Source organism: Lissotriton vulgaris, chromosome 2_1 (assembly GCF_964263255.1).
Source record: "Lissotriton vulgaris chromosome 2_1, aLisVul1.2, whole genome shotgun sequence".
Taxonomy (NCBI): domain Eukaryota; kingdom Metazoa; phylum Chordata; class Amphibia; order Caudata; family Salamandridae; genus Lissotriton; species Lissotriton vulgaris.
In genome coordinates this window covers 1,963,740,531-1,963,884,709 of record NC_141687.1, presented here as the reverse complement: position 1 = coordinate 1,963,884,709, position 144,179 = coordinate 1,963,740,531, and positions in this window count along the sequence as shown.

Sequence of the window (144,179 nt, the reverse complement as noted above, 5' to 3'; positions counted from 1 at the left end):
TGAGCGGAGGCTTCGGGTGAGGGTGTGGAAGCTGAGTCGGTTGTTGAGGTATGTAGGTCCGGTGTTGTGTAGTCCTTTGTGTGCATGGATGAGGAGCTTGAAGGTGATCCTCTTGTTGACGGGGAGCTAGTGCAGGACTCTCAGCTGGGGTGTGATGTGGCTGCGTCGGGGGAATTCGAGGATCAGACATGCCAAGGCATTCTGGATTCATTGTAGTCGTCTCAGGAGCTTGGTTGTTGTTCCTGAGTAGAGGGCGTTCCCGTAGTCGAGTCTGCAAGTGATGAGGGCCTGGGTGACAGTTTTTCTTGTGTCGGGAGGGATCCACTTGAAGAGTTTGGAGGGTGTTGAAGCAGGATGCAGAGATGGTGTTGACTTGCCTGGTCATGGAGAGGGTGGAGTCGAGGATGACCCCAAGGTTGCGTGCATGGTCTGTGGGTTCCAGGGCTGTGTCTAGCGATGTGGGCCACCAAGAGTCGTCCCAAGCTGATGGGGTGGGTCCGAGAATGAGGACCTCGGTCTTGTCTGAATTCAGCTTCAGTCTACTGTCCTTCGTCCAGTCGGCTACGGCCTTCATTCCTCTGTGGAGGTTGGCTTTGGCGGTGTGGGGGTCTTCGGTGAGGGATATGATCAGCTGAGTGTCGTCGGCATAGGAGATGATGTTGAGGTTATGTTGTCGTGCGACGTGGGCGAGCGATGCCATGTAGATGTTGAACAGCGTCGGGCTGAGGGAGGATCCCTGTGGGACGACGCAGATGATCTCGGTGGTTTTTGAGCGGAAGGGTGGTAGGCGGACACTCTGGGTTCTGCCGGAGAAAAAGGAGGTGGTCCAGGCTAGGGCCTTCTCTTGGATTCCGGCGTCATGGAGGCCTGCTGATAGGGTGCAGTGGCAGACTGTGTCAAAGGCAGCTGATAGGTCCAGGAGGATGAGGGCGGCTGTTTCTCCTTTGTCCATCAGGATCCTGATGTCGTCAGTGGCGGCGATGAGGGCGGTCTCGGTGCTGTGGTTGCTGCGGAAACCGGATTGGGAAGGGTCCAGGATGTTGTCTTCGAGGTAGCGGGCTACCTGTTTGTTGACAATCTTCTCTGTCACTATTGCTGGGAATGGGAGCAGGGAGATGGGCTGGAAGTTCTTGAGGTCCTTGGGGTCCGCCTTGGGCTTCTACAGAAGGGCGTTGATCTCGGCGTGCTTCCAACTTTCTAAGAAAGGTTGCTGTCTCGGAGGAACTGTTGATTGCTTTCCGGAGGTGGAGCGCTATGGTTGTGCTGGCTTTGTTGAAGACGTGGTGAGGGCAGGCGTCGGATGGGGATCCGGAGTAGATGGAGTTCATGGTTTTGATGGTGTCTTCGTCGCTGACTTTGGACCAGGTGGTCAGGCGGCTGGTGTGGGTATTGGTTGCGGGGGTTGTGGACTCGGTGGTGGGTGCGGGGGTCTCAGAGTTGAAGCTGTTGTGGATGTCGGTGATCTTGCGGTGAAGGAAGGTGGCCAGGGAGTCGCACAGGTCTTGTGACGGTGGGATGTCGTTGGTGTTGGAGCTGGGGTTGGAGAGTTCTTTCACGATGCTGAAGAACTCTTTGGTGTTGTGTGCGTTGTTGTCTAGGCGGTCCTTGAAGGCTGTCCTCTTGGCGGTCCTGATGAGTTGGTGGTGTCTGAGGGTGGCGCTCTTGTGTGCTGTGTGGCTGTCTGGTATAGGGTTGTGGAGCCATTTCTTCTCCAGCTTCCGACAGGTGCGCTTGGAGATCCAGAGGTCTTCTGTGAACCAGGCGGCTTTCTTGTTGGTGTGGTTGGTTGTGGAGGTCTTGAGAGGGGGGAGGGTGTTGGCGCAGTTGTTGATCCACTGTTTGAGGTTGGTCGCGGTAGTGTCAGGGTCGGTGGGGGGTCTCTGGGCGAGGGTGGTAGTCAGTTGGTCCTTGATGACCTTGCCCCAGCAGCGGCGTGGCAGCTGTTGGGTGCGGTGGTGTGTGGTGGGTTTCCTGAAGGTGAAGTGTACGCATCTGTGGTCGGTCCAGTGGGGTTCGTGGTGTGGTTGAAGGAGACGTGGGGGCTTGTGGAGAAGATGGGGTCCAGCGTGTGTCCAGCGGCGGGTGGGTGTCGTCACGAGCTGTTTGAGTCCGAGGTTGGCGAGGTTGGCGATCAGGGCGGTGGAGTTGGCATCGTTGTTGTTCTCGAGGTGGAAGTTCAGGTCCCCAAGGAGGATGTAATCCGTGGAAGCGAGGGTTGACAGTGTCAACGGCTGCAGAAAGGTCAAGGAGAATTAGAAGACCGGACCCCCCGAATCGAGTATCCACCGCGCGTCATCAATCACTTGCAGTAGGGCTGTTTCAGTGCTGCAGTTTTGGATGAAGCCGGACTGACAATTGTCAAGAAGATCATTGTCCTTGTTATGATGTGAGAGTTGTTTCGCTACACAGCTTTCTGTGATCTTTTGAAGAAAGGGTAGGTTAGTGATGGGGCGGAAGTTGTTGAGGTCATTTACATCAGCAGTGGGTTGTTTAAGCAGAGGGGTGACCTGCCCAGTTTTTAAGGAGACAGGAAGGGAACCTTGACAGAGGGAGAGGTTGAACAAAGTGGTCCAATAGGAAAGAGAATGGGTATAGGAGTCAATGGAAATGGCACTGGGGATGGCGTCAAGAGAATGGTTGGAGGGCTTTGTTTCGAGGATGCAATTGAGTAGGGCATCTTCAGAGATGGGGTCAAAGTTCTGCCAAATGGCTAAGGATTTGTGCTCGTCTGGAGGGGAAGGATGAGCGACCTAACCCACAAGAGATTTCACTTTTCCGTCAAAGAATATAGCAAAATCTGCTGCTTTCTTTGTAGAATCCTCCAACTTGGAGAGCATTTCGGATTCTTGATGAGATCGAATAGTTTTTTGGGTCTATTTTTGGCTGAGTCAAGGAGGGTTCTTAAGTGCAACGCTTTCCCAAGGAAGATGTGCTTGTGGTACTTGGATCTTGTTGAAGGAAGTGTGGCCAAATTATCCATGGAGGGCCCTTGCCTCCATTGTTTCTCCAGGAATCTTAGCTGCTTCCTTTCTTCATAGAGGGATTTGTGGAACCAAGGTGCTGAGGGAGCGGGCCTTATCTTTTTGCTTTGGAGAGGAGCAACGTTTTTGATTTCGACTGCAAGGACTGTGAGGCATTGGGAGGTGAGTTTGCCAACATCTAGGTTCGGGTCTAGCCTTGGAAGTGATAACAATACTGATTCACAGAGGGAACCGAAATCAATATTTTTAGCGTCATGGAACCAGGAGGTAGCCCTCTTAGGTTCGCCAAGAGTTTTAGAGTGTGATAGGTGTAGAGAGAATGGGATGAGGAGGTGGTCAGACCAGACTACATGAATAGGGGTATTGATAGAAAGCATGCCTGCTTTGGAAATAGCAAGGTCCAGGACTGAGCCCTTAGAGTGTGTTTATTCTGTGCAGTGTTGGATAAGATCGTTTGCAGAGAGGAAGGTGGCCAGCGTGTTCGCAGAAGAGTCTTGCGGCAAGCTCCAGTGGAGATTGAAGTCACCCACGAATGTCTGATTGTCACTTTGCGAGTATTGTTCGTATTGATGAAGTCAGTGAGTTCCTCCATAAACGAAGGGCCTCTACAAGGCGGGCAATAGATGGCATGGAATCTGAGGGGTGAGCGGTGGTGTAATTGAAGCTCAAGGGATAGGCATTGAAAAGTGTGGAAGGAGCTGATAGGAAAAGCCTTAAGTTGAAGGGAGTTTCTAAAGATGACTGCAACACCTCCCCCAACTTTGTCAATTCTGTCATTCCTAAGTATAGAATAGCCTGTGGGTAATAGGAGATCAAACATAGAGTGAGAGGTATCGTTGAACTAGGTCTCTGTGAGGAAGAGCATGTCAATATTGTGAAGGGTGATGGTATTGGAGATTTCAAGTTTGTGTTTTACTGCAGATCTGCAGTTGTGGAGCAGACAGCTCAGCTCTGTCAAGACTGTTTTGGTGACGGGGGCACTTGGGCTCTGAAGGGTGATGGGGATATTGTACTTATACGGTGGTGCTCGGGAGGTTTTAGGTGGATGCTTGGTTCTGACAGAGGAGATGGTCAGAATAGTGTAGATAGTAGGGTTACTAGGAGATGCAGGTTGAAGAAGGGTGGCGTTCAAGGGCTTGTGTGAGTTAACGAAGTTTTAAGACGACAGGTTGAGCTTGGCTATAATGGGGTGGGGGCGAGGTGCATCTCGCGGGAAAGTGAGGGTTTTCCAAAGGAGTAGAGGTGTATGGAAAGGTGGAAATCTTGGAGCTTAAAAGGGAAGCTACAAGTTGGGAGATGGAGGTGATAAGAGAGCCTAGCTTATTTTCCAGAGAAAGTAAGGCAGAGCACGGAAGGTTGGGTGGCTCGATGGAAACAGGAGGGGGTGGAATTGGTGGTGGAAGGCAGGGAGGGGTGGGGGGACAGGAGGAGAGTTGGGGTACAGGGTTCAAAGGTGGGGAAAGGAGGAGGTTGAGAGCGAGAGCTGGTGAATCAGAGGTGAGGAAAGGAATTAAGGACATATTTAGGGGGAGATGGGTGCGGATCAAGACGGTAGGGTAGAAGGAGAGGGAGGACTGTGTGGAGTCATGGGAATGTAGGAGGTTTGGGAGGAAAAAGAGGGGAGGTGGTTGGAGAGGACATGTCAGTTAGGAGAGGTGGCTGTGAGGGAACGGGCATCTGGCAGAGTGAGGGAGGTTGGGAGAAAGGGAAGTTCAATAAAGGAAGTAGTTCTGCCCAGGCCCGAGGGAGGGAAATGGAAAGGGTTACCAAGGGGGGAAAGAGGATAGCACAGCATTACTGGAGGAGTGGGGGGAAGGAGAGAGATGCAATGGGTTTGTGGAGAAATTGGGGTGAATAGCGAGGGGAGTAGGGGTTAGAGAAGAGGCGGAGAGGGAGGAATAAGGGGAGCTTAGGGAAAGTTAACTGGGAGAGAAGGTTGGAGGAGAGGTGGACTAAAAAGGGGGGTAGCAGGTAGGAATATGGGGGAGGAGAAGAGATTGGAGTACAGGGATGGTGCAGATTGGACGAGGAGTGTATAAGCTAGAGGTAAGGCTGAAGTGATGAAGGGGGAGCATACTGTTAGGGGGGAGGAATAGGAGAGGAGGGCACAGGGGAGGGGGAGGGAAGAGGGCCGACCTGTGCTCTCGAGGGTGCAGCCTATTGGAGTGTAGGAGGGTCAGGGGAGGAGAAAGGGGTGGAGCTAGATGAAGAGTCATGGGATAACCCGGTCTCAGAGGAGGGGAGCAGGGAGGGGAAGAGGTGGTCAAAGAGAGAGAGACAGGTGTCTTTGCCTTGGATCATCACAGTACCGTTGTTATAGAGTGAGATAGTGAGGTAGCCATTGAAACATGCAGAGGGGGAAATTTTTTGTTGTTTCCAATGAGAGATAGAGGAGGAGGAGGTGACATTGAGGGAATTATATAAGCTGGTGGACCAAGTGGGGGTGTTGTGAGTGAAGGAAATGAAATCATTTTTGAGCCTCCCAAAATGACCATTGTAAAATTGATCAACAAAAAGCGAATCAGGGAAACGTTCAATAGTGTTATGCTTCAATCATTTTACTGAAGCTTTAGTCTGGATGGGAGGATAAATGATTTTGTAGCAATTAATTCCAGCCTTAACTCGAGTGGTGGCCAAGTTGGGAAAATGATGCGGAGGAGGGTGAGGGGATATAAGAAGGGTGTTACTAGGAAAGCGGTGGTAAGGAGAAGCAAAAGGACATAAAGGGAGCACATATTCCAGACTTCGGGTGAAGATATCATAACTAATGTGCCGTCCGGGAAGTGAGGTGGGTATTTGTTGGGCTCTTCATCTAGGTATACAGGATGCCACCTGGCACTAGGTAATATTTACAAGGGAATTGTTTACATATGATTGGACCAACTGGACACTTTCTGGACCATCACAAAGCAAATTTAGTCAAAGTTAAACGGATCATAAACGAACACCCAGCAACCACTGGTGATCACTGTACTTAGCATCAGTCTGTAACAGAACCACATCCGGCACCAACCGCATTGTACGCCCATAATCTCAACAGACTTCTATTAGACCCTAATCTACTTATAATCACTAGCATTAGGGGCAAAGAGCATAGGGTGGAACAAAATCTGACTAGCAAAATCAAGATATGCACGACAACCTCGTCATCATAAGACCACCTTTAGAGGTACTCAGAACAGGGTGCATAAATCATATTACATGAAAAACATTTCCTAGCACCACATATATGTAAAAGAGCCTGGCGTCCTACAAACCTCGCAGTCTCCCTGGCCAACTGGCCATCTCAGAGGGGGACTCAAATGCCCTGAATCCATAATGTCAAGGCTGCTGCCAATGCAGCAAGAGTCCTAACTCAATCAGAACTGCCCCCACGAATAAAGTGGCCTAAATGGTGCAGCTGGCACTACTTGCTGCACAGCTGTTAATGGCCTAAACGGTGCAGCTGGCAATACTTGCTGTGCAGCTGTAAAAGGCCTAAACAATGCAGCTGACACTACTTGCTGCACAGCTGTTAATGGCCTAAACGGTGCAGCTGGCACTACTTACTGCGCAGCTGTAAAAGGCCTAAACAGTGCAGCTGGCACTATTTTCTGCACAGCTGTAAAAGGCCTAAACAGTGCAGCTGGCACTACTTGCTGTGCAGCTGTAGATGAGGCAAAGGCTGCCAAGGCACTCAATGTGCCCTTTAAATAGATAGGTAGAAACGTTGCAGCTGCCCACGCTGTTGCTGCACTTGATCTATTGCCCGATGGTAACGTTTTATCAGTGGCACATGGATGATGTTAAGAGGAGAATTCCTGAACCAGATATGTGGGATACTGTCAGTTTGTCCATTCCAAGATAGCCCCCAAATGCAGAGGGAGGATCCAGCCCATTTCATTCTCTATGCACAGCCGAGCACAGAGACCAGGGAGGAGGGGGTACCCCTCTTCAGTTTCTTTGCCCAAAGGGCAAGATGGATGCCCAAAAGCAAAAATATAGATTAACAAAATAGGTGAAGCCCCTCAATGTATACACCAGAGCTAGGGAACACCAGACCATGCGCGTGATCCTTAAATGTGCCCACGAACACAGAGGTTAGGAAGGAAAGGAAGTCTGAGCCTTTCAGGTAACTCTTGATGTGATTCAGAGCATGTGTCTGGGAAATACCAGAGTAAAAATGGGGGTTTTAAACAAAAAGGAAATCCGAGCCTTTCAGGCGGCACTGCACACACGCTATGTGTGTGACCAGAGAATTCAAGTGTCCTGAGCACTTCGATGGGCTGATAATTCGATCCCGCATTCAAGAAGGGAAAGCTCTTAAAACATTACTCAATGCCAAAAAGACTGAATATACATGAGCTGTGCGAGCAAAAAAAGACCCCTTTCTTTACCACAGAGCGCAGTCTGTAAACAGACGCTGTGCAACAGATGGGTGCACACCAGGTCACATGCCCTGTTGTAACTTTTAATGGTGTTTATAAACATATGAGACTTCTGCACTGACGGACGATGCCCCTGCTGTTCTGAACCCTTCAATATTCTTTCAAAGCTTACTCTAAGGCCAGCGACAACGACAACATTCCCCCAAATGCGTGGTAACTAAAACAGAAATGTAACGCAGGCCCCTGGCACGATGGATCTCTTCTGATCAAGAACAGGCTGGCAGGATCACTAGGAGAGGAGGCCCCGTTGGTAACTGGCAATTCCTTGTAAACCCGCAACCCGCCCCAGGCAGCGATACACACAGCGGCTCAGGACTTCGTTCTGAGCATTACCTGGGGGTTGCTGGGTTTCCTTCGAACTCCGGGCTGGTGTCCTACTGGGCAGCTCCATAGGCAGTGGTCGGGCGCCGCAGGTGAGGACGTGTCAGCGTCCACCGATGGGCCTGCGACTGCGGTAAACAGCAGTAGCTCCAGTGCACTTGAACGCCCACAGTCCGGGGGTGCTCTCACATTCCATCAGACCCCTCATTCCCAGTGCATTAAATGGGCCGGTACTGAGCACCGGCACTTCTTATTTTTATCCCTTCAAGTACTGGCACTTCTCTCCCGCCAGGGGGAGTACCGGTACTATTGTCTGATATTTAGTTAATTGCTAATTCTGCCGAGGCAGGGTGGCGCCTGCCTCTATGATACTCCGACAGCCAAAGTGCCCTGTGCTGAGCCCCTGCGGAACCGGAACCATTCAAGAGCAGCTCAGTTGCATTATGTCTTTGACGTGCAGGTGTCGATAATTTCACCTTCACACTGAGCTTGACAGAGCAGTGTTCATGTCATTCAGACACTACTCTGTCATTCACATTTACTCTATGGTGTGCATTGTGTACACCTGGAATCCAGGCGACCCACGGAGAGCGGCAATTAAGGAAGCCACGGGAGGTAAGGAGGTAAAAATGTCCTCTATCCTGTGTGAGCCTTTTTCTGTGTATCATAACTAAGTATGGGCAAAATTTGCTAATTCGCGGTTCGCGAATTCGTGCGAAATTGCAAAAAAAGTCTGCGAGTTCGTGAATTTTCCCGCGAACTCGTGGATTTTTGTGCCATTTGCACAAATATGTGACCACGTGTGCCTGTAGCTTTGCCAGCGTGCCAAAAGGCGCAGAGGTCCCTTGAGTGAGTTGGCCATTATAGTGGGGATGGGCGGGAAGACATTTCCTACCGCTATTGTGTGGTGGATGGGGCCAAACGGGCGGGGCTTCTATGCAAGTTCACATGCATCTTGTTTATAAAGGGTCAGAGACCGAGCAGAACAGCAGATGAGGAGAAAACAGCCTCCTGGAGCACAGGAGCTACACGGGGATGGCGCTCGGGAAACTCATGGATGCAAAAATACGTTTGGCACACGACCCCAGAATCCTTCAGATGTCCATGATAGCTCTTCTGCGTGTGTTGGTACAAAGCCATTCTGATCCTGCTCAGTGGGTTTAGGCGCATGCAGCTGCTGCTGCTGGACAATGTCCCATCTCACACCAAACTGCCCCGCACAGGCATATGCTGGCGCTGGGCAGTAGGGTGCAGTGGCATGCGTGTGCTCCACACCTGGTACATGTGCATACCGGTGCCAGGGGGGGACACGTGTTTATTGGTGCTGTGTAGCAAGGTATGACTTTACATTTTGACTGCACCAGATGGTGGTAACACCTACATGGATCAGGAGCATCCAGGCACCAGATTTCATGGTGCAAGAGCATAATGGTGCTGTGCGGTAAGGTTATATATGTACTGGGGGCAGGGGGACACTTAGCACAATGTGTGCTCACACCCAGAGGGCTCCCAGGCAATTGAGCACAAATGATTTTCACACTGAGAGGGCTCCGGGGCAGTTCAGCAGCACGGGGCTCACACCCACTGGGCCCCGGGGAAGTTCAGTAGTGCATGGGCTCACAACCCCTGGGCAGCTCAGCAGTGCAGGGGCTCACACCCACAGGGCTCATGGGCAGTTTAGCAGCGCCACCCTCTGGTTCATCACTGCCACCCTCTGATTCATCACTGCCACCCTCTGGTTCACAACTGACACCCTCTGGTTCACCCCTTCCACCATCTGGTTCATCACAGCACCCTCTGGTTCATCACTGTCACCCTCTGGTTCATCACTGTCACCCTCTGGTTCACCACTGGCACCCTCTGGTTCATCACTGCCACCCTCTGGTTCACCACTGCCACCCTCAGGTTCATCACTGCCACCCTCTGGTTCACCACTGCCACCCTCTGGTTCACCCCTGCTACCCTCTGGTTCATCACTGCCACCCTCTGGTTCATCACTACCACCCTCTGGTTCACCACTGCCACCCTCTGGTTCACCACTGCCACCCTCTGGTTCACCACTGCCACCCTCTGGTTCACCCCTGCCGCCATCTGGTTCATCACTGCTGCCCTCTGGTTCATCACTGCCACCCTATGGTTCACCACTGCCACCCTCTGGTTCATCACGGCCACCCTCTGGTTCACCACTGCCACCCTCTGGTTCATCAATGTCACCCTCTGGTTCACCACTGCCACCCTCTGGTTCATCACTGCCACCCTCTGGTTCACCACTGCCACCCTCTGGTCCATCACTGTCACTCTCTGGTTCATCACTGCCACCCGCTGGTTCATCACAGCACCCTCTGGTTCACCACTGCCACCCTCTGGTTCACCACTGCCACCCTCTGGTTCACCACTGCCACCCTCTGGATCACCACTGCCACCCTCTGGATCACCACTGCCACCCTCTGGTTCATCACTGTCACCCTCTGGTTCATCACTTGCACCCTCTGGTTCATCACTGCCACCCTCTGGTTCATCACAGCACCCTCTGGTTCACCACTGCCACCCTCTGGTTCACCACTGCCACCCTCTGGTTCATCACAGCTCCCTCTGGTTCACAACTGCACCTTCTGGTTCATCACAGCACCCTCTGGTTCACCACTGTAGATTATGGGGAGAAAGCACACCTGCCCAGCCTCAACCAGGGGCTGGTTAATGTGTTACTGAAATTGAGCTTCCAGTCCGGCACCTGCTTCCTTATCTGTAAGTGCTTCCTGTTGTGGTTTAATTTTTGTGACAGCCTGAAGCATTGTGCCATACTTGTAACTATTCTCTGACCCTTCTTCCAGGGTCAAAGCAGGGTCAGAGAATAGTTGCAAGTAGGCAACAGCTCTGGAGGCGCCGCTCAGGAAGCACTTACAGGGTTACAGCAGGTGCCCAAGTTGAATGTAAAATGGTTACAAAGAAATTAGCTTCAACTTGGGCACCTGCTTTAACCCTGTAAGTGCTTCATGTACTTAAGTTTTTGAAAACCCGTCCTGAACGTTATTTCGCTGATTTTTCTGCAATTTCGCGAGATTCGCGGACCGCAAAATTGCAGAAAATCCGCAAATTCCGCGAACGAAATGGATTCCCTGGATAGTAAAACCATCTATAAGACAGCCCTCAAAGAATACCGCAGAATGATCGAGGAGCACAAAAGGGACTACCTGGCTTCCAGAATTAAACACGCTAATAACGGTGCCAGGGAGATCTTCAGCATAGTTAGGTCCTTTACGGACCCCAACGCGCTGACTCAGATTCAGCCTGCCTCCCAGTCTTTGTGCGATAAACTTTCACAATTCTTTGAGGAAAAAATAGAGACCATCTATTCCACTTTCCCCAATTTCCACCAGTGAAGGCCCGAAAGAGGAATCCACTTCTCACATGCCCCAGTCCCCCTCGCTGATTGACTTTTCAGTCATCTCCGAAGCCGAGTCTATGGCAGAACTACTCAAATGTAAGTCTGGCTCGCCCAATGACCCTTGGCCAGCCAAACAATACAAGAAATTGGCTCCCCTGCTCAATCCCTACTTGAACCATATCTGGAACGAATCCCTAAGAATGGGCTGCTTTCCCGCCAAATGGAAACACGCCTCCCTGATTCCCATTTTGAAAAAAACAAATTTGGACCCTGACAACCCCAGTAACTACAGGCCGATTTCTCTTCTGCCTGCCCCAGCTAAGATCCTAGAAAAACTGGTACATTCCCAGCTGGCGAATTACATCGAAACCAATGGGCTCCTACATGACCCTCAGCACGGCTTTCGGTCGGGCCACAGCACGGAGTCAGCCCTTGTTGAAATGGCTGACTCGGTGAGATGGTCGCTGGACCGGGGGTCGAGGGCGGTGTTAGTGCTGCTAGATCTTTCAGCGGCATTTGACACCGTCTCTCATAAGATCCTGCTGAGAAGACTGGGAGACCTAGGCATTGGCGGAACGGTTCTTAAGTGGCACGCTTCTTACCTATGTGACCGCACACAGCAGGTATATACCTCTCCTTACACCTCCTCAGCTAGACCACTCAAATGGGGAGTCCCCCAGGGCTCATCCCTGAGCCCGCTTTTGTTTAATGTCTATTTTACCCCCCTAGCTAAATTGATTGCGCGAACTGGGATTAAATCCACCTCCTATGCTGATGATATTCAGTTACTTTTTACCTTTGAGACTCCCTCTGCTTCTGCCTTTGATCCGCTGAAATCCTGTCTCAGAGACATCTCTAGTTGGATGGACTCTAATTCCCTCCGACTCAATGCTGGAAAGACAGAGATCCTGTTTTTTAACTCACCATCCCCTTTGGATTCCAATCTGTGGTGGCCAGCTGACCTGAGCCAAGCCCCCACGCCCAAAGACTCGGTGAGAAACTTGGGAGTGCGCTGGGACAATCAGCTTAGTTTTAACGCTCCGGTCCAAACAGTAGCAGCATCCAGTTTCGCAAAGATCAAGACGATTAACCAGCTTATCAACTATCTGCCGGCAGAATGCTGTAAGACTGTGGTACATGCACTTATAACATCTCACCTTGATTACGCCAACGCACTATATCTTGGTATCACAGCAGGCCTTTGCCACAAATTACAGACTGGCCAAAATGCTGCCGCCCGGCTGGTCGAGAGAATCCCAGCCAGACAACACATCTCTCCCCTCCTCCGAAAACTACATTGGCTACCGATAGCCAAGAGATGTGTATTCAAGGCCATGACGCTGGCCTTTCGTGCTTCCAAGGGCAATGGCTCAGCCCACTTGAAAAGCACTCTGAAGCCGTACGTCAAGGCCAGGATATTACGTTCTAACTCCCTTATTCTCCTGGAAACCCCAAGATTCAAACGTTCTCGTACTGGAGGGAAAACCTTCGAGGTCTGTGCCACTCAGTGCTGGAACAAGCTTCCGATTACTCTACGCGCATGTCAAACTGAAGTGGCATTCCGAAGGTCACTAAAGACCCACCTTTTTTCCTCATAAGGTTATCCTCTTTTTCCTACACTCACTGTCTCCAAGTTTTACCAGCGCCGGGACGCCCCGTTGGGGCAGCTGTGCGCTTTACAAAACACACAAATAAATTTTACGCCCATGCTTAATCATAAACCACCCCTAGCCCCACCCCTAGCCCCACCCACTAGCCACACCCCTAACTCAATTGATGAGTACCTACACTTATTTTTTTTCATTTAAAACACTGCTCATTCCCTCTCTCCAGACACATAGTTGACCCTCTCGCTGGTCCCGCCTTCAAGTGGGTCTGTCCAGTCAACATGACAGATCACACCAAACTCCCCCCTGGACTCCCTAGTTCCCCTTGCACCCCTCCGGGTACTGACGCTTGCAACGTCCCCGCAGAACGCCCTCAATGTCCTCTCTTGGATCAAGAATGGCCTTACACACCATGTCAAGCACAAAAAGGTGCCTGCGTATCTAAACTCTAAGCAGGTCGACATAGCCCTCCTCCAGGCAACGCACCTCACCCAGACAGAAGCAGAAAAGCTACGGAGGGATTGGGTGGGTAAGGAGAGCCACAGTTGCTGCCCTCTATGGAATGTCGATGTCCCAACGGCAACCTGGAAACGTGGAGTGGCCATTCTGATTCGCACAACCCTGCCCCACATAGTGCTCAAATCCTAGATTGACCCAGAGGGCTGCCATTCATTTACCAAAAAGGTTGGTGGCAAGGTGCTCTGCATGGGCTCCAACTACGCACCGACAGGACTAAAGTGCTTGATCTTTCTTCAGCTCACCACAAATTCTGACAGAAATAGAAGCTAGAAATATTCTGATAGGAGTGACTGTAATCTGGCTTGGGACGTTGTCTTGGACCATACAGGTACTATTGACATGGTCCATAATGCAGACCGGGATCTCCTGGAAAATATCAGAGCAGACCACAGCCTTTTGGATCTGGTAGACAGGGAATACACCTACTTGTCCCCAGTACACATCATGCAATAGCGGTTGGATTTCTTCCTTGTGGCCCAGTCTCTGCTCCCCCTTGTGTGTGACGCCGCAATCTTAGAGAGAGTGCTCTTAGATCACTTCCTACCTGCCTGGTGGCTGATCTGGATCTCACGGGGCAGATCCGCAAACCCTGGCACCTTAACCAATCTCGCTATAATCACTCTACTGGCAAGGAACAAGTCAAATCCCACATCCCTACTTACCAGGAGCACAAGAAAGGCTCTATCAACTCGTTGCTGACCCTGTGGGCAGTGGCAAACGCATCTGTTAGACGCCAGCTGATGAGAGAGGCTACTCTGTCCAACAAGCAGAGAGAGGAAAGGCAGAAGATTCTGGAGGGGGACATATCCCACCTCACACACACTTAAACAGGCCTCTGATGCCATCAGGCACAGGCTCTAGAAGGCGCGCATGGACCTCAAGTTCCTCTTCACCTCCAAAGCTGAATATGTGCTCCAGAAATTGAAGTACAGTTATTATGAGCCTGGGGAGAAGGTGGGCAGGCCCCTGGCGGGGAAGCTGAGGCATAGGGAAGCGGGGATAGTTATCTGTGCCATTACCACCAACACCAGGGCCTCATCACCAAACCACAGGAAATCGCAGACATATTCACCTCCTCTTATGGGCCCCTCTACTCCCACGAAATGGTCCTGGATGCAACGCAGGTCTCCTCCTTTCTGGACACCGTTCAAATGACCTGCCTCACTGATGAGGGCCAGGAACTTCTCCAGAGTGCGATTATTAAAGAGAAGATTATGCAGGCCAGCTCTAAACTTCCCTATCATAAGGCCCCCAGGGAAGATGGTTTCCCAGCTGAATTTTACGAATGGACCAAGACTGAGGTGATAGACCTCCTCCATGAGGCCTTTACAGCAGAGGCTGACTGGTCAGGCTCCTTCGACCTCTTCTCCAACAAAGCCCCAATCATGCTCCTCCCCAAGACAAGGAAAGAGCCCCATTGCAGTAGTTGGCACCCTATGCCCTTCCGCAACAGAAGTGTCAAGATCTTGGCCAGTATAATGGCAGCCCACCTCAAATGGGTTCTTCCCTCCCTCATTTATCACATGCATGTGGGGTTCGTCCCGGGTCATTCATCATGCAACAGCATGCGAACACTGGCTCATGCAGTCTGAATGGCAGTGATACAGCTGGAGGAGGCCTTGGCTGTGCTATTGGGAGCAGAGAAAGCCTTTGACGGGATATAGTGGGACTACCTGTTCGCTGAGCGCTGGAAATTTGCTCTCAGCCCGGATTTTATCTTTAGCGTTTGCTGGCTATATGACTGCCCCTAGGTGCAGGTCAACTGCTGTGGCTTCCCCTCAGATCCATTCCTGGCCCACCAGGGCAAGCGCCAGGGATGTCCGCTCTCCCCTCTGCTGTTTCTGCTTGCCATAGTGCCCATAAAGCAGCAGCTTTGCGCAGGTTGGAACAGATGCTGGGCCTTGTCGCTCTACTTATATCCAGATGATATCAGGTTTACCCTCTCTGCACTACCCTCTTCCCTCTCTGCAGTCTGTTGACGGGTTCACTGCTATTTCGAGCTACAGGTTCAACTAGGGGAAGAGTAAGGCCCTCCCGCTCTCGAGGGTTACCACTTACGCCGCCATTGCCGGGGATGTATGTCATTACATCGCATAGTAATACCACGCGTGCCATTACAACGTGGGTATTACTACGTGATGTCAATGACATCGCATGCAATTACATCACATTCTTTTACCAAAAGTGTGCCTTTACCATGCATGCCATTACAACGCAAAGGCATGTCTGGTAAAGCAATACTCATAGTAAAAGTTTGCAAGGTAAGTGACATCCCTAACCCTACACCTACACAACACACTACTCTCACCCCTACACTACCCCTAACCCAAAAACACTACCACGCTACAACACTACTCCCATCCCTACACTACCCTAAACCCTAAAACACTACTACACTACAATACTACTCACACTACTCCCATCCCTACACTACCCTAAACCCTAAAACACTACTACACTACACTACTACCCACACTACTCCCATCCCTACACTACTCTAAACTCTAAAACACTACTACCCTACAACACTACCCACACTACCTCCACCCCTACACTACCCTAAACCCTAAAACACTACAACACTACAGTACACACTAAAACACTACACTACACAAACACAACTACACTACCTTAAAACACTACACAAACACTACTATACTACACTAAAGCATAAAACACTACACTACCCTAAACCCTAAAACACTACACTACACAAACACCACACCACTACCCTAAACCCTAAAACACTACACTACACAAACACTACAACACTACCCTAAACATTAAAACACTACACTACCCTAAACCCTAAAACAATACACTACCCTAAAACATAAATCACTACCCTTTATAAACACTACAACACTACCCTAAACTGCAATACACTACACTAAACAAACACTACAACACTTCACTACACTACCATAAAAACACAGTAAAACGTTATTAAAAACCCACAACACAAACATTACAACACTACTTTTACACTACACTAAACCCTACAAAAGTAACCCCTACTCCAAGCTCAAACCCCTTACCTCTCTCCTCTCCAGTGTCGCCGTCTCTGCTCCTGGTTCCAGCTTCCTCCTTCATGCTTGGTGCACGTCGTTCTGAGGAAACAGCTATGAGAGTGTTTAAGACACGCTGTATTTCCCTATCCATATCCCAGGCGTCAAGTCTTGGGAAGGCTGATTTAAGTAGGTTGATCATAGAGCTTTCTCTACATCCTGTTGTATTTGGAGATATTTGTAGGCTAGCTCCTGCTCTGTAGGAGGTAGAATTTTAACTGTGGAAATTGAATGGATGCTTTTACTACACAATTGCTGTACCATGGAGCAGCAACACTGAAGAGAACACAAAAATATCACTATTGTTAAAAAGATACCCAGTAGGACTACAAGTAAGTGCTTTAACCATCCTGTTGGTAGCCATGACCCTAGCCAGGACCAATCATCAGAATCTGTAATTTTCCCTGCTCCACTGAATATTTGAACTGCATTCTTAATTTGTGCCACATCCCATGCTTTGTTTCCACTTTTGTTTTAAAAAATAACAACAAGAGGAATGTATTAAAACGCACAGTCCACCTTGTTGTAGTGTCAGGAGGTCAAATGCAATTCGGTGTTGAATAGTCATGGCAGCTCCTGAATAATTTTCATCTGCAACTGTTGAAGTGCATCTCTTGTTGCATTGAATGCTACAGCTAGCTCAGCAGACATATTAAATAGGGACAATTCTAAATCATATACCCCATATCCAGGAATAAATATACGCATTAGTTCAAAGAATAGACCTTGTCTAGTTTCCACAATAGATACATGTATATCTCTTTTATATCTATGAGCAAAAATCCCCAAATTTAGTGGCTCATGGGCTGCAATGTGTGGCATGACTGAAATGTTTGCTGTAAGATAAGAAATAGCACACATGCCTTCCCAATGCCGGGGAAGCACCTTGTATGCTTTAGTGCCACAAATAAAATACATTCCGCCCTGTAACTGTGTGTCCAATGTGTGATATTTACTGAGAGGAAAGCCTACGCCTTCAGGAAAAGTGTTTTGGAATTGATCACACCATTTGTAATCAATCCATGAAGAATTTATAAGCGTAACATTTGCCCATGGTGCCATGTATGAGCAGCGAGCTGACCATATGGGGTATTCTAATATTTTGGAAATCACATTTAGTGCCCTAGCATGCTTATTCCTTTGCTCAATAAATGGATCCTATAGAAGACCATCAGATGTTATTAATAGTGTCTCTCCATCTACAGTGATGTTCCAGTAATGCAAAGTATAGTTAACTTGTTTTCCTCAAACCTTAGCTGTCCAGTTCCTACTTACTGTCTGTCTTTTATGTTCCAATTCCCTGTGATATTATCAAATTCTAATATGTTAAGACACTGGCTAATTTTTAAATGTCCTATGTATCGGGAAGCTGGATTATATTCTGATTATGATCCTTTAAACATACAGGAAATGCTTTTTCCTTGTCTTTGCATTCTGCTGTAGGAGACACTTGGTACTGGGCTTGAATATTTGGCAGTATGGTACAACGTGAGTACCATCCAATCCTTCCTTCTGCACAATCCCAGGTTACATTGGATATGAGGCATTCTATTCCATGCACATAATTTTGTATTGGCACTGGTATTTCATGAGGGCAATTGGGTCGCTGGGGTGTCTGGATAATTCTCTACAAATCCAGCAATTTTGAAGACCAAAAGCCTGGGCAACTTTCTCATTTATTGTATTGTATTGTAAGGGGTGCTTGTAAAGCGCACTGACACCGTGGGTTTCCTGGCGCTGGTAGAATGCAGAGGGGACAGAGGGGCTTAGCTAGATTGAGGGAAAAGCCATGTTTTTAGGGATTTGCGGAAGAGAATGAGAGAATTAGAGTTTTTGAGAGCGAGGGGGAAGGAGTTCCAGAGTTTAGGGGCCAGGAATGCGAATCTCCGGCCTCCAGATCTGCAAAGTTTGATAGGGGGGATGGACAAGAGGTGAAGGTGAGAAGATCTCAGGTTACGTGATGGGCAGTAGGGCCTAATGAGGGATTTCAGAAAAACGGGACAGGAACCAGATAGAGATTTAAAGGTGAGGCAGCCGATCTTAAAGGCTGCCCTCGAGATGACAGGGAGCCAGTGCAGTTTAAAGAGAAGGGGTTTGGCGGATTTCCATTTCGGAATCCCAAGGGCCAATCTCGCCGCTTGATTTTGAACAGATTGCAGTCTGGAGAGAGAAGTTTTTAGGCAGACCGTGGTAAATAGAGTTCGAAAAATCCAAGCGGGAGAGGACGAGGGCCATGATAACTTGCAGAAGGGCTTCAGGAGTGAGGAGATAAGCCACCTTCCTGATCCTGCGCAGCTGGAACATGCAGGAGGAGACCACCGTCCCCACTTGGGGCCCGAGAGAGAGGCCGGAGTCAATAGTGACCCGAGACTCTTCACAGAGGCCACGGGGGTGGGAGGGGGGCCGAGTTCTGCTGGCCAAAAGTGCGGACCCCAGTGGGTAGAGCTCCTGCCAGGAAGAAGGAGCTCCGTCTTTCCGGGGTTCAATTTGAGCTGGTTTTGACACATCCACTGGAGGATGTGGGACATAGCTGCCTGGAAATTAGGAATAGCAGAGGGGGAATTGAGAGGAAAGATGAGTTGCAGGTCGTCCGCGTAGTTAAAAACGGTGACGTCCCACTGCCTCAAAGAAAAAAGAAGGGGTTGAAGATAGAGGTTGAAGAGAAGAGGGGATAAAGAGGAGCCCTGGAGGACCCCACAGGGCGAGTGCTCCCTAGGAGCTCTGAAAGTGTCCAGGCTGAGGGTCTGAGACCTCCCGGTCAGGAAGGATTTGACCCATGCCAGCGCCAGGCCCTGGATGCCAGCCTGCTCGACACGGTGGAGAAGGATGTTGTGGTCCACCGTGTCGAAAGCGGCTGACAGATCTAATAACACCAAGGCCTGAGGGTACCCTTGTCAGCGCCGTCTCTCAAGGCATCCAGCACGGCCAAGATCACAGTCTCCGTAGAGTGGCCGGGTCTAAAGCCGGCCTGGTTGGCCTCGAGAAAGTTGGAACTCTCGATGAACTGTGAGAGGCAGGCGGTGGCGTGGGCTTCCAGAATTTTAGAGAAGAAGGGCAAGAGGGAGATAGGGCGGTAGTTCGCCGGGGCGGCGGGGTCAGCACCAGGCTTCTTCAGTAGAGGCACCAAAACGGCCTCCTTGAAGGAGCTGGCCACCGTACCGGAAGAAAGAGGAGTTCAGCAGGGGAAGGATGCAGTCGGGTAAAGAAAGGCAGAAGTCGCGGAGTATGGAAGGGGGGCAACAATCGTCTGGAGATCCAGACTTAGTACGGGAGGCCAATATGGCCAAGGATGTGGGATCTAAAGGAGGAAACTGAGTGAGAGAGAGGGCATTATGGGGGGGAGAGACGAAACCAGCGCCAGGTGGGGTGGCCTGGATGGTGTCCTTAGTCAAAGCAATTTTCTGAATGAAAAAAGTACTTAGCGCATTGCAAGATTCCTGTGTGGGGGCCTGAGTCGGGAGCGTCCTGGGATCAGAGGTGAATTCGTTAAGGACTTTAAAAATCTCTGTGGACTTGCAGGGGGCCGATAAGATTCTTTCTGAGGCGTAAGCTTTTTTGGCTGCGGAGATGGCTGATTTATACTTATTGCGCGCGGCCACATATACGTCTCTGCTAGACAAGCAATAGTCTCTCCTCCACTTGCGCTCTAATCGGCGAAGTTCCAAATGAAGGGTTTTGAGTTGGGGGGTAAACCATTTGTGGGAATTGCTGTGTCGGGATCGGGGGAACTTAGTAAGGGGGGCAAAAATATCGCTGGCTGTCGTAAGCCAGTCAGAAATATGCCCGTAAAGCTCGTTGGTGCTTATATCGTTGGGAAGCAGGGGACGGGTGAGAGAAAGGTGAGATAGCAATTTAGAGGAATCGGCGGCTCTCCACTTGCGGGCGGTGCCACCCTCCCTCAAGGGGATCCTAATCTGGCCAACAGCCGAGAATGTGGTGTCAATCAGAAAGTGGTCGGACCACACACAGGGTGTTATGAGCGGACAGGAGGACTTGACCCCGTGGACCCAGATGTGGTCAAGGATGTGGCCGCCACTGTGGGTGGCGGACCTGACTAATTAAGTGAAGTTCAGGCTCGAGAAGGCCTCGAACAGTTCGAAGGCATGGGTACCAGCATCCTCGTGCTGGAACCAGTTGTTGAAATCACCAAAAATGACAGTACGGGGGGAGGAAGTGGCAAGATTGGTCAGCTGTTCGATAAAAGAAGAGGGGAAGGAAGCCATGGGGTGGGGGGACGGTATAATACCATAAAGGTAACTGCACCCACCTCAGTCCCAAGACGGAGAACCAGTAATAAGGGGGTGGTCAGCAGGTTGTTCCAGTATAGGCAGCACACACATAATTAAGGTATGAAAAACTATTGTTAGCATAATGCAATGCATTTTCTCGACAGTGGTAAATATTACCCTCAGAATTTAAAATATTGTTAGGCAGTGTCTTTCTGTCTCAGTTCCAGGGTACTTTCTATAAGTGTCAATAAGGAAAGTTCTTGTGGTGCGCTGTCATCTGCTTCTCCTCCTGGTCCGTAGTCGTCTTGTTCAGGGGTGGTTTCACGGACCTGCCCTGCCTGCTTCACTCAACAGCCTCAGTTGGTGTCATCGTTCCTGGAACACTTGATGATGGACCCTCAGCGTTGTTGTTAGGAAAGGTCTGGGCTGTCTCCCCCTTGTCCTGTGTTTCTCGCTGCTCCACTTGTGGCCGGTGTTCATCTGTTAAAGGCGCCTCTTCCTCAGGTGTTGTTGGTGCAGCCCTGGATCGTGTTTCGTGCAGCCACTCGGGATGTCCCTGCACCTTTAGTGATGTTCTGGTAACCAGGAGCACAACATGGGGTCCAGTCCACCTAGAAGTAAGAGAAACATTTTTTAATTTTTTTCACCATGACCATGTCTCCAGGTTTAAAAGGGTGTGTTTGTTCGAAGGCAGGATGGGGCAAAGCTTCCTTCACCTTGAGATGGTGATGCCTCAAGACCACTGACAATTGTACAGCACAGTCAGAAATCTGCTCACCCGTCCACAGCAATGCTGCTTGGGATGCTGTGAGAGGCAACCTTAACACCACCGATATAGGCCGCCCCATCAATAACTCATTGGGGGACAAGAGAGTTGTTCTAGATGGTGTTGCTCTTATGGCATGCAGCATTAAAGGCAGCGCATCTGGCCATTTCAGGCCTGTTGCATCAGTTGTTTTGGCTAATTTATGTTTTATTGTGGCGTTCATTCTCTTCACCTGACCTGAACTTTGTGGATTGTAAGGGGCATGCAGTTTCCACTCTATTCCCAAACAGTCACACATCTTTTCAACAACGGCATCAACAAATTCACCCCCTCTGTCACTGTTTAAGCTCTGAGGGACCCCTAATCGAGGTATTAAATCTTTCCTCAAGCATCACACAACAGTTTCTGCATCATTCTTCCTAGTGGCAAAAACCTCCACCGATTTTGAAAATTGATCTATACATACCAGCAAATATTTCAATCCATTCACTGAGGGCATATAGACAAAGTCTATTTGAATGTTGGTAAAGGGACCCTTTGGTACTGGCAAGTGATTATGGGTAGCAGGGGACCAACCTTTAGCACAGACAAGACATTGGGAGAAGAATTGTGCAGTGAAAGCTGTTATCCCTGGTGCAAATCATCCTTCTCTAATCAAAGCATTCATCCCTCCTACAGCCCTTGGAGTGGGATCATGGGCAAGCCTAGTAGCAAATTCTTTACTAAGGGGTCATTTTGAATAGGGCGTCCTGCTGCTAACCACAATACTGCTACAGCTGGCCAAAATCATGGACAACTCCAAAGGCATAATGTGAATCAGTGTAAATATTAACATTTTTCCCCTCAGCTAAGATGCATGCTCTTGTTACAGCACACAGCTGTGCTTGCTGGGCAGTTGTGCCAAGGGGGGGGCTGTACTTTCAACTATGGTGTCTACTGTTGTTATAGCATACCCTGCTCTGTAATCAGTGTCTGTTAGTCTGCTGGAGGTGTACCACTCATAGTCAGTTTTTTCTAATGGTGTTTACTGCAAATCTGGTCTGGGTGTGGGGCATGTCTCTACAACTTCAACACTGTCATGGGCAGGGGTCTCATCTGAATCACATAGTGGAGGTAATAATGTGCCCAAATTAACAGGTGGTCATCTTTTAATGGTGATATTGGTGTTAGACAACAGAGTGACCTCATTACCTGTTTTCCTGGCTGCCGAAAAATGTTGTGTTGCTGAAGATGACAACAACTGTACCAAATGTGGCACATAAACAATACAAGGGTAGTCTAACACAATGGGAGCCGTCCTCTCTACCATCACAGCTGCTGATGCCACTGCTCTCAAACAAGCCGGATGCCCAGTTACTGCTGCAGGCAAAGTCACGGAGTAGTATGCACAGGTCTTTTTCCTGAGCCATGCTGCTGTGCCAGCACACAATTTGTAATGCCATTTTGCTCTGACACATAGAGATGGAAGGGCAGTTTGTAATCAGGCAGCCCCAGGGCTGGCGCAGTACACAAAGTCTCTTTCAGTTTCTTAAAACAGTTTGCAAGTTCATTAGTTCATACAATGTTGTTGGGAGCATCTTGTAGTGTACATTGTCACAGGATGGCATCATAGGATCTGTACTCAGAGATCCACTTGTGTCAGTAGTTCATCGTCCCCAGGAATGACAGCATTCCTTTCTTGGTGGATGGAGTCTGCATGCCCTGAATCATTTTTATCCTGTCAGGTGCTATGCGGCGTGTACCTTTGGATACCACATAATCCAGGTAAGTCACCTCTTTTTGGCAGCACTGGAATTTTGACAATGAAGCTTTGTGTCCTCTCTCTTGGAGGTGATTCAGCTGCGCTACAGTGTCTTTTTCACAGGCCTCAAGTGATGGAGATACCACGAGTAGATCATCAGCGTACTGCAAGATGATGCTACCTTCTTCTAGGTTTAGGCTATCCAGGTCTCTCTTTACTGCCTGCACATAGACCGTGGGACTCTCAGTATGGCCTTGAGCTAGTCTTCTGAAAGTAAATTGGGTATCTTTCACTCTAAAAGCAAAAAGTTACTCTCTGAATGGACTCTAATATTGAAAAACGCAGAGGAGAGATCAATGACTGAAAAGTACTCTGCCTCTACAGGTATAGAAGATAATATAGTATTGGTGTCAGGCACAACAGGTGCTAAGGGAACCACAAAGTTGTTTATCTGTCGTAAGTCCTGTATGAACCTACACTGCCCAGTATTGCCCTTGGGCAATGGAATGATAGGACTATTACAGGGGCTGGATATCTTTTTAATGATACCTTGTTGCAAGAGAGATTCAATCACAGGTTTTATTCCCTCTTCTATCTGAGGTGTCAGCCTATACTGACGGACATAAGGTAATTCAGCATTTTTTTTAAGTGTCACTTCTTGGGGAGGTCATGTTTTCAATAATACTGCCTCATTTTTGTTTTTTGTCTGTAAAGCCATATTCCCTTCAAGCTTGTCAAAAACTGCAGTCCTGTCCTTTCTGTTCATACACAACGTCCAACACCACCCCTCTCCAACTCCTAACACAGACACCATTCCTAAAGGAAATGTAAAATCCTTAGTTCTAGGTAAGTCATGAAGGCATTTGACCATGTGGCCCAAATCCTTAGGGTAGTAACCTGGTGCTATGGACACATGTGGTTCAGAATCTGGAACATGAAATAACCTCATTTCCTGCAGTCCTAGTTCAATGCTCACTGTACACCCTTCTTTTCCTACATATAATGTGTGCTCAAGCAACTCCATTGTCCAGTGCAAAGGCTTGTCTGCCCTGTAGGCATACCATTCAGGCACTGCTCCTATGAAAAATGCTGCAGTACAGTGTATGGGCCCAGGTATTACTATCAACTGCACTAAATGAGTGACCAATTCACTCTCAATGTCAGGGCTGTGTTTAAACAGTTCTTAAAACATGTCTTCATAAAAATCTCCATGTAATGGAGTCGATTGGTAACATGTTGGAGAGAGAGACAAGACTGAGGGTGCACATAACACAGAGTCCTCACTTAATTTGCAAGCAGTTAGTGTTTTATTAGCCAATTCTAACCTGTCCTCGGGTACTTGTAAGCAAATCACATTTTGTGAAAAATATAATGTTGCATGCAATTTACAGAGGAGGCCTCTCCCCAGCAAATTAATGGGTGCATCTGGTGACAGCAGAAACAGATGGGTCATTGTGAAGTCATCAACAAAAACTGGTAGGGGTTCTGACAATTCTTCATGCATCATCATTCCATTTACTGCTTTATTAGTGACTGTTTCACCACTACCAGGACCCAACTTGTTTCTTACTGCAGATAGGGTTACACCACTGTCTATTAGGAAATCAATCTCTTTATCTCCTACCTTAATTTGAAACATGGGATTCTCCTCTGGTGTCTCTGATACCTTCATCATAAAGCATTGGGCTCTGGTTGCTGCAGTTTGTCCCATCTCTCTCTGCACGTGGTCCTATGCTGATCCATGTTGCTCCTGGAAAGGATTCTTCAGGGAGTGCTGGGTCTGCTTCAGGTCTCTGGGCATGGGTGGTGCAGATGGCTGGGTCTCATTTCTGTCAAACCTTTCATTCATGTTGTTTCTATAATTTCTATTATACTGGTCACTTCTCTCTTTCCAGTCTCTTCTACCTCGATTATTTCTACAATTGCGTCCACAGTGCCCATACCTCTGGCAAATATAGCACTGATCCCTACTCTTGTCTCTCCTTTGGTATCCTTGTCCATTGTCCTATCTTTGCTGTGCCCCCTGATAGTACATTCCCTCTGGCTCCTCCTCTCTTGGTACTGGCTGCAACATCATTCCTTTGTCATTTTTAAGCAATGTACTTCTTTACCTTAAAACTACCATTTCTTTCCATAGTTATGAGAAGCTTGCACAACTCGTGATATCCTTAAGTGGACCAATCAGGGTGGCGTAGTTTACAACTGTGGGCCACAGAAGCTAGCAATCCATTCATAAGGGTTTGCGTAGCCAATACCTTATAGGCCTCTATGGTGTGAAGTACCCAAGCACTGTTTTCCCATGCTTTATTGTACCTTAAGATGTAATCAGCCATGACTCACCTGGCTTCTGCAACGTGGCAGTGACTTGAGAAAAATCACCATGTTTAACTGCTAGGCCATTAATTGTGTCCCTGATAGAATCTAACCAATTAGTCAATCTATTTTCTGTGACATCCATATTATTAGTTAGTATGGTCCAATTTCTTTCCTGTGGAATTTGGAATGCACTTTTTACTAAAGACCATCTGCTCCCATATCCTATTTTTAATAGCGTTTCTATATCTCGAGGGAGGGGGGTATAGGCAATACATATTTTATGAAGTCACTCATTATATTTTACACTGGCAGTGAGTGGGTCAGGCGCGTCCTTGGTCATTTGGGTTGCCTCCAACGGGGTCCATGGCTTTAGCATGGCTGTCCCCCCCAATACTTTTTTTGGTGCAGTTAGTTTAGTGTTCAATAGTATGTCATCAGTATATTAGTTCTCACCCTTTCCCTTTTTGTCGTCCGTGTTCGTGACCGTATATGTATCAGCCGTTCCCACTAGAGCGTTGTATTTCCTCCCTATCAGTGTTCACTTCTTCTTGGAACTCATCTGCCTCTTTCCTCAGGTGTTGGAGTTCTGGACTTTTTGGTTCCGTCCAGAGGTGTCAGGGATAACACCCGAAGACCCCGGAGTTCTACCTGTCTCGGTGCACAAATAAACAGAAACACGGGCTTCTCGATGGTGGCGTCAAAGACCAAAGGTTTATTACTGCAGGGACGCAGAAGTCACAGAAACTACACACGGGCAGAATCTAGGAGCCTGTTCGATTTGTACAAAGAGGGTTGCTCCTTATATACTAAAAATTGGGCTTGAGGCAAATTCTTTACATGTTAGTACATTCCCAAACCTTTGTGTCCTAAACAATAAATATTTGGCGTTGCACAGGAATCGTCAACAATATCTGATGTCAAAACATTACGAACGAGGGGTTCCCACTGTTCCATCATAATCCCATGTCAACTTTTCATTCAAGACCCGGACCGCCTCATCGTAAATTTCGTTACCTCCCCCTAATAAAGGCCCAGAAGGAAAGGAGCAGAGCCAGGTGCAGAAGATAGAAAGGCAGGATAAGAGATGTTTGTGGGTCGTAAATGGGCAAGGCTACCAGCTTCGGCTGCCTAATCATGATCAGGCCAACGAACACGAGAACCAGTATAGCAGGACTGGCCTCGGGCTGGGGAGGCAGCATCTGCTGTGTCATGCAGCCATGGCGTGTTCTGTTCTAAGGTGCACGTGTCACTAGCAAGGTGAATCTCCGGCTAAAGCTTACGTGTCCTTAGGTGAAAGGGGTCACTGCGTGTCCATTGTCTACGTGAGGGCAAGAAACACAAAATGGCTTCCATGATCTAAGATGGATGCCATGGGTAGATCAGTATGTTGTCTATAACAAGAGTGCTCTTGCTCGTAGCATAGCGAAAACACTAGGATATGCTAAATGGATCATTTGCGGTTCACTGATATCAAAATTATGTATTTACGACAATGTTGAAAACACGGGTTCAAATTGTCACGGAACCTCAGACCCTCCTTTTGCCCTAACGTAGGCAATTACTCTATGTCCGAGTCTATCTCTATGCTCATCAGGTCAGTGACATGTTGCTGCATCATCATTCTTTCTCGCGCCTTTCCTCCAAACGCAGGTGGTTTTCTGAAACATGTTGCAGCACAGAGACTACACAAAGCGGGACCACACTGGATAATCAGGCAGCATGAGAATAGAAATACTAGGATGACACAAATGACCATCAGAACCTTCCATCCCCACGCTGATATCAGAGTCCAAAACCACTCCATGAAGGACCAGTTTCCCTTGTCTACGTGTATAGAGTCGGAAATCTTGTGTAGCTTAGAGATTGCCTCATAGACAGTTGGAGCGTTATTGGGAATAAAAACACAGCAGCTCGATTGGATCATTCTGCATACCCCACCTCGATCTGCAAGTATTACATCTAGAACCACACGGTTCTGCAACATCATGAGTCGATCCGCCTGATGCTCAGCTGTCAAGTTGCTAAGGGCACCAGCAGTTTCGGTAATAGTAGATTCAACTACCCGTGTTAGCTGAAGTAGATTTCTACTATTGGCCATAGGCCCCCAGAACGGAAGGAAACCTTTGAAGAAGTCTCCAGCTTCCTGACCAGCGGTATCTTCCTTGCTGAAAACACCTCTTGCTACTCTGGTCTTGTGATAGTCTGAGGAAGCAGTGTACGTTGGAGGCAACAGTCGAGCAATATAACATGAACCTGAAAAGTCAGCAGGCAGCCATGTATATGCTCTGTCTTGACAAATGAAGTAGGTACCCCTAGCAGTAAGGAAGGCAGGGGAAGAGTTAGATGGAAACACGTAAGTCTCAACGCACTCACTCCTCCCTAGCTGAGCTCTCGGATTTCTCCCATTTCCTTGCAAACAGACCTGACCTCGGTGGGGCACGACCCAGACTGGAGTGGAGCTTTTACGCTTGCTTTCTCCCAAACGAAGGCGATACTCTGTAGAATTCCAACTCAAATATACCCGTAATTCGTCTCTAGGGTAAGATGGAGTATTATTGACGTCCTTAATCATGTCAATGATTCCCTGGACTAAAGCTTTGTTGGCAGAGTTGTATTTAGTGGAACGTGGTGGACGCGGAGGATAGGTCTCAAGGGCATAGGCAAAAATAGTCTGAAAGGCCTGAAATGATCAATTATAGCTAAAAGGCAAAACCAGATAGGGAATAAGCATGGGCGGAAAATCCGTTTCGCTCGCGGATTTTGCGGATTTTCGGTAAATTCGCAATCCGCGAGATTTGCGAATCTCCCGCAAAATCCGCAAATCCGCGAGCAGCGGATTTTATGGCTTGCTCGCACTGTTCGCGTGAGTTCGCAGCTTCCCAGTACAACTTCGCGCCCCGCGAATAAGCGCAAAATTGCAGAAATACGATCTTAGCAAAACTGAAACTACTTACCAGGTTCAAAAGTTCAGGCTCATCATTAGTAGCCATTTCCTGTAGTGCTTCCTGAGGGGCCCCTCCAGAGTTCAGTTGCCAGTTGCAACTATTATGTGACCCTGCTCTGAACCTCAGAATAGTTACACATATGCCACAAAGGTCCTGAATTACAGCTAAGGGAGACAAGCAGGAGCCAGGCTGGAAGTTCAAATCCATTAATCAGCCCCTAATTCATTATTGTCAGTTGGGGCAGGGCAGGTGTTGTAACTAATTTTGCAACAATGAAAGCACTTAGCAAGTGCAAAAGATCACTAATCAGGAAGCACTAAGGAAGCAGGTGCCAGCTAAAAAAATATTCTGTGACACATTAATCAGCCCCAAATTAATTCAGGTCACTTGAGGCAGGGAAGGTGTGCTTGCTTTGCCACAATAATGTACACTGCCTGGACAACCAGAGGGTGCTGTGATGAAACAGAGGGTGGCATGGGTGGGCCAGAGGGTGGCATGAGTAGTCAGAGAGTGGCAGTGGTGACAGAGAGTGGCAGTGATGAAGAAGAGTGTCCCAAACAGGCTGGACACGTAGAAACAACAAGTTTGCGAAACTTGCGACCCGACAGGTAAGTTCGCAATTTGCGAAATTGTACAAAACCCTCGCGAACTGGCAGAAACCCGCGCAAACACAAAAAAAAAATCCGCAAATTCGCGAGAATTCGCGGATTTTGCGGATTGCGAGTTCGCAAATCCGCAAAATTCGCGAACGCGAGATTCGCAAAATTCGCCCATGCTTAATAGGGAATGCCTTTATCCATAGTGTGGGGTATCAAGCCACACACCCAGCAGTCTGTAGTGTTAACTACCAGTTGGTGTTGGTGCAGAAGCTGTACAAATGTGTTGTTAATGAATTCTGAGCGTCGAGCTTGTTCGTGTTCAGGAAACGAGTGAAAAGAATTTATAGAAGAAACAGTAGAAGTAGCAGGATCAAGGGGAGGTACTGTAGTTACCGGTATAAAAATCAAATTCACACCAAAGACGATTCCACCCACCAACGTTATCAAAACAATTAAAAACGTAACTGTACATTGCATTAGAAAGCATTTGCTGTGAAGAATTATGTATAATCTATTTCTGCGAACATAAATTACATTTTCTCGTTGCAGCTCAGGAAGCTCCATCTTCTACAATCCGCTCGCGACCACTGATGATGTGTACGTAGATAAAAATGCCTCTATCAGCCCTGGGAGTTCCCAGAACTAACAGAAAGATCGACCTTGTGTCTGACCCCTGCAGATTCAACTAGGCACACAGCCACGACCCTACGGCTACCCAGACGGCAAGGCAATTTTTAAAACAACAAAACAATAGCAAACTTCCTGGCTGGAGGCAATGTACGGTATTCAAATTTAAACTTGAAAAATAGGCAGTTTCCTGCTTTATTTGTCCATATTGCGAGATCGTAAATTGTATCTCAGTTTAGCAGGAGCTGTTTGATCTGGAAACAGTGTATTTTCAGCAGGTGTTGCAATGTTTAAGTTCGCAGATGGCAAAGTTTCTTCTGATGCAGAGGACAAATGTTCAGAATTCAAAGGAGCAATTTCAGGAGGAGAGCCAGAGTTCGATGTGTCAGTTATTAGTTCGGCATCGCTGAAAGGGATAAACCTGGGTATTTGTTCAAACTCAGAGGCACCGATTCCCTTCTTCACCCAGTTATCGTAAGGAAGTGGCAGGGGCACACGTTTGACGTGCGTCGTGTGAATCCAGTTCTTCCGTCCGGCCACACGAATAGCAGTTCTCGTCGCTAGCAGCACCTGGAAGGGGCCAACGAATCTGGGTTGAAGATTTTTCGTTCTTGCAAAATTCCGTACAGCAACGTGGTCCCCTGGTTTCAGCTGATGACCTGGACTCTCCGGTGGCTTTGGCAATGCATCGAAAACCTGTTGGTGAATAAGACTCAATTTAGCAGTCAAGTCGTAAAGGTAATCAATCAACATTGGATATTCCAGAGAACAGAATTCTTTTGGCCTTGGCACTCCCCAAACATTAGCGGGACGACCAAAAACTATTTCATAAGGACTAAGCCCTACTCTAGAATGCACAGTCGCCCTCGTGGATAACAAAGCCAAGGGTAGTGCATCTGGCCAGGACAAACCCGTGGATGCCTGTATTTTAGCAAGTTTTAGTTTGAGGGTGCCATTGTAACCCTCAACTAAACCAGCAGACTGGGGATGGTTCGCACTGTGAAACTTCTGCTTGATCCCTAAACCGGCACACACACTCTGCATAACTTTCCCTACGAACTCACTTCCGTTATCTGACCATACAATCCGTGGCATTCCATACCTAGGGAAGTATTCCTTGAGAAGAATTTTGGCAGTGGACAAGGCAGTATTGTCCTTCAGTGGATAAGCTTCAATCCATCTGGAGAAAGCACAAACTACCACTAGGACGTATTTTAGATTGTTGCAACGATCCATGTGAATGAAGTCTAACTGGATCACTTCAAAGGGGCAGGAAGGAGGAGCGAAGTGACCAGCGGGTGTGGGAATTCCCTTTCCAGGATTATGCATCAAGCATACCATGCAATTTTTCACCACTCTCTCTGCACACTTACTAATCCCATCATTCTTCCAGACTGGAGCCAACATCTTACAGATCCCTTTAGAACTAATATGCGCTGCTCCATGTGCCATCGTTACTACTGCAAGCACGTACGCATCAGGCAACATCCAACGCTGTTGTTCCGACAAATCAATCCAACACCCACTCGAGTCCAATTTACCCGTACTCTCTTTCCATGCAAGCTTTTCCTCCTCAGTCGCTTCCTTCTGAATTTCTCTCACGCTTTCTACTGTGTCCTCACACATTCCAGACTCCGAAATCCATCTTGCAGACTTAGCAACATACATTCTACTCATCATATTTCTAGCTGTCTGTTTAGCGGTCTCATCAGCAAAAGCATTCCCACGACCAACATCATCCGTGATTGCTTTATGAGCGCTGCATTTCACAATCGCAACTTCAGTCGGCAAGGTTAGAGATTCCAACAAGTCGTTAACTAGCTGACCATGTTGAATCTTAGTCCCATGGGACGTAATGAAACCTCTCTCTTTCCACAAACGGCCAAAACTATGGGCCACGCCGAACGCGTACTGACTATCTGTGAACACATTCACTCTCTTTCCCTTAGCTAAAACACACGCTCTTGTTAGTGCAATTAATTCCGCAGCTTGGGCAGAATTCCGACTCACTCTTGCGGTCTCCACAATCGTACTCAACGTCGTTACTGCATAGGCAGCAGTCACATCACCATTCTCCAATTTAAAGCAAGACCCATCAACATACAACGTGCCATCTGGATCTGACAACGGAGTGTCTTTTAAATCAATTTGTCCTTTTGTCTCTTCCTCGGTTCTGAAACAACAATCATGGGGTTCAGAATCACTCGACTCCTGATTAGTCGGCAACAATGTTGCTGGATTCAAGACATTGCATCTTTTGATCTGTATATGACTCGCTAACAGTGTCAGCTCATAGCCTGATAATCTAGCACTGGTAAGGTGTTGCGTCTTGGTTCGATTCATGAGTGTGTCCACAGCATGAGGAACCATGACCACTAGCATGTTATTCATCACTAAACCAGCAGATTGTCGAATGGAGGCCGCAGCTGCCGCTGTAGCTCTCAAACAACTAGGCAACGCTCTAGCTACCGGATCTAATGTTGATGAAAAATACGCACAAGGGCGTTGTTTATCACCAAATCTCTGTGTCAGAACACTCAACGTGCAACCTTCTCTCTCGTGAACATAGAGCGTGAATGGCTTACTGTAATCGGGTGTACCCAATACAGGAGCTGAACATAGTGCATTTCGTAACTCAGAAAAACTCTCCTGACATTCAACAGACCATGGCACTGGACTCGGAACATTTTTCCCAGTCAAAGCTACCAATGGTTTTGCTAAAAGAGAAAAATTTGGGATCCACTGCCTACAGTAAGAGGTAATACCTAAAAAGGCACGTACTTCTCTCTGTGTGCGGGGAACATCCATCTGCGTAATTGCTTTTATTCTCTCTGGGGTCAACTTCCTTCCCTCCTTTGACAAGAGATGACCTAGGTAGGTCACTTCTTGGCAACAATATTGCATTTTTGAAGGTGACACCTTGTGATTCAGATTAGATAAATGATGCAATAACGAAATTGTAGCTGCTTTGCAAGTTTCCTTGTCATCGGCAGCCACTAGAAGATCATCTACATACTGCACTAAAGCAGAACCAGGAGGAAGTACAAAGGAATCTAACTGACTTTTTAATGCCTGACTGTAAATGGACGGACTTTTACAATACCCTTGTGGAGCACGTTTAAACCTGAAGCTTCGACCTCCTAAAGTGAAGCCGAAAATATCTCTGCTTTCCTCGGCTATCGGAATGCTGAAAAAGGCATTCTTCAAGTCGATAACTGAAAACCATGTGGCTGTTGCAGGAATCAACGTTAACAATGCAGTGATGTCTGGAACCACAGGAAACTGTTGAATCACAATCTTGTTAACCTCCCTAAGGTCTATTACAAACCTATAGACTGGAGGCTTTGAAGGATCAGTATGTTTCAGAATTGGCAATACAGGGCTGTTACAGACATTTCCTCTAGTTTCTTCAACCACGCCTTTCTTAATCAAATCTTGCACAATCAATAAAAGTGCACGTTCACCTTCACTAGAGATTTTGTATTGTGGGATTCGTGGAAATTTGACATTCGCTTTCAAAGTAACTACATATGGTGGAATTTCTAAAAGACCTACATCGTTAGGACCAGTCGCCCAAAGAGTATCAGGGAGAGAACGCAGCTCCGGTGGGAGCGCATCCATCGACAAGTACATTGGAGAGGTGATTCTTTTACCCAACGTAAGCTGTACTCCTTCCGGAGAACAGTACAATGTCGCATATAGTCGTTTTAACAAGTCTTAACCAAGCAGATTTTCATTACAACCTGTCGTCAAAATCAAAGGTGCTTTCAATTGACGAGGTCCAACAGAAATAGACAAAGGACCAGATACAGGGTTGTAAACAGCGGCGCCTGAAAAACCTACAGAAACATTTGTTAAGCCAGACAAAGGTGCGCCAGGGAGTTTCTCATGTATGATAGAACTTTTTGCTGCACCAGTATCCAACAGAAATGGTTCGACTACACCTGATGTTGCTACTGCGACATAAGGCCCACTCTGATCCACTGGAACTGACACTACTCCCTCTCTTTGTCCATGGCTGTCCTAGTACTCACTTTGCTGAAATCCTTCATTAGTTTCACGATAGTCCTCAACGTGATACTGTTGAGATCTATTTTGTTGAGCAGACTGTCCATTTCGCTGATCAAAATGATTAGAAGGGCGATCGTTCGTTTGTGGAGGCATAGCACCTCGTCCTCGACCCCTAGAATTTTGCACAAAACCACCACGACCTCTCTGGGCTGCTGCAGCATTATTTTGCGCTAAGACAGGACACTCATTTTTATAATGACCTTCTTTCTTACAATACGCACACTGATTCCATTGGTATTGCGGTCTCTGAGAACCATAATCTGTCCTTTGATATGACCCTTGCTGTGTATTAGTCTGATTCGTGCAAGGTGGATATGCTTGCTGTAAAAGAACTTTAGTTTTTAAATCTTTCGTCTTCTTCTCTGACTTTTCCTTCTCCTCTTTATCCCTATTTTCATAGTACTGGGCAGTTGCAAGAATTTGCGCAGTCGTAGAGACAGCCCACGCACTTTCGGAATCTTTCAGTTTATTACTAAGTTCTGGCAACAAATTGTGTACAAATTTTTCAACGAATAGTCTCTGTCCTCCTTCTGTGCTCATATCCTGACCACTGTGATCCACGAAAGTCTCTTCGAACCTTGTGAAAAAGTCGGAAACACTTTCGTCTTTCTTTTGCCTGCATGCGGACAACTTGTCCCAGTTAACGCGCAATGCTGGCATCAGAGTCTTCATTAAGTCAATTATTCTACTGGGCAAATTAGCAATTAGAGGTTTGGGTTTGGAACCACCTATTTGCTGACCATCCGCCGCAATTATAGCTGCCCAATCACCACCTAGAGCAACTGGATGATTTTCTTTACGAATTTTAGCCCAAATTGGTTGCGGAACTACATTCCCAAACAACATGTCAATGTCCGCTAGATTCATCACACAAGCCTCAAATGTCTGTGCTCACTCCTTATAATATCCAGCTGGATTTTTACGCGGATCTGGCAAGGCCTGTTTTACTGCTAATACTTCAGCTCGCTTCCACGGAATGTGTATCCACACTCTCTGGAATTGCGCCGGAGCGGCAACAACACCATTGAGCGCATCAGCTTGCACAGCTTCGCGCCAAATTGGAGGAACCTCCCTCATTGGATATTGGCGATTTTGCTTCGTACTACTCTTCTCTAACTCCCTCGGTGAACGAAGGGATGGATCATTCCTATAACTTAAAATTAGTTCCATCGCTTCTTTTATATTCTGACCAACTATCGTACCAGCAGCAAACTCTTTCTGAACACTAATTAATTCTTCTAAATTTGATTCAGAGTCATCTTCTTCTAATTCATCACGTAAAAGGGAGCACATTTCGTCGAACACATATCTTTGTGTTGGTTCATTCCATTGCATGAATGTATCTAACACATCTCTAGTACTATATCTTCTACTCTTCGAAATCCATCTAAGAGCTGTGGAATCTAATATTCCCCGTTCTTCAGTACTGGGAAGCTGACTACGTCTCTGTACAGAGTCAGAAGTAGGAGTCTTAATCAGAGTTTTATAGAAGGGAGATAGAATATTCGAGACAGAATCAGTGATTCTACGACGAACAGAAAGTGGAGTCATAATACTAGCAGAAGTAGAAAACACAGTAGCAGTTGGAACGGATAGGAAAGAAACAGTAGGAGTATCAGGCAAAGTAGCCTGTGAACTAGCAGGTGTAAGTGATATAGGTATAGGCAAAGAAGCCGGCAACCCTGGAAGAGGGGGTGCCGAAGGAACATTAACATTGACCACAGGAGGTATAGGAGCTTGATTCTGGGGAGCAGGAGCAGGAATACCAGGTTGTCCAGCAACCGGTAACGGTGGAGCTGTAGCACCTTGTGCATACGGTGGAGGTGACCGTAACAAGTAAGACAACAGAGGATCATTTTCGGGGTCCTCTACTATCTTAGCTGTACTCGATGGCAAGGCAGGATAGCACTTGTCTATCGCTAAATTACGCTCTCTGTTGGCCATCTCCATTGCTTTCTCGGATTCGTTGACTTGCAGCTGCTTGACAGACTGCTCTAAAGTCAACTCTTGCTCTTTCTGTTCTTTCTTCAGCTTTTTAATTTCTCTCTGTTTAGATTCTTTTCACCAATAACGAAGAGAATCAAACATTGCCGGCCGGGCTTTCTTCTTGAACAATTTCGTTTCTAAATTATCAATAACTTGGGGTTCAAAACTACCATGCAGTGGCCAACTAAGGACACCGTCTTTCTCTGTATAATGGACCCATACCTCATTATACGATATAGGACCCACACCAAACTTACAATAAAGATCATATAGAGGAGTCCGGATCGGAGGAACCAGACATGAGTCTTCCAACCGGGAATCACTGTTGCAACCAAAACACGACAACATACAATTTTTCCGACTTACCATTTTATAACCCGGAACACAGAACAAACAAAAACACGAACAGAAATGTGCACTCGAACCAAGAACTTAGGCCTACCAAAAGCGAACAAATGTATCGATACCCAAAACTAAACCAAATGATTATCGTAACTAGAACAACCAGTGATAATCTTACGAAACCAAACCAAACCAAGAACTAAAAGGATTTTATCCAAACAGGAACTACCCTTACGAAGTAACCAACTAGCAACCACTTAATACTTAACTGAGGCACTGAAGACGTCACCAAGGAGAAACCCGTCACGTCTCGCCGTACTAAGGACTGCACCTCGGGTCCAAGACAGGGCGACGGTCAAGGCAACGGACCACTGCAGCCGTCCTGAACGGGAACCCTCGTGGAAGAGAACATCGGGCCACTTTTGCGATATGCCGGGATCGATGAAGTGGGGCGCCTCCCTCAGGAATCTTCACACGAAGCTTCTCGAACTCTTCAGGCTTTTGGACCGGTACCGAATGACGTAGAGCCCTACGTTGGGCGCCAATTGGAGTTCTGGACTTTTTGGTTCCGTCCAGAGGTGTCAGGGATAACACCCGAAGACCCCGGAGTTCTACCTGTCTCGGTGCACAAATAAACAGAAACACGGGCTTCTCGATGGTGGCGTCAAAGACCAAAGGTTTATTACTGCAGGGACACAGAAGTCACAGAAACTACACACGGGCAGAATCTAGGAGCCTGTTCGATTTGTACAAAGAGGGTTGCTCCTTATATACTAAAAATTGGGCTTGAGGCAAATTCTTTACATGTTAGTACATTCCCAAACCTTTGTGTCCTAAACAATAAATATTTGGCATTGCACAGGAATCGTCAACAATATCTGATGTCAAAACATTACGAACGAGGGGTTCCCACTGTTCCATCATAATCCCATGTCAACTTTTCATTCAAGACCCGGACCGCCTCATCGTAAATTTCGTTACCTCCCCCTAATAAAGGCCCAGAAGGAAAGGAGCAGAGCCAGGTGCAGAAGATAGAAAGGCAGGATAAGAGATGTTTGTGGGTCGTAAATGGGCAAGGCTACCAGCTTCGGCTGCCTAATCATGATCAGGCCAACGAACACGAGAACCAGTATAGCAGGACTGGCCTCGGGCTGGGGAGGCAGCATCTGCTGTGTCATGCAGCCATGGCGGGTTCTGTTCTAAGGTGCACGTGTCACTAGCAAGGTGAATCTCCGGCTAAAGCTTACGTGTCCTTAGGTGAAAGGGGTCACTGCGTGTCTATTGTCTACGTGAGGGCAAGAAACACAAAATGGCTTCCGTGATCTAAGATGGATGCCATGGGTAGATCAGTATGTTGTCTATAACAAGAGTGCTCTTGCTCGTAGCATTGCGAAAACACTAGGATATGCTAAATGGATCATTTGCGGTTCACTGATATCAAAATTATGTATTTACGACAATGTTGAAAACACGGGTTCAAATTGTCACGGAACCTCAGTGTGTCAACTACTCCTGTTCCTCCTCGTCGTTTCTCTCTTTTGCACTCAGCCCTAAATCTTCCCTCAGACCAAAAGTGGAAGGTTGGGGTGGGGATTCAAAAGCATGTAGCATGTCCCCTCCTAAGGATAAGTGCCCATTCAGGACTGGTGTTCTAAAATTGCCCTTTCTGGGGCTAGTTGGCATGTTAGGTACCCTAGGTAAATCACCTTCCAGGGATATGTGGAAATAAGGTACACATGATAAGCTTGGTTGTGAAGCCAGTGCTTGCTCAGATGTGTTATGTCTTTCACACTGTATGTAGGGCCTGAAAGTGATGGGTACATTTAAGTTGCTGGAGGCGGGGATGAGAATTGAGGTGCAGGAGAAACAGGCCCTACAGACTGGATGTTTTGTCCCAATGTTTGGTGGCTGTTCTCATTGCTGGCTCTATTTGAGACCCATGAATTAAATTCACTATTTGCATCTACTTTCTGTCTTTTCCTTTCTTCCTCCATAAGCAACAAAATCTAATCCTCAGTCAATGCACTACTAGTTATTTGCTCATTGTCTGCTCCTTCCGCCTGTGTGAAAAAACGGCCTTGAGGCGTGGAGGCGATCAACAGTTTCTTTAACTTATTTATGTCAATATGTACTTGGCAGTGCGTCGAAATGCATAGCAGAACAGCAGCCAGTCTAGAAGTAGTGTCATTTGGTATTTCTTTAACCCGGTCTGCCTCAATTGTTGAAAACCCACACTTTTGCCATAGTGACAACAAATTCTGTTCTGTTTGCACATAGTTACTTAATTCCAATAAACACTGGCTATAAGATGTGGGCCAATCTTTTGCTAATTCTAGCTCTTTTTTAGTAGGCTTCTTGCACTCACTGTTCACCATTGCTATTGCAGAGCAGTCTCGGTATTCAGTGGAGGCATTCCCCTGGACTTTATTTTTTGGAAGGAGAGCTTTATTTTTTGCAATTGAATGCCACTGCTGTAAACAATCCTTTACATAATGTGAATCCAATGATGGGTCACCCTTTAAGTGTATACTTTCTGTCAAGCATTCAATATCATCTATGTATCTCAGGAGAACCAAATCTAGGCCACAGCCCTTCATTCCCTTGTCACGTCCATACTAGCGCGCAAAAAGAAGTTACATGTTCTAAACAATTTCTATTGTTCATAACCTGAGCTGCAGGTCTATCTGCTGGTAATTTAAAACCATTCTCTAATGACAGTTGTTTAAATAATTGTTTTGTCTTTTTCACCATGCGAGGCCTTATCACCTCCATAGTTCCTTTAGAATTGCCGGTACCCATTATGCCCTTCACTCACAATTTTAAACCCTGAAAGATAAACAGATTTGTCTCCTGGAAAAAAAAATTGGTTAAGATTTGGATAGAGAGACTTGTGAGACAAAATCAACAGATGTGGACCACTCAGACACCACATAAAACAATTTGACTTATGTGATGCAATTTGTTTTCATATCACTTAACACCTTGCAAGCTCATGACGAGCTCAGCTCGTCATGAAGCACGGTGCTCCTGTGCACATGACGAGCTGGGCTCGTCATGAGCCGTGGAACGCTCACACGCGGGGATAATTCCCCTGCTGTGCTGAACGTTCCACGAAAATGGGTGCGGCCGTGACGAGCTCAGCTTGTCATGAGCACAGGAGCACTGTGCCTCATGACGAGCTGAGCTCGTCACCCCCGCAGCGAAGGGGTTAAAGAAGCATTATAAAGGAACATAGAGGGGCAATTCTTTTAAAGATCAACACATAAACATAATTAAATACAGTTATTGATTAATGACAGAACAGTGCAAATTTGAAAATCATTTCTTGTGTCCTGCAGCCAGCCAATAGTCAATGCTTCCCATGCTACACTCTGTGGGAGACTTGTTTTTATTTCTTCGTCCCTCTACTTTTGGGTCATAAATTATTGTCTTGCCTAGGCTCTCCTGTTGCGTACGGGGTCCCTTACACCCCTTTCACATGTCAACTCCAAGGTATGGATACAGAGAAAGATTTCAATGATGATACAAATTTCAATCAATGATGAAAAAAAAATCAATCAATGTTTCTCTACAGTCCCCTAGTTAGATTAAATGCCAGTAACTACCCACTCTTGTTTACAAAAAAATACTATGTTCTAAATGAGCATTTGAAACACTGAAAGGTCACTCCAGCAAGTTATTTTAGCTTTATAGCCCAACTGGTGACATTACAGTCCTTCAATGCATCTCACTTCTTTTTTTTTAAGTTTCAAAAGAAGTTTATTGAAAAATAAATTGTAATACATAAAATCATAATACTCTTAATACAAAAGAATAGCAATCATGGCACATAGGAATGAAATTACAATATAAAGGGAAAAAAGAAGAGAGGAGAAGAAAGGAAAAAAGCAAAGGAGAAAGAAAGAGGCGGAGTAGGAAAAACAAGAAAGAGGGAGGAGTGAAAGAAGGGGAAATCACAGAACAAAATTCTAATAAAAAATGCAGTAAGAATACAAATTTAGTAGAAATTCAACATAGGCTATTACATAAAAAAGAGAAATAACCATGTAGTATATGAAATTGAAAATATAAACATATCATGGGGGTTTTGAAACGTCTTCAGGAGAAGGGGTATGTAATGGATGAGATTTAGCAGAGGCATTCAAAAATTCAGTAACAGGTAACCATAATAAGTCTCTTTTGATGGCAAGTTGAACAGGATTTACATAAGCTCTGTCAAGTCTATGGTTGCAGCAAATACCATACCACCAAGCCTGAAAAGAGACATTTGCAGCATTCTTCCATGACTTGGTGATCTGTTGAAAAGCAACCGCTAAAAGAAGATCAATGATGGAAACATTGGAAGAGTGGGAGGACCATATATCTGCTAAACTACCCAGAAAAATGTGGGAGAGGGAAAACGGAAATTGATTAGAAAAAATGGAATTGATTTGTTGCCAAACTTTGGACCAAAAATATGAATCAAAGGGCATGTGAAAAGCATATGTTTAAGATCAGCAGAAGTATGAGGACAGGACCAACAGGATGAGGAGATAGATGAATCAATAGCATGTAATTTGGATGGAGTAATAAGAAGTCGATTATAAACAAAAAATAATGATTGAGTTGTATTGGCTGCTCTAGAGGACTTCCTTAATTTATTCCATATATCTTGCCATAAAGGAATATCAAAAGAAAAGTTCAAATCAGATTTCCAAGCAAGTTCAGTCTTGGATTTATCACGAAGAGGAGAAACACTCTGTAGTTTCGTATAGATCTGAGAAGCAGAAGAAGAAGATATGAGAAAGGGAATAGTAAGAGAAGAAGATAATGAAATAGGAGGAGGAGAAGCAGAGAAGGAGTCGTAACCAGATTGGAGAGCCACACACAATTGGTTATATTTTGGAAGGAAAGAATCAGGAAGAGAAAAGCGAGACTGGAGAGAAGAAAAAGGAAGACAGGAGCCATCCTGAAAGAATTGATGAACCCAAAAGAGACCAAGAGAATGCCAATCACTCCAAAAGATTTTCCTATTTTTTTATTTTGATCAAAGGGTTATACCAAACGGAGGATTGTAAAAAATGATCGCAGACATCAAGACCATTAAGAAAAAGAGGAAGAAAGACTTTCCTAGGATTTTTAAGAATAGGAAGAGACAATTTCGGTGGAATATGATTTAAAGAGACAAATTCTTTAAAGGTAAAGGGATGAAAGAAAGAAGATTGAACTGACACCCATAAAGAAAAAGAGAAAGAAAAAAGGAAGTATGGTAAGACGAGAAATCTGGGAAATTAACTCCACCTAAACATTTAGGACGTTTGAGTTTGGCAAAGGACATCCTAGCTTTTTTATTTTGCCATAAGAATTTTGACAGAATAGAGTAAATAGATTTATAACAAGTTTTAGGGATATTAATAGGAAGATTAGAAAGAAAGAATAAAATTATCGGAACCAACATCATTTTAATAGAATCTAACCTACCCCACCAAGAAGGATGCCATCTATTAGTGGAGTCAGTCAAGGTAGTCAACAAATTTTTAAAATTCAAGGCAACGGTGTCTTTAATAGAGGGAGTAAACCAAAGACCCAAGTATTTTATTTTAGAGGAGTTCCAATGAAAAGACGAGGTTGAAAAATCAGCTTGAAAACAAAATGTATTGAGCGGGAGAAGTTCACACTTATCTACGTTAAGTTTATAACCTGAAACATTTGCATAAGACGATACTTTCGGATAAAAAGGCTGGGATAGAGATTTGAGGGTGGGAGATAAATAAAAGGATATCATCCGCATAAGCAGAGAGCTTCAAATGATTTTCTCCGTATGGAAACCCAGAAATGTCCTTATTTAATCTAATCCGGGATAAAAAGGGTTCTAATGCTAAAATAAAAGAAGAGGTGAAAGAGGACAACCTTGCCGAACACCGCGAAGAAGAGGGAAAGAAGAAGAAACCAGACCATTTACAAAAATAAAAGATCTAGGGAAGGAATACAATAACGATATATAGGAAATTAATTTAGGACCAAAACCAAACCAAGATAAAGTAGATAGCATAAAAGACCAGTTGACTCTATCGAAAGCTTTCTCAGCATCCAATGCGATAGCAGCCAAGGAGCGAGGAAAGGAGGAGGATTTACTGAGAACATTAAAGAAAAGGCGGGTGTTGTCCGAGAGATGACGACCTTTTATGAAACCAGATTGCTCTCGACCAATGAGCTGAGGAAGGAATTTTTCTAGACGTAAGGCTAAGATTTTTGCAAAAATGTTATAGTTTAAATTAATTAAAGAAATAGGTCGGTAGTTTTTGGAAGGAGACAAATTAATGCTTCTTGAAACGTGCCCTCAGACTTTTGGGAGGAAATAAAGGAAGAAAATAACTGATGTAATTTGGGTATTAGGAAAGAAGAGAAATGAGAATAAAATTCTATTGAAAATCCATCCGGACCAGGAGCCTTGCCTCTTTTAAGAACTTGGATTGCCTCTAATATGTCTTTAGGAAGGATATCTTTATCTAGGGGCGAAATATCAATATCCGACACTGAAGGGGGAGGAATGGAAGAAAGGTAAGGGTCAATAAGGGTAGGTGTAGGAGAAGATTCAGGAGTATAAAGGATTTGGTAAAATTTTGAAAATTCTTCCAAAATATCTTCATCCTTATGTAAAGATACATTTGAAGAAGAAATGATTGAATCAATTTTCGTACGCTCTTTTTTAACTTTAAGGTAATTAGCAAGAACATTACCTGCTTCATTTTGCGAAGAATAAAATTTGGCACTAGATTTAAGTAACACCAAATTGGCAGAATTGGTAGAAAGTTTATTAAAGGAAAGTTTGGCGGAAATTAGTTGAGTCAGAACAGAGGGGGATTTGGATGCAAAATAAGAATGTTCAAGATGTTGAGATGTCAAAGAGGAAATAGATTTGGAAACCAGACGACGTTTCTTGGCAACGTATGGAATAATGATGTCCCTAGAGACAGCCTTAAAAGTGTCCCAAATCAAATGAGGAAAAGTGTGAGGAGATTCATTTTCAATAAAAAAGCGGGAAGCAAACTCCGGGAAAGCAGCAGTAAAAGAAGGGTCCAGAAGAAGAGAATTGTTAAATCTACATCTTCGTGTACCTGTAACAGGAGGGAGTAAATCAAGGCCTAGGGAGACAGGAGCATGGTCAGAAATTAGAATAGAACCAATGTCTGAATGAGTAATATGTTGGGTCAAAGCTTTTGAAATAAAAAGGTAGTCAATTCTAGATTGGGATGAGTGCACGGGAGAGAAAAAAGTGTATTCTTGTAAAGTTGGATTACTAAGCCTCCATGAATCAACTAGAGCTCGTTGGGAAATAGTGTCTGTAAATTGAGTATGTGCCTGAGAGGAAGAAAAACGTGAGGCAGATTTTCTGTCAAGAAACTGATCCATAACCATGTTGCAATCCCCACCAAGAATGAAATAATCATCCGTATATTGCATGGAGGAGGAAAGAATGTGGGGCCAAAACCACTTATCAGGGGCGGTGGGAGCATAAATATTGAAAATGGTGCGGGGTATTTTACCAACCAATAAAGATACAACCACCCACCGACCTTCATTATCTGAATTTTGGGAAATCAGTTGAACATTCAAACGTTTATGACATAAAACTGCAACCCCATTACATTTACCCGAACCAGGGGAAGCAAAAACATGGCCCACCCAGTTGCGACGCAATTTAGGGATTTCAACATCTTTAACATGGATTTCTTGTAACAAAGCTATATCTGCTTTCAAATGAGCTAAATGGGACAGAACACGTTGTCTCTTAATAGGAGACCCCAAACCTCTAACGTTCCATGTAACTATATTAATGGACATTTAAAATAAAATATGAAACGTATCTAAAATGCATGAACAATAAAGTAAGAACATAAGCATATAATAACATTTTAATCACAATAAATGAAGAAAATATAAGCAAAAGAGATAAGAAAAAATGGTAAACATGAAGGAGAGAAGAAACTGAGGAGAAAAATGAGAAAAGACTGCAAAGGAAGAAAAGGGAGAAGAGAGGAAAACCAAAGAAAAGAGGACAGAGAGAGAGAAAGGAGATAGGGGAAGAATACAGAAGAACAGACGAAGGAGAAGAAAGTACAGAACGAGAAAATAGAACATACTTGAAGGATAAATGATGTAACAAAAGACATACCACAAGAAAATGGAAAGAACAGGGGTGGTGGAACCACATAAGGGAAACGGAACGCTGAACAGAAGACAGAAAGTTGGAAGGGGGCTGAAATTGTTTTAATTTACAAGAAAGGTGACAGGATGGACCCCTCAAATTATCGTCCGATAAGCCTTATGGATATATTACAAAAAATCTACACAAGACATATTTTATTCCGTGTCAATGACTGGCTGGACGATAAGGCAATTTTGTCTAAATACCAAGCGGGATTCAGATCCAAAGTTAGTACAATTGATCAAATTTTCCGCTTCTGTTGCCTCTATTGGAAATATATTAAGATCAAAAAGGGACAACTACATGTTGCGTTCGTCGACCTAAGGGCGGCGTTTGATTTAGTTCCACGCAATCTATTGTGGGAAACACTAAGTTCAGCAGGGATGCCACCCACCCTGATAGCGCAAATAAAAGAGCTACATAGAGGGAACTTTGCCAGAGTACGGTGGGGCCCAAAAGGCGAGTTAACCCCCAAAATACCAATCGAACGAGGTGTGCGCCAGGGGTGTGTACTGGCCCCTACACTGTTTTCGCTATTCGTGAATGACATTCCGTCATACTTGGAAGGATGTAACAACGACTCTCCCAAGTTGAATGGTGAAAAAGTTACTTCCCTGTTGTTTGCGGATGACACCATCCTAATTTCCCAGACAAAAAAAGGTCTCCAGTCTCTCTTAAATTCCTTTTATGATTATTGTAACAAGAAAGGACTGGAGATAAATGGGAAAAAGACAAAGTGTATGGTCCTAAATCCAATTAAAAGTGACAAGGGCTGTCTAACTTTAAATGGAACAAAACTGGAATCAGTCCCGCATTTTGGATATTTGGGGGTAATATTAGACACCAATTTTACATGGAAAGCCCAATTGGAAAAATGTAGGATGCTGTTTAGCCAGAACACTAAACCCATTCTCAGAGAGCAAGGTCTAAGCACTAGTAAGGCCGTGTCTCCAGCAGTTGAACTTTTTAAATACAAGGTTCAATCTGCTGTATTATACGGTTCGGAAATTTGGGGCCCAGGATCCAAAGATGCTTTTAGGGTCTTGGACAACAACTTCCTGAGAAGTTTGGTTAGAGTTCCTAGGAGTACTCCTCTGGTTCCACTCCAGCTTGATCTAAACTTTCGTAGAACGGACCATCACATTATTCTACGTCCTTTATTGTTATGGATTAGGCTGTGGCGTGTACCGGAGTTGCAAGCATATAAAAATGGGCTAACAGAAATCATGGAGCTTGACAGCTTCAATGTGATACCCTGGTTTAAACATGTTAAATTCTGGTTTACCTTAATAGGACTGTCACATTACTGGGAAGAACCAGATCTACTTCCACCACATTCAAAAACCATGGTAAAAAAGTGCTTTTGGTCGTATATTACGGGTATGATCAAAAACGCTCCATCTAATGGGTCGCTTGCAACAAGATTCCTTAACTTTAAAGATGATCCATTCTTCGAGTTATTTCTGGACGAAATAGAACCACCGTTAGCAAAGACCTTATTTCTGAAATTCAGATATGGTAACCTTCAAATCGGTTCTACACTGGTTCGTTGGTCTGGTGGTGTAAACTCGGTGAATCATGCAGAGGGTGAATTATGTACCATGTGTGGAGATAACCAACAAGAAAACGAGTTACATATCCTCTTCTTCTGCCCAACATATGCCCAGGCTAGAAGAAGATGGATTAAGCCCATATGTTTAACATTAGGTCTAAGATCATGCTCCCAGGCCCTAAGGATTCTCTTGACCAATACTAGCCAACCTATCGTATTTAGTGTTAGTAGATTCTTGCACAGTATCTTTTTTCAAAGAAAAAAATTGGGTCTTAAACTGTAAAATGTAATATACCAAAAGTGTTGTAGACATGCAAAAATTACTTTTTGTAACAATTGAGGGACAACTGATGAAATTCTATTCCTGTCGCCTGTACTTTGATGAAATTTATTCCTGTCACCCATAATTGTTCCTATTGAGTTAGAATAACTATTATGAATTTTAAGACATCCTACTTCTTGATTTTAGAATCGACATGAAAACTGAATGAATTTTATAGTATGCTATGCACTTTAAATGAATGTTTTATTGTTGTAATGTATTGTTCTTTTATGGTATTCATGCCGAAATAAAGATAAATTGAAATTGGAATTGAACAGAAGACTCCAAAACGGGATCATGAGGAAACGGATAACTGCCAGGAGGAACAAGTGCGGTAGAAATTGAGGAGGGACCACAAAACATCGTACCTAAAAAAGAAAGATATGAGGAAAAAAGAACAAGTTGAATATTAAAATACGTACTGCAAAGACAGACAAGAAAAATCAACAACAGACAGTATAAAAATCACCACACAATACAAAAGAGAGAGAGAAACAATGATAAAACATGACGAAAATTATTAGTGAAGAAAAAATAAGTCTTCATGGTCGAGGAACTTCCATGGATTCTCCATTGCAATTGTCTAAAAATTTCGGAAGAAGAGCAGGGTCTTCGTAAGTGGTTGTCTTATTATTATAAGTCACTCTGAAAAGGCAAGGATGGAACAAGCCATATCTAGCATTCAAACTGCGCAGAGCAGGCCTCATCTCCAAAAACTTTTTTCGACGATACGCAGTAACTTTAGCGTAGTCTTGGGCAAAAAAGATAGTAGAACCCTTCCAAATCAGTTTTCCACATTGTTTCGCAGTATGTAATACTTTGAGTAACTCCGTGTATTCCAAAAAATAAAGAATAACACCTTTGGGTTTCGAAGAGGCCGAAGCTGAACCAAGACGATGAGCACGTTGAATATTCAAAGGAGGAGTATCAGGAAGACCCAAAAGAGTGGGCAAGAAGGACTGAAAAAAGGATATTGGGTTCGGTCTTCAAGACCTTCAACCAGACCATAAATACGCAGGTTGTTGCGTCTATTACGATTTTCCAATTGCTCAATCTGCTGTTTAAGTTGAGATATCTCTTTAGACATATGAGGGACCTGGGTAACAAGTCCTTGAACTGAGTCCATACGATTCTCCAAGTCCCCAACTCGTTGTTCAGTAAGGGATCATGATGACTCCAAATTTTGTAGGCAGGTATTCGTCTCTTCCATATGTGGCTTAAGGGCACGAATTTCCTCAAGAATAAGCTCCATCGATATTGAGGAAGAGGAATTAGTGGGAGATGGCGGGTTAACTTTCACTCTTTTGCCAGATGCATTCGTTGACGTTGAGAGTGCTTTAGCATTTTGCTTCGAGCTGGTGCGAGAACTAGAGGAAGATGCAGAACCCTTAGACACAGGGGTATCCGAGTTCGAATCATCCACGATCTCCTGAAGAACATTGAACGGATTTAAGTTTTCCAAACCAGCTTGTTTAGAGGTAAGAGACCTGCCTCGAGGATTTCGAGGTGTAGCCATGACGAGACGTATAAAAAGGAGTTCGTCAGGAAAGTTATGAGGAGAATCTCAAAGTTGTGAGGTAACAACGAAAAAATCAGTCAGTCAGCAGAGAGCAAAATAAAAGAGTCAACGTGGTGAAATAAAGGTCAAAAGTACCCAATATAAGAAGAAAAGAGTTGTCAGTGCAGAGGAAAAATTTTTCTGAGTGAAAGAATAATCGCACACAGAAAGGTGCGAAAGTCCGCGGTAACGCCGAAAACAAAATGGCGGCCACGACGTTACGCTAAGGGGATATAACAAATTGAAGAAAATAAGGTCGCTGAGTTCACCATGAGAGCAGATTTTCGCTGCATTAGGAGCAGATCAGGTTCCGACGTCCGGGAAGGAGAAAATTCCGGTCCGGACCAAAGAAATAAGTCCTGGAGCCGTTCCAAACCCTCACGTTTCGGCGGAGCTCCCAAGAACAGCGGCCATCTCCGAAGGCTCCGAAGCCACGCCCCCCCAATGCATCTCACTTCTGACGCCACTTTGTTGGGTAATAAATCCTCCAACCCTCCTCAGAGTGACACAAAGCAAACAGACCCCAGCTGCCACAAAACACAGGAAATGTTCTTGCACTTTTGTCCATTTATTGGCATGCCAAGGCAGAAGGCAGACGCAGTGTCAACGCCTTGGAACAAGCTTCTTCTGCCCCTCATAGGTATTCATGGGAGAATATATAGGGCAAAAAGTGCAGTCATCAGTAAAATCCTTAGATGTGGACAAGGCCAAATACGGTTGTACATATACAAATAGAAGTGTCATGCAAGCACAGGACATAGAGCAATATAAGGGCAGAAGGGACCAGAAAACAAGTTTAAGCAAACCTGCAAGATTCACAGGCTTTTCACAGCTGTTAACCCACGACACGTCAAAGAGGGCAATAAAGGTCCTGGGGTCAGGCTTGAATAGATTTGTAAAGGAGGGGTGATTTTAGGAGCACAGAGCAAGCAGTTTGGTCAGAGACAGACCTAGTTAGCTCAGTGGGTCTTAGATAGTGTGGAGGAGAATTTGGGATTGATTCACTTATTTGGCTGATGCAAACATATAGATAAATATTTTCCTCACATTGGCCCTGACAAAAAATGGGGCCGAGCGCACGTTCTTGTGGCCATTGCTACCCAGTAACCTACTGTGTCTGTGTCCATCATTCCAATCCGCATGTGGACCTAGGGCCCAGCACCCAGACTATCACAATGGGGTCCATGCTGAGGGAGTCCATGGACATGCCCGCCACTATCGGGCCCACTGATCCTGTGTACAACCTAGCAAACCTCCCCCATTTGGCACATCGTGCCCGCCATTTGCTCACCACCACCCTTAAAGCAGCTAACTTTTGGTCTTGTGCCGTTGGCACTCCCTGCAGCTGTCGACGCATGAGGAATGGCTCATGGCTATGCACAAAACTACATCACATGAGAGGATGATCTACAACTTAATGGACAAGGCTGACGTGTTTCTTATTTGGTCCCTTTCCTATGGGAGGACTGAAGTGGAGCGCTAAGGTGCATTCCTGTGCCTACCTTGGTGGCTAGCCTTCCCAACCTGTCACCAACTCAGTCCCTCTCCTCTCCTCCATTTTCTTTCACTCGCCCTTTCACCCCTCTTCTTCTTCTCTACCCTCCCCCGCCCTCCCTGCCACCTCCCTTCTTTGCCCTCTCCCCTCGCCTCCCTGTGCCCTCCCCCCTCCCCTGCCTCCATCCCCTCATCTCCTCCTTCCTCCTCAGCTCTTCATATGCTATCCCTCCATCCTTCGGTCCCCACCATCCCCTCCTCTTGGCTTTCTTTTCTTTCCTTTCCTTCTCTTCTTCTCTTTTCTCTGCATCGCCCTCCCCACCATCGTTGATTTTCAGTTGAATCGGTCACATACCCCCTGTTTGGGCACCCATGTACTGTTCTTGATGGTTGTAGTCTTGCATTGCACTTCCGTCTGTTTTTTTTTTTACCTTTTATACCCATGCTGCATGGAAAGGGGCGACCACTCGGTTCCCCCCGAACGTATGGTTGGGTGCCCCGATCCTCCCGGGAAACCATTTTGGGCGGGGGGCGTGTCTCGGCTGGTATGCCCGAAGCGGCGTAGCCGGGGCGCGCCTTTTCCCACCCAAGAAGGGTTGTCCTAGACACCTACACCGATGGCCACGCCCAGTAGGCGTACCGGAGGAGGGTACACGCACTCCCGAAGAAGAATAAATAGAGCGGGAATCCGAAGAAGCGTCCTCTTGTTCCTGTGCTTGGAAGGCTGCACCCACTCGTTGCTCGTGAGCCCTCGACGGAACAAGGAGCAATTTTGAGAACTTGTAATTCTTGTGTTTCTCTTTCAGTGACTTTAAAGCGAAGGATCCAGGACGGTGTTGATCGACTCGGAGTGGATAATCAAAACCATGTCTGGCAAGAAGGCAGAAAAGGGTTCCGAGACAGACAAGGTGCTATGCATGTTGGTGACCAGAATGGCGAGAATGGAACGAAACATCGGACAAGTCCCAGCGCTTGGTCGGGATTTGGCGGGCGTCAAGAAGCAACTGGCCGCAATGAACAAGCCTGGTAACCCGAAGAAGGTAATAGGCCCGGCATTGCCGGGAGTCGTCCCCGAGGGTAGAGGGAAACGGGTCAAGAGGAGGGCGGTTGCACGAGAGGTTCCGGTCCCTGAGGTGCCCCCAGTCATCCCTGCCATACCAGCTGATGACCCAGTACCAACCCCAGACGGGGGTCAACCGATTCCGGTTGTGATTACGCCCGCTAACGATGAGGATATGCCCCCTGAATTGGCCACCCAGTTGGCCGCATGGCTCAACAAGAAGGCAGGGGGTGCTACGGCGCCCGGAGACACGGCCGAAGAGGCCAAATTACCAATCCAGCAGTTGCGGCAGTCGCGAGATGCCGCGAAGGCGAATCTCCCTCTTGTTTCCCCACAGGTGACACCGGAAGGACCGGCAACTGGTCTCGAGAAAATGGCGGGAACAACGACCGAACCGGGTAAGCTCGCTTTGCCAGTGGCGGGGGAGGGCTCATTACCCTCAAGGCGGGAGAGGGTGGTTCAACATATCCCGATGGCCACGAAAGAATTGATATGGGCAGACAAGTATGTCAATATGTTTTCGTTGTTGACTGACCATCGCGAGATGGAATATGCTAAAACACAGAAAGGCACCCGAGCGTCTGGCGCGCCAAGATGGCGGAGTTCAGGGTGGAAGAGACGATAACGAATTGGGCGAAGGCCTTTGCAATGTTTACTGCGATTATTAGTGAACGTAAGCCCGAGGTATTGACCGAACTGTCTTGTTATCAGGCACGTATAATGGATTTTTATGAAATGTATGAGGGGGACGAATGGAAAGGTTACGACATGAAATTTCGTAAAGCGAAAGAGTATGATTCCTCTCTGACATGGGATTGCCTCGACTCAATTTCTTGGCATAAGCAGCTCCTGCCTGGGACGGCAGGGACATCTTCGCCAGGTGGGAATGGGTCGGGGGTTTCCCGCCAAACGCCCTGCTACTGAGGCTACAGCCAGGGGTCAGAGTGCAGAGGAAGTGAAACAGTTGGGACGATGGTCCTTGAATTGCTTCAAAAGGTATGTGCGATTGCACATGTTGTGAAGTCAAGTGACATGCACTCACGCTTCTTGTCTTCTGTTTGATTTACAGTTCCGCGAGCATGTCATGCGGGCGGAATTTGCAGTCGACCCAGTACCAGGGGACCAGCGGTCATGGATCACCGTCTTAGGAGAGAGTGGTTTGGGTCGTGAGCCACTCATACGTGAGGCGGGCCGGGGACGTATTCAAAGCAGGTGACGCGACTCGCGCAGCTGGGGAATACGGGTACAGAGTGGCCTTCCACGGAAGGGGCGGGCTCTGTATTGACCAATTCGAATCTTTTGTTGAGGGTCTCTTAGGGTGGCAGAGGTCACCGCCATCTGTAGTCATAGTACACCTGGGGGGCAATGACTTGGTGACACTGGGTAGACGAGTATTGCTCTAGCAAGTTTTGTCTTCCGTTAGCTGGTTGGCAAAAAGAATCCCGGGGTGCACGATTGCCTGGTCCCACATGATTCCCAGGAAGGTATGGCGGGAGGGCCTTTCGGTGTCAGCACTGAACCATTCGGTGAAGAAGGTTAAAAACAAAATTGGTAGATTGTTTCGCTCTGCGCAGTTGCATAGCATTCCTCATGGGTGTATTCGGGGTGATCACATGTATCTGAATGATGGGGTTCACCTGTCCCGGGAGGGGAATGTTTTACTCATAGGAGACTTCATAGCATGGCTAAGGGGTTTGAGAAAGCATGACCTTTAGGAGGAGTTTGGGGGGGGCCGGATAGCCGGTCAACTATCCGGCCTGTGGCGGTAAGGTCATGATCGGTGAGCAGTAATTTCAAGGTCCCTAGAGGGGGGCGCCACCCACTATGGATGGGAGCGCCCGGGGGGAGGCGGCCATTGGCCCCTCCCACTGGGAGGCGGCACCCATTAAGGATGGGTCGCCTAAGGGGAGATGGCCATAGGCCCCTTCCAGGGGAGGAGGCGGCTATATGCCCCTCCTACGAATTTCCCGGGGCCCGGATATCCGCGACGGCGGATAGAGAGTATGGGGGTGGGGGGGAGTCCACGCTGTCCTTCCTACAGATACCTCACACGGGTGCTCGGACGACCTTTAAGATGGCGTCGAGCGGAAAGGGGGGCCCCCAACAAGACAAGGGAAATTAGAGTTGGCAAGGAGGGTACAGTCCTCTGCGCGGCCGCCACTCACACCGTGAGGGCGAGAGTTTTTGGTAGTAGGGATCTGACACCGGTTAAGACCTTGCCGTTGGCCCTTAATGCTAGGATGTACAATTTTAATTTAGAATGTATGCATTTGCAGGATGTTAGACTCGGCTAGGAAACCTTTGTATTAGAGATTTGTTAAGGTTAGCCAAAGAACATGTCTTCATCGAAATTTAATAAATGAAAATTGTACATGATTATGAAACTTTTATTTAATGTTTTAAATTTTGTTTCATATTTTAATAAATACGGCCGGGAGGGTGACTCCCTCCCGCCTTCCAAAAGTTCAGAACTGCGTCCGACTTCCCATCCTTGGGGATTGTGTTGGGAGAGGTTGACGAGCATCCCGGCCATATGGAAAGGGGCGGCCACTCGGTCCCCCCGAACGTATGGTTGAGTGCCCCGATCCTCCCGGGAAACCATTTTGGGCGGGGGACGTGTCTCGGCTGGTATGCCCGAAGCGGTGTAGCCGGGGCGCGCCTTTTCCCGCCCAAGAAGGGTTGTCCTAGACACCTACACCGATGGCCACGCCCAGTAGGCGTACCGGAGGAGGGTACACGCCCTCCCGAAGAAGAATAAATAGAGCGGGAATCCGAAGAAGCGTCCTCTTGTTCCTGTGCTTGGAAGGCTGCACCCACTCGTTGCTCGTGAGCCCTCGACGGAACAAGGAGCAATTTTGACCCACCCACCAGCCCCTTATGGCAATGCTTGGTTTTGCAATAACGTTTTTTGCTCTGATAGGCCCCTTTTTTCCTCCGTATAGAAGTAAATGAATGTCTAGATTGAGGATGTGACTTCTGTCTGTAGGATACTGTTTTTTCTTTTAGGAGTAAACAGTCTTGATACAATTAGACATGCTGATATTTTCTTCCTTAGTAGGTGAACAAATGTCGTATTTATTTTTGGTCGGGCGGTAAGGTCATGATCGGTGAGCAGTAATTTCAAGGTCCCTAGAGGGGGGCGCCACCCACTATGGATGGGAGCGCCCGGGGGAGGCGGCCATTGGCCCCTCCCACTGGGAGGCGGCACCCATTAAGGATGGGTCGCCTAAGGGGAGACGGCCATAGGCCCCTTCCAGGGGAGGAGGCGGCTATATGCCCCTCCTACGAATTTCCTGGGGCCCGGATATCCGCGACGGCGGATAGAGAGTGTGGGGGTTAGGGGGGGGAGTCCACGCTGTCCTTCCTACAGATACCTCACACGGGTGCTCGGACGACCTTTAATATGGCGTCGAGCGGAAAGGGGGGCCCCCAACAAGACAAGGGAAATTAGAGTTGGCAAGGAGGGTACAGTCCTCTGCGCGGCCGCCACTCACACCGTGAGGGCGAGAGTTTTTGGTAGTAGGGATCTGACACCGGTTAAGACCTTGCCGTTGGCCCTTAATGCTAGGATGTACAATTTTAATTTAGAATGTATGCATTTGCAGGATGTTAGACTCGGCTAGGAAACCTTTGTATTAGAGATTTGTTAAGGTTAGCCAAAGAACATGTCTTAAATAAATGAAAATTGTACATGATTATGAAACTTTTATTTAATGTTTTAAATTTTGTTTCATATTTTAATAAATACGGCCGGGAGGGTGACTCCCTCCCGCCTTCCAAAAGTTCAGAACTGCGTCCGACTTCCCATCCTTGGGGATTGTGTTGGGAGGGGGTGACGGGCATCCCGGCCATATGTACATGGCATTGTTTTCCTTGAATTATCAATAAAATGATTACAACACAAAAAAAGTTCAATGCACTTCCTGCAATACATTTTGCGTATTCCAGTCACTGATTGACAGGTCTGCTAAGGACACAGTATGACCCAATGATGAGTGCAAATGTCGGTGTCACACAGTGATCACAATGCACTAGCAGCAGTGCAATCTCCTCTTGCTCTCATTCTGAACAGGCAGAGCGCAGGAACAAACAGTGCACCATTCCCTCACATACTGTACTATGGCACAGAGGGCAGCAGCATACCTTTCCAGACAAATATGGATAGAGTCAGAGTAGGAAGCAGCAGTGTACGCTTCACTCACAAGCAGTACAGAAATGGCACAGGCAGCAGTGATGCATATTCGCCTACTCACTGGATAAACAGGGCACATGGAACCAACGCCATGTTAAGGATTTTGGGGGCCCTGAAGCCAAACGTATTTTGGGGGCCACTGTTCAGAACAGCTTTGATTTTATGATCCAATTTCAGCTCTTTCATACCCTCTTTGGCCAGGCCACTGGCAGTGGCACAGGCTCACTGGTCCAAAATCTAAATGTGTTTACATCTAATATTCAGGGAAATTGGCAGTTTTTCACAATTATAATATAGAAGCAACTCACTAATATTACTGCAAATAATCTCTGTGACATCCTCCCATTTCCGATAAATCAGGCCCTGTTATGATCTAAAACTAAAAAAGTTGGATGTTGCATGAAACATAAACACATTTCTTAGCAAAATGTCTATAATAGACTTTCACACATCTCCCACATTAAAAATAAACTAAAGTAAACCGGTATTTATAACAATTTGTTTAAAAATGATTCAAGGTCATGAGGGAAATACTCTGATGAACAGAGCTGTCTCTATCAGAGCCCCCCTGAAAGGCTGAGGCCTTGGGCCAGAGCCCACTTTGCCCTTGCTTTAAAACGTCTCTGCGTGTAACAGCGCTCCACCCTTGTTACAGGCAGCACAAGCACTGCACAGAGGGAGCAATGGGTGGGCTTACCTCACAAGGAGAACAGCAAGTACAGCATAGACAGCAACAGCGCAGGCTTCCCTCGGGATTAGGTTAAGCATGGGATATACAACAGAGATGCAAGCTTCTCTCACGATGTTGACAAAATAACCAATTAGCTATTTATTAACATCAGCCAATGCACAGCACTAGAAAAAAGTCAGTACTGACGCACTTCAAAACAAGAGTTTTTATTCAAGACTACCCCTGGCAGCAGTTGTATCCGCTCTTCTTGTGGGAAAATGGCAGCACCACACGATTTGTAAAGTAGTGGATCACTCAAATCTAATAATAAGGAACTTTCACCACTGTCCCTGATGACCTTGGGACAGTGAAGTGGTGGGACAGGGTCTCCGAAGTCTTGGGGCCTGCCTGGACATCACAAGCACCCGGGAGAATGGCGTCTGATGTGCTCTGGAGAACCCGCACAAAGGAATGGGTGCAAGTTTCTGGAGTTTAGTGTAGTGGAAATGTGGCAAACAATGTGGCTGATGGGGAGTGCACGCAGCAAGCATTGGTGCATGCAAGTGTAAGAGTGCGAATGACTGCGTATGCATATCAGACAATATATTGTTGGCTAGGTATATTCCGACACCCAGCGCTGTTGTTCCAATCTTCGAACAAACTATAGCCCACACACATAATTAAGTTAATGAGATACATTGTCTTAAGTAGATGCGCAATCTCCGGCCATACGCATTAGTTTCAAAACAATTCTGTGAATAGTGTTATCTGGAAATAAACCAGGCCAACTCTCCTACGGTACAGTTTACCCATCTTTCAATATTCATGTAGTGAAAGAGAAACATTTTTATACTTCAAATTGCAGGTCGTCATTAGGAGGAGGTTGTTAAACAACTTGTCCCCAAAGCTACGTTCCTGACAGAAAAACTCTCAAGCAAATGCAGCTGTATAAAAAATGACGTGAGAAAAATAAATATATGTGGGAGGAAATGTACAAAAAATGCTATCAGTAAGACAGCTCAATGGGTTGAGTGTTCGTTACTGTTATCTGTATAGGTCAGTGCTTCTCAAACTTTCTAGAGCCCCCACCCACTTTTTAGCATGACGTATTTTTGTGACCCATGGAGCGTTAATAGATATGAGGCAGGGGATTTTTTTAATGTAACTGAAACATCCTGTGTTAAACACTGTCATTTACAGACAGCACATTTCCCATTGAAATGGCCACTCTACTGCACAAGCATGCAGTTTTATTGAAAAAATATATATTGCGCAGAACTGATAGTTACATCTTGTTGGGTGTTACAAAAAAATTACATCCTACCGTCTTTCAACCCCTCTGTCCCGCAGCAAGATTGTCACATAATTAAGTGAGAAGTGTTGTTTACAAATACCAATCCCCATGCTAAAAAAAAAGTAAACATAAGCAGCAATTTGTTAGAAGACATAGCCCAACGTTTTGACCTGTGTCATTGAAGCGCAACAAACGCGACGAGACAAATACAGAATGTAAAGACATCTTTAATTATTGCTTGGTATTTCCTCTCCACCAAACACCATTTCCTCGCGGCCCAACATGTGGCAAACACAGGTGTAGTGTACATCATTCGTTCAACAGCTGTCGCCTTGTGCACATCCGTGTGTGTCCCACGCAGTTTTGAGTCCCAGGTCGGAATCAAAATTTGCATTTTCACAGGTTGTTATGAATGAATACCAGGCATTGTATTGTGTATTGAGAAACAGCTGGAAACTTGGGATAAAACCATGAGTGGTGAAGGTTACGGGGAATGTCACGCACCCAAGACAAACTTGTGTTACGAGCTTATTTATGGTATCACAGAACATATGGGAGCAAAACAATACACCTCTGTTGCTCCAAACAATGCTCCTATACAACAAGGATATTAACTTTTGTAAGACGAGAGCACCGACGGATAGGGTGTGTGCTCCTTAAGGATTCCCTTCCTTCCTTCCTTTCCCTTCGCCTCTGCCCTGGATTACTGGGCCAATGCACGCCAACTAGCTGCGATGTCCTTGCGAGCCTTGCCTGAGCCAACCTGCCTTTGCTAGCGAAGGGTAATTTTTAGTAACTACTCACTCACAGATCGGAGACATGAGGACACGCTGTGGAAGCCATATTGCACCTCATGCATACACCACATATAGGGGCGATTAGAATGGCGGACGGAAAGCGTCCAGACCGCCATTCTTGCGGGAAATGACGGTCCGACCGAACCATGGGGAAACTGGCGGTGCTATTAGGATTCCCCTCCAGCAAAACCTGACCGCGGCGGACGGTTGTCTCCAAAGACCGCAGACCGCGGACAGAACCATAGAAAAACTGACCGCAGCGGACGGAGTGGCCGCGGTAACAGGCCCTACCACCGACAGTGCAACGGAGTCCGTCCTTGGGCTGGCTGTGGTGTTGCATGGGCGGCGTGTGCCTGATGCGGGGGGGGGTGATTGTGCTGAGGTGGGAATTGTGTGGTTGCACTTGTGTGTGTTCCTGTCCCCACCAGGGTGTCTGGTGTGGACAGGTACTAGTGTTCATGCATGCTGTGGTGTGGTATGTGTGTATTGCATGCTTGCGTACCTGCGGCGGCGGCCACGATGGTGCATGACTTGCTGGTAGTGAAGTAGGAACAGGGCCGGGAAGGCTAGTAGGGCTGGGTCCATGGCGGTCGGGTCCGTGCGGTGGGTCTTGTGGTAATGCTTTCCCTCTCCGTTGTGGTGCTTCCGCCGTCTATGAGATGGAGGTGTTTCCGCTCCGGTGTTCTGGTCTGTTTGCGACATTGTTATATTGCGACGGTCCGGACGTCATTCCACACAGCGGTGAGCCTGGATTGGCTACGTCCACCACGGTATCTGGTGTTTTCCCGCGGCGGTTCACGTTTTTACGCGGCGGATGGTAAATGTGCCCAGTTCCCCTTCCTAATATGGCGGACGGAAGGCCCACTGCTGGCGGACGATGAGGTGCATTTTCTTCCGACTCCAGCCCAGCGGTCATGCATCCATCTGCCATCCTTATCGGCCCCATGATTCGAAAAAAACATTTTAATATTCAGTTAAAAAGCCATCAGTCAATTAACACGTAAATCTAGTTATTATTTTGCAGAACATTTTTCTACCAATGCACACTAAAGAAAATTAAAATCTTTTTAAATAAACATACATTGTAAATGTATGTGAGGTTTCTTTCTGATCAACTTTATACTTATCCTTGAAGTTTATATTTAAGAAAATTGATCAAAAGAATGGCTAATTGCCGATGAGTCTAGTTAAACTCTAGGTCACAAATATAAGATCGTTATAAATCAAATATATACAAGACATCATGCAATTGCATAGACTAATGTATAAATGATTATTCTTGTTCTTTGTTGCTTTGGGATTATTACAATAGAATGTATAACAAATGAAACAAGGTACTCATGCACCACCAATATCAGTTTAGAGACATAAATGTTATTTTGCATTTTGCTAATATTTATCTGAGCCGAATTGTCTTTTTGTAAGTGGTTTTACATATTGTACTATACAATTTTAGGGTCACCCAAATCCCTTTGTGTTCTGTGTTTTTAGTTGTTAAATTGTCTGTTGAGTGTTAATCTTAGGAACTGTTTATCGTGTCTTTTAACAGCCCTGAAGTAGTCCTAATGTTTTTGGAATGAAGCACTTTGGCTGTGGTTGTTGCCTTGCATGACCAACTTACTTGTGTTGTCTCGTCTCGTAAGAGACAGTTACTGTGTCTCCCCTTTTTGGGTCGAGCCTGACCCAGCGCGTAGGCGATGTTCTGGCGATGATCAGTTGTAGTACAGTACGGGAGAGACGACCCGCCCACTCCCTTACCTATATTTGTCATTGGCTTGTATCTTTGTCCTTCCTAAATGCTGTCTTCAGATTCCTAAATAGGCTTGTTAGTCCCTCCTTAGTACAGCCATGACTTCATTTGTAACTTTTTCCAAAAAAGGGAGGAAGGAGAAATGATCAATTGATCAATGGACACCGTTTACCACTCAGAGGAGTGGAAGGTCCAGTCACAGCGTGTGCCCGTATCAATGTTTACAACAAGGAGGGGTTGCTGGACTGTTCCTAAGCGTGACTAAGGGAAGAACTAACTGGCGTTACCAAAGGTGTAGGTGTAACACCCAAGGGCATCCATTTTGTTGGATGGATTTGCCTCACACACCCCGAAGGATGTCATGCTTCATCATCGGCGGTTGCTCCTCGTCGGGGAGGCGGTGCAATCCCCGACGGGCTCACCTCAAAGAGGGGCTCTTTGGCGGAGATCTTTTTTCCAACAGCCTTATGGTGAGGTGTGGGTGTGTGGGCAGGGAGGTATGTGATAGTGAAAAGGGATATTTAAAATGTAGCTAAGGGTACCGGAATCAACTTTATTCTGGGGGTCCCTCGCTGCAATTAAAAACAGGGGGCTAGCTCACTAGGAGTCAACGAGTAAAGTCAGGTGAACCTAGATGGGGCTAGTGGTGAAGACGGTCGACATGTTTCTCGCAGTGGGCAATAGTTACCCGCGATTCATCAGGACCTATAAAAAGGACCCCCAGAATAAAGTTGATTCCGGTACCCTTAGCTACATTTTAAATATCCCTTTTCACTATCACATACCTCCCTGCCCACACACCCACACCTCACCATAAGGCTGTTGGAAAAAAGATCTCCGCCAAAGAGCCCCTCTTTGAGGTGAGCCCGTCGGGGATTGCACCGCCTCCCCGACGAGGAGCAACCGCCGATGATGAAGCATGACATCCTTCGGGGTGTGTGAGGCAAATCCATCCAACAAAATGGATGCCCTTGGGTGTTACACCTACACCTTTGGTCACGCCAGTTAGTTCTTCCCTTAGTCACGCTTAGGACCAGTCCAGCAACCCCTCCTTGTTGTATTCATTTGTAACTTCCCATGGCTACTGACCCCTTTACTAGGTTGTTACGCAGTACCTGTACTATTTTCTTTATTGAGGTTCTCCTACATTAAGCACAATGACATGCTATGCTTACATTCAGCAAGCCATGCCCGCTTTTACTTTCGAAGCAGCCGGGACAAAGGCAGCTTTTTGTTTGCAATGCCATAGGTCTCACATTTAAATGTGAGACCTATAGCTTTGCAAATATTGTTTCCTTCAGCGCCCCTCACCATCACTTAATATCCCTGTGCAATCCCCTCCCCCATCACCACCTTCCGCCCGACATAAACACCAAATTAGAATACAGACTAATCATTTCAATAAATAAACTACAGTGACCTACGTAATTTGAGGACTTTAATAATGAATACAGCCTTCTTTTTAATCACCATGCCTGCAGGGCAATGTTACGGCTGCATAGCTTGTTAACTTGTTATTGGCAATTTTCGATGTAAATGTAAATGTAAATGTATTGGCATTTATATAGCGCACTACTTACCCGTAGGGTCCCAAGGCGCTTCGACCGCTGCGAAACCCTTCCTGGCTTCCCTGAGAGATGTTCCCTTAATGGGTATTTCCAGGGTGAGACCAGGCATCCCCGGCGGTCTGGTGGGGCCGTTAGTGAAGATGTGGCAAGCTAATGCCCAGAGTTGCCGAGTGTGATCGCTGATCAGAGTGGGCACCGAGGCGAGAGAATTATCGAGTCCGCTGACCCTGGTCCAGAAACCTGCCGCGCCGGGAATCGAACCCTGGTCCCGGGCCGTCCTCTGCTCTCGGGTCTGCCGCCTCTAACCAGTGAGCCACACTACTTCACGATATGAACAGCTTGCCCAAGTTTCACCGCCGCTTTCTCTGCACAAAAACATACAATGGGATTGCGGGGCCTCCGTGACTTTCCCTTGCAGATAGACTCTTTCCCCATATTATCAACAAGAGAGGGTTCTTGCCCATAATCAGTAAGGCTAGGCCAATCTTCATAAGCTAACAACAACACGCATGCCAGTACTGATACTGGATCAACAAATTACTTAAGCAGATCACACGTAACACTCATTGTGACTGAAAAAAAACAATCTTTTTATTCTTTGCTTTCAAAAAGAATTTGAAATTCAATTTTGTCAAAAATATTATTTGTTAACACAGTATTCCATTAATCAATTTTTCATAGACCACGCTGATTATATCACATTTTTAACATGTATTACATATAATGTTTGTCACCTATATTAGACAACACAAGACATAACGTAGACAACAAATACATACAATTAGGAAAATGAACAAACAAGCTCAGGTTCCAAAATTTGCAAAACATCAAAAATAGCAAAGATGAAAAGGGAAAAAGGAGAGGGAAAAAGCCCAAGTTGGTTTAAAGTTATTTTTAAAATGTTGTGTTTTTTTAAAATATACAACAATGCAACCCTGGTCTGGGCAGTGACCAAACAGTGTGTTATTCAGGTAACCAAGGCAGTTTTTTCCAGTAATATTTCAAAACATAAGTCACAAGTACACAACAGGGTTAGCCTGATAGTGAATGCTTGTTCACTTGTTAGGTCAGAATTGTGGTCAACACGTTTCAAACCCCTAATAATAACTTTGGGGGGTTCTCTTTAAGACCTGGGACACAAAGGAGCTGAAAAAAGAAAGAAAAGAGGGAAAAGTGCTTGTGTTATCACTTGCAACATCAATTATTCAAGCCACATCTGCTCTATGGAATACAATTATGATATATCTTGTTTTTAGATTGTCCCATCTCTAGCCAAAAAATTGTCGATCTTGATTTTTGTCCTATGGATTTGATTTCAAAGCTATGAAAAGAAGAAGAAAACAATAGAAGGACACTAAGTCAGTCTTATTTTTGAACAATTGTAGGAGTATTCCATTATAGTCCACAATGTGTAGGTGCAGAGGACACTTACTTCAAATGTGCTCGAACTTTTTGAGCAGTGTGGAGATTATATTTGGCGATTTGATTAATGTGGTATGAAAGGAGACGCTGTACTCTTTGAAAGCTTTAAAGAAAAGAGAGATGGAGGTCTTACAAAAGGTCCATTACTGTCTGCTAGTTTATGATTATACTAATGAACTAAGGTGCCCCCATGTAATATGCAGCTGTTTCTTTAAACACAGGCTCAAGGATGCATTTAATCCTTAGTCGAACGGTAGAGGAATGGTGCCTCATTAGTTAGCATGCATAAAAAGATGAGAGGAGCTTTTGAGATGGTCAGCTTTGTGAACAAAATATCTGTTTTTGATTGAGCAAGATTGTTTGTGAAACTTGAACTCTATGTAATCATTGGAGGAGGTTAGTACACTCACTGCCTATAACACAAAAAATGCCAAGTTCTTAGGTCCCAAATAAACAACAGTGGCGGTGTTTAATGACTTTAAGCGGCCAGGATGATTCGTGTGAACTGTTCACAGCGTGTTACAATGTGCTTGAACTTAACTTACATTGCCCGTGCTGGGTGAAATTGTTGAGCGCAGCCGTTCCCCTGATCACTGGCAACATTTATACAAAGGGTCCAGATAACTTTGAGAATCAAGGTCACAACAGTTGTCTAATGTTAGCGTCCCGCGTATACATGAAACACTAGCCTGTGCCAATAATGCCTACATTTAGTTCTCTTGTGGTTCACCTCCAGCATTTCTCATGCTTGATACGGCCGCTTCCGGGTTTAACACAGCTTGTTTTTTTTCAATGATATCAATGAGTCATTGCGTAGCTACGCCCATCATGTTTTTTGTTGTTATTCTGTCAAAATAACTGATCAGCAAGCATCGGACAAAATGTAAGGGGGAAAAAATGAATGAAGGTACTTTTGTGTGCACCACAGGAACAGGACTTATCTTACAGTAACTTCAGAAGTAAGTTCCTCAGCAGGAGAAGAGCACCAGTTAAGGCATGACCTCAGCAAGAGGTGTTTGAATGGTTTTCTCTTCTCTATGGAATTGAGTGCACTCGAACCATATTTGCTATGAAGCAGCATAAGGATCCATGGTTATCGGCTAAAAGTAATGTCATAAATTGTGGATTGCTGATAGCTCATTTAGTCCATTGACAGCTGTAATAAATTTGACAATAAGCATTGCCTCTCTCTGAATGAGTTTCCGATCCAAGTCACCACCACAAGGATTTTTCTCAACTTTTGATAACCCAGTCCACCTCAGATTGTTTTCAATATGATTGTAGTCTAACCAATGATTCACTAGTGGGGCATTAGCTTTTTTTTGGTGAATCCTTGATTTGTGCTGTGTTATTCACTGTCTTATCTCCTGATTTATTTTTCCAAAGTAAATTTTCGGCATGGACACAGCATGCCGTAGACCACGCTTTTTTCATTTTGCAGTTGGGGAATACGTTGTGTTTCCATTTGGTGTCTTTGAATGAAAATAGCGATCCTTCAATCCTTTGAGGGCAGCATACACAGGTTTCACATTTGTGATGTCCAACAATTGGTGGTAAACTTAATTGCTCCCTTAATGTGCTCCTAGTGGATGCACGTGACAATGCTGCTCAAATGATTTGGTTGCCAATGCTATATTTGTGAACAACTAATGTACACTTTGGATTAAGTGGCAATTTTGGTTAATCACGTCTTTCAAAGAGTTGATGCATGAGCAAATAGTTGTCACACATACAAGACGTTCAGTGTTTGGTATTTCTTTTTTCTGCAGAAGGACTTCTCTCGGTGTCCACCAGGCCCTTTAAGAGGCATGCTTTAATAGTCTTTTGGGGTGGCCTCATAGTTTTAGTTTCTCAAACAAGTTGGTTGCATGATGCATGTATTCTGATTTTAGTGTGCAGTTTCGATTGATCCTCAGAAACTGTCCAAACGGGAGGTTGTCGAAGAGTCTTCGTGGGTGGTGACTTGTATAGTGCAAATCTTTATTTCTATCAGTCGTTTTTTTAATGAAGTGTTGTAATTATGATTCCATCTGAGACATATATCTCAACATCCAAGAATGTCATTCTACTTGAATTGTGATTTAGGCTAAATGTAATATCTGGTGTGTGTGCATTCAACCAGATTGAAATTGAAGCTGGTCGCCTTCTTAACCATTTAATATTAGAAACACATCATCGATGTAACGTACCCAATTTGAAATATTTTGAAAAAATCTCTTCTCAAATTTTGCCATGTACAATACGGCCAGCTCAGGTGAAAAGGGACAGCCCATGGCAGTCCCTTTGGTTTGAAAATAGTAATCAGTGCTAAATCTGAAGTAATTTTCTTAAGTGCAAAGCTGGCCAGTTGCATAATAAAATCAGTTGGGACTCTTAATGGTTTCGGTCTTTGCTCCAAAAAAGTTTCTATAGCAGATAATCCGTCATCCTGAGGTATCTGGGTGTATAATGACACCACATATAATGTAACCAAGATCTTATCTCTAGGTCTAAACTGTTGGGCTTTCATTTTGTTTATGAAATCTGTGGTATCTGAAAGGTAAGATGGCACCTTTTCTAGGAATGGTTTTAGGAAGAAATCAATGTATTTGGATATAGGTTCTAATGCTGACCCACACCTAGGAACATTGGTTGGCCCTGTGTGTGGGGTTTGATCTTGTGTAGTTTCGGCAGAATGTACAACATGGGACTCCTCTGGTGTTTTTTGTTTAAGAAATCAAATTCTTTTGGTCCAATAATTCCTTGGTCTAAACCATCTTTGAGAAGTACTGTAAATTCTCCCTGAATTTCTGTTGTAGGATTTTTTTCAATTTTCCAATAGCATTATGTGTCCTGTAGCTTTCTTAGAACTTCTGTGTGGTAGTTCGAAATGCCCATAATCACTATATAGCCTCCCTTGTCCGACAGCTTTATTGTTATAGAAGGAGCAGTCTTAAGTATGGATATTGCATCTTTTTCAACTTTTGAGATGTTATGTTTAACAAAGTTGCTTTTTTCCTTCATGTGAGTGATTGCAGACAAAATCGTGCATTCAAAAGTTAGTATCTCCTTTGGGACTTTGTTTGTTGGAGGACAGAAAGTGGATTTATTTATTAGTCTGGTTCTTTCAATAGTTATTGGAAACACATTTTCTAAAGAGACTTTAAACTGATTTTTCTACAGAACTCAATAACCTTTGTTTTCATTTTGACAAAGTTGGTTGGTTTTGTGGGAACAAATGAAAGACCTTTTTTCATAATGGATTCTTCTGCCTCCGTAAAGAGGGGGCGATCAGATAAGTTAAAAATTGGGGACGGAGCTATGTCTTGTAATATTGTCGTCTGGCTGTCATCTCCCATGGCTGGTTTTGATACCTGTTTCTTCCTCATGGCTTCTGTTGACCTCTGCCTAAAAAAAACCCTGATTGCTGTTACTGGTTATTAGTTCGACGATTAGACTGTTGATTGCCTACCGTGGTGTCAGTTTCAGCACCAGAGGAGGACGATGTATCGAAAAGGTGATGAACTTGTTTTTCGACCTTCCTTGGATATCCGAAAGATATCCTCTCAAATCAGGACGGGAGTAACCATCTACTTGTAAATAAGGGTGCGTTGTTTCCACTGAAAAGTTTTTCTTATCTTTTTCAAATGTTGTCTCTTTTTGATTAATCGTAAAATCCTTGAATTCAGCGATCTCTTTATCCACTTTGGCCAATAAAGTATTTGCATCTGTGATTGTTTGGTTATCCTTTGCTTCTTTCTCTAAAGTAGAGATTTCGGGGGGCGTGGCCAAGATGGCGGGGGAGAAGGTCGTGCTTCCCAGTCCCTCCGGCGCCACCTGACATCTAGCATTGTATATCGCCCTACCTGGTGCCCATCCACGCTGCTGACGGTGTGCACCTCTGCCCTCTCGCTGTCCTGGCCCTGGCGGTGCCCTTATTTTTGAGCTGGGTGAGGGTGTTTTGCCGATTGGAGCGTCGCGGCCCTGACGTCGCCTGTACCCGGCTCGGCTCGTGGTGCAAAGAGCGGAGGCCTGTACGCCGCGGTGCGGGGCATTGCATGCTCTGGGCGGTGGTCCCTGGTAACGGGGGTGGTGCGTGGCGCTGAGTTCACGGCAGCGGAAGAGTGGAGCAGCCGCTGCTGGCCCAGAGTGGCTCCGGTCTCTATACGGCACTAAGGTCTGCCCCGGGGAGGCTGGTGTGGTACACGAGCTCCCGCTGCGGTGGCGGCGGTCGAGCGCCCCCGACGGAGGCTGCCTGGTCCCAGAGGTGAGGAGTGAGGTGGCAGCTGGCCGGAAACCCGGTACTCGGTCTGCAAACTGGCGGACATCGTGAGGCCCATGCGGGTGTTCTCAGCGGTACAAAAGGGGGTGGTGATGGACGGAGCACCTGAACCAATCTAAAACTCACACCCAGTCAACAGTTATGGGTTTAATCCAGCACCGTTCTTTACCCCACTCTGCCACCCCAGTTCAGACATGGCCATATGCAAATCAGTCTGACCATGTGCCTCATGGGAACAGTCCAGCGGGTGTTCTCAGCGGTGGGCCTCGATGCTGGTGGAGAGTGCGGCCCTCCCCTGGTCTTTGCTGCTCCCTGGGCTGCGCTGCAGTAGTTTCTGCTGCCTGGTTGGGGCCTGCTGATTTGCGGCTCCGCAGCGGTTTGTTCCGGTCCGCGGATCAGCGGCCGGCGCATCTGTGGGGCCCTTCCCCCCGCTAGCTGGAGCGCTTCGGGCACAGTCACCCGGGACTGGTGTGGGGCCTTGTATCGGCCCGCATTACGGTGGGCAGCGCTTCTCTGTTTCGGCGCTTCCCTGCTTGGCCTTCCCCCGCGTGTGGAGGACGGAAGTACATGGTGGGGCCCCGTTGGAGATTAGGGCGCGGGGAGAGAGTGCGGCGAGGCCCCCAGAGGTGCCCGTGAGAGGGCTTGTGGGAAGAGAGGAGGAGAGGGGTGAGGCCTGGTGACTGCTTGCCCGAGTTGCGGCTTCTGTGGAGCTCGTGGGGCCTGGGTACAGTCTCTACTAGCTGTAAGGACCTTTGTGGAGCCCGTGGGTGCCCTGGATAGAGAATTGCCGCGACGACCAGGGCAGCGGAGAAGTGTGCAGGCAGCAGCCTATGCGGGCCCTGTACCGGGGCGGACCTCTGCAGTTGGTGGTCCTGGGGACTGCTCTCCTGCGGGGCTGCCTAGGCGAGGAGCTTGCAGGATAGTGGAGGGCACACTATTGGCCCGTGCATCTGCGGGCGGCGTTTTCCTGCGCTGGCCCAGGTCTGGGCTAAGCGGGGAGGTGCAGGTGCTGCTGGAGGATGTTTCTGCCCCACTGGGCCCTCGGTGACGCCGCTATGTCGGCTACCAGGTGCAAGAAAGATAAACCCTTGAAAGACTCGCTACAGAAGACGGTGGGTTGGACTGCCTCGCAGTCTGATGTCCAGTCCGCGCAGCCTGACGATGTGGATGAGCCGGCGACTAAAGCCTTTATTCTGGAGGTCTTTGCTGCCATCAAAGAGGACATCTTGGAACTCCATTCCCAGCTCTCCTCAGATCTCCGAGAGATGCAGCGAGACGTCGACGCCATTAGGGAGAGAGTGGCGACCCTGGAGGAGCATGACGTGAGCACTTCCGATGAGATCCACCAACTCCAGCAAGACGTTCTTCGCCTGACAGAACAAAACCTGGATTTAAAGGCGCACACTAAAGACCTGGTAAACCACTCGCGGAGGAACAACATCAGGATCCCAGCGGTACCCTGGATGGGGAAAGGGGATAGCCTGCGGGAATACGTGGTGGCGTTATTCTGACAAATCCTTGATGAGGGGGATGAGCTGGACATTCAATTGGACCGTGTGCACCGCTTTGGCTTACCGAGGGGTGCCAAGGCCCCTCCACCAGACATTCTGGTTTGCGTGAAGGACTTTCAGCTCAAACAGCGGATTCTTCGCAAAGCGCGAGATCTCAACCCTGTGAAGTTTCGTGGGCACCAGCCTGCTCTCTTTCAAGATCTGGCGGCATCTACTCTTACCAAACGTCGCAGCTTCAAGCCTATTACTACCTACTTATGGGAACAGGGCATCCCCTACTCGTGGGGCACCCGTTTTGCATTATCTTTAAGTTCAAAGGTAAACTTTTGCAGATCCGCTCACTGGAGTCATCTTATGAGGCGCAGGGTTTGGAAAGGTCTGTTGCTCAGGCTGGATCAACTGGGTCGCCGACGGTGGGCTGCATGATGTGTGGCGTGTCCAGCATCCCCTTGATCGGGATTATACTTATTACTCTTCAGCCCATAAAATGTTTGCGCGTTTAGATCACTTTTTGGCTATGACCTCTCTTTTGCCCCATTTGTCCGCAGCAACTATCACCCCACACTCTCTGTCAGACCACACACTTATCTCAGTTCTGCTTACCTGTAGTGGGCGGCGGCCACCATCATCTGGCTTGCATCTCCGAGATTCTCTCCCCCACTCGGAGTCCGCAGTCACTCGCATCAGAGACGCTATCACCCAGTACTTCACTGCCAATAATCAGGATGGTGTGTCCTTGGTGTCAGTATGGGAGGCCCTCAAGCTGGTGGTTCGAGGGGAGTTTATTGCGCTGTCTGCGACATATGCTCGGGTGCGTAGGGAGAAGCGCGCTGAGCTAGAGAAGGAGGTGGATGACCTGGAGGCGATACATAAGAGGACAGAGGCTCCACGCGTATGGAGGGAGTTGGAAATGAAGAGACGCATGCTAAAGCACCTTGACCTAGATTGAGCGGAATATGCCCTTTTGCGCTTGCAACACAAGTTTTATCTTAGCGGGGACAAGGGGGGCCGGATGTTGGCACACAGGTTGAGGGGGCGAGCGCAGAAGTCAGCCATCCAATCCATTAGGGACTCTCACGCAGTGGAACATACCACTGATTCCCTCATTGTAGAATCCTTTCGGCAGTTTTATCAAAACTTATATCAAGGGGAGGCTTCGGACTCTGAGCGGGTGGCTGCTTACCTGACATCTTGCGGCGTTAAGCTTCTTCTTAGGGCCTCGTCGGAGGCTCTGGATGCTGAGATACGTATTGAGGAGGTCATATCTGTGATTGCGTGTCTGAAGCTGGCCAAGTTCCCAGGGCCGGATGGCTTCTCGGACATCTTTTACAAGACGTATTGTGTGGAACTGACTCCTTTTTTAACATGCCTTTTCAATTCCCTTCTAGAGGTGGGGGAGGGGACCCTTTCCATGTCGGAGGATGCCATCACAGTTATCCCCAAGCCCGGGAAGGATCCTGCAGAGTGTGGATCATATCTTCCGATATCGCTCCTTAACATTGACGCCAAGCTCTTTGCCAGTATCTTAGCGGCGCGACTCAGCCCGTTGATTGACGGAATCATAGACCCGGATCAGGCGGTCTTTATTCCGGCGCCGCAGGGGGGAGATAACACTAAAAGACTTTTGCACCTTACGGATCTAGTCCATCATTCTCGCACGCAGGCCCTTTTCTTATCTATGGATGCGGAGAAGGCCTTCGACCGTGTTGATTGGAAATATTTGTTTGCTGTATTGAAGGTCTTCGGCTTGGGGGATTACTTTGTGCAATGGCTCGACTGTCTCTATGCGGCCCCGAAGGCGGCGGTATGGGTGAATGGGTGCAGATCTACCCTTTTTCCTATCACCAGACGGATGTGGCAGGGGGGCCCCTTGTCCCCGCTGCTTTTTGCGCTCTATATGGAGCCTTTTAATCAGCGTCTTTGGTAGCGGGGATTCAGTTTGGTGCGGATACACACAAAATCAGTTTGTATGCTGATGACGTGATTCTTTCCCTTACGCAGCCCCATTCCTCCTTGCGGCACCTGTCGACAGAACTTCTCGAATTTGGCAAGGTAGCAGGATTTAAAGTTAAGTTCTCCAAATTGCAGATACTCAATGTATCGGCCCTGCTGCTGAGGTACAGGATCCCCAATGGGTTCACTCCGATATTCCGTACTTGGGAATCCGTCTTACCCCATCTATAGCAAGGACGGCTTCCATTAATTACAAGCTGTTAGTGGACCAGACAGCCAAATCACTGTCGACTGGCCCCATCTCAACCTGGCCTGGTTCGGTAGGCTGGCGGCAGTTAAAATGATAGTGCTCCCTCGTATCTTGTACCTTTTTCAAATGCTCCCTTTAAGCCCTCCACCGGGTTCCCTCCAGAAGCTACAAGGGCTTATTAACAAGTTTGTATGGAACCATAAAAGGCCACGGCTTGCCCTATCTCTGATTACGGCTCCTAAGTCCAGTGGTGGGATGGGTTTCCCTTTGCTGAAGGCGTATTTTCAGGCGGCCTGCCTGCAGTTCGTCCTTGAGTGGAATAGTTCCTGGTCCAGTAAGCATTATAATTTCATGGATCAGACGGTGGCGGGGTGCAACATTTGGTGCGAGTTTTGGCTCCCTCGAAAACACAGAGCTTGGGGTCTTTACTCCTCCCTGGTGACGTCACCGACGCTGAAGGGGTGGGACCAGTTGGCGCAGCGTAAAGGTTGGACCACTTTCCTATCCCCTATGATGCCCATTGTAGATAGCCCGGACTTCCCGCCGGGCTGTGCGTCCCCGATCTTCCAAGCTGGAGGGAAGAAGGTTGTAAGAGAGTGGGTTCCCTCTTTGATCTTGATGGCCTAATTCCTGCTTCGTCTGGACTATTTTTCTCTCTTGGAGTCCTATGCTTTTCCTTATGAGCAAGTAGCGCATTGGGTTACTCAACCCTTTAACATTGCGTCTAAGTCCCGTCCTTTGACGGCTTTCGAAAGGTGGGTAGTCTGCAAGAAAGATGATCGCAAGCTTATATCTGACTTGTATGCTATGATCATGGCGCGTCCCAAAACTTCACGTACAAAAGCGCAGGTTCGCTGGGAGACGGAGCTAGGTCGCCCACTGTCGAGTAAGGAGTGGGAGCAGGTTTTCTACTGCGCGCACCACACCACTGCCAATGTAGCAGGAACAGAGTCCGCCTACAAGGCGGTTACGTATTGGTAATATACCCCAGCTCGTATTAAAGCTTGGGATCGGAAACACTTGGGCCTCTGTTGGAGGGGTGTGGTTCCCCGGGCACCTTGACACATCTTCTGTGGCACTGTCCGAATTTAGAGCGGATTTGGAAGGTGATCCTTGACAACCTAGACAATGCTTTTCAGATCACGTTCCCTCGAGCACCTGAGCATGCGCTATTAGGGCTTCCACATGTGAAATCGTACCCCTTTCGCTCCCTGACCCGAGGGACTGGGTCCGAAGCCTATGGCACCTTTTGGCTATGGAGCGGCTATCGTTGAGTATGGACAGAAAGGGTGCGGAATACGTGGAATTGTGGGGCCCATTCTTGCATCCTCTATCTAGGGACTTGAGGGAGATCACTTGCCCAAAGTATTTGCAGATTCTTCGACTTATTCCATTGGAGCCTTGGGGACATGCCAAGGTGGTTTGAGCAGCGCTAAGGGGGGGCGTAGGGGCAGTGGGGAGTATAAGGGGGTAGATGAGACTGATGTGGAGGTGGGTGGTGGGCGGCGGGAGGGAGGTTTGAAGTTGGGAAGGGAGGTTTTCTTTGTCTTTGTATGTTCTTGTTCTTATACTTAAAAGCGGTAGCTTTGCGGTTGCAAGGGGTGTTCATCATGGCAAAACATTTTCCTTCGCGGGTCGCCCTCCTGGGTGTAGGCCCGATCGCTGTGTCTAATGCTTTTGGATCTTGCTCTGCCGGCCAGCGGATGTAGGCAGCTGAGCTGTGTTCTGAGTTGTTATACTGCTCAATCAAAACGATTGATTCTAAAGTAGAGATTTCAAATAATTGTTGATGTGAAAGTCGTTGTGCTGCCTCAATTGTCTACATCATTAGATCCCTGCTGAATTTAGTCTCGATGCAACTATTGCTTTTTTTGTAAATCAGGTCTTCGGTAAAAATTACTGGAATGTTGCATATTTGTAATCCTGCCGGAATTCTACCTGCTTTCAAATGTTCAAGTAAAAAATGGCAGTGTAAATCAGTCCTAATTTGTTTCTTCTTAAGTCTAATAAGTTTTTCAGATTCTTTTTGTTGTTTACCAGATGCACTGAGGGAAGCTGAGGAAAATAGGGAAGGTGCGCTCAAAAGCTTCTGAATGTGGTCCACTGTATAAGCAAAGATGCCCTGTTTCGGCAGGGCATACGACAGGTAGGAAGCGATGCAGCATGTAAAACTTCCTCCGTCTCTACCAGTGCCATGGCAAAGGGGGCTCTTTCGTTTTCTGACCCGCTTGCTCGTTTGTTATCAGACACTTTACATCCAAAATGTTTAATAGCAGAGGTTCCGTCACCCTCGTTCGCCCCCTCACTCCACCTAACCCTCTCTTTGCGCTATCAGTGACTACCATAGGCAGCTTTTGTAGCACCCTCACACAGGCCCCATGGTAGCCCCTGCAGTAATGGCAACTGCTACAGCTCAATACAGAAAAACATCCTTTTTTCTTTTTGCATTTTTAATTAAGCATAAAAAGGGGAAATAGGTACGCTGGGTGATTCTGTATTATTTCAATCATGCTGCCTGCCTAATAACTTTGCAGACTGTCAGCATAGGAAATCGAACAAGCAGTTCCAATGCAGTAGGTCTCGCATTTGTAAGACTACAAGCTATTTGCATTGTAAATGACGATGCCTTTAATTTAAGTTTTAAAAACCAACACATCAATAAAAGGCCTTGTCACTTAACAATGCCAATAGCTCAAAGTCTCGCAAATTCGAGACCTTTTGCAGAGCAAATGCTTGTTTATGCTTGAGATGAACTCATTAGCATATACCGCTTTCTGTTTGTGACACAATTGACATTAAGAATTTATGTTTAAGGTGTGCTTCTTCTACCAATAAACTAAACATTGTAAATGTGCATGGAGGCTAACTGCTTATGAATGATCAGTGTGAGAAAAATATGACAGAATTAATAGTAAACTCTAGTCTTCAGCGCTTTAACAGACAACGAGGAAGACATTGGAATAAAAGTCACTGTATGTATGTACACAAGTATTCATTTTTTACAGATAAATCTGTCTCCAGACCTAAAATAGAAGGGAAAAAGCATACCACTACCTAAACGAAGTGGGCATAGACTTGCATTGCAAATAAAAAGAAAAATTGCATACAATGTTAATAGAACCGTATGGGTGCTTGCAAGCAACTCAGGTACAGAAACCCTATTTATTTTAACAAACCACCAGAAAATATGATTGTTTTTGACACAAAGAAAAATAAGTAGTTGATTTGAATTACTGTAACCTGAAGAAATAGATTTAATACACGAGTGTGACAAAGAAACTAATGGCCCACCATTCCTGGCTCCTACGTTTAGACGGATGTGCAAATGTGATCAGGAAAAATGCTGTAATTCACAGTGCAAGATAGCCAATGGATAAAGTGGGCTGATTTATTGTCGCTAGGTGCTTCTATACGCAGTGGTGTCAGAAATCGAAACGTGAATGTAACAGCTGAATGGCCCAATGCAGGAAGAGAGCTTCCCTATCAAGTCTGGCACCTTAAGCAAACACTATTGTGTTGTGTGAGAGAGCCCTCCTAAGGCATGTGTCTTACATTCACTAAGCTATGGGGTCTTCAGCTACAGTTTAATGATGAGGCTTTGAAAGGCTGAGCCACACCTAAGTTTGCTTGGGTTCCTGCTCAGAAGAAAAATACCTGGCCTAGGTCTTTGGTCTGGAGTGCTCCTTTTTGAAAGGGCAAATACTTATTTACACATGGGTGGGCTTATCCTTAATTCTAGCGGTATAGTTATCAAGGGCCCAGATTCCAGTATGTGGATATCCTGCACCTCATGGTGATCTCAGTGCTGCAAAGAGGCTGAAAAACTCATCAATAAGTATATAAGATAGCTGAAGTCAGGCATTTTTGGAAAGGGGCGACCAATCGGTCCCCCCGAACGTATGGTGGAGTACCCCGATCCCCCCGGGAAGCCATCTTGGGCGGGAGGCGAGTCTCGGCTGGTATGCCCGAAGCGGCGTAGCCGGGGCGCGCTTTTTCCCGCCCTAGAGTGGGTTGTCCTAGACACCGAAGCCGCCAGCCACGCCCCCGGAGGCAGGCGGAGGCGGGTTAACGCCCGCCCGAAGAAGGATAAAAGGAGCGACAAGCCAAGGTAGCATCCTCTTGTTCCTGTGCTCTGAAGCTGCACCTCCCCGCTGCACGTGAGCTCGAGACGGAACGAAGAGCCATTTTTGAGCGTTGTAATTTTGTCTTTGTTCTTTCAGAATCATCGTTGGAGAATGCCGGGCAAGAAGGTCGGAAAGCGGGTCGGTACCGATCAGATGCTCCGCATGCTCGTCAAAGACATGGCCGAGATGAAGAAGCAGATGGCGGCAATGAACGGTGTAGGGGGCCCTAAGCGAGTCGTCGGACCAGCATTGCCGGGAGTAGTCCCTAGCGGGGGAGGCAAGAGGTCCAAGAGGGGGGCAACTGGGGGAGAGGCCCCGGTTCCCGAGGCGCCGCCGGCGCTCCCCGATACACCGACTGAGCAGCCGATCCCGGTTCCGAAGGAGGGGCAACCAATTCCCGTCGTAGTCACCCCTGTGAACGGGGAGGACATGCCTCCCGAGTTGGCTGCACAGCTGGCAGCGTGGTTGGGGAAAGATAGTGAGGGCACCACGGCAGATGACGCCAGGGCAGTAATGAGGCAGTTGCGGCAATCAAGAGAGGCTGCAAAGGCACCATGTTCTTCTGTTCCCCCACAGGCTCCAGTGGGTGAAACTGCAGCGGGCACGAGTTCGGCAGCGACTACGGTTACAGCTTCTAATTTAGGTAAGCGGCTACTGCCGATTGCGGGGGAGGGGTCCGTACCCTCGAGAAGGGAGAAAGTGGCTCAGCATATTCCGATTGAATTCAAAGAAAAGATATGGGCTGAGAAGTATGTAAACATGTTTTCTTTGCTAACGGATAATTACGAGATCGAGCATGTGAAGGGTCAAAAAGAGTTTCTGCATCCGAGTGTTTGGCGCGCCAAGATGGCCGCCTTTAAGGTCGATGAGAACATAGGTAATTGGGGCAGAGCTTTTGGCATATTCACTTCAATTATGGGGGAACGAAGGCCTGAACTGTTGGCCGAGTTGCCTGTGTACCAGACACGTATTATGGAGGTTTCTCAGACATATGAGGGCAATCAGTGGTTTTGCTACGATAATGTTTTTCGGAAGGCCAAGGAGTTCGACGCATCTCTGACGTGGGATTGTTACGACTCCATTTCTTGGCAAAGGATGGAGAAATCAGGCATGTTAAAGGCACCATTGTTGGGGGGAAACGGGGGCGAGTTTTCCCGCCATTCATCTGGGGCGCCCTTTCGGGCGGGTGCAAGTAACGAGCATCACTCAAGGTCGAGTGGCAACACAGGTAAAAAAGGGATCTGCTGGAATTTTAACAGGGGAAAATGTACAAGGCCCCAGGGGTCATGCAAGTTTAGACACGACTGTGGGGGGTGTGGGCAGTCCTCTCATCCTGAGACCATGTGCAGAGCCAAAACGGGTGATAACGGTGGTAGGGGAAGCGCCAAACAGGTCTGAAATAGTCCGAGGGGCGCCTTTACCTACCCCGGTTGATACCATGGCAATGATTCCTTGGCTCAATGAATACCCGGATCATGTCTCCGCTGGGGTGTTGCGAGACGGGTTTTCGTATGGTTTCCGCATCCCAGTGGGGAATTTTCAGGGTAAGGCACATTGTAGGAACCAACTGTCGGGCCTGCAGAATACGGCGGTGGTACAGGCGAAAATTGGGAAAGAGGTGTCCCGGGGTCGGGTGGCCGGACCTTTCGACATGCCACCAGTTGCTAATTTTGTTTGTTCCCCCTTGGGAGTGGTCCCCAAGAAGGACCCGGGTGAGTTTAGATTAATACATAACTTGTCAACCCAGAGAGGTCTTTCTGTGAATGATGCGATAGACCCGGAGGTGTGTTCGGTGCGGTACGCATCTTTCGATGAGGCCGTCGCTATGTTGAATCGCCTGGGGCCCGGAGCGCTGATGGCCAAATCAGACATCGAGTCAGCGTTCCGGTTACTCCCGGTACACCCAGCGTCTCCTGGGGTTTATGTTTCAGGGTCGCTATTACATGGATAAATGTATGCCGATGGGATGCTCCATATCTTGTGCTTATTTTGAGAAATTCAGTTGTTTTCTGCAATGGGTTTTCACAAGAATGACGGGGTTTCAGCATGTTATGCATTATCTTGACGATTTTCTGTTCCTGGGGGCGGCCGGGGATCCGGAATGTGCACAGGCCTTAAAAGAGTTTTGTAGTCTGATGAATCAGTTTGGTGTGCCATTGGCGCCAGGTAAGACTGTGGGGCCATCAACTTCGCTCGAGTTTCTTGGAATAGAGCTCGATTCAGAAGAAGGTTGCTTCCGGTTGCCCAAGGAAAAGGGGGTGAAATTCAGGGCCTCCCTCGAAACATGTATTCGGGAGACCAAGGTGAACTTACTTAGATCTGTATGTTTATCTATGATTTTGTTTCCACAGGTTCTTACGCCAACTGGGCGCAACTACACTCACTTACATATAAACATTGTGAGGAACATTACACATTGTGGTAATTTTTATTTTTCACTTTTACATCTTACATGTGAGTAAGGGGAGGGTAAGTGCATTCACCCTTGTCCTGAAGAAGGGGGCTTTGACCTCCGAAACATGTTGACTTTTAATACAGTGGTTTGATACCCTAACACGTATCTTTCTAAAACCACGCCCTGCACTTTAAATTTTAATAATACCAGCCGGGGATTTAATAAAGTTTTTTTCTTCCCACGTGCCAGGTATTTTTTAACCACTCACTTTTTTCACCTCACCTCACTCACATCTTTGTATTAAACACACACCCCCACACATAGTTCACTTCAAGTGCTCCTGCGTATTCGCGAGTCGTAGCACGCCGCATCCCGTAGAGGGGTGCGAAGGCCCCGATGATGAAGCATGACACCAAGGGGCCTGTTGGTGTGTGAGGGGCATTTAAACAACACTGTGTGTTCCCCATCACTCTAGGGATCACTATCACTTGAGTGGATTCCACTTTGTTTCGTTATGCACACACCTCCACTCTTTAACATAGTTCGCCTGTTACCAGGAAGTCCGTCTTCGTTTGCAACTAGATGAAAGCAAACGCAGCAGTGTCCCGGTCGTACCAAAGTTAAATGCACTCTGGAAAATCGGGGAACGCTTCGTAGAAATGAAGCCACAAATGTCCGCAGCCGAGAGGAGAGATTAATGGATCAAGGTACCACGCAGGAAACGTGGCTTAACTTCCGAGCACAGAAGTTCCAAGATTGTACTATAGCATGTATTTCGGCTCCAGAGATGAAAGACCCGCTTTCTTACCGTGACACCAGGAAAACCAACCGTCAGCAAGGCACTTCACGGCAATGGTAGGAATTATCGGCACCGCCGATTCCGCAAGCGTCTCTTTATTTACGGGAATGTGTGCACACTTTGCGTCTCCAGCGTGACGTGCCCCTCGGAATGCTGGGAACTGTAGTTCCTTCGCCATCCCGATGTGATCAAGAGCGCGCTGACGTGTCAATGCACTGTATGCTAGCAGGTTTTGACACCCGGATTCTGAAAAAGAACTTATAGCCAGCTTCAGTGTGCTAGATGCAGGCAACTTGCCTTCTGGTGGTGAATGCATTTTTTATGGTGAAACAGAGATCCAGAAACTGTGTTCAGAGTTTCGTGACACAGCAATTGTTTTTTTTTTAGAGTGTCAGAAAGGAAGGGCGCACTACCTAGTGTATACGTTCAGGGTGTAAGTAAATAGATTCACGGTGTGGTGCAGAAGGGCGAGCGGATAAAACCCCTTAGCCGTTCAAATGTAGGTTAGTTACCTAATCTACGAGACAATGAAAAACTGCAATGCCCTCGCACACAACAATCACGGTGTAATAACAATTGTGCAAAATTAAATAAGATTTATGAGTCAAGAGCCCAATTAAGACAGTTGCAATCCTGGTATAGTTTCTTAGACAGTTAGAGGTAGGTTCATTGGTTCCAAAGCCAGCGGACACGTGTTTCGTCGTGTGGGAACAATCACTGCGACTCCTCAGGGCTTGTGACGCGACCTAGAGTCCTCTAGATCTGGCGTGATGTGTCTAAGCGGTCTGATAACGTGGACTGTAGGTGATTCAACCCGTTTAGATTTGAATAAGGAAGTTGTTGAAGCGAGAAAGAAGTAGTGCTTCCCTTCCCTACGGAGATTCCAGAAGTAGTGGTGCCTACTGTGATAAAGCGTAGTGCACGATGCGGACAGTATTATTCTTAACGTGGTAAAAGGAACTTCAAATCTGTGATCCGGGTAATGACCCAGTTGTCGGGCGTACTTGATGAGTGTGCACATCAAGCTTCAACCGGGAGGGGATACTACCACGGGATGCCGGCTCTTGCGGGTACTACTAGACACCGGAACAATCATGAGTGCAGTAACCCTCCTCCTATGGTTCCCGGTCGCCGTTTTCCAGATGCGGACAAGAGATACTATCCAAGCTTTTAGACTTTTCAAAGATTTCGGTGGAAAGAAAACCCTTGAAGCATAAAAAAAAGTTAGTAATTTGCATGGAAACCCTGCCAGCAAGTAATGCGGATTGCGAAAGAGGTTTCAGCGCAATGAACTTAATTGCTAGTCCAACAAGGGCCTCTCTTCTTGTAGAGACCATTTTTTCATGCTTATGGGTAAAACTCAATGGCATTCCATTTGAAACACTTGACGCAAAGCTGTATGTAAAGAGTTGGCTGGCAAAAGGTAGAAGGTCTGCTGAAGAAAATTGTTGTGAGAAACCCCAGCAAAATAGTCAGTGAATATCTCCAAGGGTTTTGGGAAATCCTGCAATAGATTTCTAAGTAATGTAAATAATTTTTACATGTTTTTTTAAGTGTTTGGTATTTTATGGCTTATACTTAATAAATATACTTTTTTGCCTATTTTTTATCCTTTGCTGGATGCGACTTCATGATTTTCTTAAGCACACAATGCTAGTTATCTTGATTTAGACCATGCCCCTACTTGGATAGGGCTCACCCCTTTAAGAAATGTGTCATCCTCCTTTTAGAGCACCCCCAGTTTTTGGAAGTTGGAAAAACAAGGAGAAATAAAAATATTTCTGCTTGTTACCTGCCTTGAAGAGGCATATGGTTTTGGAGCGAATACCTATCTATGCTGGGTTTGTGACACTTTTGTGGTGCAATCCTGGTACAAAGTGTTAGTAAATCTGGGCCCATCATTCACACTCTCAGTTGCCGCATCACAATCAACAAACACTGGATAGAAGAAAATTGACAGAGTCACAATAGTTGCAAATATTAAAGCAACTACTGGCAGGTTCTAACTGTGGGAGTATGTAAAGGTTTTTGAGGGGCAGTGGCTTCAACAAAAACTGACGCCTAATTGTGGGAAATGGGGCCCCTTCAAGCTTTTATTTTTTATTTAAGTGTAGATATTCATCTAGATTAGGTGAAAGTTTATTGACAAAACTATCCTATGAATTGGAACTTATGTGGAATGAAGTTCATCCTCAATCACATTCGGAACACTTATCCTTGGTGTTGCCCTTTTCTTATTGCAAACATTATTTTCGTTAAAATGTGAGTGCAAAATAAAGGATTGATAATGCCAACAAAAGAACAATAAGATCAGCCCCATATCCCACTTTTGCCTGTTATGGAAATGGAACCAGCTCCTCCAGCCCAGTGTGTCAGAGGGCAAGAAGTCAGCAGTAGTTTGTCGCGGCAACCTGACAGGTTTTTTTCTCAATGATTTTCATCGAGCTTAAAAACAAACGTGGGCCGCATATTCTACCCAGACCGCGAGCCGTACATTTACCGAATAAACTTTTAAATATAAACGCTACGTGGTAAAATAGGCAACATCCTCACTTTGTTATTCGTTCCGTCTTGACGAGCGAAAACTAAAATTTGGGTTGTGGGTCATATTCGTTGCGAGTATTTTCATGGTTGGAGGCTAATCGCACATTTTTGGTGATATTTGTGAACTGACATTTATGGTGCTGAGCAGTCGGCGAACTACGCAGGCACGTTCACCCCCCCTTCATGGGGTGTGGGGGCACCCCATGAGTAAAGTTTCAAAGATGGACATCCCACACAGGCAGAATTCCTTGGTGTGCACATCCCACTCGAGAGGATAGTATCCAGCCGTTTCTGGTTCTGCGCATCAGGAATAGGAGTATGCTATTGCAAAACACGTTTTGAGCAAGCCTTGTTTCAACTTCGACACACCAAGATGCGCCTGGCCGCCTTTCCAATTCTAGCATCAGCCATACAGCTCACAAACTATAATCATAGATTATTTTTGTTCTGCCCAAATAAGAAAACAGGGGGCAGAAGTAATAGAATAAAGAGAAAAAGACGGAAAAAAACACTTTTCCTAGTCTACTCAGGTATTTATTTATGGGGAGAAAACGCACTAAGGGCCCACCACTCCCTGTTACATCAGCAATCACTCCTGCATCCCACAGGAGGCTCATCCACCCACCACCAGCTTAAAGGAGAGGATATGGCTTTACGGCCAGAGCGGCCAACATTTAAGCTGGTAAACCAGGGTCCAGTCTAGCGGGAGGCTCGAGCATCCTGTGATTCTTGGCAAATCACATACAGCCAGATTCATCAAACAAAATTGCGATCGCAATAGCTGCGAATTAGCTATTGCGATCGCAATTTATTGAAAAGCAATTCATGAAAGGAAAATGTAAAAAATTGCGAAATCCCCCAAAAATAATTGCGAATTCGCAAAATAATTAGCAGAATCTAGGAGGAACCCCTATAGCGAATCAGATTTAGCGAGAATCCATGGATTCTGCAAAATATTTTGCGAACTCGCTAAATAATCGCAAACGCAATTCATGAAAACTCGCACATTGCGAAAATTCAGAAAATCCCATTTTGCTAAACGCAATTTAAGGAGAACCCAAACCAGGTGGTAACCATGAAGAAAAAAAATAGTAAAAAAAAAAAACAACGAGCCACAGGTGCAGGCCTCTTCAAACACACTTATGGAGACACAGTAGGAGCATGAGGACTCTCATAATGCCTGGACTCTACATGGTGGTCAGACGTAGAAGGCTCCAGGCTGCAGCAAGGAACAGACGCAGGATCCAGGAGCGAATATTCCGCCAGCGGATCACCCATCTGAGCCAAACAGCGGAGCAAATCTACTCCAAGTACCGCCTGAATGGGGCAATGATCACTAAGCTGATCGGGGACCTAGACCCCCCGCTGCAGCACCCAACAAGGAGGACAAATGCCGTGCCCACCCATGTCCAGGTCTTGTGCAGCCTGCACCTCCTGGCCTCCGGAAGCTTCCAGGGGATAGTCGCTGTTGCAGGGGGGGTCTCCCAGAGCACCATGTCCCGCTGCCTAAGGAGTTTCCTGAAGGCCATGCTGACCCGGCTACACCATTACATCACATTTGCGACCACCCAACAGGACTCGAATCAAACCAAGCTTCATTTCTACAACATTGCGCAATTCCCACATGTAATAGGATGCATTGACTGTACCCACATCCACATCTGCCCACCTGCACAAACTGAATACATGTTCTGGAACGGCAAGTCCTACCACTCCCTGAATATCCAGATGGTGTGCAACGCTAAGACAATCATCACGGACATAGTGGCACAATATCCGGGGAGACTTTGGCGAAGGACATCTACTTGGTAAGTACACATGCCACCAAAATCTACACTGTGACCATGTAGCTGCGCATAACAGGCACTCACCCTCTGCTCCTTACATTCAGGTGACAGCGCCTACGATCTCCGTGAGTACCTCCTCACCCAATTCCTCAACCCTGCAACACCACAGCAACGGCGTTACAATGCTGCACACATACGCACAAGAAATTGCATTGAGAGGACATTTGGCCTTTTGAAGAGCCGATTCCGCATACTTCACAAGACTGGTGGGGCCCTCAAATACGAACCTGAGGTCTGTTGCCGCATCGTGGCCGTGTGTGCAATACTCCACAACATTGCTACCAAGCGCAGGATACCTGTAGAGATCTCTGGCAGTGAGTCGGAAGGGGACAACAGCCCACCTGCACATGTGCGTCATGCACGCCCAAAGGTCCCAAAGGCGAGGCCTATTGGCTATGCCAATGCTTGTTTTATTTTGTCTCTATTCACCTTTGTGGAACTGCTACCTACCCTACGCTTACAGTGATGTAAACAAGGGCCCAACATCACCCATAAAAGAGCCAGGTTGCCATTAAAGTGTTCCCAAGACATATTTTGCCATCTCCGATGCCTTTCATTGTAGAGGTCTAGCTCTCAGCAGACTTGTTCTCCATTCAGATCAGGGAGAATGGAACTGTGTGATAATAGGCATGAGCAAAGTAGGCAAAAGTGAACAGTCTGTCTATTTGACCTCTTTCTACTACCAATCACCATCTCCCTGTGTGGCGGTACCTCTTAACCTGTCCCTATGCCATTTTATGAACTTATGTGGTCCCGGGAAGGTAATTTTTAATGTGGCCTGGTTTCTGAAAGTTGAATATAGAATTCTGTATTGATTTGCATTTTCACAGGCTTCAATTAGCCGAAAATATGTAGGAAATTTCAGTGTTGTTCAGAAAAGTGGCCCCCAGCATAAACCTTGCCTAGGGTACCTACAATCTTTAAGATGACACTTCTGAGGCACATGTTCATTGCTCCTGCATGTCAGACAGACTTAGCCCCCCTAAATATCTCAAAATGCTCTCTAAGTGTAAACCATTGAACAGTTGTCACTTGAATTTCCGAAAGAGAATTTTGATGAGCAACAAAATAATCACAGAAATAATGATAACCAATCCACCCGAGAATTTTAGCACCTTCAAATATAGATGAAACAGGAAGCTGCAGAGTGCTTGAGTTCCAAAGCTGAAGGTGTTGTTCAAATTCCAAAGAAAAAACAAATGCAAACATTTTATATATAACTTTTTATATAAAAAATCTATTATTTCTTTGGGAGCTACTACGTGTTGCTCATCAAAAGCCGTTTCAGCATTTTTTATATTTAGACAAGCATTGATTCTGAGTTAAACAGAGTGAATGAATGGTTGTTACAGACTTAAAGACCGACTACTGGCTATTTTTATTGTTTCCTTGAATTATTGGGTATTCCACTTTTTTCAATGCAACCGCTATGGTTAGTTGCAGACACTGATTGTTAGAACTGGGGGTCTCTAGTTGGCAGAGGTAGGTACCACTGTCCAAATAGGGACCCTTGCTTCTAGTCAGGGTAAGGTGAAAACACTCTTTAGATAACCTCCGCTCACCCCCTTGGCAGCTTGACACGAGCAGTCAGGCTTATCAAGGCAATGTGTAAAGTATTTGTACCAACACTCACAGTAACACAGTGAAAACACCACAAACTTTTTCCACAACAGTTTAGAAAAATAAAGGTATTTAATCTAAACTACACACGCCCAAAACAACAAAAATCCAACAAACACAGTTCAAGAATATGGTTTCAAAAGTGTTCTTAAGGTTGCGTTAAAATAATCCACAGTTGCGTCACGTTTTAGCCATCAGTACCTTTAGATATGACAAAAGTTCCAAGTGAAAGCTGTAGCGGTCAAAAGCACGTGATGCGTCACCCCTGACACCCAAGGCAGGTGATGCGACAACCCTGCTGGACGTAGCGGGCGTGTTGCGGTGACTCCGATCTGTATGGGGAGGGATGCGATACCTCGCGTGGATTCAGGTGCCCAGGTTTTCCTGGAAGATGCTCGCAAAAGGGGACAATGCGACGATCTTTGGGGCAGCGATGTGGCGACGATGCACGGCTCAGCGACGATCTTCTACTCTCACAGCCACTCGATGCGATGGCTCTGCGATGACTCTCGCAGCGACGTGATGCGGTCTGCAAGCAAGCGGTACAACGATCTCCCCCAGTGACGGCAGGCTCTGCCACGATGCTCGCAGCAATGGTAATCTTCCCACACAGGTCTGGTGCATCCCACAAACGAAGGATGCAATGGCTCTGGCAGCGGCAACAGGCGCTGCGACGATCTCGGCCTTTGCAGCGGCGGGAATTTCCTCGCACTGACAGGGATGCACTCCGCAAGCGAGCGATGCGTGAAAACTTGCAGAAAGTCTTGAAAATCTTGGTTTCCAGCTTTCCAACACAGGTACAACTTCCAGAGGCACCACAACTGGCCCAAGCACTCTAGGAAGGACAGAACTCTCTCAGCTAAGTTCAGGGAAGCTGGGGGTGCAGTCCTTTTGTTCCTTGGACTTCTTAACAGGGAGCCAGCTCTTCTCAGGCCCTTGGAGATTCCTTCAAGCAAGGGGACACAGCACAAAGCAAAGTCTTTCCCCTCTCCTTGGCAGCATAGCAACAGCAGGTCAGTCCAGCAGAGCAACAGCAGGATAGTCTTCCTTCTTCAGTTTCAGCTTTCTCCTTGGCAGAGGTTCCTTCTTCATTCCAGGATGGTCTCATTTTGTGTAGTCTGGGGTCTTATATTTATACCCATAAAAGTTTTTGTTCCTTTTATGCAGGAGGGCTCTGAGCCCGGTCTGAACCAGTTCTGGATGTACCTTGAGCACTTTGTTTTCCTGGCCTCTCCGTTCCTTTCAGAGAGAGGGGCAGGGTCGTCAGGCGCCCAGCAGGAGGTTGAGCCAGCATTGTGGAAGGCAGGCACAGCCCTATTCAGGCCCAGGTGCTACCCCCTCCCACCAGTCTAGATGCAGATGGAGCTATTCAGCCCAGGGATGGACCACTCAGCCTCTGGAAGCCACCCAGCTCCTGTCACTCTCAAACCAGACAGTCAATTCACAAATAGGCCAAGGCACACAGGAAAGTCAAACAAGAGAGCAGCAACTTTCTAAAAGTGCTGTTCTCAAACACAGGATTTAAAAACCACATTTCCTAAAAGATGTGTTATTAAATTCTGAGTTCAGGGATACCAGACTTTTATGTCCTACCTTGCTGCTATGGGAAGATATGCTGGTAGCCACTGTAGCCAGCATTCCCCATGATAGCCTATGGGCAAGGTAGCCTTACAATAGTGAAAAACGAAAATGGCTGTCATTCACTACCAGAGCATGTCACCTGCACTAGTACATGCTTTATGTTTCACATACACTGCACTCTGCACAAGGGGGTACCTTGGGCCTTCATAGGGGTGACCAATGTGCACAGAAAGGGAAATGTTAGGCCCGGTCAGTGGGGACACTGACCAGGAGGACATGGTAGTTCACAGACTGCACACAGACACTTCGGTGGCAGGCCCGAGACTCCATTTTAGGGCTACTCATGTGGGTGGCACAATCATTGCTGCAGGCCCACTAGTAGCATTTGTTATCACCAACCCTGGCACACTCAGTGCACTTTACTAGGGACTTCTTGGGGATATAAATATGCCAATTATGGATAACCAATTACAATAACAATTTACACAGGGAGCACTTGCACTTTGACACTGATCAGCAGTGGCAAAGTGCCCAAAGCATCTATCCCAGTAAAAACGAAACCCAGCACAGCATCAAAAATACAGGAGGTAGAGGCAAAAAGCAACCATGCCAAAGATGCCAGGTCTAACAGTGATCTTCGATTTGCAGATAGTTATTAATTTTTAATTTGATCATTTTTTCAATATTTAACCAAAGTAGATTTATCGCAGGTTTCTCATAGCAAGGGAACAGGTAATTGGGCAAGTTACCAATTCAACGCTACCTTTTTATGGGAAACATACTTTACAACGCAACTTTTACCACGTACTGCTATTACAATGCAGGTTTTACAACGAAAACCATTACAATGCATTGCGCTGGGGGGCGCTCTAGGATAGGGAATAGATTAATTTACTATCCAACACCTTCCCTAGTGTCCACGGGGACTGGAGTTGGAATAGTAAATTAAACTATTCACTGTCCAGCACCCCAAAGCGCTATGCGTTGTAATGGTATGCGTAGTATAACCTGTGTTGTAACAGCATGCGTGGTAAAAGCATGTGTTGTAACGTCATACAACCCCTTTTTATGAACTTTGACTAAGATATCAGTAGTCAAGGCAAGTGAAGAATAACTTTATTTCAGCTCAAAGGACCATGAAAACTTTTACAAATAAAAAGGAATAAAATTCAGTGGGCCTTATTAATGAGACTCCGTATGCCTCCTGAACGTAACTTTTTGTGACGTTCTGTGGCGCAGAAGCCGGCGTGATGTTTAGCCGGCAGCACTAAGCCAATATTTTTGGCTTAATGCTGCCTGATAAACATCAGTCCCTTTACGCAGGGTTTTGCGTTAAAGGGGCGTGCAATGGGCGTTGCTGGAGGTGTTCCCTGCAACATCCATGGCCGTTTGACACTGCCCCTGATTTTCGAGAAATCGTAAATCTGACGCAGCGCCAAGAGCTTACGCCTCCTCAGGGGAGGTGTAAGGGAGGCACAACGAGGAGAAATATAGTTATTTCCCCTAGTTCTTCCTTTTTTTTATGTGTGCTACGTTCTGCAGCACACAGAGAAAGAGGAAAGAGCCTCTTGAGATTATTTTTGTACAGGAATGTTTTCCTTCCTGTACAAAAATAACCATCCCTGCAATGCTGGCACACTTGCACCATGATGCAAAGGTGTCTGCGTAGGCGCACCGCAGCCCATTGTGAGCCGGCGCAGGGGAAAAGAACAGGAATGCGCCGTATCTTATAGATACAGTGCATTCTTGCCCTTTTCTTTTTAGTGTAGGGAAGCACAGCAGTATGGCCTGCCGCGCTGCCCTACGGCAAAACCTCATAAATAAGGCCCATTACATACAAGATTCACAGTAACACGTTAAAGTCTCTGCGCAAATTTTACTCATAGTGCTTTCTGGTCGCTATAGAGGCTCTTATGTAATTAGTTACTGCAATACAGATTTCAACCATAGCCAAAGACTGTGAGAGCCTAAAACCATCATTATACAAGCAAGGGCGAGCATTCCTTAATAATGGGAGAAGAAATCTAGCTCTCTCCAATTTATAATATGTCCAAAATAATATAAAGTGCATAGTGCTTTGAACTGAGATATTATCACATGGGCAAGGCATACGTTTATTTGACCAAGCTCCTTGGTGAGGAAATGCCAACAAAAAGTGCACTGTGCATAAAAGAACCTAGTAAGATAAAATCGAAACTGAGTCGTAATAGAAAAAGATAAATAAAACTGTGCAGGGGCAGGAAGAAAACGGGGTTCTCTTATATTGTCATGTTGGTAACTAATTAGCCTACTGTCCCTGGAGCAATGGACCTCCTTAATAATACCTTTAGCATGTAAAGGGTTTTCAAAAAAGTATTTGAGACCAATCTCATGGTATTTCCTCCTTAAATATTGAAACCATGGAATCTTTAAAACATTGTCTAATTTTAAACAGTCTTTAATAATGTCACATGAAAATGTTAAGTCCTCAGAGATCCATATCTTGGCCCATAGGAGCAAAGGGCCACTGACTAGACGGTCTTAAATTCTAAGTCAAGTTCTGTGTGGCAGAATAGGGTATGAGCACTTTTCGGGAGGATGAGTGGCCTATTCATAAATTTGTTTTCGATTACAGCAAGCTGTTGGCTTTTAGCCTAACCCCAAATCCCAGCTCCATATGTTCCAATAGAGAGACATTTGGCTCTGTGAAGGGTAATTACAGCCTTATTCATGAAGGCTAAATCGGCTCGCAAAGGGCCGGATTCTGAGAATCCGGCCCTTTGCGAGTGCGATTTTTGCTTTTGGGATTCAGCATCCCAAAAGCAAAAATCGCTAATTGCGATGTCGCAAATGTGCGAGGAAATGACATTTAAGGAATCTCTATTAGAGATTCCTTAAATGCTATTCATGACACATTACAAAATTGCGATTTTGCAAATTTGGGCCGCTATTTACCGAGAGGTGAGACCTCTCGGTAAATAGCAAAAACTTAGAAAAATGTTTTTAAAAGCATTTTTCTAAGTTGCATGTTGCACACACACATGTCCTTTGGACATGTGTGTGCGCATCACCTGTTACAATTTGCATTTAAGGGGTGCTACAGGGTGTCCTTTGGACACCCCTGGCACCCTTAAAATCGCTATCTGATTTGCGAGTAGCAAATTGCTACTCGCAAATAAGGGATACTCCCCATTCATTCCTATGGGCCTTTTGGCCCATAGGAATGAATGGGGAGTTATTCCTTTTTTTGCGAGTAGCAAATTGCTACTCGCAAATAGAGAACATGTAGGAATCGCTATTTATTTAGCAATTCCTACATGAATGCCGTTTTGCGTGTCCTCAATAGCGAGTCGCTATGATTCGCTATTAGGGCCACGCAAAACGGCCCGTACATGAATCAGGCTGTTAGTTCCTTCTCAGGCTTTTGCCCCAATTTACAAGAAAACGAAAACGTGCATCTATTTCCTTACTTGTCTGTTGTGCTCATAAGGTTAAAAGTGGTTCCCCTCTCAACTGGTTATTAAAAATATTAACTTTAACACACCAGCGAACCAGGGGTCTAAAATGAGAAATGGATCTATTCATCCACTTAATAGGCGCTACTGTAATTGTATCAGTAGAGGATATATTTATTTATTTATTTATTTTTACGATTTATAGAGCGCTGCGTATACCCGTATGTGTCTTGGCGCTATGACTCATCTAATAGTCCCAGAAAAAACATTGTCAGGTTTAAAAGTAGCGTGGTGAGGAGGAAATCATTGGTCAAACAACCAGGTCTTCAAGAACTTTCTGAATTGCCACAGTGACGATGTCGACCTTATCATCATCGGCAGAGTGTTCCAGAGTTTGGCCGCTGTGTTTGTAAAACATCTATCTCCCCAAAGATTCCTATGCAGCCTAAATACAAAGCACATGCTAAAAAGTCAATGGTTGTGAGCCCAAATTATTGTAAACGAGACTCATATCAGAAAAAGAGAGGATTCCCATCAAATGTCTTGTAATGATCTATATTCTCATTTGGTCATCCATAGCCGTGGGGCGGTGTGTCTCTAGATCATGGTAGTCATATTTGTTTGCGACTGCCGTTTTTTGCACTGTTCTTGGTTTTAACTAGAGTGTAAAAACAATTCATAGAATAAAATGTTCCTTCTTTCTGTTTTTGCCACCCTATTTTAACTCACCACATACCCTTAATTTTTTTTGCACTGCACAGATTCCCAGAGTTATTCTATTTATCTCTTGGTCAGCACATTGATTGGCAATAAGACTCATTCACTTCCGCAAGGAAGGGGGAGTGGAAATGGTCTCAATGATATAGAGACACACCGCCTCTGCTGCATAGGAATCTTTGTATCCTCTACTGATACAATTACAGTAGCGCCTATTGAGTGGATGAATAGATCCATTTCTCATTTTAGACCCCTGGTTCTCTGGTGTGTTAAAATTGATGTATGGGGATACGAACCAAGGCAGGTCTCTAAATTTCCCTAGGGCCCACCTTTTCCTTGTGTGTTGTTATGATATTAAAAATATTACCCAAGTATGAAACATTACTGACCTTTTCTATCTTCTGTTTGTGTACAAATAAAGGCTTTGATTTTACGGGTTTTAGGCCCACATGCCATTGTATATGATTTTATAAAATTAACTTTTAAGTAACGCGAGGTCATAAAATTGCTAAAAGCATCAAGGGATATCTGCAACTCATAGCTGTCCTATCTAATAACAATGTATCATCAGCATGGGATAAAAGCTGGACAGGTTTATTACCAATTTTGAGAAAAATCAAGTTCCGTACATAATAAGAAGGCCTCCAAACCATTTGTATACATTAAAAACAGGAAGGGGGCTAGGATGCAACCTTGCCTGACTCCTCCCGTAGAAATAATTGTGTGCGTTTTTCCCCTTTACTGCGATATCTTATTTTGGCTGTGGTACCAGAGTGAAGCCTGCAAAGTAGGGTTACCAGTGCTTTTTCGACACCCATACTTTCCAACAAAGACCATAATTTATCTTCATTGACAGTATCAATAGCACTAGATAGATCCGTGAAGCCCAGATGGATAGAGATCTTCATGGACCTTAAGTGCTTATTAATAATTAGAGATACATTGAAACATTGTTCAGTTGTACCCACCCTCTCCTGAAGCCATATTGAGTATTGGACATAATCAAATTTTCTGATGCTCAATCTTCCAAGCCTGCAAGGACGACCCTGCCCAAAACCTTACCAGTGATATCTATCAATTACATGGACCTATAACACGCCGGGTCACTTCTTGCTCTTTTTTAGGTTGAGCCTAGAGCGTCAGAAGTACCAGCTGGCCCTGTTACCCTTGCAACTGCTGATGCCCGGGTGGATACAAGACTTTCCAGCTGCCTAATGAATTTACACGAGTGTATGTCTGCATGTGGGTGAATGAACAATTTAAAGGTTTGGCTTAAAACATTTCTTGGGGCTCCCAGACTGCCACCTGCATAGTAGTTGGGTGTCTCTCTGAGAGTTTTCTATTATTGCATCCAGGCTAACACAACAGACCTGGCCTAAAACAAGTCAGACCTATTGACTTTGCCATTGCTGGTTAGCTTTGTCAGGTACATGAGTAACAACACCGCTTTTGTTGTGAACAATTAATATCTGAACTGTTTCAAATCTTGGAATGATGAGACAGTGAATTAAATATCACTCAGGTCTGTGGAAGGGCTATTGATCTTCAGAGTGGGTCAATCATTCGTGTTCGCCTCTGGAGACCACTTTCCTCTGCAGTAGCTTACAGTGTTAGTCACTTTTTCACTTTTACTCCCCACATCCTTCGGAAATCCTACATCATCACCTTCCCCTTCATCACTGTCTCCTTCTCCACACATGTACATTTGTGTCCTACACATCAGAATTCCCCCACACAACACTAACAACCCACCCACTTACCTCTGCCCACAGCATTTTTGATTCGTCTAAGCCTACCAGACAGCAGAGCTGTCTGCTTTGCTAACGACATCTTGGGGACATTAGGAAAGCTTCCCTGGGTATGCATACCGCCCATTCTTCACCATTGGCTTTTTGGCTAGTAACTCACATTTCCATGCTTTCTATTTGCTAGCTCTTTTTATTTCAGACTGACCAGCATAAGCTTTTCCCTTTCCTTGTCCAAACCTTGTTTACTGTATCCTTCGGAGATCTCGCTTTCTGTAAACAGGTCTTACACTCAATGAGTGATGGCCTCAGTATGTGCAATATGTGCAGTAGCACTGTGCCATAAACACCCAGATAATACAGATTATTGCTTTCCTGAAAACTACAAACTGGAGCATGGAAAATAACTACATTTTTTATACTACAGCCTTATCATCCTGCCTAGGTCACAACATAGTTGTTATGCTACTTGGTGGATGTCTGTGTTGTCCACAATGAAACAGGTGAGCAGGTTCCTCTGAAACAACAAAGGTCTACCACCAGGGCAGACTTTAGCACTGCTGGTGTGTGGTGCGACACTCTACACAACTTCATCCTATGCCTCTCTACTCAGTGCCACTCTTCTCTATGCAGTGCACTCTACTCTGCTTTGCACCACTACCCTCTTCTTCACCACTCCACTATATACCAGTCTAGTCTAGGCCACTTCACACCACTCCACTCCATGCCACTTCACTCTACTCTGAAACAATCTACTTTTTGCCACTGCACTCTACTCCAGTCTACTCCACTCGGCACCATTCCATGTTATGCCACTCTACTTTGCATCACTCTATGCCACTACTCTATGCTACCCCACCATACTCTGCACCACTCCACTCTTTCCTGCATCACTCCACTCTGCGCCATTCACTGTACTCTGAAACAATCTACTTCATGCCAAGCCTCACTCTCCACTCTACGCGATTGCAATCTATGCTGCACCACTCAGCTCTGCACCACTATACTCCATGACATTGCCTTCTACACCCCTCTGTTCGAAACCTCTGCACTCTACTCTACACCACTGCCCTTTACACCACTGCCCTCTACACTACTGCCCTCTACACCACTGCCCTCTACACCACTGCCCTCTACACCAACCTACTGTAAACCGCTCTACTGTAAACCACTCTACTGTAAACCACTATACTCCACTGCCCTCTACACCACTGTACTGTACTGCCAGTGCACTCAATACCACTTTACTCAAAACCACTTTGCTCAAAATTAGTGCACTAAAAACAAGTGCACTCTATGCCACTGCACTCTGCGTTAACTACGTCACTGTACTCAATACTACAACGCTATACTCTGCAACACTCTACACCCCTGCATTCTACACTCCTCTATTCTACTCTGTGCCACTCTACTCTGCAAGATTGCACTCTCTGCCACTTGAGCTCATTTGCTCTTTACTCTGCAATACTTCGAGCTATGCCACTATACACCATTGCGCTCTGTCACTGCACTCCACGCCACTATACACCATTGAGCACTGTCACTGCAGTCTAACCACTCTGTGCTGTGCTACTGCACTCTTACCCACTGCACTCTGCACCAGTCTATTCTATACCATGCCAGTGTCTTGTATACCATGCACTCTATGCCAGTCTACCTTACAGCACCAGTCTGCTCTACAACTATATGCTGTAATCTGAAACAATCTGCTCTGCACCACCCTACTCTGTGACGATTTATGCCAGCTTTACACCGGTCCACTCTGTAACGCTCCACTCTGCACCTCCCTACTCTGCGCCTCTCCACTCTGTGCCTCTCTGCTCTGCCCCTCACTCTCCGCCTGTGCCACTCCGTGCCACTCTGTGCCACTCCGCCCGACGCCACTTCACATAAAATAGCTATAAATTGGAGGGAGTGACTTGTTGCTTGGCTGTGAGCATGGATAAACATCCAATTAGGTTGCCCTGAAGAAATCCTGTGAAACAGGGATTAAATGCATCGGCTGTGTTCTAGTTGTGTCAAGTCTTTTGTACCACATATTTGTGATGCATGAATAGAAAAGAAAAAAAAGAAAAAGAACATGGAAAGCTTCTCCTTTTGTTGATAAATGTATGCTTATGTTGTTCCACTTACTGTAGTGACTTGTTGCTTACAAGCGTACTATACACACTACAATAGTGGGAATTACTTATTAACAAATCTTGATTTAGTTGAAAAAACAGTTTAGGATGCTCAATGTCTATGTGCTCCTCCATTTGTGCATTTGCTGAATGAAGATTGATTTTTTAGAACGGTGACCCTGAGAGTGAGCACTGTATAAAATAATAGGATGAACAGTGTTCAGTTGAGTTTGGACCACAACCGTTTTTGTGATTCTTATCCTTTTTTAAACACAGTTTGTGTAAAGAAAGGGGTGCGGTAACTATGAATGTGAAAGCGCTGCATGGGTGCTTTGTAAATAAAATAAATAAATAAGCAAGGCCCCTAAATGCGGACCGCGCTGTTAAAATAAATAAATACAAAACGCAGCCGCTGTAGTCTAAGCGGACCATCATTAGTAAAAATGAAATTAAAAGCAGACAGCGTGCTGCAAGGTAGTGGGTGGAATATGGGAAGTGCTTTAAATAAAATAGTCCTCATCGACTTATAAAGCAAACCATGTAACAACACCAGTAAAAGGTCCAATCTTTATGCGAGGTAACAAATGCAGATAAGGGGGTATCAAGGAGGGACGAACAAGCCTAATAACGATTCAAAAGCCAGTGTTTACGACGGACAGTGATACAAGCCAGGTAAAAATAAGGGTGGAGAGAGGGCGGGGCTTCAAAGCCATACTCCACTACTGCATGCCTTTCAGCATAGAATGCGCCCCACAGGATAGACCTAAACAGGAATGTTTAGACCTGGCAAGTAGTATTTTACCAGGCCAAAATTGCAGTTTAAACTTCAGACACAGGTTGCAATGGCAGACCAGAGACATGTTTAGAAAGGCTACTTCAGTGGGTGGAAAAGAAAACGAGGGAGGTCCCTTTTTAATCCAATACGGGACAGGGGAAAATATTTGAAACAAAGACATCCCTACCACAAAGTTAAATGCTGAAAGCCTTTAAACCAAATAATGTCACATCAATCAGAGCTCAGAGGAGAACACTAGTGCCACTATACTAAGAACATAGTTTCAAAAAATGACATGGAATTTTTTTTTAAAAAAACAAGATTATTCATAAAAATACATCATGTATTCAATGAAACACATTGTTATATACAACAATACCATACAAACAATACCATAAAAACACATCTTTTGAAAACATTTCCTTTTCGGAGAATACAGTAGTTCAGAAAAACAGTTGTCGCCACAGCGTTTCGGTTTTTGGGTAAAACACCTTCTTCAGGACAGTTTTTCTCAATGTAACATTCGAGAGGTACAAGTTTGTATTGAGACTCTCACTTCTAATTCTTTGGTCATCGGGTAAAAATCATGATTTAGGAGTACCAATCTTCTCTTTAGTGAAACAAACTCATGTGATCAAATTTCCAAGGTGTGATAATGTACACTGGAGCCACCGTTATCCACAATTAATAAAAAGGGGAGACTCAATTAAAATTGGGCAAGGAGGCAAATTGCTGCATGCACGATCGGATTTTGTGCACTTATAAGAGATGCGCAGTATTCAGGGGTTGTCCTCCTGGAAAGGTCTAATCAATTGACCATCAATAAAATTCAATACGGCCTCCCTGCTCCACGCGTACCGGTTCTTGATTCAAAATTGAATAAATTACTAGCTGAATGAAACCAAGACTACTCAGTTCCTGAGGCAAGGAAAAGCCTAAGTATGAATCAAATAGATGGACTAATATGAAGTCTGCATGGTCAAGAAAGCAAGAACAGCCTGGCACATAAAAGAACAGATTGTATATGTTTTAGACAGTAAAAGTAACTCTCTCAACAGAGTAAGATTTTACATCGTAGGGCTGTACTAATACAAACCAATAGTAAAGCAAGAAAATGTGATGTATCAAATAAGAAACATTCAGGAACACTTACTTTCATACATAATTATACTTAAGAAATGAGAACAATTTTGTGATATTTATGCAATAAGTAAAAAAACAATACACAGTACAACTGCTTGGAGCCGACCGAACAAAGGACCATGAATATGTTGCAACTACAGGAATATTCAGCACATGGCTTCCTTCTTGAGGAACACAAGTTAATGCATCTCAGTTTGCAAAAATAAGTCACATCTCAAAACTAATTTTATTTCACCCCTTTCCTAAAAAGGAACTTTTCTTAAGAGAAAAATGGAGTAGGAAACTTGGTTTTGCAATTTTAAAATACACATTTTCTCTATCACTGCATAATGAATGCTAATGCAAGTTGACTGCGGCCTTTTCCTGTCATCTAAAGCTTAATTATGCTAAGTAAACACATTTGAATCAAGCATTATTTTCTATTTATTTAAAATTGCTCTAACACTATCCAGAAGAAACATAAAATGCCAGCTAATACATCAAGGAAAATGGGTATCGAGCTAATGTCTAGTGCTAGTTGCTCTCTAAATGATAGTTATCCTACTATCATTACACATGTAAATATTACAAAACTCTCACAAGAGGCACCTAGGAAAATCGAGAATGCAATTCCATGTTCTAAAAATTCTTTTTATTATTTCTTTTCATCTCTGCCGTCATTCCTGCCTACCTGCACAGAGGGATGTTGTTGAAAGCTACCGAGGAATCCTTGGAGGGTCGAGGGTCCCGAGGCACGCCGCATAGCCTCTGTCATCGACCACACTCTGGGGAGAACTGCAACCCCCAGAGTGCATCACACTTCACACAGCTGCCGTGAGTGCTGGAAGCGAGAGGGAGGCGGGGTCATCGCGCTTATAGCGATGCCTCTCCCCCATGATGAGGGAACCTTTTCTTTCATCTCTGCCGTCAATCCTGCCTACCTACACAGCGGGACGTTGTTGAAAGCCACAGATGAATCCTTGGAGGGTCGAGGGTCCCGAGGCACGCCGCTTAGCCTCTGTCATTGGCCCACTCTGGGGAGGACTGCAACCCCCAGAGAGCATCACTCTCCGCACAGCTGCCGTGAGTGCCATAAGCGAGGGGAAGTCAGGGTCATCATGCTTATAGCGCTGTCTCCCCCCTCCCCCCTCTCACGGTGCAGGAACCTTTTATTTGCATCTCTGGCCTCAATCTTGCCTACCTGCAAAGCTGGACGTTGTTGAAAGCCACAGAGGAATCCTTGGAGGGTCGAGGCACGCCGCATAGCCTCTGTCATCGGCCACACTCTGGGGAGGACTGCAACCCCCAGAGTGCATCACCCTCCACACACCTGCCGTGAGTGGCGAGAGCGAGGGGGAGGCGGGGTCATTGCGCTTATAGTGCTGCCTCTCACTCTTCGGCGCTGGACGCGCGCGGGACTTCGCCCGGATGAAGCCCGGACCAAGGGTGGGCCCGTCTGAGCCCGTCAGAGACTGGAGGAGGCTGGGCTAGGCCACTGTATTGACATTTATATTGTGGCATTCTAGACGTCTGACTGTTCAAATTATATATATATTGTGATTTTCCATCTAGTTCATTGCTGCTAGACTGTATATTTATAAGAAGCCCCCCACAGGAACTTGGTTACATCCAAGAATACACCAACTCGCCCCAGGGTTATAACATAGAAAGGGATTGAGGCTTAGTAAGTGAAAAACCCTTACGGGGCAGGGAGTGGTTGGGACCTTCGATGCCTTTTTGCAAAGGGCTGAGTCGGTCTTCAGGTATGAAATCATCCTAACAGAGCGTAGGCTATTACTCGAGCCACAAGTTGGTCACTTGTGTCCATTAATCCACCACTCAGAAGTACTAGCCACTACTCCAAAAGCCTGACCCACTTAAAGAGGCCTCATTGCTGACACCGCCCCAGGGGGAGAATACTACGCAGATGTTATCAGTCCTATCCGTGACTGCCCGGGAAGTACCTAACCAAGCTATAATAAATAAACCTAATGTACAAACGAGAGGTCAAAAAATGAAGATCAGTCAGGGTAAAGAATCAGTACCTCCATCAAAAAAAAGTCGTGGGCAGAGACCTAATACTCACAATAATTTTCATTATAGGCAAAACAATACAGGGACAGAGACCACCACAGCAGTACCTCAAGAGAGCATAGGGGCTACCCTTGTAATGGGGGAAACACCGAACACAACTCAGTCACTCTTCTGGGAAAAATTAGAGGGTATCTTTTCAACCCTAATTACACCAGTGTTAACTAAGTAATCTGCTTTAGAAGAAAGGCTACAGAGCCTGGAAGGGGCTGTCAAACACTCATTAGAGTACCCACATACATCTTTGCAGATATCCAGCGAGACTGAGTCCACTTCCAATACCCTTCTGTGTTTTCCTGGCCCGAGCACTCAGCATAACACACATGTAGTTAATATCGCTCCTGTAGCGAGGCCTTTATGTAATTCTGAACGTGAAGTAGTCCTAATGGCTCCCTGTATTTGGTCCACCCAATTGACCCACCAACTTCCTACAGAGATTGGTGGTGTGAGCCACAGTGAAGTGATCCCTGCGTGCCCTACTACTCAGGGGAACCAGGTAAACTCTTTCAGGACACAGACCAGGGAGCAAACTAGGAGGCTCAATGGGAGACAGAAAGACAACCATCTATCAGAGCCGACCTTTTTACATCTCCCTCCAGAGGCTACACCTTATACTGTTGTTTTAACTAACGTACCCCCTAAAAAAAAGGGAGTTTTTGAGCATTGGTCCTACCTGAAAAACAAGGTACTACACACACTCGCTATTAAGACGAGCCATACTAATGCTCTATTTTCAGAGTTTAAGATGGCTCGTCAAATCCCCTGGGTAGGCTGCACACCTAAACCCTGGCAGGGGATTGTGTAGTGATCACTTTCAGATCCCCGGAACTGGTCAGAAGTATCCTTGAACTGTCCAGGCGCCACATGGTTCGAAAAGGGGGGAAGGGTGTGGTTCCTCTAGGCATCTTTTACCAACCTCCTTCATGGTCAGAGCAGGCCCCTGTATCTGATATCAATAGTAGTATCCCACATTACAGATACGGCATCCCAACATTTAATTCCTTCGACCCCCTCTATAATTTGTATGGGGTAGATTGAAAATACCAGACCCTACAACCTGCACCGTGGTGTCTTGGAACATCTCCGGGCAACGCTCAAAGTCTCAGAACCCAGTCTGGGAGGCCTTTGTGGGGAACATAGAAATTCAATGCCTGCAGGAGACATAGGTAACTGAGCCTATACATATAAATGGTTACAAGACATTTAATACACTGGCAGTGACAGGTCTGGGAGGGAGGCCAAAAGGCGGGATCTCAACATACATCTCAAATAAGCTGCCTTTTAGTAAGATCAAGTTCCACCCGGGAGTAAACTATTTTCATGTGGTTGAGCGTGCCCCTACTGCAAGCCAATGCATACTGTTGATCAAATTGTATAATAACATCAATCAAAATTATCTTGAATTAATAGTAAAAGGTATTCTGGCTACAACTACCAAAATCTCCGACGGGATAAGCAGAGACACTATGACTCTGCTGCTGGGTGATTTTAATTGTGGGCTATGTAATCACTCTGATAATAGACTATGTGGTATTCATAATGATGCTGATTGCTGTACACATTTCATTCACTCCAAGACGGGAGACATATTCAATGACCTCATCTCCAAATTAGATCTGGTGTTTGTGAATGAGATTTTAACCTCCCCAGCTGTTTTTTTGCCTATCCTTAATGGGAGAGGCTATGCCACCACTGTAGATTTTATACTGATCTCACCTATACACGCACATATGATTCCTTCCTCTGAGGTGGGTGACATCACTTTAAACGATCATTTCCCCCTACTTTTAAAACTTAAAACACATAGGTACTTCCCAAACAAGCATGAAATAAACACACGTATGCAGGGAACTGTAGAATTGAATACAGTAAATGGACTCTCATTAAAGTGGTCTAAGGTTGATGCAGACCTGTTAACTAAAAATGTCTTAGAGAAATGCAGGTCAGAGATAGAAACCTGCCTAAGCGAGGATGCAACAATAGTGAACTGCTCTGTAGAAATTACTAGTGCGGCTGGAACTTTACTGACAGTACAATTCAGTAATAAACCAAAACATTTTGGCTGGTTTAACACAAAATGTTCTAGGGCATATTCCAATTTAAAAAAGGCATTGCATACCAAGCCAAGATCACTACTTAACATCAGCCAAGTTAGATTAGACTACAGGAGAGTATTAAAAGAAAGAAAACAAACCTTTTCATAATGAGGCATGGGATTCCTTACATAATTCCGCAGAGCAGAAAGACAGTACTGGCTTCTGGAAGGTTTTGAGAATGCTTCTTAGCCTCGTGCAAAGGTCCCTTAGTGGAGATAGCCATCATGGAAGAAGCATGGTTTACCCACTTTTCCAAACTATATAACGATCATGGGAACTTAGGGAGCCATCCAGAAGTTTGGAATCTAAATAATTGGGAACATATTGATCTAGAAATTACCCTGGAGGAAGTGACTAGGACTCTAGCACAAAGTGCGGGTGGTTAAGCACCAGGGCCTGACGGGAAACCCGTTGACCTGTATAAACATAATGTTTCCCTGTGGGGGCCTAAATTGACACAAGCTTTTAACGCCAGCATAAGGTTCACCCTTCCCTCACATGGGCAAAATCAATAATAATCCCAATTTTTAAAAAGGGTAATCGTGAAGACCCAGGATGCTATAGACCAATTTCTCTCCTAGATTCCATGTTTAAGGTGCTAGAGAGGGTCATATTGGAATGTTTAGCAGACTGGCCGAGGAAAAAAAGATTTTATCTGACCTGCAGTATGGGTTCCGCGATTGCCTTGGCACCATTGAGCAGTCCTTAAACCTCACAGTATTGATAGGCAAATACACCAGAGCAAAAAAAGGCAGCCTTTATCTGGCCTTTGTCGACCTCACCGAGGTCTTTGACTCAGTCAAGCATAATAGGCTGTGGGAGGTCCTTGAAGGGGTGGGGGTTGACTCACAAATTATCACGCTCATACGCCGATTGTACAGTGATGCGTCAGCAAGCGCCTGTTTTGGCCAGAAGGGAGAATGCCCTGAACCCTTCCCAATAAGGAGATGGGTCTGACAAGGTTGTGTGCTGGCCCCCTTCCTTTTTTAATCTGTACATAAACGGACTTGAAGTTGTTCTGCTTTCCCAGGGCAAAGACTTTCCTCAAGCTGGTGGCCGATCTATTCCCGCACTTCTCTATGCGGACGATGGCGTATTGATGGTTTGTACTCAAAACGGCCTTCAGAGAGCTCTGGTCATTTTTAGTACATTCATGAGCGATCTTGGTCTTGAAACCAACATAACCAAGACTTACGTTATGAGGTGTAAGCAGGGGACGCAGAAGACGCGTGAAATGTTCATTGATGGGAAAAAGTTAGCATCCACAAAAAACTTTTCTTACCTAGGTGTATTTTTTAACCATCACGATTCCTGGTCCCCCGCCATATCTGCCAAAAAAAACAGCCTTTGCTAGATCTACTGCAGCACTAGCAAACTTTGCAAATAAGTTAAGTAGGAAACCGCCCACAGAGTTCCTGCATATATATAAAGCAAAGTGTATCACCATGGCAACTTATGGAGCTGGGGTGTGGGGCTTTGTAGCCATTAATCCTCAACAAACAATCAAACATTTCTTCACAAGTTACATCCTCTCTGTTCCCCCAAGTACTTCTACCTTTATCTGCCACGAGGAGCTGGCTCTTCATCATATAGCAGATCTGGTAAAGTTAGAGCCAATTCTCCTGTGGCACAGAGTCTAGTGTAAGGATCAGACAGAGCTGAACAGAGAGATTTTAAAAGATACCCTAAGACTAGAAGGGGCCCGTAGAATCGCAAGGATTAAATTCGTACATGACTTTATGAATGAACTGGGCCACCCTGAATATTTTTCTACCCCATCTTCAATGATGGATATTTCAAGAAACACTTTAAAGAATGAGGGCATCCAGTTCCTAGAAGCTAAAAGGTTACACGGAGAATCTGTAATGAAAACAACCATGAGAAGCCATCAATAGTTATGTACCACCTTAGGGATGGAGCCCTATTTATCTTTTGTGCCAGGAACTTTTGATAGATTCCTTCTTACAAGGTTAAGATTGGGTATTATCCATAGGATGATGACATTCCCAAAAATGAATGATTGGTCTCGTACCCTTTTACTGTGCCCTTGTGACAACATCTCTACCCAATCTACCATGCATCTAGTCCTATTTTGTAAATGTTATCACGAGCAAAGGAAAGCTTGGATCATTCCTTTTTTAAGAAAACTTGGACTTAGGCAGTACCGCCAAGCAATGCTTCAGCTCCAACTATTAGAGAACGAGCATATCACATGGAGGGTAGCTCAGTTCTTAAAATCTGCATTTTATATAAGGAAAAGTATTTTATTGGAATAGTAATGTAAAACTAACTGTAAATAATATGTTGTGTTTTTAGGTTGTGCTTTATGACTGTTTTATACAGCAGCCAAATAAAGCTTTCCTTGTTTGTTGTTTGTTTATATATCAATCTCGATCATAGCAAACCAATGTTTGTGTACTCATCAACATGAAATTAATATTTCTACATCGTTCCTATTGCATTGAATGAAATGGCACTATAAATAAGAGAATTCCCCTCACTTGAATTCTGTACGAAGCTGAAGACCTGGCTTTCCGAGTAGTTAACCTAGGCCTTAGGTTTGGATAGGCTCACACCTGCTCAGCATGTGGATAATGTCCTGGGTGAAGGTGTGCTGTACAAATCTACATCACATAACATAACATAGCATTACATAACATAACATGGGGAAGGAGAAGAGGCAGGTACAGTAGTAGATGAAGAGAGTAAAAGAAAAGGTGTGAAAACAAAATCACAAACAACACAAGTGAGTAGGGATCAGAAAAGACAGTTGATATTACCTTTAAAACAAATTGTAGTCCTCAATAAAGGCTTGTCATTTTTTTCTCTAGGTAGAATTTGGATAAATTGAGAGCAAAAGTTGATGCATTGGCATTCACATGCAAATTGTAACCTTAAAAATTCTTTGCTAATTATAGTCACAAATATTATAGTACTCACCGGGAAGTACAGAGCTCAGAGTGTATGATTTGAGATCTTTTTGATATTCACCTGTTGGGAAGTATAGCTGAGGTGATTGATAGTTTTAACCAACAATCTCCAAATCCAGCATGCAATTCCTTTTGAATTCAAATTGAAAGTGAAACCTAGATTTACACCTGTTTTGAAACCACACATTATTGATGTGTTTTTTGAAGCTGTAGTTAATGACATTGAAAATGTATCTCTATCACAGAAGAGAAACCATTTAAATAAAGCAGATATGAGAGCTTTGAAGCAATTGAGGATGAATAAGGATATCTCTGCCGGGAAAGCAGATAACGGAGAAAATACTGTAGTGGAGAACTTTCAGGATTGTAATAGAGTAGCACTTAAACAGTTACAAGTTCAGGGCCGGACTGCAAACCAAAACCGGCCCTGGCAAAGTGCTCAGCCGCCCCCCCCCCCTCTCCCGGGGGGTTGTGGGTGCCGTCGACCTCTTTGCCAAGGCCGGTTTTAGGCCGATTTTGTTACAGGGCCGATTTTGCAGCTATGCTGCAAAAACCGCCCTGTAACAAAAATGGCCCCCAGGGGCCCCAAACTGACCCTCCACCCATGCGGCGCAACGGGGGATTTCCCGGTGCCAGCTACGGCCAGTCCGGCCCTGTACAAGTTTACACAGTTTATGAGGCAGAATCTAGACGTAATTTCTGATTGCCAGTGTACTATACAGCAAATTAAAGAGATACTCTAATAAAGATCTATTGAATGATGATGAATATAAATATCTATGTGTTTCTAACCCTAAGATTTCAATCATTTATTTATTACCAAATGCCTTTGTTGTCCGTTTATTTCAGAGATTGGTTCAAGCATAGAAAAAGCTTTGGAATACATAGGTATAAATATTTTTAAATCTGTGAATACCTTACCTTTGTACATTAAAGAAATGTTCTACTACAGAAAATGTATGATATTCCATGGAATCCAATATTCATCCTATGGATGTGCAGAGTGTACATACGATGAATAAACATGATCAGGGCATCAAAGCATTAGAAAGATTTGTGTTTATGAGATCAGTCATTTATTGGGAATATACTCAGCTGCTTATTGATTTGATCACTTTTCTACTCATGAACAATTTGTTTCTCTTTTTCTTACAGATAATTGCACTCAAAGAACAATGATAAATATGATTCAAATATACATTACATGCTGATGATTAAACAACATTGGTTTGCTACTAATGGGATTGATATCTAGCAAATAACTTTAATTTTGAGAATATAACATTGCATTCTCAATTTTCTTAAGTGTTTCTTACTGGATTTTTATAATAATGTATTAATATTTGGTAGGATCATGAGCACTCTCATCTACACGGACTTGGAGTCGGTCTCTTATGATAGAATATCTTTCTTGTCCTCTGTACATGCAGTGGTGTGATGGACAGTTCAATATGAGTGTTGTTGCATTTATTACTGATAGAAGGGTTATGTAGATGAGGATCACTGACATAATATTGGAATCAACAATATCATGTAGCACAAACATTGTGTCAAAAATATTGTTTACAAAAATATATATGCTATCCTTATAATGGTACAAACGTATAAAAAAAATGCTTCTGACTAACAATGTTCAAAAAACATACAGTAATATTCATTCCTATTATATATAGATTAAAGTTGTAAATCATAAATATTTCAATGTATACTATTAATATAATGTAAATTAAATATATCTCAATAATATTTAATACTATAAATAAATATACACATATAAATACAGATGTATATATCACCATTTTTACAAATATAAAATTCACATTATATTAATTTGTGTGTTTAATTCTTTAAATTGACTACGAAAAGCACATTTTAGATATCTATCTAACTATCTATCTAGCTAGCTAGCTATATACATGTCTATATAAAGTGTACTTTCTGTTGTACTTAATTGAAAGAAGTAAACTATATATCTATGTATATATATATACCTCGTGCCTCATGGGTTGAATGTGACTGAGGATCTCCACACTAGCCTGCTCTGAAAGACTTTGAGCATTAGGTATGTTTACTCTCCCCCACGTGGATAATGTCCATGGTACATACCCGGCTGGGAAAGTGCTGGGACAGATCCCGTGGGGGCTGCGAGCAAACACAATCCATAAGAATTTACACTGAGAATAATAATGCTGCTATAAGAAAACTATTAATGTTTAGTTATTATTGTTTTTTCACTGTGCACGTTTTTTCCTCTAAACCAGGTTAATTACCATTGATATACGATGAAATGTATAGGTTTTTTAACATTTGGTTGTACACATACATTTATTTATATATGGTTTGAATTACTTTGGTGTTGGGTTACAGGCCCCTTGTGGACCTGGTGTATTTGTCTTAACTCGTTCTAACACATACATATTTTAAACATGGAAACCTTGGCACTCTAGCAGTGATTTTCAACATGAACTTGTATGACTAATGTGTGACAGTTGTGAAACAAGACGTACCCGTTTAGGATTTGAAGCTTTAGTAAAATACACTGTATAGATCCCTGTATGAGTAGAGATACATTATCTTGTCTCCTCACCTACATTCGATATACAGGCAAATGTTCCCTGTATCTAAGTGGAATGAATCAGGACCCCAGCATATTGCAGTATATGTATTTGCACATTGCCTATTTTGCACATATTGATGCACTTTCAAAGCACTTATGCACTTTAGCAAGTTAGCACGTAGCACTTTATATGTATTTTATGCTGGGATTCCTGAATTGGAAAACAAAACTGTGAAATTTTTTCACAGTTTTGCAATTATAATGAACGGGGTGTTTATCAGTTTATATCTTATAACCATGGTTTTAAAACGGGTCAATATAATAGATCTGTGTATTTTACCTCAATACTTTTTTAGTCATTTCTGTTATTTAATCTGTTGAATGTCACTCTTATAAGATTTGAATCCAAATGTATTTTACATGTATTAGGAAATTTCAAAGAAATCTTACTGTATTTTACATCTATTTAGAAATTGTAAGAAAACATATTGCCGAGTGTAAAGAATTGTAGTATGTTTTCCATGTTTATTAGCAAGTTTGCACAGGTGTTTTACGTTAATCACTCGCTTTCACTATAAAAGGTGTACCCAGTCAAATGTACGCTGTCATGTGATCAAGGCTCCGTTAGAGCCGAAACGTTGGTGACTCTTTCTGCGTGAATAAAGCTGTTTATACCTCGAGGTCCGTGTCCGGAGTCTGCTTGCTGGGTCTGCGCGAGCGTGCTAGCTGGGAGACAGACGGTGCACAGGATACATATATATATATATATATGTATATCTATATAAATATATATATATGTATTGTTTTTACGCAAAACATAAAAAGAGAAAAAAAATTACCAATTCAATTCCAAAGCATTAAATAAATTACCAAAAAATTTAAATAAAACATATTTTAAAAACAAAACATGTAAAACAAATTAAAATATATACAACTACAATAAAATGTAATGAAAATAAATATTTAAAAATATATATTTAGCCAATATTAGGAAATGTTTTGGAGTCTGGGAAAAATAGGTATACTATTCTAACTGAAGTTTATGCAACAGTAGAGAAATTGTAGAACTTCTTAGGCGTTAAAGATATTATTACCACTCCAAACCGCACAACAGTAAGGAAAACCTTGGACTTCAGGGGGGCTAAGCGACTATTCCCATTCCAGTCTGTGCACCAGTAGAGATAGTACTGTACTTTGGAAGGGTTAAAGTTACTATTCCGACCCCAGTCTGTGCAACAGTAGGGAAAGCGTTGGACTTCAGAGGGATTAAGTTTGCTATTCCTATTCCAGTCGGCACAACAGTATGGAAAGTGTTGAACTTCGGAGCAGTTAAGTCTACTTTTCCCACTCCAGTCAGTGCAGCAGTAGGGAAAGCATTGGGCTTCGGAGCAGTTAAATCTACTTTTCCCACTCCAGTCAGTGCAGCAATAGGAAAAGCATTGGACTTCGGAGGGGAGAAGATTTACTATTCCCACTCCAGTCTGTGCAACAGTAGGGAAAGTGTTGAACTATAGAGGGGTTACATTTACTATTCCCACTCCATTGTACGCAACAGTAGGGAAAGCATTGGACTTCGGAGGGGGTAACATTTTCTATTTCCACTCGATATTGTGAAAGAGTAGGGTAAGCGTTGGACTTTGGAGGGGTAAAATCTACCATTTATACTCTAGTCTGTTCAACAGTAGGGAAAGTGTTGGACTTCAGAGGGGTAAGATTTACTGTTCCCACTAAAATCCATGTAACATTAGGAAATATGTTGCTATTCAAGATGGTTAAATTTACTATTCCCACTCCTGTCTGTGCAACAGTAGGGAAAGTATTGGACTTGAAAGGGGTTACATTTACTGTTCCCACTCCAGTCGGTGCAAAAGTAAGGAATGGGTTGGACTTCAGAGGGGTAAGATTAAAATTCCTACTCCAGGATGTGCAATAGTAAGGAAAGCATTGGACTTTGGAGGGGTAAGGTTTACTATTCCCATTCCAGTCTGTGCAACTGTAGCAAAAGCTCCGCTGGTGCAGGATTTACTGATCACACTCCATTCTAAGCAACACTAGGTAAACTACTTCCTTTCAAACACGTTACTACTTGAATAACCCATTTAACAAATATACAACACTCTAAAATCAAAATGATTATTTAACGTAAAATATAAATAGTATTAAAATAAACAACAATTATCCAATTTGCAAAATAGATAAACAATGTAATAATAAATTCTTAAATGAAAAATAACGCTCATATTTAATTATTACAATATTAACTTTTCATTACCTCTATAAACCTACCACCCCCAAAATATAATTAAATAAATAACTATAGCACAATTTACATAATTTGTGAAGAATTACATAATCAATTACTTGTTAATTAATTATTACTTAATTAACTTTACACCCTACAAACCCAGGAGCCCATATCTAATGTATAACTAAAATATATAATTACTACACAATTCACATCATTATTAACCAATTAAATATTTAATTTTACATTAATACTAATTCTGTTTTAAGTATTATTTAATTAACTTCCCACGTATACTCCTACAAACATAGCAGCCCACAACTAAAATATAACTAAAATAAATTAATATTAAATATGTACATATTACTTATGACAAGACATTAGTGCTCATCTCTGGAAATAACACCTTACCCTGGGACAACATCTAGTGGGCCACTGCACTCGGACTAACTCCGACCCCTATGGATCACGTCTGCAACCTCAGCATCATCATTCACAGCCAACCCACCATGAAACTAAAGGTCAATGCAGTATCTTCCTCCTGCTTCCACACTCTCTGAAAGACCTTCAGATGGAACCCCGCCAACATCAGGAGAACAGTCACTCGTCTTCAGCCGACTTGAAATACACTCCAAGCCGGAACCCTATCACAGCTCCTCAAATGACTCCAGGCCATGCAGAACACCCCAGCCAGACTCATCCTCAGCATTCCCAAATGAACACGAATCACCCGACCTCACACTGGCTCCCCGTCTAGAAAAGATGCCTGTTAAACCTGCTGACCCATGCCTACAAAGCCCTCCACAATATCAGACCCACCTACATTAACCACGGCCTGACCTTCTACCATCCCGCCAGACTACTCCACTTGGCCTCATTTCCACCATCCCCCACATCGGCCGGAGCCACAGCGGAGGTCATTCCTTCTACCAGCTCGCTGCCAAATCATGGAACAACCTCCCCCTCCACATCTGAACCTTCCCTTCACTCGCTGACTTCAAGAAAGGGCTCAAGACTTGGCTCTTCGACTAATGGCCCTCGGGCCCCAGTGCCGGGATTCCCCCAGGGAAGATAAGCTACACTATACAAATACTGTTTGATTGAATAATTGATACATAATTATTAATACATTCAATGATTAATGACACATAATTAATTAATTTTTAATTATGTATTACTAATTAGCTTCACACACTATACACCTACAAATCCAGCAACCCACACCTCTACTGTAACTAAAATATATGATTGTTACACAATTTACATATTTAATAATCAATTAAATAATAATATTAATACATTATAAATGAATTGTTGAATAATTATTGCCTAATTAACTACCCACCCAAAACCCGTACAAATGAAGCAACCTGCACCACAAATATAAGGATAACAAATCAATATTACATAATGAATATTCATCACATACGTAAAGATTATTAAGTAATAATTTCTTATTAACGAATTACCTTCCGAACCTATCCCTCTACAAACCCAACAACCTGCTACTACACTACAAATTACTATTAACAATTACATTAAAAAATTCTAAATCACAAACTATTTTTGAATAAATGAATAGCAATTATACAAACAATACTAACACATAACATTAATATGTTAACTAAAAAACATTAAAATAGTTTAAGAAAAGGGGCTGAGTCTGCCGAGCGAAGATGGCGGTCACACCTTGAGTGCGCTCCCGGACTCCTCCACCATCCGCTCATCATCCGGCCAAGAAGAGAGCCACTTACCCCCATCTCATCGCCCCCGGGAAAGCCGTGCACCCAGCTGCTTGCCTGGTGGCCGAATTCAGGTGGCGGAGTCCCGTCCTGGAGTTGAATCGCCAGCTCAGAGGGGCATGGCCCAAGATTGGGGCGGAGCTGTCTTAACCGTCGCATTCTGAAGCATTGGGGCGCTCTGAGCCCTGTTGCGGGGAGCGGTGAGGAGGGGCGTCCCGAGTGACATCGAGGGCGCCTAATGGTGTGCCGTGGGTGCTGGAGCACTGCTTGCTCATCCCGGGCACTCGGCCACGAGTGCGGGGATGGGGGCCCAGCGGGGCTGGCCTTCCAGGCAGGCTGAGCGTGGCAGGGTGCCGCCGGGCGGGCTCTCCCCACTGGGGGTCACCGTTATCATCATCTGGGGACCCTGTGGCGGTCTAAACCCTGCCTGACGGAGAATTCTGCTATTGGCCTGTGTACAGGTGCACCGCTGTGGGGCTCGGGCATCGGGCTGGATGTACACATCCTGAGGGGCTGGCTCAGCCGCATCACTGGCGGTAAGTCCCGGCTGCAGGAGGGGGTCCTGTAGTGGACGGGTGGGGCCCCCTCTGCGAGCATGGGCGGCCTAACCTGGGAATCGCTTTGTACCCTCAACACCGGGGCGGGGTGGCCACAGCCGCTTTTTCAGGCGGCGGTGCTCTGCTTCTTTCGTCTTCGAGCATGTGACCCTGACTATGCTGGGCCTGCACTCCTCCTGGCCTGCCAGTGATGCTTCATCCACCGCCCTACTTGACTGCTAGCCTCCTGGGTGGTGCTTGGTGAGGGGGTGACGGGCCACATATATCGGGCTGCGAGGAGGATCCTCTTATGGGCCTTCATCCATCCCAGGCCTTCCTCCATCCTGGGCCCACCCTTGGGGTTCTGGGGTACAGCTTATGTTCTTCCCGCCCTCCTTGGCAGCCTGCCTGACCACTGGGCCCTTTTCCCAGGATGCCTAAGCCTTCTCTTGCATTCCTTTGGATTTCTTGAGCTTGGGACTCCTTGGGCTGGCCGGGCCGCTGGGCGTTGCTCCGTTCTTCCTGGGCCTGTGCGGTGGAGTTGGGGGTTTTCAGCTGGGCCTCCTGAACAGCGTGAGGGTCCTCCAGCGAGTCCTCCGCCCCTGACCAGCCATCGGAGCCTGGAGATCTGCACCCAGGACCCACGTCTTCTAGCCGGGTGTCCTTGCCCCAGCTGGTTCACCTGCGGGCGGCCTCGGTGGGCCCACCTCCTCCACCTCTGGTGGCTCCTTAGACGCGGGACTCTTTGGGCGATATCGGGGCCTGCCCGCAGAGTGTGCGCCTTGAGTCACTCAGAGACTTTCCCATCTGCCCCCGGAGGCACCGCCATGGGCCGGAACGGTCCGGCCAGGACCCCGGCCACTCAGACCAAGATGGACCACTTCACAACCACCGACGGTGGGGCCATGGGGGGTGCCGCCAAAAAGGAGGTGCCATCGCCGTCCGATCTGTCTACCATCCTATATGCCATCCACACCTCGCAGTCCTCAGTTGAGGGCAAGATAGCAGAAGTCTGGGTGGACATGACCCTCAACTGGCAGGACCTCCGAAACGCCACGGCCCGGATCACTGAAACTGAATCCCGTATATCATCTGAGGAAGACGACGTTCAGCAACTCAAGGGGCAGGTGGCGTGGTCCAGGCTCACACTCAGGAGCTGCATCGGAGGCCCGGAGATGCCAAAAATCTTCGCCTGATGGGATTTCCAGATGGGGCGGAGCAGGGCCGCCTTGCTGAATTCGTTGAGACATGGTTGAGATCCTGGCTCCACGAGGGCTCCCTTTCCCCCTGGTTTGCAATAGAACAGGCGCACCAATCCCTGGTGCTGAGGCCTCATAATGAGAATCCTCAACTACAAGGACCGCAATTCCATCTTGGCTGAAGCCCGCAAGCAGCAACGCCTCCCTTATGAGAACCATTCAATCCTGATTTTTCCAGACTACACTCTAGAGGTCCAGGGCCTGCGCCGCTCGTTTGGGGAGGTCAAGCAGTTTTCTGTTTTTTGTTCTGAGTTCCCTTTTTGTTTCACTATACCAGCTCTTCCTTGTTCCTCAGCGCTTGCAGGAAGCCACCTGACGTCTGGGCTCCCAAACCTCCCCTCTCCGGAATGGTCTGTGATTATGGCTGACAAACTTCAGCAATGGGTATTGTTGCGTCTTTTGTCCTGGAATATCAATGGTCTCCTTGAGAGCCTCAAGTGCACGGCGGTACTTCGCTTTGTGCACCGTCTTGGGGTCGAAGTCCTGCTGGTGCAAGAGACACATCTACTGGGTAATCACTGCCCCTTTTTAACACGCTATGGGTACGACAGGGTTTGGTATTGAGGCTTTACACGCAGATCCCAGGGGGTTGTGATCCTGGTACAATGCTTCCTTCCTTTTGTGGCAATACGTGCCATTCATGATGACCAGGGCACCTTCCTGGCTCTATCCGGTACTCTGAATGGCATACCCCTTAACCTAGTGCCACTATACTCCCCCCCCAGCATGGCTGGCCGTGACCCTTGGCGCAGCCATCGGATTCCTGGCCTCCTTGCCCCCGGGCTCCACCTTCCTAGGGGGTGACTTTAATGCGGTCCCTTTCCTGGACCTGGACACGACTGGGATCCCTTCCCACAGCAGACTGGCGCAGGCGAAATACTTAATGAGCCGGCCCGAATCCCTAGGCCTTTGCGATGCATGGCGTACGTGGAACCCGCAATCTAAGCAATTCACCCACACTTTGACCGCGCACCACACCCACGCGCGCATAGACATAATTTACATTCCCTCAACCGGACTGTCTTTGGCTCCAGGATTTCGCAATCCTCCCACGGGGTAGATCCAACCACTCCCGGTAAAGCTCACTTTGGGTCCCCCTCCTGCCACAATGCGTCAGACCTGGAGGTTGAATGCGTGGTTCCTCCAGGATAGGGACTTCCAGAAAGTGGTAGGGCAGGAAATCCAACATTACTTCCAGACCAATGAGGGGTCGGTGTCATCGCCGGGTACTCTGTGGGAGGCGGGCAAGGCCACGATCTGCGTATTGGCCAAGGGGCAAATCAAAGCCTAGCTGCATGTGGATGAGATCGGGGGGCAATTGCCCTTGTCTCGTCCGGCAAAACGCTGGGTCCGGACGGCCTCCCCCAAGAGTACTACGCTCTGTTCCATGAGACGTTGACCCCTCACCTTGCCCAGCTATTCCATGAAGCTGCGGAGAAGGGTTCCTTCCCGCCGGAGACTGACATGGCCACCATTGTGGTCCTGCCTAAATCCCAGCCACCCTCGCCTCGGTGCGTGCACTATTGTCCCATCTCGCTTATTAACACAGAGCTCAAACTGTACGCCACAATACTCACTCAGCGCCTCAAACCCCACTTACACACGGTGGTCCATCCAGACCAATGCGGGTTCATGCCTTCCCGTGGTACCCGTCACTGATTGCAGAGGCTCCACTCCGCCCTGGCTCATCACAATTTACTCGCCCCTTTCCTCACACTCCTTCTGGTAGACTTTGAGAAAGCCTCCGATTTAGTGGATTGGGGGAGTCTGGACGATGTCCTGGCAGAGATGGGCTTCGGACCCCGCTTTCGTTGTCTCATCCGCGTACTATATGCTCTCCCGAGGGCTCACGTTTTGGTCAACGGGGTTCTATCCTAACCATTCCAGATCTGTAGGGGAATGAGGCAGAGCTGCCACCTCTCTCCCCTGCTCTTTGCACTGGTGATGGAGCCCCTGGCAGTCCTGATACGCTCCAGCGAACAGATGCGGGGCTGGGAAAGGCCCAATACTGAAGCGGACAAAATCACCCCCTACGGGGACGATGTTTTGATTTATCTGGCGGACCCCGTGAGTTCGGGCCCCCACTGCCTCCGGATCCTCCGGTCTTTTGAGCAAGCCTCCGGCTCAATCCTGGTAAGTCGGTCTTGGTTCCCCTTCACATCTCTAGGGAGTGTTTTAAGTGGAAGTCCACCATCTGCTCCGCCGTCAGTCGTTTCAGTATTTAGGGATCTGGGTGTCTTTACTCCCCGAACTCACCTGGGCTCTTAATGTCACTCCCCTGGTGAAGCGGGTCAGGTCTGATTTGTCGAAATGGCAGCCACTGCCTCTGAATCCCATGGGAAGAGTCGCCCTTTTTAAAATGATGATTCTTCTCAGGTTCCTTTATATGCTCCTGTTAAAAGGGGTTCAAAGACAACGAGTAACCAAAGACCCTTTTATGTTGCCCGGCGGTGTCGCCTCTATGACCCACCAATATTAATCAATGAAGAAGCAGGCGCTGGAGACTGGAAGGCAGGAAACGAGGATTTTATTCTCTCCGGAGGAGAACACATCAATTCAGACAGCAAGTATCGTCACGAGGTGCTCTACCCACATCTCCGAGGCCTGGCCTCTTATACTAGGGTTTATGACCTTTATTACACGTAACACATTCTCGCAACACTTTGATATTTGAAAGAACATCCTCGGAATCTCCCCTTCAGGCCCGTTCCCACATACATTTACAGTTGAATTCCCCACCCCAGTCACAGCAGGTGATGATTGTCGCGCAGCAGGGCATTCCGCCGATTCACGGAATGCGTAGAGTTGATCGGATCTCATAGGGTGGGGGCTTTGATCAGCTCGAGGGTCTTTTGATGGGGAGGGGAAGCTTCCTACTGTACGGGGTAATAAACAGTATCCGCAGGGCCAGGTGGCGGCCTGGGAACAAGGAAGACAAACGGGGACACAGGAAAAGGGGGTTCGCATCAAAAGGATCTGAGACCATGAAAGGAATGAGGGGAGGTGTCGCGCTGGGAACAGGATGGGATTCTGTGGTGAAGCTGCGCTGAAGAGGGGTTTATGACCCAAGGCATGAGAGAGCGGGGGTTGTCAGCGTGCGGGGGATGCTTGCGAGGTTAAGAGAGAGAGAGAGAGACGCGCCGGCTATCAGCGAGGGGCAGGGAGGCCATGGTGCTCAAAATGGCTGCCGCTTACGCGCACGAATGGGCTCGAAAGGGGGCAAAATGGCGCCGATAATGTTCACCAAACTGTATTAATTTTCCACAGTCCTCCCTTTAACATTTCCAAGACATCTTGCTGGCCTGTTTCCTATCTATACCTATTGCAGCGGTCATAAGTAAGGGAGAGGGGACTTAGGCAAAAGAACTGTACAAAAACATCACATTATAAACATCACATTGAAAAATCTCATCATCTAGTAGGCGGGTTCATCGTTAAGTTGGTTGCAGAAAAAGTCATCGTAATGCAATATCAGACTAGAATTATGTAGCGAGGGCGTTGGGTACAGATCATAGATACTTATAGTCATTTGGAATAAGAACTGGTAAGTTATCATATAAGTAAGTCCTTTTTGTACTCGGTGGGAGCATAGTCAGTCCAATGGTGGTTGGGAGAGAAATGAGATATAGTAAAAATAAAAATCAGAGTTCTCAGTGTCTTTGTCGTCTTCTGTTGGCACTGTTAAGCACCTGGATTACAATTCGTTCTGTCAACAGGAATGTTCATGTGGATTGAGTCGTTGGAGGTCTGCGGGCAGGGGTACATTTTGTTTGGTTTCGCCAGACCTCATAGGAGAAATGCGTTACGGTTTTGGAGCAGGTGCATTTTCTTCCGTAACCCAGAGCATAGTTATTAGGAGGCAGAAAAAGGATTGTGATGAAAAGTGCAATTGTCTTTGAGTTGTGGGGCCTGTTTGTTTCTTGGGTCTCTGTGGTGGGTATTTCCTGTTGTTTCCATCATCATCGAGGCGTTCAGCAGCGGGTAGAACCACATACTTCGTTCATTTTCTCTTTAGGGGCGACCCTTGGTGGAGTTCTAGGTCACCGTTCTGAGATTAACATAGTTCGTGGTCTACTTAGTCGGAGCTCCCTCCCTTTTGACGCAGGGAGTACCCTTCTCTGGGTAGCTCAGTAGGATTTGGAGGAACTTGGAAGTTCAGGTGGAAAGGTGTGTGTGTGAACAGTCCTTATGGTAGGTCGGAGGAGGAGGGGATGGAGCAGGGCCAAGTCGGGAACAGATCAGGGGGACGGAGAATTTGAGACAGACGGGTCCATAACCAGGTTCAGAGAGCGGGGGACTTTTTGGCACACGTCGATCATAGAGCAGGGGCTTCAGGTCAGCCCTTTCCTTAGCTTTGTCTGAAACAGTGCCTCATCCTGCGACTCCTTACTGCTGTGGTCTCGCCTTGGCCTCCGTCGCTGAGGTTCCACGATCCGCAGTCAGGCCACGTGCTCCCACATCCGGTCTCTTTCTCCTCCGACAGTGGTACCCTTAAATGAGTTCGAAAAGACAGTCTTTAGAGATTTTGCAGAAGAAGGTAATTACATAAACCTATTTCTCTCCCAACACCAAGCAACTGGGGTAAACATCCGCTACATTGAGATTTGCAGCCATCGTATAAACAATTGATGATGGGTTTGCTGGATTTCCTACAACTTCCCTTTGTGGCTAATTCTTTGGCGTTTTGTTGGTATTTACATTCATTTGTCGTGGTACGAGGTCTGGTACCCATTCATTGCATTCGTCTATTACAGTAGATGTCAGTTCTTCTGGTAGAGACCCATTTCCCTAGTACGAGTCTTGCAAGGCTAGGCCGGTCTTCAGGGCTTTGTATCTTACGGAAAAGTGCAACGTGCTATTCACCATAGTCTGATAGGCATCCTTCTGAGGGATGAACATAGGCTAAACGACTCTCCATTACATCAATGCGTCCTATCTTTTAGAAAATCATCCTATTTTCAACAAGGTTTACTGCAACAAGTTCTTTCAGTTTTCGATCTAATTTTAACTTTGCACACATCTTTCTAACTTTCTATATAGTTTCTCGCAACCTGGTTACTACAAAAAAAACTCGGGGGGGGGCTTGCGATAATTATTAAACTTATCCTTGGGGTGGGTGGGATCTTATGGAAAACAACTAGGAACACAGCGAATTGGAGCAAGGGGCGTTTTTCAGATTCTCGTTCAGGGCAGCTGATACCAAACTGGGGGCATTTTGGGAAGACGGGGGTGTCTTACTGTTTGGGGTATGGAAACAATTTGGAATGGGGAAGGTCGCATTACCACAGACATTTTTTTTTTTTTATCATAGAAGCCACTGACAAATAGTTCCCTGACTGTGGGTCAAATTTAGGGAACCTTAGTCGTCTTACCTGTCCCTTTCGGTCAATTTAATTTTCATCCATATTTAGCAGAAAAGGAGAGGTAGTAACGTGGTATCGATACAATTTTATTTAGGACGAATTTGTGCAAATACTTGTGGTATTTGGGGCCAATCAGGAGGTGCACCAGGTTCGCCAATTAGGTGCCAGTCGCTAGGAAGAGGGAAAGTGTGGAGGGGTGAAAAGAGAGAGAGAGAGAGAGAGAGAGAGAGAGAGAGAGAGAGAGAGAGAGAGAGAGAGAGAGAGAGTAACAATAGGCCAAATAGTACACGTGTGGCATGGAGAATGACCGTGTATTGTTTGGGTTATTCAGTGCATTACCCAACGTTAGACGTTTCGGGTCTGTGTTAGGATGTAGAAAGCATGCAGTTTTGGGACGGAAGAGCATTAGGTCAGGTACAAAAAGGTCGCGCATTGAGTAGGGCGTCTTTTTGTGTCGTCTTGCAGCGTTAGTCCGTTTTCATGCATCGGGCGTGACGTGGCTCCAGATCCTTCACGATACCCTAATCGGGACTCCAATGTAACCTGCAGAGGGAAAAAAGGAGGAAAAGGGAGGGGGAACAACATTCGAGCACATCAAATGTACGGGCACGAAAGTCCTTTACTTACCACATACTCGTACTTATCTCCTCGGGGTATAATCCCTGGGGTCTTGGTTTCTGAAGTCAAGGGGGCGGGCAGTGTGATAGGTGGTTCATGGGGGGGTTCGAGGGTGGCATTATGGATCGTGTGTAGGGAAACGCTAAAAAGAGGAATCAGAGGTGCCTAGCGCGAGGTACCTGGTTTTGTAGATGTATCTGGCCATCGGGATCCTTAAATCATTCCCAAAGCTGGGATGTTCTAAGGCATACCAGTTCTTCGGTCAACCCTGTCCCTTAGTACCTTCGACCACCATACCTTTATAACATTCTATCAATCACACCGCTTTACTTTACCCATTCTCAGAAGTCGAGGTCCTTCTTCATACGTTAGTTCCTGAGCTTAGTCGCATATTTTGGAGGCAGCGTATCATATCTTTGATTCAATTCATCAATCCAGGGCCGAACAACCATTTTTCAGATAACCTTAAAAAAAGAGCAGAACGGTTGCGCACAGAAAAAGCCCTCCCACCAATTCCCACATTTACAAAAGTATGTGATGCCTATTCATAGTTTGGAAAACCTTTATTTGCATAATCGTCCAGTACGTAAAATGTGAGAGTGCAATCATATTTTGGCCGGACATGTCGACGATGGAAGCACATACAGTAGGGGGGTTATTTTGCGGCACAAGAACATGTTAAAAAAGGCCTAATTAATTATTTGCAAGTAACTAAAAACGTTTCATTGCGTGATGAGGGATCAGGGGCATTTCAGTTCATAAATGGAAACACAGTCAAGCTCATTGTAATCACATTTCCTAGATGTGTACCGTGGGTGTGCATCATAAGCGACGTTAGGTACCAGTTACAATAAATATCAAAATAAATCGTTCATTGAAATCAACATTTTTACGGGACCCCTTTCAAATGTTCGTCAAGTGAACCCTCCTCCCTTTTTCATCAAGTGCGCAAAGGTTCGTATATAAATCTTAGTACATCAAGTTTCATTAGCTAAGGAACACCACGAGGCATCCGTTAGTTCCTATTGACACCGGCGCCATTTTGGGCGAGGCCGGTTTAGTCCGGAAGTAGCATCAGGGGCAAAAATGTCTCCGACGATTGGCGGTTGGACCAGGGTCCCTTTCGGCAGTTCAAAAAACCTGTGCTAACAGAGGGGCTGGTGGTATGGACCGTCAATCAAGAGAGGGAGGGAGGTAGAGTCTTTCTTACCGGGTCATGTTGATGTTCAGCCGGAACTTACTCGAGTTCTTTGGCCCATAATGTTCCTGGGTGGTTCAGACGGAAGCTGATGCAGACACGAGAGCACCGCCATCTTGTTGCTGTGCCGTGGTTATTCCATAGTGATCAATGCAGCTGTTCCTCACTGGAAGCCTGAAGGGGCTGAGGGCTCTTGGGACTTTGGTAGAATCTTCAAAGTCGAGGGGATGTTTGTCGATGGTGGGGGCTTGCGCCCAGGTGGGCAAGTGCCCGAGTTGCAATTTCGGACAAAGTTACTCCAGCGGCCTAGACCCGCCTTCCGAGGGCCCAGACGCCATTTTGAGACCCTGCGGCAGCCGCCCTCCGTTGTATCTTTCAGGAGTGGAAGAAACTTCTTGTGGTGACAGAGACAGAACATCATGCTGTTGGAGCAGGACATTTTGGTTCGGGGCGCCAGGGTGCAGCAGTGGAGCCTTCATCTGGGGAGGTGAGGGAGGCTCGTCCGTGCCGTCTCCTTCTCCCGGCGCATCCCACGCCGTCCCTTTGAATCGGGGGTGCACATGATGACCACCCTACACCCCTGATTCCGACTCTTGGGGGACCATTGTACGTCCGGTGCTGCTCAAGTATGCCCGTCGGACATTGTATGTCCTGTGCTGCGTAAATATATGTGCGTCGGACATTGTATGTCCTGTGCTGCGGAAATATATGTGCGTCGGACATTGTAAGTTCTGTGCTGCGCAGGTATATGGCCGCCGCCCGGCTGGAGGACATCGGCGCCGGGCCAGGGCAGGGAAGCCTCCTACCTGCGGAGGCGGGAGAGGCTCGTCCGCGTCGCCTCTCCCTCCCTGCCCACCCTGCATCCGTTCGATGGAGGAATTCGTGATGGCCGGACCAGGAGATACGAGGGAGGGGGTCATTTGCATCCGCCCCCTCCCTACTCGTGGCCCGGGGGACGCCATCCCTGGAAGGGTAGTATGGGAAGACCATTTCATTGCCTGCTTTGTGGAGCCTCCGGTACCTTCTCGTCGGCGATCTCTTTTGGTCCATGGCTGCTGGCAGGCCCCGCCCCACACGTGCTATGTGTTTCGGGTGGGCGGGACCATCGAGCTGTTACATTTCGAGGACTTCCGGAGTGAGCGTAATATGTTTTGTATTTCTTCTATTAGTACAGTTTGCTTTAGAGAGTGTTTTACTAGTTATTCTATTTACCGTTGGTTGTGTGTTATCTTTACTGTAATTAAATCCTAAATTGTATAACAGATGCTTGGCTTCCTTGAGTCCTTTTTTTCTAACGGGGGTTGTTTACACTGGCTTGTAATTGTGTTTGTTTTTCAGAGTGGGGGAGCAACAGAGAGCAATCAGACCCAGAACTCTAACATGTCGTTAAAATTGGTCTGACGAAATCTGTGCCATCGAGCATAATCAAACGGGGTGGTTCTATCTGTTCTGTCTGCACTAGTCTGATTGGTTTTTATCTCGCGCCTTTTCCCTTTCTGTCGGCCTGTTCTTTCTGTCGACCCTCCGTTCTTACCTATGCTCTGTAGAGTCGGGCATTGGGCTTTCCAGTGCCCGAGACATCTACAGAAAGCACATTGGTTTTGTTTTAAATCTGTTCGTCCTGTGCATAGTGTCGGGGGATTACTTTCGGGTCGTTGTGTCCCGGGGTTGTCCTGTCGGCACATCCCTTTACACCGTTCCCTTCTCATGTCTACTCCTCGGAACTGTGCCATCACTGGCCCTTCCCTTTGCCTACTAGACGTTTGGAGGGTTGTCCGTCGTGTCTCTTCACCCTTTCTGACTTCATCGCTTTCCTTTCGTCGTGTGGCTTCTTTGCGCCACATACCGAGACTATCGAGCATAATAGGTGTTGTTTCATTCCTACGAAGGGCTATTTCTACCGTTTCTATTTTGTCAAGATCGAAGGATCCTATCAGTGGCCACTGACTTTCTCGATCCCTTTTCGTATTTTTATGCCACAGCTCACTATAGGCTATAGCGATCAATCCATGCTTCATGAACATGTCCTTATTAGGGGTGCCTTCCAGCGGAGCCGGATGGTTCATCTCTAATAAGCGGTCCGGGCTAAACAGGCTACTAACCAGTGGGGAGAAGACAGGCATGACGGATCACAATGGGGATAATAGTCAGCACTACCTATCTTATCACTGCGTGCAAAGACTAGACAGAATATTTCTATTCTACGTTGTTTGCAGGCAGTGAATACCTCATGAACCAATCTTGAGCAATCAATGTTAGGTCAAAAATAAAAAATCAATAGGGTCAATGGGGAGAATAAGTAGGCTCGCAAAGGTCCGCGTCACCTACCCTTTCACTATCTGCAAAGAGGGGACCTATTCTTCCCTGTTTGCAGACAGAGAATCTCCAGAAAACAATCTATAACAGTTAATCAATGGGGGAGGGGCAATTGTTCAGTGGGGGAGAAAGATAGGTCCGACGGATGCGTACCTATCCTTCACTGTTTATAAAGGGAGAGCCTGTTGTTTCTCCGTTTGCAGACAGTGAATCTCCAAATAAATTAACAAGAAGTAATACTAGTATTTTCAATTATCAATTATCAATCACTTTCGCAATTCGTCGTGTTTACACGACCTTACCCGGACCGCATGGACAGTTTCTTGTCTTCCGAATTCAGCGCCCGATCGTCCTCTTCTCTTCGTACTCCTTGTGGCACTCCTGATGGTTCCCAGTCAGGACCGCAGATCACTCGAGAGAGGTCTGTTCGGAACCAGTGAAGTTCGGATGATCGGCTGTCAGACGAGGGTCTATCGGACAGGGTACCTTCCGATCGTTGCAGTCGTTCACTCTGTCGTCAGGACCTCTCCCACTGGATCCACGAGTCGCTGATGGGCCCCACGTTTGGGACGCCAATTGTTAAAAGGGGTTCAAAGACAACCAGTAACCAAAGACCCTTTTATGTTGCCCGGCGGTGTCGCCTCTATGACCCACCAATATTAATCAATGAAGAAGCAGGCGCTGGAGACTGGAAGGCAGGAAACGAGGATTTTATTCTCTCCGGAGGAGAACACATCAATTCAGACAGCAAGTATCGTCACGAGGTGCTCTACCCACATCTCCGAGGCCTGGCCTCTTATACTAGGGTTTATGACCTTTATTACACGTAACACATTCTCGCAACACTTTGATATTTGAAAGAACATCCTCGGAATCTCCCCTTCAGGCCCGTTCCCACATACATTTACAGTTGAATTCCCCACCCCGGTCACAGCAGGTGATGATTGTCGCGCAGCAGGGCATTCCGCCGATTCACGGAATGCGTAGAGTTGATCGGATCTCATAGGGTGGGGGCTTTGATCAGCTCGAGGGTCTTTTGATGGGGAGGGGAAGCTTCCTACTGTACGGGGTAATAAACAGTATCCGCAGGGCCAGGTGGCGGCCTGGGAACAAGGAAGACAAACGGGGACACAGGAAAAGGGGGTTCGCATCAAAAGGATCTGAGACCATGAAAGGAATGAGGGGAGGTGTCGCGCTGGGAACAGGATGGGATTCTGTGGTGAAGCTGCGCTGAAGAGGGGTTTATGACCCAAGGCATGAGAGAGCGGGGGTTGTCAGCGTGCGGGGGATGCTTGCGAGGTTAAGAGAGAGAGAGAGAGATGCGCCGGCTATCAGCGAGGGGCAGGGAGGCCATGGTGCTCAAAATGGCTGCCGCTTACGCGCACGAATGGGCTCGAAAGGGGGCAAGATGGCGCCGATAATGTTCACCAAACTGTATTAATTTTCCACACTCCAAAATACTCCACTTAATTTCTCAGGAGCATGGTTCCGGGAGCTTGACGGCATGCCTCCAGATTCCTTTGGGGGAGGGGCAGGTCCTGGCTGGCCCTGGGCGTCTGTCAGATACCTTCCTTTGACGGGGGACTAGGGATGACCCATTTATACCTGTATTACCTGGCAACGCACTTGCTTGTGCTGCACGACTGATTTAACGTGGGTTGGTCTAATCCGGCTTATAGGTTGGAACTGAGTGAGTTGGGCTTGTCCAACCTCCAATCGATGCTGTATGGGACGCCTGTCCCGTCTCGTCTGCCTGACATGACTCATTCTGCATTTTTCGGCATAGTGGGCTGCGTTCCGCCACACCAAACGTACCCGCACTCTGACCCAATGCACACCCTTGTGGCAGGGGAACTGGGTTAGGGAAGTCAACGGGCTACAAGGCTTCGGATCATGGGACCTGATAAGTATCTCACAGCTGGGCGACGTTTGGGTGCGTGATCATATGCGCTCCTTTCAGTACCTCCAGGGAAGATACTCCTTACATCACTCACAATTTTACAGATAATTACTGCTGCATCATGCCCTTCAAGTACACCTCAAGACTGGCACTCATCTCCCAGACCACAGCCCGCCCGAGGCACAAATCATGCTGGGGAATCTGGGAAGGGGGGGGGGCATCTCCCGCATCTAACGGACACTCATTAACAATACCCCTACCTCACTTGAGCGGCTGTGGACCCAATGGGAGGGATGGGCTCCCTGGAAGAAGAAGACTGGCGCATCGCCCTTATGGCGCCCAGGACAGTCACGCCCTCAGCCAGGCTGCGCATGATACAGCTCTAATTCTTTCATGCTGCCTATCTGACACCAATTTTTTCCATGTGGTGTGGTCGTGCCCGTGCTTGGCGAGCTTCTGGTGGGACATTGAGGAGGAGCTCACTGAGGGGCTGGGGTGGGAGATTCCTCATGATCTGAAGCATGCGATCCTGGGCATCACAAATGGGTTGGACGGGTCCAGGCATGAAAAACTGTTTTATACTACAGCAATGGCGGTGGCGAAGAGGGATATAGCCCCTGTTTCGAAAAGTCCTGACCCTCCCACTGCAGGCAAGCGGCGGGCGGAGGTCGACTGGTGCGCCCCACAATAGAAAACATTGTATGCAGCACGTGGTTACCCCAAGAAGTATCGCATGGTTTGGGGGAATTGGTTGGGGGGCTTTGTTTAGTTTAGTTGGGGATTCTCCAAATGCTGTCCTTTTGATTTGTATGCACTTTTCCTTTGGATTGATTGACTAGACCACTGTATGCTATCATGGAGCCTTGATGATTGGCTGGTATTTTTTGTTAAAATCAATAAAATGTGTAAAAAAATTGTTTAAAAAAAATATTCTTTACAACTATATTATTGAAGATGATATTTACAACAATGATGCAACAGCGATATTCCCATTAAAACGGAATGGCTGCAGCTGAGAGGTTGTCTTAAATGACTTAAAAGATTACACTTCCTCGCCAAACTCAATGCTGGGGCATGTAAACTCTGGCTGAAATCCTTAACTATTGTAAGACAAATGAGAATATTAGAAAAATCTTGCCAAAGATGGTTCAATATATTATATCAAAAATAAATATTCATGTCAATGCTTACCAAAGTTGCTGTTAAAATCTTGGAACTAAAAAGAAAATGAAAAAGTGTGGTCAGTATAGCTGTGCCATTACCTTCTTTTGCAGTTATGAGATTTTCAAGACTGAGCTGAGTGCAAAATGAACAATTAATTTAGAAAGGGCAAGAGGGGATTTTGCGCATAATAGTGTTTATAGTGTCGGAAAATGAGTAAGATACTCTAGTATTTGTCTAAAGGTGAGATATAGCCCTTGCCTACAGCTGTAACTATAGACAGACTAAGTTTGTCTATTTAAACAATTACAAGAAGATTCTCCTCCTGAGCAATACTAGAAAATTATATCAGAATCAATCCACAAAACAATACTCTTAGACACAATAACAGTAAAAATATAGTGCAAATATTTTCCAATAAGTCTTCTTTATTTCTTCTTTTTATTTCAGTCACTCAGTACTATTCTTCCATATTTTCATAATATTTTGTTCATTGTCTTTGCCTTGCCAACACGTGTTTCGTCCTACTTTTACTGCATAAGGACTTTGTCAGGGCTAGAAGCAAATTAAGCATACCTTTGATTACAAAAGGCTTTTTATATTATGAAGGAAATAATACATAACCTAGACAATATTATCGATTATGTATAACTAGTGAACAATGATGATTGTTAAGTTAAGTGAATTCCAATTATCCAACTGATATCAACGATTGGTAGTTCAATAGGTTCAGATTTACCAAAATTGAAGCCAATACATTTCTATTCACTTAGGTTCACTAAAATTGCAACCTGTTTAGTATTGCTTATTATCAAGCGAGGAAGATCCAAGACAACATCGGAAAAAATATATACAGTTGTTAATATATGTTTAAGAAAGAAACCATTTATTATGCCAGAGAAAGCATCACACCTATTACTAAATTTCTATGTCTCGATACTGAGTATCCCTTTGTTACATATTCAAAATGATGCTAGACTTACCAGTTTTATGTCTATGGTCTGCAAACTGGCGAAACCAAGAGGTGGTCAAAGTACTTAGAATCCTAAAAGATATATATATAGGTTTGCATTTAGTAATACAATTACATTAGATAATTATTTTAAATTACTTATTAAAATACATGACTCACTAACTCCTTTTGATACTTTTTAGTATTTATTTAGGACCAATTCCAAATGCTAAATGTCAGAATACCACTATATTAAGGTTATATCTGACCATCTCTAGTAGTTCTATATTCAACAATAGCCCCATTTAGTACTTTTTAGCATAGTGGTAATATTATTTACCTAGGTCATCCACAATTCTGTCTGAATGATATTCCTTTGTCGATATTTTCTTGTCCTATAATATAGCCTTATAGCCCGCCGTAGCGGGCTATACCGGCTATTAAAGGCCCGCTGAATCATTAAAGGCCCGAGCCAAAGGCGAGGGACTTTAACGAAACAGTTGGACTTTAATAGCAGTATAGCCCTGCTACGAAGGGCTATAAAGCTATTAGAACATTCTGCCACTAGAGGGCAGAATGTTCTAACAAATTAAACAAAGGGTTCTCGAAGCTCGAGGGGATATAAAACCCCTTGAACTTCGAGAAGCCTTTGTAGAACATTGGAATGTTGCTCTGCGGGCCTTTACCGGCCCGTAGAAGCAGGGAGCACTCCATTGTCTGCAATGGAGCTCCCAACATTCCAATGTTCTAATAGCAAGTAAAGCTCGTATAAGAATATATATTTGAAGAAAAGGGAGATAAGTGTTTTACAGGTGACAGTAACAGTTGGTACAGCTATTTAAAGTTACAAAATTGCCTGTCAAAACGTGGTCTGTCCCACCTCTCTGAGTAGTCACAACTTTCATGAACGCTTTATGAGAGTATTCGGAAATTATGAATTGTTATTATACTAGATGCCAAATGGATAGGGTAGACCATTAGAGCGCATTTCCTCCAAGAACTCAAGGACCTTCTTTATGAGCACTTTCTTATTACTTCACACAAGCCACGAAACACTAATATGGTAACAGTTTATCAACCACTTTTCATATTTGTATAGAGGCTCTTAAAGTCAATAACGAGACTCCTAAAGTCAATCACTATTAGCTATAAGCAAAATATCGTGAAAGTAACAGATACCTCCGCTATGTATATTTTCCTCTTGTAGCGGGTCCGTCCAGTCCGGAATTCCTAAAATTAAGTAGCGACCTATCCATGTATCTACAAAACAGGAGTATAATTAAAATCAATGGACTAGTCTTTCATATTATGTTAAAGATTAAATCTAAATCTTCAACATTGAAATCTTACCGGTTAAAAGGTATTTTGTCTTGGCATACGGGAGTCTTTACGATAACGGCGTCTAGCATCGTCGCCATCTTGGTTCGGGCTATTTATATGTGAATATGCTTCAACAGTGAGAAAGGACTAAACTCGTTTTACTCTAAATCTTTTATATATTTGATCGAGGTTATCGACTTGATTGATAACCGGAATTGTTCCCCTTAAAATATATTCTATGTTCGGTTACTATATAGAAATGTCGCCGTTTCCGCAACCACTTCACAATTTTATTTAGATAGGTTGGAGGTTCATTATTTTAGAAAACGCGAGCGCCATCTTTACCTTAGGCCTATCGATAGTTTATATTAAAAATATAGTTATAAAAATCATTCCTTCTATGGCCTATAATTTACTGGATTATATTTATGTATTATAATTTAAAATGCAAAAGATAAAGTGCTTCATTTTATTTTTATTTTTTATTTATTTTTTGTCCTCATATTCGCCCTTGGTGACCATATAATAACGAATATTTAGAGGAGATGACTGAGACACTGACCCAGTTTTACTGGGGGGGATTTTAATGGTTCCTACCGGAGTATCCCACAGTGCCAAGCATCCATACCTCAATGATCGTCAGGTGGTACCAACTGGACTAGCATACTGCTCAGTACAACCCAAATTGTAGCCGACATCTCCCTTGTTGGGTATGTATAACAAAAGAGGATCGAGAAAAACGACCCAGCAAGTAGCAAAATCATAGGACATGGGGGAAAAAAACCAAAAAAAAAACCCTTAGTATTATAGTCTAGGATTACCAGTTCAAAAGTAGCCAAAATCTTCTCTTGTGTTGGTTACCTACTCTAGCCATGTCTAGTTTGGACATCTGTAGCATTGCTGCACGCCAATCAGTGAAGAGAGGAGGTGTCTTATCTTTCCACCGTCTGCAAATTTCTCTTCTGGCCAACAAACAGCTATAGAATACCAATTTTTTACACATCCCGTCAAGCTCTGGTATAATACCAAAGAAAACTAACATGAGGCTAGGGCTAACTTGCGCACCTATTGCTATCGATAGGGAAGAACACATTTCATTCCAAAATAATAATATAAACGGACACTCAAAAAACATATGAATATCTGATGCTGCTACCAAACCACATCTAGGGCATGCCACCTGATTATTATTGGGGAACTTTGATAGACGCAATGGAGAGTAATACACTCTGTGCAATGTGAACAAGTGATTACGGCGGAGCCAAGATGGTTTGACAGTCTCTCCCAGAATCTTAAATGATTTTAGCCACAGACCCTCCACATCAGTATTGGTGATGTATGATTCCCATAGCGAGAGGGGTAGCAGGAAATCGCCATCAATCTCATCCAAAATAAGGTTGTACCAGAAAGTAATCTCTTTTTTGAAAGGTGGTTTATCCATCAGATGGGTTACTATATTACTATCGATGCCTATTTTAAACCTACCCCTGCCTTGACTATAGACCTGCGACCAACTCTGGATTTGGAGGAACTTAAATCGTGAGAAACGAGTTCCTATTATAGAACTCAGGGTCTCCCATGAGAGTAAAGTTCCTTCAACAAACAATTCCCCCCATGATGTGAATCCGGCCTCTCTGACTGGAAGAGCTAAGCTATCCAAAAGCCAAGACGGCGCTCCTGGGGAGTCCCATAACGGGGCCCTACCTAGATGGTAATCCAATTTGAGTGTACGTCTTAGGCTCACCCATGTTCTGGCAAGGTCTCTCAAAACCTTTAGCTTTACTTTTTTGAAGTATTTAGGGTCGCCAAACTTTAACAAGAAGTTCGTCGGCCCAATTTTTTCCCCCTTAAGGAGTGCAGAAAATAATTTCCCGCACCCAGCAGTATTAGGGGTCTTTAAGAGCATCCTGATATGGGAAAGTTGAAAGGCCCATCCATATAATTGCAGATCTGGTGCTGCGAGGCCCCCTTTTTCTCGATGCCGTCTTATCTTCTTCCAAGATAATCTGGGCGTATGACTATTCCAAATGAATCTATTTATTTCGGTTTGGAGTTTGGCAATCAGAGATGGATCAAAAAAAAGAGGGATAGTATTAAACAAAAACATAATCTTCGGTAAAATAGACATTTTGACCAAGTTAGACCTGCCTATCAGGGAGATAGGTAGGGCAGACCATAATCTCATCGATCTTCGAGCCTCCTTAGCCACCTGAGCAAAATTTAAGGGGGCAATCTTATTGATGTCAGTATAAATATTTAACCCAAGGTACCTGAGGGTAGTACTAGGCTGTACCGCTGCGATCGGTACGGGGTGATTCCAGACCATGTTGTCCGTTTTTGATGCATTCACTTCATATCCTGATATTGCACCAAACTCTTCCGCGATAGATATAACGGTAGGAAAGGACGAGCTCAACTCGGATAAAAAAAATAAGAACATCATCCGCATACAATGCAACCTTCTTCTCCCATCCTTCGAAAATAAAAGGTTTTATATTAATGTTATCCCGAATTAATTGAGCAAAAGGTTCAATATATAAATCAAACAGAAGTGGTGAGAGAGGACACCCTTGACGGGTTCCTCGAGTAATGTTAAATGACTCAGTGAGTTCACCGTTAACCAATAGGGAGGCAGAAGGGTTTTTGTATAGTAGCTTAACAGCTCTTCTAAAATTATCACCTAGATTAATCTTTTTCAGAAATTCCTCTAAATATATCCAGTTTACCCTGTCAAAAGCTTTTGTAGCATCCAGGGTAAAGACAGCTAAGGGAAGCGATGCTAGTGTGGCCATGTCTATTGCACCGATAAGATCATAAGTCAATTCATAAAGTTGCCTTCCCTTTACGAATCCTTTCTGGTCCACATGCAAGATGTTATCTGAAACTCCCCCCAATCTATTTGCAAGCACAGATGCAAGGATCTTGTAATCTGTGCTAAGGATTGAGATTGGCCTGTATGACCCACAGCTAGTTGCAGGTTTACCCGGTTTTAAAATCAAAGTTATGGAGGCCCTATCCCAAGATGCTGGAGGTAAGGCGCCATCCAATAGAATACTGTTGAACAGGTCCGTTAAGTGGGAGAGAGTTGTTGAGCAAATTAGTTTATACATTTCGGAGGGTAGCCCATCAGGTCCTGCAGCCTTACCTTTTTTACTTTTAGAGATGGCGGAACTTACTTCCTCATGTGTAATGGGGCGATCTAAGGCATCCCTTTGTTCTAAATTTAAGGTCGGAAGAGAGATACCAGATAACCAGTCCCTTGCTTGGCTGGGTTCTACCCTCTTATCCTCTTGATATATTTCAGTGAAGAAGCTTCTAAAGGCTCCACTGATTTCCTCATCTGTAGAATATAATACTCCATCCTTACAGATGGAACTAACATTGTTTCGGGCCCTATCTGTTTTAGACTTCCAGGCTAGGAGCTTTCCGGCTCCTTCCCCATATTCAAAATGGGCCAGCTTGCTAACCTCCCATCTCTGTAAAACCCGAGCATTCAGAACTGAGGAGAGATCTCCTTTTAAGACCGTTAATCTGTCTTGCAGCTCCACTAAGGGGGTCCCTGATGCTACCGGGCTTGAATCAATCTCTTCTTGAAGCCCTGCGATCTCTAGTTCAAGAGAGACTACTGCTTCCCTATAGGTTTTGTTTTTATATGACAATAGATTTGTTAAATAACCCCTTAGTGTGGCTTTGAAGGCGTCCCAGGTAATCCCAGGTAGGGCAGACCCCTGATTAGTCTCCCAAAAAAACTTAATTTCCTGATTTAATGCTTCAATGATATTGGGTGAAGCAAGAATTGATCTATCAAAGGACCAATTTCTTAAAGAGGGCCTAGAAGGAGCCTCAAGTTCAAAAATGATGGCTGTGTGGTCAGAAAGGTGAAAAGGTAAATGGGCGATTGATTTTACCTGTTTAACCAAAATGTGGCTGATCAAAATGCAGTCTATCCGAGATTGATGATGAAATTTATAGTTCTTAAATGTGTACCCCCTTTGAGACCCATGAAGTGCCCTCCAGATGTCAACATAATTCAATGCTTTCATATTGTTTAACAAAAACATCCTAGTTTTAGATAGAGTTTTAGCCCTATTGGAAGATGATTTGTCCAATACTGGATCCAGAACTATATTATAGTCGCCTGCTAAGATAACGGACTCTGGAAATAAATATAGTTGTGAAAAGAGTGTAGTCAAAGCTGATGGATCGTCCTGGTTTTGGCCATAATATCCTACTATTGTAAATGATGCACCCAAGATAATAACAGAAGCTATTGCCCATCGACCATAAGGGTCTACCTGTTTAGAGATTAGCCTTGTCCTAATAGATTTTTTAAAGAGAATGGCCACCCCCCTAATATGTGAAGTTTGTGATGTAATGAGCCCAAAATCTATCCATTTGTTCTTACGCAACAGATTTTGCATTTCCTTTTCTGCCAAGTGTGTCTCCTGGAGCACTAGTACTTGCGCAGCAGACTCTCTAAGATATTGCATGATGATGTTTCTTCTTGGCGTAGTCCGAAGACCATTAGTGTTCCAGGATAAAATGCGTAAGTTATGCATTATATTGGAAGAAAATGACCAGGACTGAGGGCCGATAGTGCCAGACAAAGGTAAATGAGCTGTATAAATTCATGTCTTTCCCCTCCAAAAAAAGCTTTAAAGGACGTTTTAGAGGACAGTTTTTACTTTTTCCCCACCCCCTAGCCCCTTCCCCCCCAAACCCCCCACCCACGGGAAACCCCCTCTCTATCTATCTGGTCTCACCAGAGAGATAGCACCCCACTATGGATCCCTGCCACCACAACCATGTACCCAAAATTAGGAGGAAAGACCTAAGTGAAATAGAGTGAGAAATAGGCCCTAAGTGACTGTATATCTTATTACCCACTTTGTCAAAAAAGGTGCTAACCGATACTGAAAGTGTTCCACCTATATGTTATTTATTTTATTTTATTTTTTTTCCCCTTTTTTCCTTTCTTTTCCCTATTTTCTTCCTTTTTTTCCCCCTATCTTTTTTTTAACTTATTTATTTAAAAAAAAAAAATGTTATCTTCTTCTCTACCTGCCCAAGGTCGTTTCAGTACGTACTATGTGCTATGTACTATGTAACTCATAAATGTTCTATTTAGAGTTTTTTGGTCACTTTATATCAAAATAGACTAAAAGTCTAAGCCTTTTAAGATTTATATTAGCGGAATCAAAATCAAAATCGGCTTTAGCAAGCCAAAATTAGACTCACCAGGAACCAGGCAGGGGCAGAAGAAGGAGAAAAATAACTAGTATATTCTAAAAAAAAAAAAACAGATAGTATAGAGCCACATTACTTAGGAGACTCCGTCCTCCTTTCCATACTTAGGAGGAATTCGTCTGCAGCCTGCACTGTTCTTATGTTATGCATAGTGTTCTTATACATAACTCTTAGTGCCGCAGGACCAACTGAGCAATGGCTCCCTGACTCCTGAAGGCTTCCAACCTCTTGCCAAGCTCCCACTGTCTGTCAAGCATAATCCTAGACAGGTCTGACCTAATCTGGAAATTGAATCCCTTAGCATTTACCACCTTCTGCTTCAGCGCAATGTTCAAAATGGTTTCTTTAACAGAGTAAGTAAGAAAATTAACCAAAACTTTTCTGGGTTTTGTTCTCTGAGAGTTCTTTCGGAAAGGCTCTCTATGAATGCGTTGGATATCCCTAGCTATTTCTTGCTCAGACATGTCTAGTCTTAACGCTTCTTTTAAGAGAGAGACCACAAATTGTTTAATGTCAGAACCCTCTTTCTCCTCCGGTATATTCAAAATCCGTAAATTGTTCCTCCGTGCGTGGTTTTCCAAAGTCTCCATCCTATCGGACAAGCTCTGGTTTTCTTGTCTGAGGTTTATTATTTCAGCTTTTGTGGCCCTTAGATTAATGTTCACTTCTGTGACGGCATCTTCAAGAGTTTCTGTCCTAGTAGTAAGAGCAGCTAACTTACTATCAAGGGATTGACAAAAACCCCGAATATCAGCTTGGTTCGATGCAGAGGTCTCAAAGCCCTTTTTGATGTCTGACGCCAAGGTTGCAAACATTGCCTGAAAAGAAGCCTGCAATGTGGATACCAAATCAGTATTCAAGACTTGAGTGGTGTCATTGGCAAAGCTGGAATCTTCCCGACATCTAGTAGCTGCTGTTGAGCCGGCTTCTTGAAAAACCGACAGCAAACTCAGCCCTGACGCTATACTCGGAGGAGCCAGAGGTAATGGTGGAGCTAAAGGATTAAACAGGACCAAAGAAGGTGCGGACTGTTGCAAATTAATGGGGACATGACAGTCCACTATGTCTCCTCGGCTGGTTTCTCCTGACGTAGAGGAGAACAGTTGGCCTAATTTGCCGTCGTTAACTCCCTTGCCCTTGTCACTGTTATTGTATATTATCAGCTTACTGACTTCGATGGGGTTGGCAGTTACAGATGTATTAATATTATTTTGCAATTCGTTTTGCCGTTCTGGACCTTCTAGATTAAGGTCTGGAAAGAGATCAAGAGTGGGGACGCTTGCACCTGCCGTAGCCTCCATGTCATCGGTAGAAAATCCTACCACCTCTTTAGAAGCCTCTTCAGGAGCTTTCCGTATTTCAGAAACAGTATCTCCTTCTTGCTGCCCCCGCAGGGGGGGGGCTATTACCTAACAGTACCACTTGAGGGACCACTTTAAAGTAGGAACACAATGAGGGAGTTATTTTGGAGGTTGTGACCAAGTTCTTTGGTTTATTTTTTGCTGACTTGGGAGTATATGAACGTTTCGCCTTAAGCTGACCAGTTAGGTATGACGACAGTTTTTTATTGTCAGTTCTGACAGTAGTATCAGCAAAAGTGTTATTGATGGCGCTAGTATGAGATTTTAGCCCCTTTACCTCTGCGTCACAGCCTCCATTACTTAAGTTATTTGACTCCTCCAAATTGGTTATATTAGTAGCTGTGTCTGCTTTAAAAGCGGAGGGATTACTTTTTAATTCAGGTTTTTGAAAAAAAGGTACTTTGTTTGATTCTTTTAGTGTTTTTAGTTCTTTTCTTACTTTAGAATCATGTTTCTTTCTTAAGCGCCTTATCACCTTCCCTTTTCCTCCTTTAGTGGGTTCCACAGTACTGGCCAATGCCCCCTCAGAATACAAGCACTCTGACTCACCACCACTGCTCCCTTCCCCACTGTTACCGCTGAGACGATTTTTGCTCTGCCGGCGTCTATGCTGACGTCGTTGTTTGGCTTGGGGCAGCTTTTCCTCCAGTATCTCCTCCCCGCAGCAGTCTGCCTGCACTCGAGACTCTAAATTGACCCCATACCGCCTTGGGATAACATCGCGTATTCGGCGGCCCCTCCTGAGCTCCAGGGCGGCTCGGGACCAAATCAATCCCCCCGTGGGCCAACGTGGGGGTTCTTTCACCTGCACCGGCTGTTCAATGTCCCCGGGAGCCTCACTCGCCAGTAAAGGGAACGCTGCCGAGGGTCCTGTGTGCTCCGCGATCTTCGCGTATTCCGCTGCAGCTGCAGGCGCTGCTATAATCTCCTCCCCCAAACACATAGGAGGCAGCGATATGGCGGAGGGACGCCACTGTTTGTCGGAGGTAAGCTGCGGGGGTTCAAACGATCGGTAACCCACCGAACGCAAATCAGCAGAGGAGCCCCAGGCTGATTTTCAAAGAAAGCATAATGGGCGATGCGCTGCAGAGGCACAGTCTAGATCTCCTTTTCCAAGATATTGCAGGAGTCCATAGGCGGAGTGCTGCCGCGGCTCAACCTGCCGCCGCCATGTTTCCCCAAAGTGCTTTATTTTTATTCATTTTATATATTAAAATAAGGAGAATAGACTCTCATTATATTAAAGCTAAGGGATATAAGCGAAGCTGATCCTAAAAATTGTATTATTCTTCCTGTTGATTTCACCAAAGTTCAGAATAGCCTAGTAAATAACATACACATTTTTGTTGCCTCTAGTGATAACTAGTTACATTCTAAACTTGTATTGGGTACTTTATCAATATATACATATGCAAAATCCCAATAGGAAATCTCATCCGGTCATCAATTCAAAATATTCATGATTAAAAAAATTGCTAGTGCTATAACATGACTAGTGTCCATACTGAAGATGAAGAGAAGGTTGAACACATGTCTCCATATCATATCACTCTCAGCATTTTTAATATGATTACCATTTTATCCAAGGAAATACTGCATCTCGTCATCAATATTTATCCCATGTTCCACTGCCCGTAATCTAATAATCCAGCATACTTCCGTTGTCTCACTTTAAGTTCTCTATTCCCTCCTCTCACACTCGGGGGAATGCTCTCTAATCCATGAAATGAGAAACTTTTGTTAGGGCAGTTTGATGCTTGTAATCCTATGGGATATCTCTGATCCATATTTTTAAAAGCTCGATAATGTTCTGCAATTCGATCTTTCATGCATCTAATAGTGCTACCTACATAAATCTTTTGGCATTTACACACTATTATATAGACTACATATTGTGTTGAACAATTAATATGTTGTCTTATGTAATATCTTTTTGATCCATTGCACACAAAATCTTTTTTCTCCTTGATTGCTATTCTGCACATACTGCAGTTATGGCATTTAAATGATCCCACATTCTCTGTATATAGCCAGGTTTGTTTAACTTTATTGTCCCTAAGATAACTAGGGCTAGTGATATTACCCAACGTTTTACCTTTCCTGTATGCAATACTTGGATATTTGGGAATATATCTCTGTAGTAGCACATTAGATGTTAATAGATGCCAGTGTCGTTTCAGAATACCATATATTTTATGTGACCATGGATGGTATCCCGTTATTAGTTTCACAGGTATTGCTTTATTAGATTCCTTATTTCGTGGTTTCAATGTGTCTAACCTTTTCAACTTCTTAGCTCGATTCTTAGCTTTTATAAGGGCTTGCTGGTCATAACCTCTAGACAGAAATCTCTCTTCCATGTCTTTTAAAGCATCTGCAAAGTCAGTCTCATTAGAACAGTTTCTCCGTGCTCTATAAAACTCGCCTTAGGGAATGGCATTTATTTGAGTTTTGGGGTGGGCACTTTCAGCATGTAACAATGAATTACAAGAGGTTTCCTTTCTGTGCATTTTACTCTTCAGTTTGTCCCCTTCTACAAATAACTCCACATCTAGAAAAACCAAAGTTTTCGCACTGTAATTCATAGTGAATTTGATATTATAAATATTGTTGTTTAAAAAGTCAAAGATTTCTCTCACTTTTTCTACTCCTCCTGTCCATATCAGGAGACAATCATAAATGTATCCTCCATAATACATTATGTATTCCTGCCATTCTGACCCTGGTCGACCCTAGATATGCACCGCCTCAAACCGTCCCATAAAAAGACAGGCAAAAGACGGTGCAAATCTGGAGCCCATTGCTGAACCACATATTTGTTGGTACCAATCTGTTTTGAACATAAAGACATTCTGTTCTAGAATAATCCTAGCCATATCTATCAGCATGTTAGAGTGGTCTAATAGCTCCACCGGTCTTTTGTATAGATAGTATCGTAAGGCTTCAAGTCCCAATTCATGGGGAATATTGGTATATAAGGCAACAACGTCTATTGTTACCATGATCATAGTTTCTTCCTAAGATATATCTTCAATGATATTTACGACATGTTTGGTATCTTGTATTGTAGAGGGCAGATTGGCTACATATGGTTGGAGGTATGTGTCTACAAATTCAGAAATGTTTTCAGTTGGTCCTCCCACCCCCGACACTATAGGTCTTCCTGGTGGTCTAGTGGCGTTTTTATGAATTTTAGGTAGGCAATATAGACATGGAAAGTTAGGTCTATCCACTGTTAAATATTTGTATTCATCCTCATTTAACAATCCAGTGGAGTACCAGAGTTTTAGTTGGTCATTGATCAGTTTGGTGGTCCTGAATATAGGGTTATTAGGAAGTTTCCTATAGAAATTTACATTTCCCAGTTGTTCTAATATTTCATCTTCATAGTATTTTTTATCTAAAATTACTATGTTTCCCCTTTTATCTGCTCTCTTAATTACTATTTCATTGCTAGACGGTAATATTTTCAGGGCATTACGTTCACTACTGTCAAATTATCCATATGTCTCATAGTTCTTTGATCATTAATTTTACCTTCAATTTTATCCAAATCATTTAGAACCACCCTGTAGAATGCATCTATACTATTACCACTACCCAATTTATGTGTCCGTTTAGATTTAGATTTGAGACCACTGTCTAATGTTTCATTAGTGTTATATTCCAAATCTTGCAAAACTTTGTGCATTGTAATTGGGTCTTCCTCATTTTCAGTAATGGAGAATAGCATGGCGGTATCGCTAATTTCTTGTATACAAAGATCACCAACAACAATATTAGGTACGTGTTTTTTATTTGTATTTTCATCAAAGGCAAAAAAATGTTTGAGTTTAAGATTTCATATAAATCTATATAAATCAATCTTAACATTTATCAAATCAGATGGTGCAGTTGGACAGAAACTCACCCCCTTACTTAGTACATGCGTCATTTCATCTGTAAGGGGGAAACTAGATAAATTTACTATCTGGATTACATTAGTTTAATCATTTACTGTTTGGTTTTGTTCCATGATCTGGTGTTTACTCTGTCTCTGGGACCTGGATTTCCCTTTTCCTCTACATCCTCTCTTTGTCTTCCTCTTTGTCCATTGCCCTCTTTCTTCCCAATTCGGATTCTCTGGACTTCGCGTAAAAAATTACTTCCTGTTGAGGTATTTGCTGGTGTTTCTGCACTTGTCTCATCTGTTGTTAAAGAGACATTACTAGAAGAGGCTGAGCTTATGCCACTTACTAATGAGATTTTACTGCCACTACGTTGCAAGCCATTTTTAACTAAAATATCAAATTTTTTAGCAAAAGTGAAAACTCTACCGTTACGGTAGTCGTTTTCATCTCTCTTCAATTTCCTTCCTTTTTTGTCCTTTATCTCGTCTTCATATTTACTTAAAATCCCTTCCAGGATAGCATCATTTTTCTTAGTGGCCTCAGTCAGTTTTAAATCTTCAATTTCTTTTTCTAATAAGTCAACCTGTTCTGCTGCTTGACTTACTTTCCTTTCAGAGTTTTCGATCAATATATTCATTAATCTCATGGAATTCCCTGTGAGTTCTTTTTCCCAAATCTGAAGTAGATCTTCCTCTAAGTCATCGTATGTAGGGAATAGGTTAGAACGGAGACCCCTGGGTATTCTTTGCAGCTTGATGTATTCTTTCAGGGTAGCTCCGTCCCACCATTTAGTGATCTCTGTTTTCTTTAACTGTTCTAACCTCTCAAATTTCTTTTTAAGTCCCTCATTTGAGTAGCAAATGACTACTAAGCTGACCAAGCAGAGTAGTATAACTGATCACTCAGGGCCACCATGAGATCCATTCAAACTTAGTAGAGTGTAAACAAAGTCACATAGGGGTGCCTGACATCTGACAGAGAATTCAATGAGATCATCCAGGGTCACCATATCAATGAGAGTGCAAATGTGGCCATGCAGGGGAACTATGGAGGGGCTAAATCAGGCCATGTAGGTCCACCTTGAAAACCACCCTGATGTTTAGGTCACAAATGGCTAGCATAAGATATATTCAGACTAAGGAGAGCACTAAAAAGGGTTAGGCAGACATGCCTCTAGCAGGGCTGTCAAGCAGGGCTATCATGAGGTTGCTGCTAACAGAGAGTAATAGAACTGTCTTTCTTGGTGTGGTCTTCTCCCAAAACGTTTTGCCATCAGCCCCTCTTTTTTCTGAATTTCATTTTCGTTGGGATTAGGACTCTATGGACTTTATCACTACTAACTTGTGCTAAAGTGCTTGTGCTCTCTCCTTAAAACATTGTACAATTGGCTCACGCCTGATTGGCATTTACAATTGACTTAAGGGTCACTGGTATTTAGAACCACATGTACCCAGTGATTGTACATTAAATGCTACCAGTGGGCCTGCGGCACCTATTGTGCCACCTACTTTAGTAGCACTTGAAACAGTGTTTCGGGCCTGCCAATGTCACTTGTAGTTCAGTTTTAAAATGGCAAATTCAAACTTTCCAACAAATAATTAACCCCTAAATTAGGCCATGAACAGCCTGTAGGACAGGGTGCATTGTATTTAAAATGCCGGACATGTGTTTTTAAGTTTTACATGTCTTTGTAGTGAAAAACTGCTAAATTCGTATTTTTCTAAGACTTTTCTCTCCCATTGGATAGCATTGGCTTACCTTATTACACTTAATAAGTTCTAACTTTTGACTGAAAACAGATAGGGATCAAGTTTGGACTTGAATAGTAAATTAAAATCCTTTTTAATGTTAAAGCCCGATTCTAAGGCACAAGTCTTAAAATGCCACTTTTAGAAAGTTGCTGTTTTCTTGTCCTAACTAATTGGTGACTGCTGCTTGTGTACTGAGTCACATGACTGTGAATGGCATAGCTGCTGGCCATTGGGTATGTCTCTCTGAGACAAAGGGAGACTGGGTGTTGGCTAGTTTGCCCATCCGGCCAGAATGGGCGAGGTGAATCTGTTACCTGCCCCATTTACATTTCGTTGGGTAGTCTCTAGCACACACTCAAATGAACCTGACACCTGGAGAAAGGACCATCTTGACTACCAGAGTGAATCCGAGGGCTAGTTGGTTGGCCTACTGTGTGAACTGCAGGAACATAACATGCTTCATAGACCTTGAATCCTGCACCTGTTTCTGCTGGGGGGAGTCCTAACCCCCAAATAGTGCCCATAAGGTTCTGAAAGTGATGTTAGAGGTGCTGCTCCTGTCTAGCCGTAAACGCTGGTACTTAAAAAGAAATTCAACAAAAAGTGCCAGAAGAACCAACAGAAGACCGTAACCCACCTACCTATGCGAGGTGCATCACCGGTCGGCCTGACTTCATGGTCGAACCTGCTATGTTCTTCTCAGATCAGTGATGGTTTCCGCATACACACGTCAAGGGAGGATTTACTCCCCGGCGTGCTCCTTAGAAATCTGAAGCTCCATTGACTTTCTTCAGCAATGCCATCATGGTATTCTTACACCTTGGACCCTTTGTTTATCAGCTCCCCCATTGGAAGCAGGACTATCAGCTGCATTCTCTCCAATGCATTGGACGGCCTATACCCTTCACCACCTTGTGAAGAGAAGAAAAAGGAGACAACGGATCCAGATCTTAAGCATGCCTGCATTCAATAGAGAATATTTGAGGTAGGTTACTTGTCCTCAACAATGGGAAACCCTTCCCCATTCGCTTACAGGGCTTAGCAATGTACCACAATAAGTAGAGAAGGTTGTAGTCTATGTGGAGATAATTCCATTCATTTATTGCTATAATATTACTATACTGCTTGGCTCTTTTGGATAACTTCGGAGTCTTCCAGAACAAGATACAAATTCTTAAGTTTAAAGAAACCACATTCATGTTGCCTCTGACGACTGATGAAATGCTTCTTTTCAATTGACCGCCACAAATTCAATTGATCACAGCCAAAAAGCAGAAGCTTTTTACGAATACTGACATCTTCTAATGAGTAACAACTGCTCGTGCTTCAACGCCCTGATGAAGCCCCAGGCTGATTGACCCGTGTGAAGGGGCCAGGCACGTGTTGTCTGCAATATGAATTTGGTTTCTTTGTTCTGGAAGACTCTGATGGCACATTTCTAACCACTTTACCTTAACCACGAATCTTCTCTGAGTAAGGTATACATATACATATTTTTTACCACAGGGTGAGCATGCACCTTAAACTGCATGCTGAACAAGTACTCTTTTAACTCCGGGATGTCCCTGAATCTACAAAGTCCTGATGAGACCCGTTTATACTAACCAGTGGTCAAAATGCCTTCAGCATATTATTATAACAGACAAACAGGTTATGTGAGTGCTCTCACCTATCTAAGAGATGTATTTGTAAAACACTTTAGAGTTGTATGACAAAAGGCTTGAGCATCTTTTGATTGTAGTAACACAAAATACTGTGGCTGTGATACTGGAGATATATTGCACATAGTTACTTTTGTGTTTGTTTGTGATTTTTCATTGTTTTTTAAAATTGGTTTCACGTTTGAGCAAATACAAATAAAACATTCTATTTTGTTCTACAAGTGGTGATTTGTCGTTGCCTAATCATCTAATTTACATTTTTGCTGTTACATACATAAGAATATTCAGTCCAGTTATTAATTAAATCATTATTAACTGTTTCTGTATATAATACCAATGTGAACCACTGTTGCCTCATATTTATTTGTTTACGTTCTTCTCAGCAGCAGCAAATCCTGTTCAATATATGGCATTGTGGAACCCTCTTGGGCTTGCAGCTTCGTTCCGCTGGAGGTTTTTGACTTTCAGAAAGTTGTCTAATCCCAAAGGTAAATGGCTTCACAGTGCTTGACCGAAACAGGCTCCCCATCAAAGATGACAACAACCTTCTCAGCCTGGAAATCCAAATGTTCCCACACAGAGCTTTTTCCCACCATCTTTAAGAACTTCATCACCGAGACTTCACCCAGCAGCTCCCAGATGACAATGGTGCCTGCTCGGATAGAGCCTACAACCTGCTGCCTTGCCACTCTGAGCTCTACCTACTCATGGACTTTTACAAAAAAATGTCTTCCAAGTCCAAAGGTAATCAGATACACAGGCCCAATCCACCTTGAGTATCCGAACCAAGCTCCATTGCAGTTGGCCTTAACTTTTGACTTTCTACAGTCTCATGCAACCAGATACCCACGGTTGGTGCTTTGACTTTTTAGGTCCTAGATTTCACCCCAAAAATTCTGCAATTAGTTTAACTGATTGAATTTTTGTCGTTTTGGTATCATTTTATTTATTACACGTTAGCCTATGTTTTTTAATTGGTGTGGGCGCTTTCTTATGTTGTGTTTTCACTTTATTACTGTTTGTGTGCTGAATAAATACTTATCCCAGTGCCTCTAAGGTAAGCCTTTATATATTTGTGTCAAGCTACTAGAGGATTAAGCGTAGGTTAATTTAGGTACATCTTTCTGTTCTCCCTGACAAGATTTGTGGTTGTTGCTTTGGTAGGATTTACACCCCGTCAACCAATAACCTAGTTTCTAACAGAGAGTGGTCCTAAATGAGGTCAGTACCTATCATGAGGAGCTGGCAACTGAGGAAAGTGCAAATAGGGGGAATATAGAACTCCAAGTGGATTGTGTACTTACCAAGGTTAGAGTCAATGGGGTTAGAGTGAGTGAAATACTATTAGCAGATTGAGAATGGTATCCAGGGTTGCCAGGAACAGTATTGACTCTGTATTCATGTGCCAAAAGTGACATCCATCTTTTGTCTTGGAATTGACAGTTTAGTGCCATCCCGGAAAAAACGATATTAGAACTGACCAAACATAATCACATGCTCAGTGGGCTTTACAAATGGTGACACGCTGGTGCAATGCTGATAATGCAACAGGCTGTTAACAGGGCACTATCCCTAGATGGTTGAAATAAATAAATATGGATAGACCACATTGTAAAGTGTACCATGCATGATGCTGTGCAACAGGTGATGCGCAGCTATGTTTGGGACATGTCATTCAGATGACAAAATGGTATAATACTGAGGTTTAACACTGTATGCCATTAGATTGAATGCATAGCAAACCACACATGTTTTGGTTTAAGATGCAATTATGCACAAAATCCAGTTACTAGGGGCCTAACCCATCCATGGTGGATATCACCATAAACACATCCCTTTTTTCTGGTCGTTTGCGATATGCACACATTTCTTACATTACTACAACATGTCTCAATATGGAGCTATAAAGAGATGGTGTTAAAATATCTGAAACAAACGTACTTGCCTCTCTGTAGGATCTACAAAGTTCCTTGATGTTTGGTGGTCATATAAATATGATTTGAAGCTGAACAGCTTTACATTTTAAATGAGCACCACATTTCAAACAATTGTTATGTAGAACCTTTTTCCAAGATTCCCATTAAGCACCAATAACATTCTTGAACGAACTACGTGGTTTTTACACCGGCCCTAACTTCTCAATTTTTAAATTATGGGAGAATAATAGCACATAATTCACCTCAGATAATGTCCATAAAGATCAAGTTCTGTACTTAGTCAAGTCTAAAAGCACATATGTGATTAAGCCATCAAGTGTTCATGTAATAACATTTACCAGGGCAGCACAAGACCACAAAATGTGAGTATTCGAGAAGACTGCAGAAATATTCACAAATCAGACACAACATTACTGCTGGTTGAACACTTTGAAGAATGCCATCAGCATCACAGAGACTTCAAGGTCAAGGGCATTGAGAAAGACCAGAAGTACAGAAGGGGGTGGAGGGGACCTCTAGTAGGCACTAAGAACACTGGAAGACAAACTCATTCTAAGATTTTATACAATATGCCTGAGGTTGAACAAGGAGGCAGAGACACACTATTGGCACTACCAGAGCCTCAACAATCTTTTCATACCCAGGAAGAATACATGGGATAACACATGAAAATATGAACAATCCATCCCTAATGCATATTTAGAACTCAACCCTTACAGCAATGGCAATATTCCAAGGAGGAATACTGGCACCAAAGAAAATCTTTTTCGTGATAAGGTGATTTCAATACCCGATGAATCCCAAAACTAGCCATAGTCAAACTTTATTAGATAGATTGAAAATATAATTCCATCATCAAAACATGCAGTACATCGGAAAATAACAACAATTCATCTAATTACAGAATCAAAATCCCACAAATACAAAGATTACATGGATAAAATAATAAAAGTTTTTTTATACTAAAAATCTGAAAGATAATTTCAATACACAATATATTTTTAAGGCTGATTTGACAGTTTTTGTCTGATGCGCCATGCTCCATATAGGAATTTAGAAATGGCCACCACCATCATAGACGAGATATTGCTTTTGCAAATCACGAGAGCTTGATGTCAATCTGTTCGGCTTAAAAGACAGCATGGGGTGCAATCCACCCGGCTCTAGATTTGATGTATTTGGGACAGAAGAACAACAAGTGTTCCTTAGTTTCCTCCAACAACATGCATGCATGGCACCAAGTTGACCCAGGCCTAGCAGAATGCCACAATGAATTATAGGTAGCAATTGTGAGAGTGCCATACCTGAACAGCAAGAACAATGTGTATGCAAATACAGGTCTAATAAAATTTAAAAATTCCTCTGCATTTGGCATGGATTTATGCAGTAAGAAACATCTGGTGAGGCAACCTGTGTGGGTAGACGATTTCTTCTGTACAACAACTGTCTCAGAGAATCAAGATTTTACTACCGCACATGCAGAGGCCTTTATGGTTGATGGGTCTTCCCAAAAATTGGCTAAGCCTAACTCATTCCATGATCTTTTAATGTAAGCTATCCATTTAATTTTTTTCAGAGGATGCAATTTAATAAGATCAATGAGGCCTTCTCTTTAGGGGTGTAGTACTTCAGTACCCCAAATGTGCACCCAGTAAAGTAGCAGTCTTAAGGCAGCCAGTACAGAGACAACATTTAGGTTGAGATCCAATCCTAATGGCACTATGGGTGTTTCCTTACCTAGACCAGTGAGGGCTCTAATTAAGTTGTTTTCCATCGTGCCCAAGGGTCCCATGCAGAAGTACCAGTAAAGTTTGACTCCTTATAATGCTGCATCTGTAGCGTTGGACTTGTAGATCTCGATTGCAAGAAGAATTGCCCCTGCTCTATGGTTTCGGAGGCTCCAATGTTTTGGTGATCTGTGGGTTCCAAGAGCCAGATTCAGAAAAACGAATTAAAAAATAATCAAATTTGATGACCGTTTCCAATACTTCCCCGCCCAACATTACCATTCTTCCATTTTTTCCTACAATACATCATTTGTTTTGTTTTGGAGACATTTAATTTGAGATCATATTCAATGCAAAACAAGTTAGATTTGTTCACAAGGTTTTGGAGTTTCACCCTGGTTTTAGCCAAAAGAAAGGTATTACCGGCAAAGAACAGAGCTGAGTTTTTCTGACATGCAAGAGTGTGGAAATCGTTGACTAAATCAAACAGAAAATTGACACAATTATTTATATAATGAACACAAACGTAGGGTCCAGGAAACCACTCTGCCACACTCCCTTGTGTTTGGGAATTGCCTGTGTTAATTCTCTATTTTTACCACATCAAACCCTGACAAAAGTTCCCTCGCTGAGGCTTATGATGATGTCTAACAAATTGCAGGGCACCCCCACCCTGCATAAAACTTTCCATAGGTTCTTCCTTGGTGCCAACGTGAAGGCAGTGTGAAGATCAATGAAGGCCACAACAAGTTCTCCCGCTCCATTATCTACAGTCTTCCACTTGATCAAGAGGAAGTGGAAGGTCTAGTTGATTGAGCTAATCTTAGATTTGAATGCTGCCAGCAGATTCCATAGGATACGATTATCAAGGATCCAGTCCAAAGTCTCACCAAACTTGTTTACAGAAGCCATTTTAGATTGTCCAAGAGGCTGATTGGCTGATAATTTGAAGATATGCTTGTACTTCCCTTCCTATAAATATGGAACATTTCCATCCCTTTCAAGGTTTTGGGCATTGTTGCCCCTACTGCAATTGCATTTGTAATGGTATTAATATAAGGTATCCACATGATAGGAGCAAATTTGAAGAGATCTGCCGGGATCTTATCGAGCCCGGGAGCCTTCCCTTGCTTAAATGATTCTACCACAGGGGCGGTCTCTGCTTGGGAAAAGACAAGGAGAATAGAGTGCTGGTTAGGAGTTAAGTCCCCTTCCAAGGTGGAGGTGACCAGATCAGTTTCATGATCTCAGGATTAAAGGTTCCCAAAGTGGGAAGTTCACTTACAGGCAAAATAAATGACTCAGCTAGCTCCACCAAGTTCTCACAACTTGTGCTTAATATTTATCAAACTTTCTTCTAGTCGTAACTGGAAGCTATATCTAATAGACCGTTTCACTGGTTGTACTACCATATGGCTTTGGCTTGCTGATAATATGCTCTGCATGCCCATATTTACTGACTACCTCCTTTTGTTTTTGCTCTAAGGAGATCCCTCTTTGCCTCTCGACACTGCCATGTGAACCACCCGTTCACTGGTCCTTTTGGTAAGGATCTTGTGGATTCTTTAAGAAACACATTTTTACATCCTTTAAATAATCTAGTATGCTCAACTACAATCATTTCATTATTCCCTAAGTGTCAAGCATAATCTCCATGTGCATGGCAATGGCTGTTTACATATCTAAGAGTGCATTCAGGGAAGAATACATCACCTCCCACTTTAGG